Source organism: Anopheles nili, chromosome 2, assembly GCF_943737925.1.
Source record: "Anopheles nili chromosome 2, idAnoNiliSN_F5_01, whole genome shotgun sequence".
Taxonomy (NCBI): Eukaryota; Metazoa; Arthropoda; class Insecta; order Diptera; family Culicidae; genus Anopheles; species Anopheles nili.
This window is the reverse complement of record NC_071291.1, coordinates 31555767-31698212: the sequence shown is the minus strand read 5'-3', so window position 1 is coordinate 31698212 and position 142446 is coordinate 31555767. Positions and strand designations below refer to the sequence as shown.

At 51.2% G+C, this 142446-nt stretch overlaps 5 protein-coding genes across 5 annotated transcripts; 3 read left to right on the top strand and 2 right to left on the bottom strand.

Annotated features, from left to right (window-relative positions):
• Positions 1 to 56899: 56899 nt before the first annotated feature.
• On the top strand, positions 56900 to 114045 carry LOC128721508 (protein winged eye). Its single transcript, XM_053815268.1, has 14 exons — positions 56900 to 57230; positions 88964 to 89094; positions 89992 to 90117; positions 91123 to 91749; positions 93859 to 94336; positions 94579 to 94731; positions 106807 to 106923; positions 107585 to 107805; positions 107887 to 111189; positions 111270 to 111492; positions 112290 to 113092; positions 113181 to 113366; positions 113449 to 113610; positions 113686 to 114045. Exons 1-14 carry the CDS (start codon positions 56909 to 56911, stop codon positions 114043 to 114045), a joined length of 7212 nt encoding a protein of 2403 aa, XP_053671243.1. The 5' UTR covers positions 56900 to 56908.
• Positions 114046 to 117324: 3279 nt separating this feature from the next.
• Positions 117325 to 118412, bottom strand: LOC128732120 (proteasome assembly chaperone 2). The gene is made up of 2 exons (XM_053825287.1): positions 118392 to 118412; positions 117325 to 118312 (listed from the first exon to the last, which is right to left on the bottom strand). The coding sequence occupies exon 2, from the start codon at positions 118309 to 118311 to the stop codon at positions 117586 to 117588; it is 726 nt and encodes a 241-aa protein (XP_053681262.1). The 5' UTR covers position 118312; positions 118392 to 118412; the 3' UTR covers positions 117325 to 117585.
• A 170-nt stretch (positions 118413 to 118582) lies between these two features.
• LOC128721497 (dnaJ homolog subfamily C member 17) lies at positions 118583 to 119647 on the top strand. The gene is made up of 2 exons (XM_053815256.1): positions 118583 to 118729; positions 118802 to 119647. The coding sequence occupies exons 1-2, from the start codon at positions 118652 to 118654 to the stop codon at positions 119645 to 119647; spliced, it is 924 nt and encodes a 307-aa protein (XP_053671231.1). The 5' UTR covers positions 118583 to 118651.
• A 30-nt stretch (positions 119648 to 119677) lies between these two features.
• On the bottom strand, positions 119678 to 122123 carry LOC128731009 (conserved oligomeric Golgi complex subunit 2). The gene is made up of 3 exons (XM_053824104.1): positions 122022 to 122123; positions 120201 to 121945; positions 119678 to 120116 (listed from the first exon to the last, which is right to left on the bottom strand). Exons 1-3 carry the CDS (start codon positions 122121 to 122123, stop codon positions 119807 to 119809), a joined length of 2157 nt encoding a protein of 718 aa, XP_053680079.1. The 3' UTR covers positions 119678 to 119806.
• A 1512-nt stretch (positions 122124 to 123635) lies between these two features.
• LOC128731589 (WD and tetratricopeptide repeats protein 1) lies at positions 123636 to 126991 on the top strand. Its single transcript, XM_053824719.1, has 8 exons — positions 123636 to 123950; positions 124071 to 124460; positions 124556 to 124807; positions 124890 to 125176; positions 125254 to 125542; positions 125623 to 125735; positions 125828 to 126146; positions 126237 to 126991. Exons 1-7 carry the CDS (start codon positions 123636 to 123638, stop codon positions 126129 to 126131), a joined length of 1950 nt encoding a protein of 649 aa, XP_053680694.1. The 3' UTR covers positions 126132 to 126146; positions 126237 to 126991.
• Positions 126992 to 142446: the final 15455 nt, after the last annotated feature.

Sequence of the window (142446 nt, the reverse complement as noted above, 5' to 3'; positions counted from 1 at the left end):
ATCATCATCGTTCGCTTATGACAAGCGATACATTGAATAAATATATATATATTTCCCCAGGCCACCTGTAATTAGCACGGCCCTTTTAATTACCCACTCATAAAGGTGCCACACGATCAAACGTCAGGACAGCGTTGAGGATGTCCTACAACACACCCACCAACCCCCCTGGTGGGACAGAATCTGGGAAAATTCGATTTCCTCCACGGGAGCGCGCGCGAGCTTCGTGTGAAAAGTGGCCCCACGGCTGGTGGGCACCGTGTTTGCATTCCCATTTGTGTTCTGAGTGTGTGTTTTTAACATAACACAATCGAACGCGATTCGGTGTAACGAACCAGGTGTAGCGTTACATTGGTAATTATTCCCGCAAAGAATTACACACCCACGCGCCAGGGTTGTGTTTTTAACGGCGTGTTTAAATATTTGCTTCGCGTGTGCCAAAACGATTCGGGAAAATCAGGCCTCTACTGCCTTCTTGCTAGCGCCCGTACACTCGTGCGGCGTGCTGCGTCATGCGTGCCGTTTTTCTCCGACAGTGGAAAAGATTTCCCACCCCCCCCCCCCCCATCGGTGTCCTGATTTCCCGAAGTGCCGATTTCCCGCCGGATCAGCAGCCGACGAAAGCGGCAGCTTCAGGCGCGTGCCAACGGTGAGGAAAACGCTCTTTACTCGCAAGGGGAGTCAACCCATCGAAATCCCATCGATGCTGCTCGATTCCTGGCACGCCTGTTCGCCCACCCACCCCCGGCTAGAAGGATTCCCGTACCAACCCTTCGGTCGGGATTAATTAGCATAGCTAATGGGAAAGGTAAATGGCACTCACTCTCACTCTCTCTCTCTCGTTCTATCGTTCTCTCGTTCTCTCTTTCTTCCCGAAACGCATGCGACACATTCTTCAGATTCACCGAAACCTCCCGTGCGACTTTCGAACGTATCGGGGGTGGATGGCGTTCACGTGAAGGACACGGGTGGCGGCCCAAAGAATTTTCCGCACAGGGTGAAACGTTACCTTACATTTTTCGTCCAAATTTTCTCACGCCCATGCGGGGGGCTAGGATTTTTTGGCGCTCGATCCCCCACCCAGCAGGAGGTTAGGCTTTTTTCCCTGGTGAGGAAAATTTAATGAATTGGGCAAGAAAATCCCTCTCGATTTGCGCCTGTGGATCTCTGTCTCACCCTACTGCCAGACCCCACAACAGGGGGGCTCGTGTTGGTTGTTGGGTGCTGGCGCAAATGACTGTTGTTTGAATAATTTAATTAAAACCCGATGCATTCTCTGTCCTGCCCCCCGGTTTGCCGGGCATTGCCCTTTTGCTCGATGGCCACGCGGGGTGAATCGATCGAGCCGTGGGGGGTGGGAGTGATATCGAGCGTACCGAGCGTGCCAGCTTCTAAAAATCAAATTTACACTCGATTTGCCTAAACCATTCTCAGGCTCGGAGGATCGGTTACATTCCACGCAGCGTACTGCGCCACCGCCACCGTGGTTTTGCGTTATTAAAGGCAATAAATTTTTATCATACCACCCACTCTCCTGTCCCCCTTCTCGCCTACCATCCCTTCCCCCGGAGCCAGGACGCATGAGTTACGATTCGCTGCGATCCGCTGGACGTTGTAACGGCCCCGCGAGGCAAAGAGGGTTCTGGTCCGGTATCCGGGTCCATCCGATCCGTGCTCGGGTGCTCGGGGAACTTTTTAGACAAAAACCATTCCCCCTGCTATTCCCACCCCTTTTCCCGGGCAGGTCCAGGCGCATCGGCAACCGAACACCGGTCGTAACCGGGTTCGGACCGAGGGCAGGAGAGACTCTCAAAATTTGTGTTTTTAATTAAGGTTTTATGCAAAGTTACTTGCACCACTCCTGCCGACGGGGCGGGCGCTTGGTTGGGCTTTAAAACGCCTGCCACCCTGTCCTGGAAACGGGGACGGCTCGAACTACGCACAGTTTTCCGGCGGGAGGGTAGTTTTTAGGGGTGGGTGAATGGCAACCGTGAACGGAGTGATACCGATGATGATGTTCCGAACGTTCAAGCGAACGCAGGCTGCTGCAGGCCTCCGACGGCCAACATCCGTTAATTAATCCACCGGAGCAAGTGAGGTCTCAGTTTACGACGCGCGCGCGAACGTGGAGTATAAGAATGCGTCCGTTTGCCGGCCAACTGTTTCAAGACTTGGGTGAGTGTTTGCCAAGGATACGCCAAGGTTTGCCAGATTGGACTTCAAAGCCCTTTTTTTGGAGAAATATGGAGAAAAGCCCCCAAACCACAACGCCCTTTAGTGGCGAAGTTCCGCTCGCGATATGGATCATAACAGAGCAAACAAACACACCGATACACAACCGAACACCGACACACGCAACAACAACCAAAAAAAAAAATGCAATATAAAGCAGCATCCCACGGGGCAGAGACTCCCGCGAACTTTATCATTAACTTTTGCGCCGAAAACAGTCCATTTCAGGGAGGGGCGTTGTCGTCGGCCCCGGGAAGAGGTGGCCCGAGTGGGGCCGCCGGGAAAATGGCTACCCCCCACTGCCCACCTGCCAACCACCACCCACCATTTGGCGCATTTTTCTTCATTTTATTTCGCGAAAGATGTAAAACAAACTCATTAAAAAGGCTAATTAAAGCTTCGGCTGCGCTGGAGCAGGGGAAAGTTTTTCGTTGCTTACGTTTAGCATTTCCCTTTTTTTTTGTTTGCTTGCCAGTGTTGGTGTTGTTATTTTCCTCCCATTTCGGTTCTACTTTCCTGCGACAAAGGCTAATTGTCCTTGGCGGCAGCAGCCGGCAACGACAACGACGATGCCGACGCCGACACCAACGAGCGCTCAGCTGCACGCGTCATTTGCGGTGGGAGCTGAAGCGCGAGGACTTTTACAACACTCCAGATGACACGCGGCTGCTGCTGGCGTGGTGCGTCCATCGAACGCAAATGAATATTCATAGACGCGGCATCGCGCCGGAGCGCCCCGTAATTAGGACGAACGGAAGACGAACGGGCGCAACCCGTGCAAAGGGGCAATTTCACAGTCCTTTTGAGAAGGATCCATCATGCGTTCAGCTATTGATTGAAAGATGTCAACGCTTGCGTGCGCTCCAACGAACGCGCACACCTTCGATTACGGGGGTTTTGAAATGCGGACCAGAAATGAACAAAAAATGGAACCATCCAACCGACAATCGTTTAGCGACCAAACAAAAAAAAACAGAGACTCGATTTAACGGGGTTAAAACCCCATGGTAATGAGGTACGCGCCTGCTATCCGCGCCTGAGGGTGGTGGCATTTGTCAAATAGAGAAACGCTCGATTGGCAAACGGGGTGGTGGTAGATCGAGGGATCCTGGCGGTGCAGAAGAAAGCAACAAGCAACAAGCAACGAGAAAATAAAAACAACACCCACCCGCACGCGCTCTGCCCGGGCAAACCTGCGATTAATTTGCGCGTAAATCAGAAGGCAAATTTACAAATCAAATTAACACGTTTAACGTCTCGGCTTATCGGTTGGCGGATCGCGCTTAAGACTAATGAAGATCTTGTCACTTCCGCTCGAGGTGACATTTCCACCCGCGCTAAAGGAGGTGGGGGGGGGGGATGTCCACGAGGAAACGGGGCAGGAAACGGAGCCCGCTTCTTTCGTGACAGGGAAGGGGTCGGAAAATGTCAAACATTCGACATTCGCTTCTCTCGCACAAACGTTTGACTTCCGTGCAATTTCAATTATCGCCGCCATCGCGCCGAAATCGACAGCGAGAGCGGGTGGGAAAGGTGCACTACGCCCTCCACTCCCCGCTCGGCATTGCGGGAGAAGAAATGAAAAATACCCGCTGTCGCATTCCACCGGCGACATTCTTCGACTTTCTTCCCGCGGGCGAAAACGCCGGCTCCTTCTCTCGGTGCTGCTGCTGGTGCGCATTCCCAGCGTTTGGTTTCATTTCCTTCCACGAGTGCTGCTCCTTAAACGAGCCCCGCACGATGAGCCGTTTGATGTGCGAGAGAAGTGAAGGGGGTGGGGGGAGGGGTAGGGGGGGGAGCTCCCTAATCCCCCCACCACCATCTGGTTAGCTCCCACCGAGAACCGAGAAGGAAAAGCAAACAAGCTGTCGGATGTGATGGTTGCGCAAAAACTATACTTTTATATTCCGCTGTCAAACAACTACCACCCCCGTATCCCTTTTCACCTCCCCCCACCATCCTCCCCGTTCCTGCACCCTTTCTCCACGGTCGTTCGTCAACCCTGTCGAACAGATTTCAGTTCGATTAAGAGTGACATTTCCTTTCCAAGCTTCCCAGCCATCCATCCATCAACGGATTTCGGATTCCAGCTTTATCGCTCTCGGAACTCGACCCCGGTCGAAGCAAGGACATGCGATTTGCTTTCTATTTTTTTTCGTTTGCTCGTGCCTTTTTTGCTTCTCCGCTTTTCCCAGCATTTTCCCTGCGCTTCTCCGCTGCTGGGAGACAAATTTTCTTCTCGCTAAACAAAATGTCTCACGCGGCACAAGGGGAAGGAGCGTGGATTATTGCAACACCGAAACGCCGAATCGCCGCGCGCTGGCTGACGATTACTTTTCCATTCGACCGGAGATGGACGAGCTTCTTCGAGCATCCTGCCGCACTCCCGAACCGCTCGCAACCGGATGGAAACGAATGAAACGCATTTCAGACAACCGGAAACTGTGGCATCATCCGTATCCGGGCCTCAGCGGTGACAAGCGAGGCGCCACCCAGCGCCGGGAGCATTTTGGGGGGCCGCACATCCAGCCGCCCGGCCGCGGGTAAAGGACTCGGTAAATATTTAACGAGTCACGCACTTGTTACTTTCGATTAGATTTTATGAAGTCGACACGCTGCTGCTGGTGTGCACCGATCGCGCGACCGGTTTGTGGGGATGAAAGCCTCGGAAAATGGCCACGGGGCTCAGATGGCGCCTTGTGGCGCCCTCGGCTTACAGGAGGGCCACCCCTCCGTGACCATTGGCCATTCGAGGAAGTGGAAGCATCCACCCGAGAGAGAGAGAGAACGAGAGAAGATCTGCCACTCGAAGGCTCATAACGTTTGATTGATGGATTTTTGAGCGACTTCGAGTGGTGGTCCAGCTGGTGGGCTGTTGGGCTGGTGAGATCGGGAGGGATGGAAGAGATGGAATGGGGAGGGGGGATGGCCCATGGCTAGTGGGGTGAGAGAGGTGCGAGAAAAAAACACAAGCTCCGTCAGTGCGCTGTGGACCACCGACGAATGAAGCGAAGGTAGAACAAAATCAGACACACAAGCACAATCTGGCCCTCGGACCCTCGGACACGATTTTGGGAATGGGATTCTTTTCTGTGTTTCTTTTGCTTTTGTTTTGCTGCCTCCTCTTCTCATTTGGCCGTCTGGCGGTTGGACCGTTTTTTTTTCTATGTTTCGTGAGGGCACCCTCCGGTCGCGCCCGATGGGACGGTTATGATGACGATGATCGATGCTCTTGACACATCCTACATCGTGCGCGGGAGCGCCTTCACGAGCTGGTAGAAGGGCAGGTGGAAACACACACACACACGGACACATACACAGTCAGCTCCAGATTCCAAACCACGCGACCCCTCTATGGTCAGCGTGGTCGAGTTTATCAATTTGTTTCGGGCGTGTTTTTCCTCCTTTTCTTTACGCACACTCGCGTGCGTGCGTGCGTGCGTGTGTGTTCGTCCTGTTTGCCTTCACGGATCAGGGCTCAGAGCCCTCCGTTCCAGTCGTTCCAGTCGTCCCACAGTCGGATGGGGTGTTAGTTTTGAAGATAAAAACGAAACACTTCACAGCCGTTGGAGTTTGCAAAGAGGCATTTGGGAGGCGCGCTTCCATGCCAGCAGGGGGGGGGGCTGGAAACGTGGCACGAAGCTTAACGATGGTGGGCGGAAGGATACGGATCCTTAATCGTCGATGGCATGAAAGACATTAAGCGGCAGAGACAAAGTGGAGGCGCATTAATCCATTGCAGTGAGGGAAAAATCGCGCACTTTTCGGCTCGGTCCACCGTGGGGGAGGATTATGAGAGAGAGCTCGCTTTTTCTTCGCTAGCATTAGGAATTACCATTCGAATTACGCGCAGCAAGAATTCCGCACCACCGGCGTGGGGAGAAATGGAACAAGAATAAGCCGGCGGGAGAAGTAAAGCAAAGTGAAGGAGCAAAAAAAAACACACCCACAAAAATACCGACCCAAAGTCGTCAAAGGGCCAGAGCTCATGCCATCCATCAGGCGGCCCATTGTGTTGTTGTGGGGTTCTTTCTCTCACTCTCTCTCTTTCTCTCTCTCCCTCACACACATTCTGGGCCTATTAATGACGGCGGTTTCTTATGCTTATTCACTCCATCCATCCGAGACGACGACAGGCGAAACGCTCGTTAAGCACTCGCCACACCAAAACTTTGTTGCTGCACATTCCGCTGGCGGTGGGCTCCTTTCGTAATGAGATTCGGCTCATCCGGACGCGCGATCTAGGAGATCGCCTCCCTCAGCTCCTGGCAGGATCGATCGAGGTCGTCCCCGGGTGCTATGCTCGACCGAAGACCCTCGAAGGAAGTGGGCCCCGTGAGCCGCCGGTGTGATTGATTTCACTTCTCCACGCAAACCTTCGCACGCACGCACACGACGCCCCCTTTCGTTTGCTTTGTGTTGCTGTCTGTCTGGCTGGGTATGGGGTTAGGAGGGGGTTGGTTTTTCTCGGTGCGAGGATTGCGAGTGCCTGTTTTGCCTTGTTTAATATTCATTGTTTCCTTCTAAGCACAGCCCGAATGCGGGTGGGTAGAATTTCATTAAAATATTTCCACCATCAAAGCGAGCCCTTCGGGTGGCGTAAGGCGCTGCTCGCCGGCCGCCAACTGGCACAATGCCGACACAACTCTTTGCTTCGCACGTTCGAAGTGGCACCGATAGCCCTTGAAGAAGGCTGGCGTGATGCAAAACAGGACATACACACCCAGTCACCTGGTGTGGAGCTCACCTTCGAATGAGGGGCCACGCGTCAAAAAAGCATGCAAAAAACCACCCCCACGCGAGGACTTTCTCTCCTTCCAACGCACACACACATTCGCGCGCGCGCGCGTTCGAAAGACGTGATGTAATAAAATGTAACATTTCACCCGCACGGGGACGGACTCCCTGTTCGTTTTCCTTCCTTTTAAGCTGTGGAACTATCAAAGCACGCCACGGCAGGCGTGGAAAACCGTTTGACAAACGCACCAGCGCGGCACGTTTGTCGGCAAAAGAAGGAGCCCCCGTGGGGAGAGAGAGAAAGAGAGAGAGAGAGCGAAAAATCTCGCCAACACCGTCCCATCCTTCCCGTGCGCATTATCTCGCACTTCTGCTCCGGCCGTCAGGAAAGTTTTTGGGCCGGGGGGTTTTCTTTTTTTTGCATTTTTATTTCCAACTCCTCGCCGCCAACAACTTCCAACGCAAAGTGTCCGCCACCAGGCGAAGGCGAAGTGTGCGAGCACGAGTCGGCGATAGTTATCAGAAAGTCAGCGGACAGGACAAGATGTTTGGAAAGGGATTTGTGGGCGCAAGGGGCGCAGATTACAATCGGTTCGGATTCTCGACCCGGTGAGAGCTGAAGACGGCGCACGGTTGTGGAGCGGTGTAGAAAGAAGGACGTCTCCAGCGAGCGAGACGAGACGAAGATGGACAAGGCTCGTCCCCTCCACCGACGGCAGAACTTTCGCAGAGCGCGCAAACCCAAGGGACGCCAAAGCCATTCCGGACGAAGGTCCGTGGATGAAAAAAGGGGGCGAGATGACGCTTGAGCCGGCAAATAGATGGAACGGCTCAAAGGCAAAGTTTCGCGATGAATCTTTTTTTTTTCGACCAGCTATCTCTCCTCATTTCATTTCCTACCCACCCCCCCATCCAAGGGTGGAAGGATGCCTAAGTGCGTGGAGAGGGGGAGGGAGGAAGGATACCGGAGTGAATCTTCACGCTGGGGGAAGGTTTTTAAATAAATATGCCTGCACGCCTGAACCCACCCCGGCGGGTGGTGGTGGGTGGGTTTGCGAGGGGGGTCGAGAGATAAAACGCAAACTTTTCTACACAAACACACACACACACACACGGGGACGCGCGCGCGCACGCTCGCTCCTTGCCGCCCCTTCCCATCGGATTCAAGTTTATTAAAGCCCTTCCCGGCAAGGGGGGGGAGGACTGTGCCAGCAGGAGCTGGGCAGGATTTTTCAATATAGTTTCCACACAACAGGCTCCATCTTGGCCGGTTGGCACCGAAAGGCGCACACACACACACACACAAAGTCAACCCCTTTCAAGGGGGGGGACCCAGGGCTTGGGAAGGGCAAGGTGGCGGAATATCCCATTCGCCCGGCTCGATGCACACGATTGCGTTTTATGAAACAATGAATTTAAGCAGTGCATGGCTTCGGTCGGCGAGATTCGCTTGAAGCCTCGCCAAAGGACGCTTCGGGGGCTCGACGATTTTACGAGACGGCACGAAACGGGCACGCCACGGCGAAGGTTGACAATTTTTAATGCACCCGGTCCTTTTTTCTCCACCTACGAGCAAGGGGGGGGGTAGAGTGGGGGAAGAGGTGTGAGGGGGGAGGATGTTTTTCCAACGACGCCCAGCAACCACGAGAGACACGCTTTTTTAACGTTTTTAATCTGCCAGCGTGTGTGTGGGTGTCGTTATAGGGCGCACGCCTCGATTGGGTAATGTATGCGTGTTCGGTCCGTTATCGTCCTTGGGCCGTCGTCCCGAGGAAAAGGATTTGTTCACCATCCCGTCACTGACGGAGCAGCATCTTTCCACCGATTTGGTGCAAATGAAACCAAACAAACGCGCAAGGACTCCCGCTGTGATTACACGCGCGCGCACTTTTACATCCGTGGGCTGCCATTTCCATTACATTAAATGGCACGCTTTAACGACGCCCGGGGTTTTCATCGACACGCGTGAAATAGTTCATGAATTAGTGAGTTTTGGTCTCATAAGTGAGGCGCGCGGCTGGGAGCATCTTAGTAGGCACTGGCGGCGTACGGTTATCCTTGCGCGCGGGGTTTTCCTTGGCAACGTGGGGTTTTCCTTGGCAAAAAAAGCGCCGCCCATCGACGCCGACGAAATTCAACCCACTCGGAACCGCCGACGTGGCGGTGACGGTAGCGAGAAAAAATTACCCCAAACGAAAGCTCTTTTTCTTCGGTTAAATCAACACCCCATTCAGTGGAGCCTGTCGACGCGACGCCACGCGAGAAGCCAAGGGAGCACTAGAAAGAAGAAGTTGGGAGGAGGAAAATAAAAGCGCCACAACCGGAGAAGAAAAAGAACATCCATCCGCTTGTGCGGGAAGTGAGGGTCCCCAAACCGCCCCTTTTTCGACTGGTGCGTGTATGGGGGCGGGCGTGTGAATGTGTTGCTATACGGGATAGTATTACGAAGCGCGCGTGGTGCGTGGAGAAGGGCTGGCTTCCGGAAAGCGTGTGGGTGTGGGGTGTTACAGACGCACAAGGGTGGCTAATACAACAAGACGGGCGGTGAGCATTTTTCGCGATTTTCGCATCGTCCTTCGCCAATCTCCTTTCGCCAGCGCGTTATCATCATCGCCCACACTCTCGTGCCGTCCTGCTCTCTAATCCTCCTGCAGGCCGTCAGGAGCAGCGAACAAAAAAATGGCAATTCCCGTCCACCCACTCCAGGCGGGCGAGTGAATATCGTTTCAACTTTTTTTTTGCTGCTGCTACTCGCTGGCCTCCTTACCGTTGTATGCCATCTCGTTTTCGCATCCGTACACGCTCGCTTGCAAACTTGCTCGCTCACGCGCTTGCAGGGTGCTGGTATTTTCGCATTTTCCTCGTGCTATTTATTTTGTGCTGCAATGGGAGCAAGCGAGAGGCCACGCGTACCAGGGTGAGAGCGAGAAAGAACTCATCCATCATCAGCTGTTTTTTGAGCGCACGCCGTGCTGTGAGCGCCATTTCACTCTTTCTCTCTCTCTCTCTCTCTCTCTTCCGCATGAGTGCACGGTTGTGCGGTGCGTTCTCTCATTTGCTCACGATCGGACGCTCTCGCTCACACTGCAGTGACCGTAGGCGGGTGAATCTCTCGCTCACGTTGAAACGCATCTTGTACGCACCGCATAGCGTACGAGAAACATGTTGAGAGTAGGGCATAATGCATCAGGCAGGTTTTGCACTAGAAATATTATACTCTGCTAAATTTATAGCAAAATCGTTGATATTCAATGCGAAATGAAACGCACGATGAACAATTATTTACTATCAATTTATATATTTTGCTTAAAAACCATCGAACGAATTTCGATTACTATTTTAATTTAAAATATTTACTTCATCAATCTTTTCGATTACACAAAGTGTACTGTTGCATATGCACTTTCACGACCATAGTTCCAAAAAATCATTTTGGTACCTTGGTCAGCACCATCTCCCACTGTGCGCTTGTCGAGAGTGACTCGCAGCTGCGAGAGCTGGCCGCTGCGCGAGATTCTCTCATTCGTTGAACGACGTCGAAACGGTGAGGAGCTACGCGTTCGCTCGTCGCTCGGGTGCGTAAAGTATAACTTCGAAAAGGTTAAGAACTGCACCAAGCAAATCAGTGGACTTGAAGCGAAGCAAATCTTCGCCCTACCCGTAGTGCGTGTCGTAAAACAGAAACTCGTTAAAAATCGCGCGCGCATTCGACGTAACAGTTTTGTGCACGAGGTTTGGTGCGCGTCTGCGAATGATGCGTAATTTCTGTGACAAACACCTCTGAGTACCGTTAGCTGTTCGGTTGAGTGTGTGCAACACCGGGGCCAGTGGAACGTGATTGCGTTCGTTGGATGAAAGATTCAAAATTCAAAATCCGTGCAGTGACCGTGCGGGAAAGGTTACGTGCAGTGAAAACCTCGTGTGGAAAGCTGAGCAAGCAGCAAATCCAAGTTGGCCATCACGCTGCCGCAGCAAAGGCCCATCGAAGTGATCCGAGGTGCGTTTGTTCGGTGCACGGCTTGTGACAGTGAAACTCGCGTTCTGGAACGGGAGGCAGTGAAAAAAAAAACCTTCCCCGATTTTTCACGGCCCTCGGGCGGAAATTGTGTGTGCACATCTGTCGGTGTGTGTGTGTGTTGTGAAAATATTTATTCACCGTGCTCTAGTGCGTGGTGTGCTAGTTGGCGGGGATACTCGTACCGTGCCAGTGAAAATCCTTCACAGCCAAACGAGAAGAATAAAAAAACGACACATAAATCTCGCCCCCAGGCTCGTCAAGGCCAAGCGGAGAGATCGCCGAGAGGATCACTCACTCCCTCTTTTCTGGTGTGTGCGTGTGACGGATTAAAGGCCTTGATTTTGCGAGGGCCCAGTTTTCAAGTGCCGTGAGGTTCGACCCTGGGTAATGGGATTTTCCGGAGAGTCAACGTCGGCTTAAACTGGTCCCGCTTGTGCAGCTAATGCAGAGGAGGTAATATTTTACGCCACATTTTCCGCTTATGGGACGCAGAATCACAAGCCAGCAACAGCAGCAGCGGTAGCAGCAGCAGGAGAGAGTTGATTTCGCTTTAACAGAACTGTACGGGTAGAATGGCGTTTTTTGGTTTGTTCGTGCCTGTCCTTCATCCCTCGCTAGCGATGCCATTCTAGAGTCTTCCAGCGAATGTGCAGAATTCGCTGCGAGGCGTAGAGTGCTCGCGATAAAACACGGTCCGTGTGGTCGAATTTTAACGTTTCAACCGCAGCAAAGTGGGTGCATTCGGGTCGTGGTCAACAGCCACGGCCAGAAACACGTTGGATTCCTCGCGGATCCAAGCAAGCCGCCGCCGCCGTCGCCATGTGACTCTTGTGCGTTTGTACGTGTTGCTGTGTGTGTGTCTGCTATCGGAGTGGCCTTTGATCAAAGTTTCCCGCCGCCTTGTATCGCGCCACCGCCATCGTGTAGCGACATTCGCGTTCAAAGTTGCGCGCTGCTTCGCGTTATCTCACCGAATGGCCATTTTTTTCGCTTTCTTTAATACCGCGCTCGTCTGTGGTCACCGCGGGCGTGCTTCGGAATGCGCGGCAATCGTTGCGGGAGACGCACACGAGAGACAACATACACACAGCAAAAAAAACATCCCGCCAAACGCCAAGAATCACCGAGCCGAAAACAAAACAATGTGTATCAGCTCAAACGGAAATGGCGACTGGGTGACGGGGCATGTACACATGGGCCGGTGGTGGAGATGGTAGTGGTTTTACTTTTTTGTCTCTCATGCTTTTTCGGCGATCTGACAGATGGACGTTTTTGGAGGCCATATGGCTTCGGACGGGGAAACACGTGCAAATTACTGTCATCCGCACTACCTCTATATCCATGCAAGCGGGTGTTTGTTGGGTGGCGAACGAGCGCTCGAGGTTTCAAAACGCACCACTACGCTTCCGTTGGGTGTGTTGTGTCTTCTGCCAAAAACGCACGCGTTTGTGTCATCCGGTGGTTGTGACGCCGAAAACCGTACCGTCGAAGATCTCACGAGACAATACCGTGAGACAACGGCAATCCCAGACACCGATGCTCACCTTTGACACGTACGCACAATCACACCGGCCAACCGGCCCTGTGTTCGCGTTCGTAATCGCGCAGCCTCCCGCTCTCGCTCTTTCACTCTCACCTGACACGAGAGCAGCAATTGAGTGTGGCGCACACCTGTCTCAATTGGCACGGCGGCCACCGTGCGATCGTGACGTCAGCGAGTGCACTCTCCTCCGAGATTTTGCGGTTTCGGGATTCGGCACCTGAATCAAAACAAAACCCGAATGGGCCGAATGGCGCTCTCCGGGGCGGCCACAATAATAACAATCATATGCCCCCCGCACCGGTGGCGGCGTTAGGTTCAGGGACGGGAATTAAAAACCACCTGTTTGTTTTTGCTATCTTTCTCGGCACTCAAAAGGTGAGCACCGCCGGCGATCGTCGGCGTGTGTGCCTTTGTTTCGGCGGTGTCATGGATGACGGTTTGGATGATTGGTGTGTTGGCCAACGGGACGGCTACTTAGATTTGGCGGCTTATTTCGTTGCTATGGTGCTGCCCCAACCCCTCTTTTTGCGTCTAGTAGCTGCATGGTTACGTGTGTGTGTGTCTGCAGTGGAACGAACGTGCAATCATCTTGACAGGGGCACACCCGTTTCGTTCAGCTGGCGTGTTTATAACCACGCATTGGACGCGTTGGCCTTTCTTTTCCTTCGTTGTTTCTCCTTCTGTTGCAGACCGTGCCCGTGTCCCTATCCGGGGCAAACAAATTACGTCCCTTGAATCGGACCGGCCCCGCCAGCCGTTCAGCTGTGCCCCTCCGGTTGACTTGGGTAAGTTGCGTTGTTCGATACGCTGAAGAGAGGGTTGCTGTAATTGAACACCGCGTGCAGAGTTGCGTTCCGGTCGACGTTATCTCGCCCCGGTGTCAACACTCGGCGTGCCGCAGTCAATTTTGACCCATCGCAAACATGAAACCGAACGGATTGCCATTCGATGTCACGCCCTGCATTGTTTTCGATGTCCTGCGAATGAAAAAAAAAAGGTCGAAAGAAAAGGGACGCGCATTTCTTATCGTTGCGTTCGCTTATCTAGATGCAACGTTTGCTAGATGGCAGGCGCGCGCGTTGCATGTTTGGCATCACGATGTTACGCCACGGGAAGGGCTTTGAAATTTGAGCTAGCGATGCGTTGAAAAAAGTGCAAAAACAGGGAAGCAAAAGTTATGCACCAACCCCAGCAAGGCATGTTGAACGCGAAATCGGTGCTCGTGTGATTTTTTTGTAAAAAACCCCTAACTCGCTACGGCAACTGAAGACAACTGAGGCCATAATTGAAAAGAACGGGCCTCACGGGCCGGCTAATTTTAATCAACAATTTGTGCGAAACATTTTCAATGTTCTTCACGTTCCATTAAATCAGCACGAGGGGGCCTCCTTGGGCCTCCAAATTTCTCAAACTTGCCGGAAGTATGTGTCCCCGAGTCCCCGACAAGTCCCCCGTCTTCCGTCTCGTTCGGATTCCCGCAAAAACTCGCGCGCGCAAGGAGCGTTTTTGGCAAAAATCCCTAATTGACGGCTTAACATAACTTCGCGCTCGAGAAATGTCGATCCCGGGCGCCGAAATGCCGACTCGACGGAGGAGAGGACCATGGCGGGGGTGCGTTTTCCTGACGAGAACCGCCTCAGGACCGCGTGCTTGCGCCTCTTCCTTCAATCAATGTTCATTACGCTTTTCTCTCCCGGCCGATCTCGTTCCACTCGTTTGAGAACCCAAATCAATGATTTTCTTCTCTTATCCTCGGTTGCCCTTAGCAGCGAGTGCGCGCGCTCGCGTCGGCTCATCTCGCTGGACAACGTGCTGTTCCGGGGAAATGGTTTTTCCCTTCGGAGGCAAATTCTGCCGACGCTTGTCACTTTAATATGCGGCAGGCGGGTGGGGGGGGGCTTGATCCTTTTCATCCAAAGTTTTCTTCTTCCCGTCGGTGGGTGGGAGGATAGATAAGAAAAAAAGCTTTCGTCCTTTCACGACCAGCGAGGTCAAACGAGCCGGCCAAGAGCAGGTTTACGAAACCGAGCGAAAGTTCATCCAAAATTGATCCCAATTTCTTGCCCACCAAACGAGAACACCCGGGCCGGTTCGAATGGGCCCGAACGAGCGAAAGCCAAAAAGAACAGCACACGACCGCCGAAAGATTTCCATCCAAACGGTCCGTTTCATGTTGGAACTATTTTTTCCTCCCTCGAACCCGTCCCGAGGTTTGCTACTGGACACACACACACACGCACGCACGCACACCGATCGGCCGGATGCACGGAATGGGCCGAACCGCCGGACGCGCCAGTGTTTACTTCATTTTGGAAAATTTATCGCCAAATCGAATCCAAATACCCCGGCGGAATCCATTTGCACCCGGTCGTGTAGGTGTTGGCTGACGTTTGTTCGATGCTCGCGTGTGATGCAGAATTTATGCCCCCTTCCCTCACCCTTCCCCGTTCGCTCTTTGCTCCTCGAGCTGATCTCATCGAGGCCGTCCGGCTGAATTACGTTCCGGACGTTAAGCTTTGGCTGCTCGAAACCGACCAAGCGGCTCCGATGCGGGAACCGGTAGCGACATCCGTCCTCCCAGCATCCGTGCGGGGCCAAAGACGCTCGCAGAAAGGTGTCCAAACTCCGGGACCGGGATGTGTTCTCCATGGGCCGGAGCTCATGAATATTCTAGCAGCCAGGTTTGCTGAACGACGACGCGCCCCGACCGGCGGTGGCGCAGGATCTGTTTCAGCTGATTTCGTACGCAAATCGGTGCAGAGGGAAAAAAATTGAATTGCCGGCCTGGAAGAAGGAGGTCAAGGAACCGGGAGGTCATGTGAATCGGTTTACGGTGGGGGCCTTCAAGGGGTGGTGTGTTGAGGAGAAGAGGGCAGTGGTGGTGGGGTGGAAAGGTGCCGGAGATAAGAGCAAAAACTCCTTGCGGGAATTCGCTACCAGCGGCAAAAGCGTGTGAGTTGTTGTTTTTTCTTCTCTCTCTCTCTCTCTCTCTCTCTCTCTCTCTCTCTCTCTCTGCTCCTTTGAAAAGCGTCCCAATTTGGAAATAAGTTAAATGGACTAGAGTTTGACCGATAGACGAATCCCCTTTCAGGAGTCAGCTTAAAAGTTCTAACGACCTTTTTTAATTTGCCATCCATGGGCGGAGAGCCATAAAACCGACCGGTGAGTGATAGGTAAAATTGTTATGGAAATGTGCAAGGTTTGCAAAAGTTTATTTTTTTATGTGCCCCCAGTAATAGTACCCCCATAAACGTGGGAAGGTGCGGCATGCCATCAATAAAGGATAAAAACCCTTCCAACAGCCTTATTATGGAACCATTCGGTATATTCATTTTTCGCTACCATATTTTGTAAAACGCATGAAATTCTACGTAGTAAAATGTTACGAAAACAATGCGAGATTTATTTCATTAGAAAATGTTTCAATCAGCTTCACTGCCCAAAATAGAAACGCGCAGCAAAAAAGCGCACCACGGAGCTGCGCAGCGACGTATGTTATGCACAGCTACATCCATCTATCCACCTTCTGAAGGCTGCTTCGCGACGAGAAAGCCACCGTTTCGAGGGCCACTATTCTCGGTAATAAGTTTAATTACTTCAAAAAGGCCCTTTGCTGCTGGTTCCGTGACTCTTGGATTCATGACAAAAGTGGAGATAAATTAATTTCCTCTCCACGGAGAAGCGAGCCAGCAGCGAAAGTGCGTACCGCTGTAGGGAAGTAGTTTTATTAGATTTGGATGGCCGAAGTGGAAGTCATTTCTCAACTGCGCTCCGAACCCGGCCAGGAGGCAGCTTGCCGGAAGTGGCTCAAGTAAGATAATAATAAAAAAACCCGTTGCCAACTTTTGTGCGCTTGTGGTCCACTTTGAGCGTAAGATTTCCTCGACATCGGGCTAATGCGATTGGCCCTTCTGTGCGGCAAGTTTCCTCGCGTTTGCGGCATTTTTGCGAATCGCCTCGAACTCCACCCGGCAGAACACCACACTCTCTTGGCGGACTTGGGCGGGTTTCATGTTTCCAAATCCACTGTCGAAATCGCGCGTGCATGTAGGCGATACATGCCACCAAAAAAAAAGTAAAGAAATAAAGCCCGCCAGGAACTCTGGCCAAAATAACAGGTTACGGAGAAAGTCATTTTTTATGTTTGCTGCCTGCTTGTTTCGTTCGCCAGCCAGTTTGGCTTTGCATCTATTGGCCATCGCCTTGGCACAGCGGCACACAATGGCTCTGGGGTGCGTGCGAGTGCTGGATTAGGCGCCTTTTTTTCTACTTCTGCTAGATTGCTGCCCTGTTCGAATGCCAGAGCCTTCTTGCTGCGAACTGTCTGTCAGTCGCTGACGAAAACCTTTCTCCGCTCGCGCAGACAGTTTGGGAACATAAATCGAATATTACATTTATGCCGTGCGTCGCTTCTCACCTCCCATCTCTTGTTTGTTCCACCACCGCCGCCGCCGCCTTCGTGACCATTTTCCAGGTCATCTGCCGGAGGCTTTTTTTTTCTTTCTTCCCTGTGCCTTGCAGGGTCCTTCGCCTTTCTTTCGCCCCGCGGCTGGCACAAATCCTTCCACCTTTGGGAGAGCCTTGCTGGCTGTAAGGAGCCGCCAGCAGGTAATGGATGGACGAGTCCCAGATTTGACCGGCAATGTGTGCAAGGCGAAGCGAAGCAAAATCATCAAACGACACGAACCTCGGAAAGGAGAAAAAGGAGGTTGCTGCGATAGAAACTGTTGACGAGAAATTGAGTGAAAAAAAACCCACACACACACGCGGGCGGGCGCGTTCGTGCACCGGTAAGAGGAGGAAAAACAAGGAGGAAGGAAAAGTTCGATCGTAAAGCAAACCGGTTCCAAGGAATCGCCAACATTTGCCGGCCGCCGCGAACCGGGAGTGGGTTTGGCGCGCAAGCACGAAGAAGTGTGATTAAAATCTTCTCTTATGTTTTGCTTATGTTGCCTAGCGAGCGAGGAGCGCATCTACCACCGCACCCCCCCTCCGCCCCACGACCGGGGAACCTTTTCCTTCTTTCCCTCGTGGTGCTGCGCTTCAGCTGCGTGCCCGCGAGGCAAAACCGCGCGCGGACCTCTGGAAGACCTTTTGGTGTGTTCACCTTTTAAGGGCGGGTGTGGCCTCCGTGGGGAGGAGGAGAAGGAGGAGGAGGAGGAGGAGGGGGATGGGGTGTTGGAACTCCTCGAGGAAGAGGAAGAACCGAGCGTGTGAGCGATGTGGAGAAGAAGAAAAAACACACGTTTTTTGTTAGAAAAACTCACATCTATACATTACATCCCGAGGTGGTTTTCACTGAGGTCCGCCTCTTCGCGGCCGGTGACGGCGAATTTCTTCCCATTCTGCTGCCATTCCACCCTGCAGTTTGGCTTATTTACTTTCAATGACTTGCAATAACTCACCAACCGCGCAGGCTGGGCTTTTCTCGCATGCCTTTTGCAGTGAGCTTTTTCCTCTTCTTGGCGCGTTTGCTGGCGGTTTCATTATAGCTTCTTTTTTGTTTTTTTTGTTTGAGCTGTTGTTGGGCTAGAGCCCGGTTTGTTATGGTTTTCTCGAGAGGCTCTAGGGGGTGGGTGCGCGATTTATCTTGCTTCGTTTCGCTCTGCCTCTCGCGCCCACGTGGATGCTGCGCTTGGGGGTCTTTTGTAAGATGATTGAGCCAACGAAATTACAAGGCGAAATGCTGCACCGTCACCGTCGGGTGGCCCAGAGATGTTGGTTAACTAATTGGATAACTTCGCGCGCGCGGCTATATGTTGTCTAGGTTTTCGGGTGGCAAATGGGAAAACTGCAGTGGGAAAATCGAACCAGGGTAAGAAGTGCCAAATAAATCACACCAAAAAAAAACCTCCCCCCTTGGAACACTCGGTAGGATCTCGAACGGGTTTTTGTTTTCTCGGTTTGCCTTTTTCGTTGCGCCGAGTGCATACCTTTTTTCGCCCAGCGGACGGGGAAAGTTGTCAAGTATTTAGCCGTTTTCGGGGTGCTGCTTGAAACACGCCAGAGAGCTATAGCTGTACGTGTAGACAACCGTTTTTAGTGACATCGCTTTCCGAGCCGAAGCGAAAGGCACGGCCGCGCGCATAATGTGTCCTTTTTGTGGCGCACCGGGATGGGAAAAGGCGCTCTTTATCACATTAACTGGTATCAAATCGAATACATTACTGGCTCTCTGGAGCGTACTTTTGCTCTTATTAACCCGAAGCGGGCAGCCACCGTCCGGCTCGGTGTACCTTTTTTTTTTGTTGCGTAAATTATGAGCCCGGCGTGAGCAAACAAAAAGTGTTGGGCAAAGGGCTTGAATCGCTGGACATAATCTTTATTCCACGGTGCTTTCCGGGTCTGGGTACTCCGTGGTTGTTTGGTCGGTACGTGGACAAAGTTTACCCCTAAACCTGTCAACTGCAGGATGTGGAGGATGGAATTTGCAATTGAAAGTAGATTCGTACGCAGGGTGTCGGTTTTTTTTGGGTGTTGTGTTGTAGGTAGCTGCTTGCTGCTATTTTTAAAGTGAAGCTCTCGGGGATTATTTCACTTTTTATTCGAGCCTTGTGTGTGTGTGTGCGCGTTCTCCCGGGGGGGTGGTTTTCCAGGAGAGGTGTGACAAAGGTATGGCAATTTTACAAATAAGCTTTCTTTTTTGGCCCGTTTGAAGTGGGTTTTGTTTCGTTTCCCTGCGCATAGAACGGAGGTGACGAAAGGTCACCGAAAAGGACGAGATGCGGTAGAGCTAACGTAAATTAGAATTAGTTAGATGAAAATGCGACATCTCGGGCGCGCACTGGCTTTTGGGTGCTTTCTCAGCAGGAAATCTAAAGATTAAAAAGAGACCCCTCGATGTCTCATTTCCGGCCATCCACGACCCACATCTGGTACCTTCTCTCGTGAAGTCATGAGTCACCAAAAGGCGGCCTGGGAAAACGGCCCTCGTGGGAATGGCAGTGATGCACACGCTGATGTATAGCGAGCTGAGCCGGTGCTCTACATGTGCCTGTACGCAACATCAAACACCGCTCGTCCGCTAGGCCTCTGCTCACAGCGTGCGTTTTCGCTTGCGTGCGCTACCCTTCACGCACCCCGCGATGCCGTTTCGTTGATCGATAACGCTCCCCCACTGGGCGTGATGCTCCTACTGCCTTTGGCTTTGGAAAGGGGATGCGAAAGTGGCAGTGTGTGTGCGTGTGCATGAGCGAGAGAGAGAGAGAGAGAGGGCGCTCGCTCGCTCGCACGACAAACAAGGACAGAGCGAGAGTGAGCGAAAAAGAGGGCACAGCGTGAACAGGCCTGCAGGGGTTGGGAAAAGTTTTTTCTTTTTTTTGTTTGTGTGTGTGTGTGTGTGTGTGCTGTTCGCTCACTCGCAAAGAGCCTCCCCCCGAAGCGCTGTCAGTCAGCAGGAGGCCACACGGGGTGGACATAGGGCGGTAGAGGCCAACGGGGCTGATTGTGTGGAATGTGCCGCGGCGCAGGGCGTGTGTGTAATCAGTAAGCCAAATAGATGCACACACACACACATACACACGCACACACACATACACACGCGCGCACGCATTCACGACCGGACGCATGCACGGTCGCCTCGTCGGGGGCCTTATTTGACTTTCAAAAACTTGACACAAACCTCCCACCATCACCACCACCCACCCACCAGTGATCCTCCCCCCCCCCCCCTCCGCCCTTCTGATGGGGTGGGAGATTGCAGCGAACCTGTTCTCCCACCCAAATGGCCCTGCATCGATACGAAGGCGCTATAAGGGCGTCCGCCAGGCGCGCGCGCGCGCGTCCCTTTGGTCCGAGTTTTGGTCATCCTTGCACACACCACCCCCACCCCCTCCCACTCACCACCCCTGCTCGCTGATCTCCGGTGTCGGTACAAAGTTTTGCGTCCAGTCCAAGTTTTGCGAGCAACCGTCAGGGGGCGGCCCAGCCCAGAAGGGAGAGGGATTGAGAAGCAATCTCCGTTACGGGTTGACCCGTTGGAAGACACCCTTCAGCTGTGGGGCGAGCCATGAGTTTTGGGACGAGCGGTTCGAACACTGGCCTCGTTCATCCGCCGAGCTGGAAGAGTTTTGGCAAGTCCAAGCCGCCGCGGGGCAGCCGAGGAAAATGAGTAAAATATTAGCCCAACGCACACACCCCGTTCGTACGAGTGAAGAGAGTTTTGGGGGTGTAACATAAATAAATATGCTGCATGGAGGGAAAGGGGTGGCCTGAAATGAAGGGAAAAGTCAGCTGATTTACCCCCTCCCTTGAGAGGGGTGACCAAGCACACACACACACACACACACACACGTGCGCGCGCGTGCTCCATCGGTTTCAAGCATTGCTGCACTTTTCTCGTCGCGTGCTTTTGCCGACGGCATTTTCGCCGCGCTGTCGAGTTGCGTGGTTTCAGTTTGCGCATCGGTGGAAAACCGCACCGTAAGAAAGGGTGTGTGTTTGAAGATTGATTTTCACTCTCTGTTTTTTTTTTTCATTTTCTTTTGCCTGACCCTTGTCACTTGCAACCCACAAACACGGGTGGTTAAATTCACCCACCAGCGTCCGGAAAGAGCTGTCCTGACGGGCGCGTTACATTCCAAAAACCACCTCCCCCAAATCCATCACCCACACAATGACACCCGTAATCCTGCAAGCTGCAAGCGTGTAATGCGCCCGGAAGCGACGCCGCTCGCACTCGGGTGTTTTTTTTCCGCTAAGGATTGAATTATGGAATCTTCCTGCGGGCGCAGATTATGCGCATTTTTCCGTAGCGGATGAGCATTTGTAACTAGCGAACGCCTGCGGGCGCTTCGTGGCGCTTCGACGCGCAATAGTGAGAATCCTTATTGATTGCCTGGCTCACCGTTGGAGGGAATTTGTCCGGATAAATGGTACATCACCACGGGGATGCCCATTCCGGGGGTCGCGTAACGAACCGACGTCGAAAACAAGACGCAAGAATGTCGCCCACCAGGAGCTGGGTTTTTGACCGTTCAGGTGCCATGGTGCCGCACGGAAAATCCGGTCGCTCGTTATCGGACGCTGCAAATCTCTTCGCAAACACTTATCGCCATCTTAAGCAGAAAAAAAAAACGTTTAAAGCCATCTGCGGCCGGGCTTGCGCTGATAAGGCTCTCGGGTGAGGCTCGGTGTTCGGGAAAAAGCAACCCAACTCCTAGCACGGGGGTGATAGATATAAGTTTAGACAAGCGTGTTTCGTGAACCGTGTGTGTCTCTGTGTGTAGCAGAAAACTGTACTGCAAACATTTATTAGACATCGGACGCGCTCGCAATTGCCGGTGACAGTTATTGCTCGTGTTCTCGGGACCACGACCAGCCGGCGTTGGTTTCGTTCGTACTTTCGGTTGGCACTTTAAAAGCCATTCATTAAACCATTAGCTTGCCCCTCGGGGACGGTGCAACAAAACCGCCAAGGAAAACGAAACCACCACGCCTTGGGCTTGGCGCGGAGGAGGACGAACTTTGAACCAACAGCCAGGTTCCAGCGATCCGACGATCCGTCTTCTAGCGAGCCTTGGCCCCGCGCGAACCGCTTTCAGGTGTTGGCGCTTTTGGAGTGGCGGTTGTTGCGTGGGTGGCGAAATGCAATTAATGAGCTGCTAGCTGAAAAATGACCTTTCGACCGTGGCCTGCAGGCACGTTTGCTGATGCCGAAGGACTCGGGTTCCGTGCATAATGATGTTCCATGGGGATATTAATTTACTAGCCTCTCGAACCGAGCGCAGGAGACCTGCATCTTTGTGCTCCTTGATGAGCCTTTTCTGGGGAGGGTAGCCTGTTTGGGAAAGCCGTAGCCTTGCAAGATGCGCACCATTCGTAGCTAGTATAAACTCACATCCATACCATACCTGCCCTTGCGGGAATCATCTGGCAGCGATGAAGCGCACATTCTTGGCTCGAAGTGGAGCGAAACGATTCCCCATCTTGGTCTGGGTCTGATCTTCCTTGCGGGAGGTAACTTCCCTGGCCCTCCCACCCCGGGATTAGTTTCGCGATGAAACCTGTCCACCAAAGCGATGGCGATTATTTCGCTACGGGTCGCTCCGTTATTATTGGAACGTTATGTTTAACGCAAATAATACTAATAACAATAATAAGAGCAATGTTAATAACGATAATAATAGCCCGTGTGAGCCCGCATTTTAAAAGGGTGCTTAGCAGCCTAGGACGAGAAGCGAGAAAGGGACCGAGAGAGAGAGAGAGAAAGAGAGAGAGAGACCGAGAGAGAGAGAGTGAAGGGCCCTGCAGAGGCAGCATACGGGCTCAAACTCGGTGGGGTCTTGGTTAGGGCAAAACGACGAGCGAAGGCACCCGGGGACACATCTTCCAACGCACTCGAGTACACACACAAAAAAAAACGAAGGAAAAGCAACAACAAAAAAACCCCTCACACACACACGCTCTAGAACGGTGGTGCGCCCTTCGGTAGGGATCGCTGTACGCGGGATCATTTTATGCGTCTGCCGGTCGTGTGAAACGCAGCCTGCGAGTGGTGGGTTATTCTTTTTCCTCTTCTTCTTCTTCTTCTCTTTTGCTTGCCGTTGTATTCGCCCTTCTTTATTCTCCGGCTTAATTTCTTCCAAACCCGGAGCCCACCGTTTTGCGTCGGCTTTTTCCTTTTTTTTTCGCGTTGCGTTACGATCTGCGCGTGATCTCCGCGCGCCGAGATCGCTGATTGTAAAAATCGGTTAAAGGAAGCCCCCTTTCGTTCGAAGCGCATGGATCGTGCGCCAGACTCAGGGCAGCGCCGGCGGCAGTGGGATAATTGCAGCTACAATCGCCGTAGACATTACGGAAGCCAACGATACGGTCCATTGAATGGGACCTCTCTAAACGTGTGCCCGACGCTTTGGAAGAGGCTACAAAATGTGCCCGCGACCAGTGGTGTGCTATATGGCACAGAGTTGTGTCGACGGAAGCGTATATTATGTACATGCACATCCATCCACACCTTTAGCTCTAGCGAAGGGTTGTTTTGTGCGCCTCCCCCCGTGTGGAGGTGGACAGAAATTGGTGTTCCGCATCTCGCGAGAACACCCGCTGCGAATCGCTTCTACACACCCAGGCCGAAGCTAAACATCCGGACGCGTTTTGCTGCAGCCATGTTTTGGGTGTCTGGTTTTTTTAGCCTCACACTTCCACACCCACGGTCGCGCCCGCGGGCTCGTAAATAAATGCGCCTGGTGTCGACGTGAACTCCCCGAAAAAACCGCTGCCAGCGGATACTAAACACACTCTCGCGGTTAAAAGGTACTTCGATCCCGGACGTCGATTCAGCCGCCCGTCAATGGCCAAAGTGTTTAAAAGTGCAGCAGAGCTCAAAAGCCACAAGAGCAGTATATACATGTAGCTGTGCATTATGTGCACCGCGATCGATATTTGGGTCGCGGAAAGTGCGCAAAACGGAGACGGAGCAAACGTGAGGACGGAGCGAAAGACACAAGGGGGCTGCGCGTCATTGATCCCTTCGAAGGCGGGCTTAGGGCTGTTTTGTAGGGCGCTAGTAGATTGTTTACGAAGGAAAAAGTTCGTCCAAAGTGCGGGAGATCTCTTCTCTCTCGCGGAGCCGTGACGGGCGTGACAGCAAGGGCAACGTCGATTCCTTCAGTGTGAAGAGTTCCCCCTTTCCCCTTCATCGTCTCCAGCGCTCCCCGGGAACGGCCACATTCCGGGCAACATAAAGCGGGACGAAATATATTGCAGTCATTAGAGTGCCCGTAGTGCCTCTTTTCCGCCCGCGTGCGAGAGGAAAATTTTTCTTTCGATCGAATTTTCTATTATCTTCTTCCATCCCCCGGTCCTTCCTCCTCCCCTTAAAGCTCGCCCCCACCGCCGGGTACATTAAAGCACTTCGGGGGAGGCGAAGTCGCTCTCGCCCTTTAATGACGCGCCTCGAACGGACGGAGAGTGCAAACGCCACAGCCAAAGCCGTGTTTGCTTGCCGACGCCTGCACGCGCCTCATTCTGGGTGTGGTGGTGGTGGTGTTTGGGTTTTCCCGCCGGAAATTTTCCACGGCGAGCGAGCTGTTTTTGCCCCCCCCGAGAGAGAGGGATGGTGGCGGTTTAACACGCGTACGCGTCCTGAGCGCGACGAAGACGGTTTCGGTGCGATATTACGGTCTAATCTCATTAACCCTGCCGCGGTACGCTGCGATTGGGAGCTTCAACTTTTGCCCGGCTTTCGGTGAGCTTAAGCAAGACGTTAGGAAAACGTCAGCGCTGACGTACGAGGGGTAAAGTTTTCTTTAGCTTCCCACCGGTGAAGGAACCTCCTGTTTTTTGGGGGGGAGAGCACATTTCGCTAAATGAAGAACCTGCCGGAGAAGCTACACGGAAATCGCCACCATCGAGAGATGGAAGCTATTTATCTTCTGCGACGCTTAGAAACGCCCGCGTCACGATTGCGTCCGGTTTTTTTGCTGTTGTTGTTGGGAAGCGCATAGCGAAATTTCGTGCACCACTCCGAAAAAGGGCACGCCGCGTTGTGGGTTTGCGCGCGCAATGAATAATAGAAACAATTTGCATCGTTAATGCTCGCTGCTCGAGTCCACGCGCGTCCACTCGCCCGCGTGTGTGTGTGTTGCGCGGTTTGGCTTTGAATGGTCGGAAATGGAGCGTGAGGGGTTGAATGGGCCCTCCTCCGGGCAAGATCACCGACATCAAGGCCACCACCACCTAGGGGAGGGGTGGTGCGAGTTCGTGCGGGAGGGTGGGGTAAGTGTCAAAAATGACATCGACCAATTCCAACGACCGAGCTTGACCACTCAGCTGGGAGCTGGATTTGATTTATGTAACCAACCCCGAGAGTTGACAATCACCCGGTCGGTGCAGTTGCACCCCGAGTAGAGGGTTGTTTCTGTTTCTTCTTCTTTGTTTCTCATTATTCTTGGAAGTCGGCGACGTTGTTTGCTTCCCTAAGCCTGTTAAGAGCGTGATGAGTCACATCACCCTGTGCGAGTGACAGGACAGGGAACCGTGCGTCTATTTAATCAAACTAGCGCTACTTCCAACGGGTGCTCGCACGAGTAAAGGACCCTTTTTTCATTTTGTTCGCGTGAGAGTTCGCGCAATGATTGGCAGACGGAAGTGGCATATGGGACGATTCCTTCAGCGTGCCGTAACCCGGCGCAATTCTGCTCTAACAAACGCGACCTTCGTTTTTACTATCGCGTTGCTGGCCTGCCTGCTGCTGTTTGCCTGCCTGCGTCCAAGGAGATTTACGATTTCGCATGTATATATTATTCGCAGCTTAACTTAACTTATTTCGTTGTCATTTATTTTCTTTACGACACCAAACGCGTCGATGTGTCCCACAGCTCTCCAGCATCGCGGTCACATTTTTAGTGTATGTTGGCCAAGCCAATCGACGAACCAGGCACACATCTCGACACAACCTCTCGATTGGCTCGAATCTCTCGAATCCAGTAAGGACCAGTATCGGTCGCGTACGGACGTCGGAAAAAGGAAACTCCTCAGATCCGGACCCTTGTTGGCGGGCCGCTGATAGAGCGTTGGTGGCTGATCGAGTGTCCGGAGATTCGTAGCCCTCAACGAGTCGCTGGTTGGTGCTTGTGTATGTTTTTGAGTGATTCAATCGAGTGATTTGGAGCTGCTCTTTGCCAAAATATCCCAAGTGGTGCTGATCGTGAAAACGGGTGTGAAAATAGCGCCAGGCTTACGCGAGGAGTGAAATTCATACGTGTGCGAGTGTGTTTGTGTGTGTGCGCCAGTGTGATTCGGTGTGCGAAATGTGCCCAGTGTGAATCCGGTCAGTACGAAAGCAAGAGGAGCATAAAAACAACATCCGTACTGGTGATTTTTTTTTCATAAAGTCATCGGTACTAAAAGCGAAAAACAACGAGCCAAAATTTAAAAGAAACGAGAAGGCGAAAGAATAAAAAAACATCCCGAAAAACAGCTCCATCGAGGAGAGTAGTAAATCGTCCGTGCGAGGGAGTGTGATTTGCTGCAGCAGCCACTTCCGGCGCCTTGGCTGGCTCTCGACGGCGTTCGCGCTTTGGTTTTGCTGTGCGACTTTGAGGCTCTAAATTCAAGCCACCAGCAAACTCGCCAGCGAGCAGGACAGCTCTCACGCGCGAAGAGGAGTCGCCACCGGAACACCGAGATTTTCGCCCTCCGGAACCGAGACACGACAGTTTCGCTCAGCATGAACGGATACATTCGTGGGCCAGCGTCTTTTGAGCATTATTTTTCTTTCCCAGCCGGTAAGACTTGTGTGGATTGCATTTTGCCCGATTTTTTTTCGCTTGTTTCTTGTTCTGCGCTTCTTTTTTCTTTCCTCCTGTTCGGAGAACTTTTAGCTACTTTATTGGATTTCACAAAGCCCTCGCCACCCCGAGGGTTCGCTTTCTCGAACTTTTTCCAATCGGCTTCCCATCCCGTTGTCCTATGTCGTGTGCCAACTGTTCGAGGTCGGTCTCCAAAATCGTCGGCGGCAGGACAACTGACCGGATATCCGGATATTCCGGCACAAACAGGCACACTCACATTCATGCATACAACACCCACACACAGCCAGCGGGGCGGGAAGGAATTGGACGGCAGCGTACGAACGAAGCCAAATTTAGTAGCTTTTGCAAATAAGAAACGGATCCGTGTTTGACTGCTGGCGTGTGTGGTTGGGGTTTCGACGCCATGGTAGGGTGGTTTTTTTTACTCGATTTCTGCTCAAATACTTCACTCAAGGTGCTTCCCTCGAGTTCCCCACGTATGGCGTCCGGTTGTGTTATTTTCAACACTCGAACACCACCCCCATACATTCTCCAGCGGCTGAAGGGCTGGAATTCGAGAGCAGAGGCAGAAGGCAGAGTACCTTTTTATTACGCCGAAGAAGGTTCCCAGGGTTTTCAGTGGGGGGAGACTGGGTTTGACGCAAGCTTTATTGCACCTTGTTCCTCACCCTCATGTCCCTTGGCTTCCACCGAAACGGAGGCATCATTTGCAATCAATTGACGGGACGACATAATCCTTTTCCTGGCTGGGTTGGATGTCGTCAGATTCTGGGGCCCCGTCGACCGGATCTGGCTATTTGCATGGTACGCTGCTGCCCGATGACGGGACAAAGCCCGGGTCCCGATCTCGGATCATCTTCATCTTCGTTCGACCCTAGGCGTCCCGGAGGCAAATAAAACACCTTTCCATTTTCCAGCTCGCAAAAGGACCGCCGGCCGGTCGTTGGGTCGACGACGGCGGCTTTTGAACGACGTGACAATTGAGCAATCTTTTTCCAAGAAAACCGTTCCGGAAGGAGCCGTTGGAAAAAGATTTGTGGACGAGAAAAGCGTCCACCCTGCTGCTCGGTTGGATGGAAGGTGAAAAGGCTTAGCCCTGGAATTAGGCGTGTTGCCCACGTGATGCGCCACGGTCTCGGTCCAGGCTTCGAAATGCGGCTAGGGGGCGACATCTTCCGCCCCGTAGCGAAGGAGCGAAACAAACCGCAAATATATAACAACACCGATTACCTGAACGAATCCTGCCAGGCTCAAGCGGAGTCCCATTTTAGCACCGTGATGTGGATTATTGAATTTTGTGGCCCGTAACCGCTCGGGTGTCTCGGTGTCGTCTGCGCGTCTGGTTCGGTCCTTTTTTCCCCAATCTCGTTTTTGCACAAAACGGTTGGAGGGGGAGGCCCATAATTGATCAATTCCCTGTTACTGTAATTATCAGATTTAGACGTCTTTCGGCAGACCGCAAATTATGTCCCTGTGCCGGAGATCCGTGTGCGTGGCGCTGAGAAGGCATCGAAGCGGAAACGGGTGGAAAATAAAACACTAACAATCAGATTCAACGATCCAGCGGCACGTATTTGTAGCAATCAAACGTTGCCCTGTGCCGCCGACGCTGCTAATCACACCCTTTGCCAAGGGCAGAACCGGGCCCCGTCTGGTGGCAAGAAAGTGCCATCCTCACCCGAGTTTGCCGAGGTAACTCAATTAGCACTCCTGTCCTTTATTTGGACACGTTGTGTTTGATCATCTCTCGCCCGGCTGTTGCAGTCACAGGCGGGGCTGGTACGGATCTGTGTGTGTGCGCTGCTACGAGGCCAAAGTGTATCCTAGTCCGAGCACAAGCAAACGCCTTTTCATCCCGATTGTCGATTGTGGTCGATTAGAAGAGCGCCCGAAACCCTTGGACGATGAGCGAAGACCTAACGAAACTAACGCAGCCCGGCATCGCCTGGAGAGAGGGCCATCGTTAATCGGGGCCGAGACATCACAGGGTAGGCAAATTAATTTCCACCGTGGCGCGGTGTGCCGTCTCGAGTTTCAAAATCCGTATGCGATCAATCCTTCGCGCGATGTCAGCGGAACATGCACGATTCGTTCCACGGTTCCATTGTATTAGATTTCGTTCCAGCGCAAGCGAAGCTGGAAACGTCTTTTTTGTTTTATTGGATATCTCCAAAACTTGTTTCGTCGGGTCGTCGGCGCGCTCGCTTTGCACCGTGTTGCGTTTCGGGGTCTGCAAGCCCATAGCAAAACACTCCCCCCCCCAAATGCTGATCACGAATTTCCGCGTGGCTTTGTTTAGTCTACGCACCATCGGCACACATTGTCCTTCATGCGGGGTGGGTTCGTATTTATGGTTACGCAGTGACTCAGTGAAAAAGCTGGGAACAAAAATTAAAGCTTTGCTACGCGGTTCTATAAATCATGCCTTCGGAGCGGACCAGAATCGGGACCTCTTGTTCTGGCAGCGCAGGAGCAATGCAATTCCCCAGCCGCTGCGTCGACGGGGTTGGCTGAAGGTTTTGCTCCTGATAATAGCCAGAAGAATTTATGTTTATTTCATTTCGGACGGCATTGAATATTCTACGACCGTAATTGATGTGCCTTCCTTCTCTCTACCTTCAATCTCGACGCGGTCCGCTGGCTGTGGCTGGGTTTGATCCGAGACCACTACGATTCGATCACCTCAATGCAATCTAATAGCGATTTAAGCATCACTCTCCACCATAAAACCATAATCAGTATTACAAAATCAACTTATCCGTCCGTCCCGGAGGCGCAAGGTGTGCAACCGGGGGAAGGAGGCTGCCGCAGCGTGTGGTGGACAACTGAGGACGGGGAATGGGGCGGGTGAGCAAGCACGACACAACGAAGCACGGGGGGGAAAAGGCCAAAAAGGAAAAACTATGTCGAGTCATTCGTTCCTTCGCTCGGAATTCACACCGAGAGGCCGCGCATCAAGCGCGAAACACCCAGAGACAGCCGGAGCCCGAAGACGGACGATAAAGAGAGAGAGAGAGAGAGAGAGAAAAAATACACATAAAAAACACAACAAAATAAAATTGCTAGGCAACCGTGGCTCGAATTTCGAGAGGTTAACTTTTTATTGCCTCCCGCATGGATGGCCCGGCTCCGGCTTGACGAGAAAACCCCTTCGGAACCTGTTTTGTGCGCTGTTGCTGCTGTTGCTGGTCGCGCTGCTTCAGCGTCGTAATGCTGCTTTCGTTCTCTTGCGTTTCCTGCACCGGGTGAGCAGGGAGGGGAGGGAGGGGGGGGGGTTTCTTCTGCGACGTGCCACCCCTTTCCAACCCTTTCCAACGGGGGCACGTTTTCCCGCGGTCACCCGCGATCCGGATGCTGGAAGCCCAGCGCTGCTGCGCGCCCGGCTGAGGCATTTGCCGTTTTTCTCCGAAAGCCAGCTCTCGCCGCGCTTGTTGGGATTGGTGCTGGTAGCGCACTGCCCGTCCAAAGCCGTTCCGAGTCTGGATGTGGTATCCTCTTTCACGGCCCCGAGGCCTTTGGGGGGTGTCTCGCGAGACGGGCTCTCGTGTTGCGCGCTCGCCTAGGATGGCGGGCTTGGAAATTTATTTGTTTGTCAAGCTGATTTTTTTTAATGACTTTTAGGAGATGTGTTAGCGCTCGGTCCGTGCTTGGGGCAGAGCTGGGAGATTATTCTTTTTCGTACTCGCGTGGAAAATAATGCACTAAGTTTGCTTCGGTGCGCGCCGTAATCTTTCTTTGCTGGTGCTAGCTCGCATTAGTCGATCAGGCGCTGCTCGCTCGATGTGGGGTTGAAAAAAAAAGTCTAATTGAGAATGGGCTTGCGGAAAAAAAAGTAACCACAGCAATACCTATTAATGTTGGGAGTTGTGCGCCGCTGGCACTTCTGGCGCTGGAAAAAGGGCACTTTGTAAGAAAGGGATTTATGGTCAGTCGAGCGCACGCCGCCGCACAACAGCCTCAAACGGCTTCTGGACATGGCGCCTTGCCGCTGGATCGCATGGAGTGGACATGAAGTTTTCAAGTGCTTGGCCGAAACCGTTTCACATTGCATCAGCAGAACTAATGCCGTTCTTGACGAATTTATTTCCCAACGTTAATCGGCTTAGGAAAGAGTTACCGAAGTCGGTTTTGTCCCGTGTCGTCACCGAGAAGAGAGGGATATGCCGGTCCTTGAGCCCTCTGGACGTTAATAATAATGTTTTCCATCCGTCGCATGTTCCGGCGCATGTCAGGGAGCTGTCAGTGGCAGCATGAAGGATGTCAGCAGACCTCAGCTAATACCCGTATTATTTATCCAAGAAGTGGAGCAACCAAACAGAAAAAAAATCAACGCCAAACGAGAGAGCACGGTACTCTATCCCTTGCATTATGGTCACTCATCTTCTGAAGCGTTGGGGACAGCTCCTGACAGCTATGTGGTCCTCGTTCAAGTTTCATCCTCGGGCCTCACACCGGGCACGGGTATTTGGAAATTGTCTTTGTGGCTGGTTTTTTTTTGTTTGGTTCCTCCTCTTGCTCACCTATCACCATTCGGAACGATTCGAAGTGGAGTCCTTGGGCAGCGAACCGGTCGGTGATCATCACCATCTGGACCGCCGGTTTGGCGTCGTGCTGGCGTGGAACCGCAACTCCCGGACAAGGTCGGATTTGTCGTTTTCGCTAGCGTCGGAGCCGGGCAGAGAGGTTGCATAAAATCAGGCATTTGTTTTGACGAATTAATTAAGCCGACCGGCTGCTGGCTGCTGGCTGTAACTGGAGCTTACGTTGGCTTATCGAACCGGTTGCGCGCTAGGTGTCCCCCTGGTTGGGCTAGGATTTCACCTGGGCTGGTTGCTCTCGGTCGCTCGGTTTGGGCTTTCGTCCCCGCGAGATAGCGAGTCCAAGCGTTTCACTGCCCGGAGGCCCGTGCGCCAACAACCACGAAAGCCACAACGGCAGCAGAGGGCGCACAGCCAATGGCCCCTTGGTAACGATTTAAAGCGTCGTAAAACTGGAACCGCTGCAAGATAGCACGCGGACACGAGTCATTAGGTCCCGAGCTTTCGTCCTCTCGCATTTTAGCTAGGTGCTGATTAAGGGTCATAAAAGCAGAAATTTAGGACTACAAACCGGCGCGACTGGCGCGAGAGAAAGGAAGCACCGGAGAGCTGGCAGCAGGGGCAGGGCAGCGAGATGGAGATAAACAATGCAGATAGAAATTCAAGGTAAAAATGATTGTAGACTGCGGGACGGCTCATAAACCCGGGGGCTGGCGTTTGCGTTCTGAAGATGGAATACAATCGTTCCGAGTCAATAGACCTCGGGCTCGAGATAAAAGCCGTTTCATAGCCGTTTCACGGTTTTTTTGGTGGGCTTTGGGGTTTAACGAAAATTCTAATAAAATCGAGCAAATAAAACCAGCTGCGTGTGTTCAGCTGTAACGACTTTGCTGGCACGAAATTTTCGCTTAATTGTGCCCGCGAGTTTCATTATCGTTTTTAACGGTTGTGCAGAAAAATGCAAGCCTTTCCGGGCCGTGAGAAACCGAACCGGACGTATAAATGCGTCGTGCATGTGGGGAGTGAGCTTTTTTGTAACGTTGGCTCAACGTCCTTGTTTCAACGGCATACGGCGTTTGAACGAAAATTTTTCAACTTTAAGCCACTACGAGTTCCTAAATTTTGTTCCGCCGAGCTGTGGCACAAAGTCGTTCGTAGCGTTGAGGGCCGAAATATTGAAGTTTCGTCAAGGGACGTTTTAAAATTCATTTCTCAACCAGTGATGCATAAAATTAACGACCAGCCTTCATCGATATTCGAAGTGTGGTCCTAAGGGCTCGCATGTGTTGCTGGTCTGCTTGCTGTGGAGGCGCCCTCGCTGGCCTCAAAAGGTCCGTTACAGACACAAACATCAATCATGTGCGTTGAAGTATTGAGAACTTTGAACAACCGCACATGTTATTGCCGTAAGCAGAACGGCCGTAAGATGTTTCAACCGAGAGCTCACACTTTGCCGTACTTTTTTGCTGTCAGTTGCGATACTGTTAAATCCAACTATATGAGCTAAGAAAGGCTCGCTCGAACTGGGCGGTTAAAATAACTTGCGCGCGATTGCGTGTCAAAAGTTTCGGACTTTTTTGCATCACCAATGTTGACCTTTCGCTCGATAAAATGTCGCTCACGTTCACACGCCTCAAAACTCACCCAACATCGACGGCGGCATTTGGTGCTGCACACGCACACTTCCATCGCATCGGTTGGCTGGCAAGAATTGATCTATTTAAGAAAATAAAGATAAAATAAATATGATTAATTGCACGCTATAAATCATTCAGCCACTAGCGCGGAGCGTGCGGCCTGTTGAGCGGGAAATTTGCGGTGGGGTCCGAGGGGGGGTGCCGGTCCGGGGGGTGGTGGTGATTTGAGGAGGGCAAGCCCTTGCCCTGTCCTACTGCTGCGCGAAGGATTTTCGTGGAACTTGGTGTGATGCGTAGGTTTCAGCGATTTTATCCCTCTCGAAAGTTTCTCAACCTTCCATTGATGCGAAATCATCGACCGAAAGAGTTGCCTGACGTAATATCAAACTAATTCTACGTAATTTAAGTAGCTTCCCCACCCTCATCAGTGGCTGGTACCCGAGTACAGTGTTTTACTTTCAAACATATTGCCAAGCAGCTAGGCCGCTTCAGCTAACAACATCAGTGTACCTTTTCTACACTCAAACACGCTATAGCCCTCTCGTCTTCACGTAGCTCCCAAGCCGAGCTTGTTTTTTTGTTTTTTTCGCTAGTTTCTTGCATTAATTGTTTCTGCCCTGCCGTCATAATCACCTCGCTTACGTAATAAAAAATACATTTAAGCTCCTTACCCGCTCCCACCCGCGGCCCTCGTTATCTGATCGTCGTCGGTCGCTTGCGAAGAAGCATTTTTTTTCCTCTTAATTTTCAAAAGAAAGCAAACTGACACTTTTTTATCAAAATATCGCCTTACTCCATCGCGCTCGGCGCTCGAGCGAATCGTGAGATGAATATTCAGTTGCAGGCAAACGGCGCATGAATTACCCCCATCCGGGGAGTAGCTCGGTTAGGGCTCCCGTTCTGGGGCGGCTGGGGCTGTATTTGGATCGTTTGTTTAAAGTTGAAACCGATTTTTTTTTGCTGTTGCTTTAGCTCCACCCCGTCCCACCCGGCACGCACGCACGCGGGAAGAAAATGTGTCCGTGCCACGTTCACGTTGCATCCACGATTACGAGGAGTGCATAAATTTCCGGCTTTTATTATCCCCGAAACTGCTCGTGAGATAGCGGAATGAATCTTGCCCTTTTTCCCCCATAATGACGATCAAGCGACGTCCTCCTCCATCCTGTATAATGCGAGCAGTTGACTTGCCCCGTGCGACTGGTGGAGAGTAAAACAAAGGAAAATTGATGACGCTATATTATCGGCAGACGCTCGTTCCCGCTTCCATTAGAGCGCTAGACGCAGGACGCTGAGCGATGGGGAAAACGCATAGCATGGCTATGGCAGGATGCTAAGCCGGGGGTGTCCTGTGATGCGGAAAAAGGATATTATAGACGACGCGCCGTGTGTGGGCGATATTCAATAACCTATGGCTGGGTGTGTGTGTGTGTGCCCTTTCTCCTTGACGAATGTTGGGGGGTAAATTTTTATTCCTTTACGGGTCCCACCCCATCCCTGGTTGACTAACTTTCGATGGCTGGCTCGAGACGAGATCAATCAGTGCGGGCTGATGCATCGCGACTTCCGCTGAAAGCTTAACCGTGTTTATAGCACGTGCTATTATTCGCAAATGTTATTCCGCGTGTGGAGAATAAAATCACACCTCGCGTCGTGTACCGTGGGGGGGGGGGTGGACGGACGCGCGGAACCAGGCCGCAATCGATATTTATGGAGTGTGAAGTATGGCTCAGTGTGTGTGTGCGTGCGTGTGTTGGGAATATTGGTGGGTATTTTCATTTTTCACCGCCAACTGGGTGGGGGCGTTTTTTTTTTCTCCCGCATCGTCCTTTCGCGTATCCTTGCGACACCCCGAGGCCACCGGGAGTCAGTGTGAACAATTTATATTAATTGATTTATCATTATCATTTTATGGAGCCGCGATGCCGATGGTGCCACCGTTTCCGGACGCCACCGTTCGCGCGCTAATGCTGCCTCATAATTTCATTCAGCGCGCGCTCGCGGGGGCCAGCCCTAATACGCGGGACGTCCCTTCCCTTCTCGAGGGAGACATTGGGCAATCCCCCCCCCCTCCTCCATCGGTAGCGCCGTAGAAATTCCGGCGGAATATTTTAGATCCCACCCACCGCGAGTGGAAAATGGACGCCGCCAAAACTGGACGATAATGACGCACCCGCATACCGCAGCGGAAATGCACGGGTCTCGGGACCCGTTTAGCGTGCGTGGGAGACGCGCAGGGGCAGGCGGGAAACCTTTCTGTCAGTTAGGCAAACTGACAGCACATCCCCGGGGTGACAGTTTTTCATCGAATGATGGTGATTGATTTTTCGGGACGCAAGCGAACCTGGTCCCCGGTTCCGTCCGAAAGTTCGCATGTTTGGCGCGCGCAAAACCGAGAAAATGTATGCATTATGTTGTGCACGAAAGGGGGGTGGCCATCCGGGGAGGGCGCACCCGCGGTGTGTGTGTGTGTGTAATGAAATTATTTAGTCAACGAGCCTTTTAAGCCTTAACCGCTTAGTTCCTGCGCGCGTGAACCTCGCGTGTATGTGACCCCATGGGTTTCCGCGGGGTCGGCACTATCGGGCTAATCAATCACTTTGGAAATGCGTTTGGTTCGCTTAAAACCCCAAACCGCTCGTTATCGCCACCCGCCTTGGTGAGGGGGTGGAGAGGGGGGGGTGCGGGTGTCATTAGGAGGGGGACAGGTGGTTGGAAAGGAAATGAGCCCCATCCGGGGCGGGATGTTTGTGTGCGATTAGCCGTGTGATACGTCGCCGCTAGGGTGGCAGTGGAGAAAGAAAAAAAAAACGAATGTTAGAAAATGACTCTATGAGCATTTTTTTTGTTATTTCGTTGCGGTCGACGCAGCGGATTAAAATGTGCTAGGATTTAAGGTTTAGTTTGGATTATGTGCTTGCGACAGCTTTAAGAGCTAGAGCGCCATTCGATTCTCGAGCAGAAAGGAAGTTTCACGAAGGAAAGCAACACGTTTCGATATTCTAGCGCCATGCGGAGTTGTCCCAAAACAATGCTTTTATCCCTTCCGTTTCGCTTTATGCTCTAGGATATTAAATTAATTTATAAAAGTATGCTTTCGCATGCACGAATGAAGCGGAATTTTCGATACCAAGGCTCACACACGTAACACCGTATCTAAGCACACCCAGAACACCGATTTGCTTACCCGAGATCCTCTATTGCTGCTAGATACGTCTGGGATTTCGTTTTTGAAATCCTTTGTCCGAGCTTATGCTCGAAACCCCCGGCAAATTCCGCTTCACATTGCGGGCACGTTCGCTCGGGGCAAACCGAAGCGAAGGAGCATTCCGAAAAAAGAAGCTCAACAATAAATGAACAATTCGCAGTATCTTAGCGAAGCATCTCGCTTACCTGTGCCCTCGATGCGAACCGTCCCCAGGGGCTGACATTCCGGTCAAATAGATCGAAGAGGGCGTCGCATGGGCAGAATTTGAACCCAACCTTCGCACCGGTCGTGCGCCTTTGGCTGCTGCCAAGGTCTCGAGAATATGATTGTCTCTTGTCGATATCGGGCCCTCCGATAGATGCCCTCGAGTCGCTCCACCCGAGAGTGTGGTGTCTCTCTGGCGAGATCAGGTTTTTGTTTTGTCACTGTTTTCCCGGGCCGTGGCCGAACAGGGAAGCTTCTCTGGTCAGTTGTTGCTGCTGCTTCTGCTGCTGTTGCTGCTCTACGCACACACACACTCACGATATTGGTTATATTATCGTAAATCGGTATCTTCCACGCGTCTGACCAGAGTCCGCTCGAGTTTGGGGCCGGTCATCAATTTAATGAAAGTCGTATTTTTTTATCACGGCTCCTAGCGCACGGCAAGGCGTCGGCTGCCGGATGGGTCATCGGATCGGGTCGGATTCGGGCTGAAGGCCGTCGAATTCAACAGGCGAGTTGCAATAAATCACCGGAATTTGACAGTTTCAATTTTATGTTCGTGTGTCTGCGGCGCGGAGATTTTCCTGCCCGTGGTGGAGGAAACACACCAATCGAATGGAGATAGCGCGCGTGCATATGAACTAGCTGGTGGCTGAGATTCGGGCTGCTCTTTCGAGCGTGTTCGAAGATACGTGACTGTGTTTCAAAACGCAACGGCAAAGCTATGTGTGGTGCTTATTTACATTAAAGCGCGTCTATGATTTACCGCGAGCATTTATATCAGAAGCAACGATTTGCGCATTCCCGCTGGCTGGCACTCGGGAAGAATGTCATTTTCCACCATTTGAGCGTAATTGTTCTAGCTCAAGACCCTAATGTCGATGGGAATATCCTCACTCTACCGATGGCATGGCTGAAAGGCATCGAGATTGCATCAAGATAGAACGCTGAACCGAATGGGCCCACTCGTCCATAATGCAGCAGTGGGGTGTTTGTGCAGATGGCACATGCATTGAATTATAATGGGTTTGAAAAATTTATCACCACTCTAGATTCCTATAAATTTGCCAATCGGATGGCGGCCACGTCTCTCACCAGTGCTCGCGCGTTTGTAGCCCAGTATGCGCTTTTCTAGTTCGCCTAGTCCTGGCCGGTGAACGACTCCGAGATGGGGAGCATGTAAAGCCGATGGAAATTTACGACCGAAATAGACGATGCATTAAAACTAAATTTACTGTCCATTTTAACGCCTGCCGGTGGAAGCCAAGCGCCCATGGGCCCTTACTTCTGCTTCCGATTGGGAGCAACGGTCGATAACAAATCAGTCCCGTCTCTCCCCGGGTTTCCCCTTCCCCCTTGGCTCCCCGATTTGATGTGTCGGCGATGAATTGGCGCCGTCATTGTCACCCTTCTCATCATCATTATCGGTGGTTACTTCGGCTGTTGCGAAACCACCCTTCTGGGTGGGGTTACATTTCTCGGTCGCATCCCGGCTCGAACATCTCACAACTCGGGAACATAAATTTCCATCGATCGAGTGTAAAAAAGAAGCAACAACAAAAAAGTCGTACCCTTTTCCGGTTCACAAGGCGCAAGGACTTTCGGATGACCGTTCGCTGGCAAATCTTGGCCAACGTAGGGCATATGGGATTCGTCGGCTGGCCGCCACGGTCATCATCATAACTCACTCAACCGAAAGCGCCAAGTGGTGGTGTTGCTCTTCGGCGACCTTTGGGGCTATTTTCGCACTCGCCACAGGGCCGCAGTCAAGCGGGACGAATGTCTCAAGCGTGCAAGGTTGGGGAGCTCGAATGTTTTTTTTTTCGGAACCACCCCACACAGCGGGCGAAACATATTACGCCACCAAAGCAACGACGACGCATTTGTTCCGGGGTGTCCTTTTTTAGCAGGGATAAAGCTGAAGGCGCTGGCTGTGTGGTAACAGTTACTTAAGCGCTTTTAAGACTGATGTATTTATTGACACCACCCCCATCGGCCAGCGCCCGCACACATTTATGGCGCGCTTGGGCAGCAACAGAGCATTCACAGCGGCACTATCTCTCTCTGCCGGTTCGCATGACCCCCCAACCTCTGCCAGAATGGATCGAGTGACGGGCATTAATCATGCTGATTAGATATCAAGCTGATCGCGCGCGCACACGCTCGAACCGTCCGGTGTGGTATGGTTTTTTTTTTTTAGATTTTATGGCTTCCCAAAGCCACCCCTAGCGAGGCGCCGATTCTGGTGCACCCAACACACACACACACGGCCTCAAGGTCTCGGATCGCCGGCGAAGGTTACGGAAGCGCACCAACCCCGAAGCCCCGGACCGCGCTGAGTTTGAAACTCGACTCCTGCGGGAGAACTTTTTGATAGACACCCCATCCCGGGGCGTGTAAGTCATATCGGATGATGCTGCCCATTCCGTTCGTCGTCGCACTCGAAACTTTGACAACTGGCGAGTTTCACGCCATCGCTGTCGAGGGCGGGAGACGTCTGAATTCTCTAATGCACACATGCGGCCGGACCCAGCGTCGCAGCAGCAGGCTTCGACATTATGCTTCAATTAGGTCTCCATCTCCGGCGCCGACCGGTAGGGGGCGCTTTTTTTGTCTCTTTTTCCCGACGACTATTGCTGCTGGGTGGACGAATTTATTTCCACCAAGCAACGCGTGTCATTTTGCTTGTTTAGGTCGCTTTTGAAATGTATTTTCCGAGAAAAACAGATCCGTTTTGACAGGTGTTAGTTTCAACAGTGCGCCCCCCACCCCGCCGGGACCCGCCGCCCGCTCATTTGTAGGCGAACCTGGGCTGGACCGATTGTTTTCCGACAACATGTTTCGGCGTTTTATTTTCTCCCGATCTGCTTTCATTTTTTTTTCTTCTCATCCCTCCCGGTCGATCCCCCTTCGCCGTCCCGGTCGCATATATTCACATCACGCTCCGGTTGGCATCGTGCGAACAGTGTTGCGTCTCCGCCGTGCTCCGTTTTATTGCGGCTCCCCGGAGTCGCAGCGGCTGGCAAACACAAACTTGTTGCTTTTTCGGAGCTGTATCTTGTTTATTTGCCGAGCACTATGTTATCTCGGACCAAAGAGCTGTGCTGTTTGCATATTATGGCGAAGTTTGTTTATTTGATGTATGCTGCTGTTTTTTTTTTTGTTTCTCTCTTCTTTTTCTTCAGCCAAGTAACGTGTGCTTGGGTGCATATGTGAAATTAGTTTCAGTGCATGATGCGTTAGAGTGAAGCTCAAGCTAATGTAATTGAGCGGAAGAAGCAAACCGTACCGTACTCTCGGACTCGCTCACATGGCGCTCACATGTGGCCGGGAAAAAAGATGATTTGTATGTATAACGTGCGGGAAACCCAATGCCCCCTTCCCAGTAAAAACCAAGAAAAAAGTCAAAAAGTTAGACTTTCTCACAATTGTTTTAAATAATAATTGCGAATTTATACATTTTCACCATGTGGTTTTCTGTGGAGTTTTCGATTTCGTATCAGCGAGTGTGTGTGTGTTGAGATTGTCGACAAGAAATTGTAATTAACGTGCCTTCTGCCAGGCCTCGTGACGCTCACGGTGTGTGGTGTATCCTTGCCATCGACTTGCATTCAACAGTGTTTGCATTTTGTGCTCCCGCGTGCTCTCCCGGACCGGCTGGTGTTGCTGCTGGAGCATCGGTACCATCCAAAGGCGTCCTTTTAATGTGCCCCATATGGCGCCGAAAGTACTTTGAAAGATTATACCACCAAAACGCCCGCCCTTTGGCTTCGCGGTCGCTGATGACGCTGACGGTGTACCATATGAACGGGCCGTTCCTCGGTGAAGATGTAATTAGTGAAAAGTGTTACCAAGCCAAGTGTATGAAAGCGGAAAAATAGATTGAGCAAAAAAAAGGAACGAAGGAAGCTGTTCGAGCGTGCCCTGGTCCGTGGCGGGAGCCGTTGTCGTCGCAGCTCCCGAACGGACCTCCAGGAAAGGCATCTGCAGGATCTCGGGTCCTTCGGGTTCGGAGGCATATTTCATGTGGCCAACGCAATTTTGTACGTGCAGTGTAACTTTGCTCGAATTACGCACTTGAAAAAGTTTTAACCGTATTTTATCGCTACATGCCTCCGTGTGCTTTTGTTTTTTTTTGTTTTTGCCTCGCTGAACCCCCCCTTGATGTAGGAAGTTTGATTTTTGGTCCTTCTTTTTTCCTTTCTCTTTTGTTGGTGTTGTAGTTGCCGCGCGTAACATTTTGTGCTTATGTTTTTTCCCGGTTTTTTCGCCCGTGTCCCTCTCGCGCGCGCGCGGGGCAAGAATGAGTAAAGGCAAAAGGACCATTATCATCGGACGAGCAGACGAGTGCAAAATTATTCGTCCAATCATGAAGTTAGCATGATTGTACGCACCACCACCCTTCCCACCGCCTGCCCGATGATTTACGGTTAATTTGAGTTTCGCAAACTTTTTCCGCCCATCCAGCCATCATGTCGATCGTGTGGTGTGTGTTATCGGGGGCGCTCGCTGTGCCGCACGCTTTGGCACATGCGCAAACAGGGCGTCGCTTAAATTTGCTTGGCACGGGACCGAATAATAAGGGGCATTGCGTGGCATTTAAAGACACTGCATGGAGCAGTCCCCCCTTTGCGTGGTGGCCGCACTGCGTATCCGGGCGGCGTGTTCTTCCGATTCCGAAGCCGGGTAACGACTGGGGCGGAAGGAACTAGAGTGCAGAACATATCGTCACCGGAAGCGCCGGACGGGCAATGCCTGCCGGTTGGGATGTGTATGACGAGCTTGAATTTATGCCCAACTTCCCCCCCAGGTCCATCACATCGGCGCAATCGCCTGAAGGACCTTTGGTGTGCACCCGCGAAGGACATTCGGCCGGTGCCGTGTGGTGGTGCCTTTTTTTTATGGCCACTACGTTCGGTAACCGGGTGTGTTGGGTGGTGAAAAAAAAACAGCCGAGTACATGCGAAAGAACGGCTGGATGGGGTGTGTATAATTAAATCAGAAAGTTGTACGATTAAATTTCTTTTCCAGACCATTAATTACAAATGCGGTGTCGATGGGTGGCACACTGTGTTCGGGAGCACTGGGAGCAGCAGCACACCACGCACGACACATTTTCGGTGTGTCCTTATGGTGAACATTTTTCCAGTAGCCGTGAAATACCGTCAGACCCGCCCGTCTCCTCCTCCGCCTGTGGGATGGATCCTTTAATCTTGCTGTCTCGCTCCTCGTTCCTCGCTTGGATGTAGGTTTGGCGGTGGCGTGTACTTCGTTTGGGGTTAAACTTTAATTGCTGTGACGCAGTATGACGTGGTTGCGACAAAATACGCGCACTCGACGGGACAGTAATTGGGAAATAATATCCTTTTCTATTTCGACATTTTTGTTCGCCAAGGGCTGCTTCATTTTGTGCGATGCAGGCAAACTGTGCAGCTATGCAGAAAGTGTATAAGGTTTGTGAGCTGTGTCCATACGTACTCGAAAAACGAAAAGATGTTTGAAATATGGATTGTAATATTCGATAAAGGTAAATCACACATAAATATTAATCACCACGAGGGCACCAGTGCTAGCAAAATTGCCATGCGATGAATAAACGCTATTGAATTAACATTGAAGCATTCCTATACGTCCTCTTTTTCCATTACTGAAAAAGGACGAAAGCGAGTGGGCCAATCGGCCAATCGGAACTGAAGTCCGATACCTTGCCGGCCGTTGGATTGGGTTTCACTTCGGGTATCGCACGTGCTCGCATGCTGGCCCTTGAGTTGTGCAAAAATGGGTAAAAAGGGACGACACCCGTTGCGGCGAGGAAGCGACGGAGCGGAGGCCTTGGGTACAATTTTTATAATTGGAAAAAAGCAGGTTGCTGCTGCGACAGAAGCCGTTCGCTGATGACCATCATTCCAGTTTTTTTTCCCTGCTGCCGTGTGGTTATGCTGTTTTTGTTTTCTTTTTCTTGCGTTCGCCTTCTGCCCTCGGCTAGCTTCTGATTCAGGGTTGGGTTGTTTTTTTTTTACCGGCTGCATATTTTTATATTCGCTCTCTTCACGATTTTCATCGTTCACCTCTCTTGTGAGCTCCTTCGCTTTGTCGTTACGGTTACGATCTCGTTCGTATGTGTTTCATATTTGAAGCACAGAAGAGAATGCGCGATAAGTCCAGAACCGGCCGACCACATCTGGAAATGCATTCTGGATATGATACTTTGTGCCACTCGTGGTGCTTTTTTTTCAAACACATTCTTTACTTGATTCATTTTATATGTTATTACATCCGTGCGGAACGAGAAAAGTCTAGGCCATTCTTAGAGTACATCATTTTTGGTAAAACTTCTGCCGGCTGTCTGCGGTTGGATGTGTGGAATAAATTTCAATCTACGATGACTTATTCGAGTGTCGTAATTTAAAATTAAAAATTCCTGTGCAAAATGCATTTCGCACAATAATGCTACCAAAAGGGTTGGGCAATAAATCCAATTACATCGGCGGGCATGGCGAAATGTAGAAATAAACATGTTCGATGTACAAAAAATGTGCCCTATGGAAGGGTGAAACTGCTCCTTCAAATTACGTTCAATAAAACGGATTGTTTCCTGTTCTCCCTTGCAACAGCCAATTGAGGAGAGATTTGTTTCAACTTCTTCCATTACGAACCGGACATGGCTGTGAGAACTGTCGTTTTTCTACCATTAATTCTCCTCCACCCGGCCTGGTGATAGATTCTCTGTAGGGTCTGGCGAATTTGTCATGAAATTTAAGCGTCACGGAAAATCGTTCCACTCACCGTCGTCCACATTTGGTGCCAGGGTGTTTCATTAGAAGAGGTACGGCACTGAATGTCGTTGGAAATTGATTTCATCCGCATGAAGCTCCACGAACGCGTCGGACACCGAACCGCCGTGGGCTAGCGTCAATGTGACTAGGGGCAGCAAAGAAGCTCCGAGCGCGTTCTGCTGTGTCTGCGAGGAATTGGTTCGCCCGGCTTGGACATTCTAGCTTCCGGTCGGAGCTTCGAGGTGCGGACGAAAAATGTGGAAAAAAATCCAATGCTGCATCAGCGTCGGTTGCCTGGAGCTGGCCGTGACATGGATGAATTATCTCATTCCCCCGAACAGCTCCATCGGGCGAGCTTTAAGGAAAGCGCTACAAAAACAACCCCGGACGGAGGCAATGGCAACCCATTCTCGAATCACACCGGCAGCGAGAACCGTGCACGGAACAAATGCGCGCCGTACCCGGTTCGAGACCAAGCTTCCTAAGCTGGCACCGTTCATCATCCCCAGGTTATCTTGGGCCCTCGGGCAAACGGGGGCAAATTTTCTCTACTTTTATTTTTACTACCGATCTCACGATCAGCACACAGCCAAGCCCAATCGGTCTAATTTTGTCCAAAACATTCGCCTTTTTTGTCGCTTTCGGTTCGGTTCGAGCATGATGTCTAGATAGCAGCCTCGGCTTCCGCCGTGCGCTGGCGTTGAGATGAAAAAGAAGCCGCCGAACTGTTACGGAATCAATTTGTCGCACCACACACACACACCCACGTACACCTCTATGGATTTTTTGTGTAAGTTGGCTTTGTTCTAGCTGGAGCCTCTCCACGTGGAGCGCATCGAGACGCCTGGGCATCGGAGAAAAGTCGCCTGGCTAGTAATAGGCCATTTGTAACAGTTACCGCGTGGTCTTGCGTACTATTATTACTGAGCGAGGGCTGGGCTCCCTACGCCACTAGCTCAATCGCTCTGGGGTACGATCATGTCCGGCATAATCTCGTTCTTTATGGTACTGCCATTACGGTGCAGATTGGATGAAAAATCCCGCGTGCAAGCTGAGGCGAACGCTTGCCGAAGAAGACACCAGAAACCGTACTTGCGGCCAATGAAAACCTCGACACAGGCGCAGGGTAGGCGGAAGCCGGGACCTAGTACACCGGACGCTTCAGTACATCGTGTATTTGTGTGTTTGTGTGTATATAGATATATATTTTGTTGGGCTGTGAGAAGTTTTTCCTTTGCTCTGATTTTCGTTGATCCAATTTCCTAGTCGTGCATCATATTTCGTTCCCTTATTACGAGAACCAGTGGACCGTAGATGGGACGATAAATATGGGAAGTTGTGTGTATGTATCACCAAACCGCTCCATGCCAAATGCGATCCCTTCTCTATGCTGCCCTAATTCCGTACGGTTGCGCGCTGGCCACCGCTGGCACTGACAGCCATTAATTTGCGATACTTTTCAGATCATTATATTGCACGGGAGGGCTGTACAAATGTTGTCGCAAATATGAACCAACGATGTGTGGTTGCTTCATCCCTTTTCGTGTTTGCTCTTTGGATGATACACTTTTTTTCTTGCTCTCGTCCTCGGGCTTTCCCCGTCCGCGGTGGTGCCGCTCGTTACGAGCCCTTGCCATATGGAAAATCAGGGGACGATCTTATCGTGCGCCCGGCTGTGGGCAAATTTGGCTTCTGTCGATAGTAATAAAACAAGTCACATAAATCCCACACCACCCCGCTGCTGGGCAATGGAGTGATTTTGTCCTCATTTCTGTCATGTATGTGTCGTTTTGGTGTTCGGAGCGATTGACTTCCTTCGTGGCTGAGAGGCACGTTTTGGCAGAAATCTTACGGATGTCCGCCGTCATGTTCTTCTGCACATTGGCATTCAAATTATGATAATAATTGATTGATCGAAGCCGCTACGGGAAATGAGAGGATGAAAAAAAATACTCATGAACATACCCCGTTTGAAGTTTCTACGACCGGGCCTTTCCTTTCCGGCCTTCATTTCCGGTGTGTATGCTCGATCGGATGAATTTTTCATCATCCCAGCGCAGTGTAGCGAGCAAGAGAAATAGAGAAGAAAAAAAAAGCACGCCTCTGGTGACACCTGTTGTTATTTGGCTGTACCATCGAATGTCCGCTCTCTGCATGGCGCTGGAGCGATCACACACACACCCACACACACATGGGTCGGCTGGCAGTTGTGATGGCAATCGAAATTGTACCTCCACAGGACACTCGTCAGGATATCCGGGTTCGATGATAACGGGCATGGATGGGGGAAATATCAAACAGCGACGAACGAACGGAGCCTTTTTCGTTGAATTTTTCAGGGCTACGGCTGAAACGGCCGACTGTCATCGCTTTGGACCGGAAACTTTTCCGATCTCAATTTTATTTGTTTTTGATGTCGATTGTGTTGATTGCGAGCGAATGCTGTGTTGATGCTGCTGTCGGTTGTAAAACGTTATCACGCCATGCCAAAAGCGAACACCGTATCCGGCGGAAATATAGCGTCACGCCGCCGGACCAAGGAAGGGCAAGCGAAAGGAAAATAATTTCCATTTCCATTTACACATGGTTGTTTGCCATTCTGCTCGTATCTAGACGGTGTTTGCTTTGCAATTGGCAGCTCTGTAAATAAAGATTAAATACTGATCGGACGCGTAATGAAGAGCGTATCTTTCCATTCGCCCTTCGGCCGTTTGGTTAGGCGCCTTCGTCAGAATGGTCTGCGTCCCGGAAAGGATGTTTCATATCCACATTATTTCGATGATAAATCATCTAATGATGAACCATCAACTAAGTTTGGTGTTCCGTTACGTGCGGCCCGGTCTATTAAAACTTCTGCCATTATGAACTTCAGCTAGCAGGCCGTTGTTTTCGCAGTCAATTGTGTAAAAGGATTACCGAAGATGAAAAACGAAAGAAGAGAAACCCGTCTGTTCCCTTACTGGTAAGGCAAGCCTTCCACTTCGGGCGGGTGTCACGTTCTTTCGGTTTTTCCGTCCAATGACTCATCACATTTCCTCGTGGATCGTTTTGTAGGGCCCAATGAATGGGCAACTTTGGGTGTGCTGGTGGATGACACTAGGCTTTTTCATTCCAAGTTGACGTCGTGGTGTGGGAGAAACAAAAAAGACCTAGAAGCATAAATAGAGGATATAATTTGGGGACAAATTCGCTTTTGACGATGACAAGTGGATACAAATTGCAAGGTTTCATGGCATGTAAGTAGGTGGCAGGAAGAGTTTGAGAGAATGTGTGAATTTTGCACAATAAAACAAAACGTTAAAAAATGCGTTCTGAATTTGCGTTTAGCTAAGCTAAGAGTAGGCGTTATATTGTAAAAATAAAATACCATGACGGTTCAAAAGTGTTTTTTTAGCGTAGTGTCTCCAATTTTATCGGTTTGAAATAGTACCGTACAGCATTTTGGTTGTTTCGTAAATTGTTGACACCCCTACGGTTTAGTTTTCCAATCACCATATTGTTGTTGAATGTTTTTGTTATTATTAGAATGTTTATTTGTGTGTTTGTTTGTGTATTTTTAACATGTTATAATTTCTCCACGTGTTTTTCACAGATTTTTTGCGCGTTTGCGGATAATCCCTTGTGTTCTAGCTATGTAAATGCTGGTAAGCATTTTATTTATGTTTCGCACCTTTTCTCCCCTTTTCGGGTTTGTTTGTCGTGGCCGTAGATTTTGGTTTGCTTTGGTACTTCATAAAAACTTGACTGTGAACTAATTTTTTTCATTTACATGTTGTATATTAATCGTTAGTGTATCTAGCAAAGTTTGAATAAATCAACTGATATTTCGACCCGTACATGTTGGTAATAACAATTTTGTTTCAGCACTTTAATAAAATCGACATAGTTTCCATGTTTCGTTGCCGGCTATTCTTTACCTAATGAATAATGTTTCGAACATTTCCGTACATCCTTTGTTCATACTACCTGAACGCTTCATGCAATACAGCAGGATACGAACGACGTATTTGCCCTTCTCGGTTCTACTCTACCTAACGAAATTTATGATAAAATCTTACGGTATCGTAACCATAAAATGCACTTTCCCTTTATCTAGAAACAAAGTTCTAAGCCTAGCCGCTCCAGACGGTTTCCAGAGGGTTTATTGTTTTCGGGGCTTCCCTTTTCCAAAATCGAGGTTTTCATATTTCCGGGCTATAAAAAGTTTGATGTTTGTTTCCGCGTGGAGAAATAGAATAAAGCGAAGCCCAAGCGAGTAGTTTTATAAAGTTCATTTTCTTCGATACTTGTATTTTATTTAGATTTATTTTTATTGCGTGTCGAAGGGGACAACAAAATATGCCACTGGCGTAGTATCGAACTGAGCCATGGACGTGAATAATACCCTTACCGTGTGGTTCGTGTTTATCGTTACTTTTTGAGGGATGCGCCAGCATAGTCTGTATGAAACGCGCTGTCTAATTTACTTTTGTGTCAGCTAATGTCCCCTTTTGTTTTGAGGGACACTAATAATTCATAGGAACTGCTTCGATTTTGGTGGGGTTATTTCGTCATTTATTCACATCTGGGGTATTAAGGTGTCATTTGATGTATGTAACACAGCTCTATGAGTTCTAAATCTGCGTTTGAAACCATAATTTTAGAAAAAAATGTATGGTATGAAAATACGAATTGACCCGGAAAGTAGCAATTCATTTTAATCTTGTTTCTTCAATCGTTATAAACATAAAATCCACGATGGTCCCACGATAGATGATTGCTTTTCTACGCTATAGAATCGATTGGAGTAGAAAAATTCAAGGGTGCAAATTAAATGACACCTGCATTTGTAGCGCGTGCGTGTTTACAATCCTGTTCCATTCAATTGCACGAATAGCTTAGAGTCATTTGCTGTTGGATTATATAGCGGAGGCATAAAATTGAAATTATCTTTTAATCGCTCGTGTCTGGCATAGGGCAGAGACCCTTTATGCCTTTCATGGCGATGTTCTATTATTCCTACAGATAGCAGGCTCGGCATCCAATTTTGACAAGTAAATGACGACCCGTATGATTTCGTTCCTGCTTACGCATCATACTAGGGTCTGTGTACGTAATGCGTACCACATCGTAATGTGCTTGGAGCGGGAGCACACTGTAATGGGAGCACTTGTGGATGGGTGCTTATTCAGTAATGATAGGTCTGAGTAAACCTATTCCAAAAATTAGAAAGGTTTTTTATTCTCCCTGTCGGCTCAATCAATCACCGTGGAAGAATCTTGATGGTTTCGTTTGGGGAAAATTGGTCCGAACTATTCATGCTCGGCGAAGAACCGCTCCATCAACAGAATTGGTTCAACAGGGTCGGTCCGTAGAAGCGAATGCATGTAGAATGGTCATCATGTTTACCTCACAAACATGAATACGAAGCATAATGGAAGATTCCGTTGATGGAGAAGCGCATTAAGAGGTGACAGAATTTACCTATGGCCAGAACATGTTGCAAGTCCTACCTGGAGAAATTTGTCTGTCAATAATGTTTGGGTAATTTAGATATATATATATTATTATAAAAAGATTATATTCGAGAAATATATGTTACCAATCGTTCAATTTTACTTGTTACCAGTAAACTCATTATCTTATCATCATATGCAAATAAGGAATCGATTCCATTCGTAGGTAAATCTATTTAGAGCAGTTTCGTTAGTTAACTATAAATCCCTTGAAATAGATCGCATGATGTGCATGTTGCAAGCCACAAATCAATAAATCGAACATTTGATTTCGATTGGCCTCGAGAATGGGTTTATTTGGCCAATCTCATACAATTGAATTCTGCCGTTGAATTGAAGCATCAATGCGCCAGCAACAATTGACATTGAGTCACGTGGCAAATGCACATCGAATGTATGTTTTCACTCGGGATGGGATCCGGGACAAAAACAAATGCATAAATAATACGCCCGAACCGTTGCTTTGCCTCCCCCCGAAACACCCCAAGAGTGGATGTTGATTTTGCTCTGCTGCTTTAAGTATCACGCTACTCTTGCGCAAAAACTGAAACAAAATCTATGCACACTCTTCTACGCCCGTGCAGAACCGAGATGCACCCGTCGTTTTTCGCCTAATGCATGCAAGCTCGCGCAAGCGGCACCAAAATCAGAGGAAAAAAGAGCTTTCCAGAGGCATATGGTGCTGCCCGCGGAGAATTGAGCAAGCATACACACACACACACACACATTTTATGCTTGCTGTTACGCGCATCCAATCGCTTGCTGGGCCGGATGGCTGGCTTTTTGCCAGGCGTAAATAAATAATTCATATTTCAATTCCATACCGAGCTCGAAGCGAGCCACGTGCACTCTCGCAGGGATGAAAACGGGGACACACACGCACACACACACATACACATACAAACCGAAAGACAGTGACAGCAGATTGGGGAAGGTGGAGGGAAAAAATAAGCAAATAACGTGACAGCGAGTGCCACCCGAAACCGGTTTGACTATTTTTATACACGTTTCGTTTATGCTTGCGAGCTTCCTTTCCATCATGCCATGCGAGCATGATGGCACATTTGCTGCCTGCAACACACGAGTGGGGCCACAAATGTTTGCGAATAAAACGTCATTACACATTCCAAAAGTACAGAATATCAGCCACAGGGGCCACGGTCACGCTTGCATAGCGGAATAGCTTACTCACTAGCTGAAAGTTTCGGCGCAAAAATACAACTTTGTTGCATGATCACTGTCGGTGTTCGCTCGTGTTCTCGTTCTCAGTTGTGTACTGGTTAAAAAGCCCTTTGGAGGGGTGTAATTATTTAAGATTAAAATGTCCAAGTGGCACCAACCGAACCATGCTCATTTACCAATTCTATTCATTTAGCTGCCAATCCAAGGAACATAGTTTTTCTCACTATGTAGTGTTTTGCTTAACACGAAAACAGGTTGCTCGGAATGCTTCTGCTGCAGCCGCAAAATGGCCAATGCGCTGGAAGCGACTTCCGAACATTATTTTCTCATTTAGCAGCTGATGTTCTGCAGGAGCGCATGCATTTTTGTGCGGTCAACATAGCGACAGCATGTGACCGATAAGACATCCTAAAAAGGGCAACCGAGAGTAAGACGAAAACGACCGAACCCGAAGAAGAAGTGGCCAAGCATGCATGCATGATGCAGGGTTGCTTCACCGTTGCATGATGCAGCAGCCGACATGCTAAACGGCTTTGGCAACGCGTGTACATTTTTGCAGAATCCTGCCCACCGTCGAACATTTCCTCGAGGCCCATTGACAAAGCACCACCACTCGGGTGAAATTATCCCGCGAGACTGATTACGGTGAGGCACTTTGCGAGGTGGCACACAAAAACGACTACAGGAAGCACCCGAGAGATAGCCCGTCATCATCAGCATGCCATTATGTTGCCACGTTACGTTACTGGCGTGTGATAAACCAGCAACCAGCACAGAATGTTTGGCGCTAGCCGGGCCCAGACAAGCAAGGAAGCAAACTCTCGTCGCAAAAAGAAGGACATCCGCAAGGACTCACTCGATGGTGCCACCTTCGGCAGCGTAGATAGCGCGTGTGACGATGCCTGCCCCTTCGAAACGCTGAAAGGACACGGTCGCCCTGTTCGTCTTTCCAAGGCGAAGCGCCGGAAGTAGTTGACTCTGAATAGGATTCTAGCAGCATGACGCAGCGACAAGGGTCGGACAAGTTCGTTTTGTGGTTGCGTCGAGTTTTCTGCTGACACACACAGCCAACCGCTGCATTGATCTTTTGCGCGCGTTCGATTATTAGCTGTTCGAACATCACCGCCATCGTCTCCTGGGTGGGCCCAGGATGATGGCAGGAAGAGCGAGCATGCACGGAAGTATTCTAATGCTAGAACGCGTCCAACGCGTACTTATTGCTTTTTGATGTGCCCCGCAAACGACAGCTCCCGAGAGAGATGGGTCTGTGACAATGCATGTTTCATTAAATATCGGGAAACTCATTTCTTACACACTTCGGTTTACATGCTCGTTCTTATATTGCGGCATGTAAAGGTCCATTACATGTTCCACTGCCTACGGAGTTTCTTGTTTGTGAATCGTTTCGGCGGAAAAGTTTATTCGTCGGTAATGACGGTATACTTTTGGAGCATGTGAAGGCTCGTATAGTAAGTTTTGAAACATGCGTGCACACATAGAAGGTTAACATGTTTCTGCTTCATCGTACACGAACCTATCGCTGATGTAAAAGGGGAAAACGAACTCAGTCAACACTCGCTAAAGGCGCGAAGCGAAAGGTACACATGAATTCGAAATCCGATACGCTACGAGTCCAAACGGAGAACATGGTACAATCAGTTGCTGGTTTGATCAATTAAACAGACGATTCTATGAATGAATTTGTTTAAAAAATCAACCGAAACGATGAAATTCTGCAAAACGGCGGATGCGTGCCGTTTTCATGCAAACGTATTCCATCGCGCTTTCGTATTCAGTAATGCACAATTTTACACGCTCCAACTAGCGAATGAATGAATAAATATCACGAACGACAATCGGGTTCAACGCGCGACCGGCGGTTGTGCGTCATTTTGGCCCTCTCATGAGCATGAATTTGTATTTGATTTTCTGTTGCTCCAAAGGGTGGTGTATTACATTAGAACTATGACGATGATGCTGCTGTAAACAGATGCCATTTAACGGCCGTAACAAATTTAGCTACAAAGCAGAAAGCTCTTAGCAAAATCGGTTACTAAAGCTGGAGATTATTTGATACAGTTTGTTATGAATGACTTTAACCTAGCCAACTGCACGCTGTTAATGATTTTGCCCAAAGTTTGGGCTGCCAGAGCATCTGCATTAAATTTTATTACAAGCGCTAATGGCGCAAATGGTTATGATCAGCGAAATATCTTCCTTCACGGCCGCGCGCTGCGTTCCTTGCGCTCTAAGGGCTTCCCTTGCACAAACCCCTTTAACTCGAGCGAGTTCTAGGCGGTACGGCAAAACAAAAGCTCAACATGTTTAGCCGTGCCGGAGCGCACAGTGGACACAAAAAACCTCCCAATCCAGGCTTACCTTCGGCAAATTTTGCCGCCCTTTTTTCACCGGGCCTTGGCCATCGGTTTTGTGGTCGAGCAGTGGGGAAGTTGAACTTTTCCAAGTTCCGGTTCGGTCCTTGCAGCTGCTAAGCATCGGGCGCTTTAGCTGCGCGCCGCCAGGGAGATTCTCGCTCGTAGCCGCCACCCGTGGAGGTGGGATTTGGAATTTGCATTTCATCCGCTGCGGTCACGGTCGGGTGTGGTATTTCCAGCGCACAACAACAACACCGAACGAAAAGGGCACTCGCTTGACTGTCCGCATTGTGCCCGGTTTGAATATGGGCGGCGTGGCGATGGCGTGGTAAGAGATTCGCCTCTTTTTTTTTTTCTTTTTAAACCCACCCGATCCCGTCCGTTTCGCTTTCCGTTTTTCATCCCGCCGCGCGCGTTTCGCTCGCGAACGAAAATTGTGCACCCACTGGAAAAGAAAGCAAACATAAATTTCAGCGCTAACCATTATGCAAAAAAGATAACGGCCCCGGGAAGGAAAGCGGTTTTAATGGCCCCACTCCGTGAAAGGGTGCAGCGTTCTATGGGAGTGGAAGCAGCGAAATGGGGTTTAGTCACGATTTTCTGCAACCAATGGCGGTCCCATCGGGCGTGCGGGGAGGGTTTTTGCGGATGGACGGTGACGCGGTTGGTGGCTCTTTTTTTTTTCTTGCTACGCGTTCTATGTAGCAGCATTAGCTACCGAGCATCGCGGCTGGCATATTGGTCCCAAACCGCATCGGTCTCGAGATTAGACATCAGCGGCGCAGATAGCGGCAAACCCCCGGACTAGTTGCTCTTATTTTCGTTCCGGAGCCGTTGGTGTTGTAATTTGCTAATTAAATTTACTTTCACACTGCCCTCGGCGCGGATTTCCTTCCCCTGAAACGAAGCCCGTGCCGTCCGCTATGGAGTAAGCTATGGCTTTTTAAAGCACCCTATGCTTCTTGACATCCACGCTGAACCGTAACAGATCTATCGCCGGCCACCGCCGTGTCAGCCAGACAATTTACGGAGCAATTAATTGCGTTGACCTTCTTTTGAAACTAGAAGATTATCACGAAACCTGTGAAACCAAATAAGCCCCACCATATCCAGGCGCGGCATCAGGATGGAAATCGGACCGGCATCCGCTCCGGTTCGGGGCCCTTAATCTGCCGTGTCGCGTACCGAAACAATACCAGATAAAGCATAAAAAAAACCTGCACCCATTGTTTTTAACCTTTCGCATTGTGGACGGCGACTCTCGCGATCCTAGAGCGGTCGGGTGGAAAGCGAAACGAACCAAGATTGCATCGCTCCGTGTGCATCCTGAGGCGGTTTTTTTCTTGCTTTCTTTTCGTTGCCTATGTTGCTGTCTTTTATTTATACATATTTTTTTTTGTTTTTGCCTTACTCGCCAACTGCAACTGTGCGCTCCACGGCCAGATGATGATTGCAGATAATTCGCAAACATCGCAACCGACGGAGCACACCCACGTCGTTGACGGGCTTATCTGCTCTGCCACTTGACCATGGCCACTTGGGCTGGGTGGGTGGGGGTTGCAATCGGGAAAGCCTGCCTGTCTGGGGGTTGAAATATTTCCACTCACCCGGTAGACGGGCACGCAAACTGGTTTTTCCTCCACACTCGCTTTTCCCTGTGGTCGCTCTCGCTCCTCCAGCGCTCCAATTAAACCTGCCCGAGCGGACAAAGTCGCTGCGGGTATTTCCTAGCCGTGTGATGTGTGTGGGGTGGAATGTGTATGTGTGTGGTTGAGGTTTTTCTTTGAATTTCCATTATAATCCCTGTTCGCAAACACAAAGCCCAAGCACAGAACGGCGCCCGGCGGGGACGTCTCGTGTGCGTCTGGCGGGTGGCACACTCGGCCCTCGTGTTTCCACTTGCAGCGAGGGCTGTAGGCAGAACCAACGCCCTAGAGGGCGAATGTCGAGTCTAACGAACGCCGCTTCCCGCCTGGCAAACGGGTGAAGACGCTTGCAGGAAATTACTGGCAACAGTTTGTTTGACTTTCTGCCGGTTTCTTTGTGGGTTGTGATTAAAATCCTAGGCCCTAATCGGAAAGAAACTGCGGCAGCGTTTCTGGTTGGAAACCCCTTCTCGCCGGGACCGCGCAAAAGTCGCGCGCGGCTCGTTCGATTGAAACTGGTAATGATTGATCGTGGGAACCAAGGCACACGTGACCATTGACGGACGTTTCTTTGAGGGGTGCTGGCCGCCGGTCTATCTCCGTCCTCCTCTTCGCCGGGCCGAGGGTTCAACCCAATAGGCATTGTGCGGCCTGGGGCTTCGGCACCGTTCGGCCCACGGGCAAATCTTTCGTCCTGAATGAACATTAAAAATAATTATATCCATTTCGAATCAGCACCTCATTTTCCCATAGCGCTTGTTTCAACTTTTTTTTGCCTCTTCTCGAGTTTTTTTTTCTTTCAACATCCGCCTTCGACGCCACATTAACGTTCACATTATGTCATTTCCATCGGCCGGGGGTCGTAATTGTCGTTGCATCCAGCTGTTTCGCAATCAATTTTCCGTTTTGACGTCGCTCGATCTCGGGCTGATGATTGCTTTGGGTTTGCTCTGGGCCACCGCGCGATGGAAGGTTAACCAACAAAACCTCAAAACATGCCCAGCTTGAGCGTGCATCCTGTGCGCCAAAGCGCACGATGGTGGTTTCTATTTTTTTGTATGATTTATTACGCAGTTTGTGTGTTTTCCATCGTTTCTTAATTGCCGTCTTTGTTGAGGTTTGTTGTTTTCTCTGTTTCATCCACGATTTCGATTCCTTTTCGATCGCCTGAGCTCAGTGAATGACTTACTTATCGATTGACCAGGAAAGGATCCCATTCATTTGCGTTTTCCTGTGGCAGTACCCTGGAGTCAACCAACGATGGCTGCATATGACGACCGCCCTAGGGCGTGCAGAAAAGCCATCCTGCCAAGTCCTGCGGAAAGCAGTGTTGAAGGATGGCTTTACTTTTTCGAAACGCATGTCACTGGCAGGCAAAGGAAGAGAGAGAGACTCCCTCCACTTAGCCGGGAAGTTTTAGCTTTGGCTTTTTAAGCACAATGGAAAATGAGTACAAAATCAATAACGAAATAGATTGACAGGACCCCGTGCGGACTTCCCTCTTCGGCCGCCGGAGGGAGGAGAAAGAAAAAAGCATCGCAATTTGTCAAATTATTTTCGTATCAAAGCAACGGACAAAGTTCAGCTCGCTTGTGCCAGCCCTATTTCGTCCCTTTCGATTATGGTGCGCATCACAATCAATTTTCTAAATGAGGTTTCGCTTTTTCTTTTTGTATCTCGTATCTCTGCGCGAAGTTTTCTGTCCTGATCCTTGCGATCGATTGCGTCCCGCATTACTTTAAGTGGTTGTTGCAAAGCGAACGCCGGCGATGGGGTCCTCCTGCCCGTCACGAATGTCCACCCGGGCCAAATGTCCGCGTGTACCCCCGTGTTTTTCGTTTCGCTTCGTGTGTCTCTCTCCCTGTGTGGATGGCATTCCTTCACACCCATTTTTGTCGGTCAGTTCCGCTCGTTAAGCGATCCATTACTTTAATTGAACGCTAAAACTGCCCCCGGAGGCGGCCGCGTACGTATAGCATCAAGCAATTCCGCAGCGGTATCAAATACAACATTTTTCCGCTTTAAGGTGAGTTAGAGTGTTAAAGGCGAGCGACACCACCACCACCAGCACGCTCCCGAACGGAAGCTACAAGTTCCCGTGTCCATCTTTGGGCCTAGTGAAAAAAGTGGCACCTTGGAACGGGAGACCCAACCCGGCCGGCGGGAATGTATTTGGCTACGTTTCCTTAAGCGATCGTTATCGTGTGCAATATTCATCATACTAAAACATAATGAACCTCCATCTCGTCGCGGTTGCGCCCATCTTAGACGCCGCAATCGGCAAGAGACCACGAGCCGGGTGGGCTCTAAACCCTTTTAAAGCCAACCGACCCACCGTCCCACTGGAGAGCGAACAGTAAAGATCACTTTTTCGTGCCTAAAACCAGCACCCACCGAAGCCCGGACCGGTTGAGAGGGAAATGGGAAAAATTGTGAAAAACTCACGTTCACGCGTGAAAGAAAAACTTTGTTTCCTAACGCGTTCGCTAGCCCGAAAGGGATGGTGTTTGTACTTTCGAAGACATAAATTCATTGTCAAGAAAAGAATCCCATCGCCGGCGCATATCCCTCCGGCCTTGGTCATGGGGCCGTGCATACAAACAGCTTAAATACAACATCAAATATTTACTCGCAGCTTTAGACGCGGCTCCGGGCGGCGGATGTTGCTTAGGCAACAAAAAAAAAAGCGTGTCTTCGTACTTCTGGGCGCATTATCGTCCGAAGTCCCAGGAAACACGCCTGCCATTAAACGCCGGATCCCTTTTTCCGAGCGCAAAGTAATTTCGAGAACATGCGGAAATGGTGTGACTTCTCCGGCCCTCCGGCTCGACGGAAACGGCTCGACTCGCAATGAGCGACGACGAATGGTAATGGTCTCTGTGCTAATACGCGATGCTTGTAGAGTGTGGGTGTGTATAGGCGTAGATTTAGACCAGCGCCGCAGTGGGGGATTTTTTCCCCGTATGAAGGGTCGGCGCGTGTTGTTGAGATTCTTTCGAAAGTTTTTAATCTAACCGCCCTACCGGTTCGTTCGTTCTCGTTTCAGTGTGCCTTGCAGAGGCATGTTGGGCTCTACTGCTAATGGTCGTTTAATGGGCCCTGGTGTTGGTTCATCAACGTCGTCGTCACTATCTGCCGCTGCCGCCGCACTGCAACAGCAGCAGTCCTCGCACACGTCACAACAGTACCACCCGCTCGGTCACCATCCGTTTCCGGGGTTGCCGTCGCATCATCACCACCACCACCATCACCACCACCAGCACCATACGCTGCAGCCGCAACATCCTGCGCTTCCTTCGCATCATCACCGAAGCATATGGCCGTCGCTGGGCGCAGCGCCTGGTCGAACTGCATTCGAGCTGCAAACCGCAGCCAATGGCGAAGGTATGTGCCGATTTTCTTTTTCCTGATGCAAATATAATTTTCCCACCCACACAGCACAGCCCAACCAATGAGTATGCGGGACAGGCGCGATCATTAAGCGCTGTTAGATTGTAAAGGCTCGGTTCTTTGCTGCCACCTTGATTGATGCCTCGCAGACAATTGAAGGCGCCGCACGGTGGGCTCTCGTTGGTAGGAAGATACTGTACACGCCTGACACGGGAGGTCTTCCGGGGGTTTTCTCACGTCATTGACAAAACACGTTCAACCGTTCGGTGTGCCGCTGCAGCCGGACCAACGCGGTGCGGCTAGAAATTTGAATAATTGTACCGCTTATGGCCGTTGCCAGGTGCTAACTTTCACGCCATTCCGCTAGGTTTCGAACGTCATCTCAATGGCGGCCGTTTTCCGCGAACCGACGCTGCTAAACAGGAGAGGCAGTGAGTGATGTGAGAAAGAGCAAGGGTGCCACCTTTGCCGGCCAATCCGGCTCACTTCTTCATCGTCGGCACGGGCATTTTGTTGGGGAAATGCATCCCCTACACGACCGTAACAAATGTTCGCTGTTCAATTCGGTTTTTTGTCCCTCCTATTTGCCGCTATCGATCCCGCTTTCATGCTTGATGTGATAGTTTAATTTTATTTTTGGCCCGGCGCTGCAAAAAAGGTCGATCGTGGTGCGCGCGGCCCTCGCTACGATGCAGCAGGACATTCACGGTTCACTGGCGTGGGGCGAAGGGCCAACGCGAAACGGGCGCAATTTGGCAAGGGCGCAGACAGATTGGAACATTTATCATAGCCCAGTTGAGGGTCTATTCACTGGGCTGCCGCTCGTATCGGTGCATTTTTTTTTGTTATTTATTTTGCCTCCAAAACGGTCTAAACTTTGGAAAATGATTCCATACAGACAAGGGCGCGTGAAACGCAAACAGACACGCGCGCTCGCTCGCTCGCATTCGAAAACCCTCACAAAGCTGTGCCGCAATTCATCGAAACATTAATCTACAAACGAGAAATTTTTGTTGTATAATATTTATTTTTCATCTCACAAATGCTCGCCTCTGTTCGATAGGTTTTTTTTTGGACCGCTGTAGCGTCGCCTGCATATGCCACACTGCTTCTGAATGCTTCTCACAAACATGCATTGTAGCATTGTGAAAGTGGGGAAAAATATGAATAAAAAAACTCTCTCTCTCTCTCTTTGGGAATGAAAAACCCATTCAACAGCGCGCCCCGAGCACTCGCTAATGCTCGATGATTTCCGGCCCTTTGCCGGCATTGTCGTCCGCACACAATGAGCGTGTTGTGCCGTGCTCTGTAACAACACTGCTCATATTTATTGAGCCTTTCAGCCAGAGTCCAGAGTTGCATCGTTCCCCGGTGCTGTTCCGGTGTACGGTGCAAAAAGCAAGTGCGCTCGTACGGAGCAGGGTCATTTGCACTTCGATCGAGAACGCCAACCTGCGATCCATGGAAGCGTTCCGTACCCATCGCCCAAGAGATGCGCTGGATGGCCAATTCAAATTAAAAGTAATAAAACATGATTCGGATCGATTGATGAATGGTGCCTCTCGTCCGTTATCGCCATCATTCACGTGCGCCTTCGGTGTAAATGATAACGCGGGCTCCATTTCTGAGGCCCCAGGGAGGAACCTCGCTCTCTCTCGAGGGTTACTAACGATGAGACGCAGAGAGACGACGGATGAGTCGAAGGAAGCGAACGAAACCTTCCGGGCAAAGTGATTAGGATGACTGGGATGTTTGTTTGCTCCTTTTGCGTGGCACCTTCATTAATCTGCCACCGAGCGAAGGCTCCTGGGGACCTTAACCGATGACTGCGCTTCCTTGGCGGATCCAACTCGGCCGCTCAGCGGAACTGTGGGAAGTCGTTCCGGTGTTGTTTCGACAGACCCGGTACGTCACGAAATCGGCCTAATGTTCTCGAGACGGGTTCTTTCTTTTTTCCTTCGCTGCCTTTTGCGTTCGGAGCTGCTCGGCCGCGCTTCATCGGCGTTAATGTAGACGGTATCATTCGAGCGGGGTTCATAAATCAAACTCACTCGGCTTACGCAGGCACACGGGGTCGGCACAACAGCGACTGGTGTTTCTGTTGTCTCCCGGCTGGGAATCCACTTTAGCGAGCGATGTTGTCAGTTTTCTTTTAACAAATGCTAACAGCATAATGGAGAGAAATTCTGTTTCTCTTCTACCCGACCGGGCTAGAATGAATATTGATGATGCGGACCAGCAGCGCTCGGGCCGGCTCGAGACACAACGGCACAGCTCCCGTCCGGTGGGGTTGACTCTTTTTTGTTTTGTTTTGTGTGCGACGGCATTTTGCTCCTGTTGGCTAGGGTGTTGTCAACCGATCACGGGAAGCCCGTAACGAGGACTGGAAAAAGTGCGCTTAATATCTATTGATCACCCGCCATACAGTTCCGTGCGTCGGTACTTAAATTTTCGACGTCCCTCAAGGACCGTCGATTACTGGGAGGATTAAATTGAATGATCCGAAGCACTTCGGAAATTTTGCACACCCATTTGCTCGTCGTTGGGTTTTTTTTTGGTTGCATAACCGTACCATCCGCCCAACATGCTCGAAAAGCCGCACATTTTAATCAAAAATTTTTAACCCTCCGGTAAATCGATCGGACGTTTCGTCTCGTACAGCGTTGAGCCATCGCTACCGAAGTCACGGTCCACTTTGTACGAATTTTAATGCAGCTCGCGTAGGTTTTTTTAACGATTTTTCGTCGCACCTCCGCTCGAAAAGTGTTGTGTTTTCCCTGGTGGCTGGCTAGGGCGATAGGTGGGTGTATATATCGCCCAGGTGCGAGGGAAAAGGATCCATCCGACGGGGTCTTTTTGGTCGCCACGGGACGTACTCGATGATGATGAAGACCCGACCGCAAGTTCGATGAAAAACCACAGCCCTTGCGCTGCTCTCCGTACGATTATACGGTCATTGAGCATCGGCCAGCTTTCCCAGCCCCCTGGAATGCCGATCGGCGCAGGTTGGGAACGGCATCCATATCCCGGGCGGCGGTCGACCGAATCGAATCGAATCGTGTCCTGTGTCCAACGCACCGACGATCTTTCTTTCCGGGATGCTTCCGGAGTGCAGGCAAGTTTTTTACATAGCCTTTAACATATTGAACCCCTTGGAGGGTAACGAACGGCCGACCCGAGAAGCTATCGAGCAGCAGCAGCAGCCAGGTGTGCCACTATCTCCGGGAAGCATATACGTCGAAGGCATAAAAAAGGCATCCGACCGCCGGAGGGACATTATTGGAGCTGAAGTTTTGCAAGTAAATCATTTTTCTCCATTGATTTTAATGCGATTCCGGTGGTTTCCCTCGATTCGATTGCTGATGAACCTTTTGCGCTTTTGCTGCGAGGTATGAAAAGTGTAAAATTCCGTAGTGTGAAACGCCCATTTGCCAACCAGAAGGATGTAATTTTGTGGTTTCATTGATGTGTTTCAGTTCATAATGGTCTTTCCACTTTATCTGGGGTATGCCTGGCGTAGTCGTTAGGATAAAATTTAAGACTACGAGAGGGAATTAGTAAATATAGATACAGTGCACGTGTGTCTATGATTTATGATGCGCTTTGCATGTGCTATTTAATGTTCCAATGAAAGGTGCATTCAATTATGTAAGTTATGGCACATGTTAGCCTCCATCAAGAACGTTCATGTTTCAAGTCGCTTTTGAATTAAAATGTCGCATGATCTACAATGTGTATAGGTTTTCATGACCCAACATCTAATCAACTATAACGATTTTTGAACGTCGAGGCAAATGACAGAATGCTTTAGACAATTCAGTTTTACGTCGTAGCAATTTATGAATACATATCTGCACGCTTGTCCGTTACAGTTGCGTCAAAATCGAGCAGCAAGGGAACGACTCAATAGAATATTTCAGTTGCTATGTACAATTTAGACAATTTTCTATATGATTCTATCGAAAGATGCTTGTTTCATTTAGGTCTAAGTTTGTAGTTTGAATAGCAATACTATACGTTGTCTCCTTCCATCATGTAGCACTTCTATCATTCAAATTCTCGAGCAGACGCTCCAGACCGAAGCATACGCATTTGCGACGCTTGTTGCCTTAACTGACATCACAATAAAAGCCGTATGCTCTGTTCGTCAAGCTATTCATTCCAATGTCAGTATCTCCCATGCTTGAGGGCGTAGAGTGAACAACAGCATACATGGCGTTGACTACACGCAAAGTTTTGTTGGGCAACTATTCCGCCTCAGCTGCCATTCCCCGGATGTGGCAGTGGAAAGGCACGAAAGACGGCAGCAGTACATTAATTAAAATACGATTGCTGAGGATCAATTTTTCGATCCACGCCAACATTAACCTGCCGGGGAGTGAGACACATCCGCGGCAAACCACGCCGGATCGGGACACGCTTGACGATACATGTGCGGTTCACAGCTGGGCGTGAAATTGGAATTGGTGCACGGATAAACCGAACATCCCCTCGGGCCGGGGCGAACGGGCGATTTTTGGAGGCTACAGGGATGCTTTGGTTTTGAGTGGATTATGTGGGGGATTTTCTCCTAACTTATCGTCCAGCCTGTCATACAACTGCGCTGCTGCGGTGAACGGAAGGATTACGCCGGTGAATCGTACCGCCTGCCGGTGGAGCTCAAGCGCCCGCTGGATGCTATTTGCTGACAGTTTTCGTGATGATTGAACATTAATGTTGGATAGCAGTTTTCGGGGGGAGAAAACCGTGCTGACCTTTGATGAGATTTTCTTTTCGATCTCAGGCGTGAAAAATGAGGGACGTGTGCATATGTGCTCCTATACGAGCTGATTTGATATTAATCCCTTTTTCCGAGGATATGATTTCATTTACTTACTTCTACAACGGTATTCTGGCTGCAAGTATGTGCATTTTGAATAAACTACTTACAGTCTACCAAACATAATACAATACTCAAACTGAATTTAAAATTCGCGTTTGCTAGCTGAATATCCTTCAAAGTTGGATTAAAATAATTCAACAGTTGTTGAACTCGTTGGTGTTACAAAACTATATAGAAAAAAAAGCGTTCTAACCTCGATGCAGGGTGCAACAGAGCCGTTCATTTCCATTTCCCAGGATGCAACAGATCGGTTACAATATGGGGATTGTTCTCGATTGCACCGATGCGTTTTCGGATGCACTTCCTGACCGATAAAAACTGCAAACAAATAACAATAACCGTTCGATGAGATGGCGAATTTTCTATCCATTTTTTTCCACCATGGTAAGATGAATGTCATGAAAATGCATCCCATATCGGTGCAGACGTCGGCTGTCCAGCGAAAACCGGGCCCGCAGGCTATTTATGGCAAGCCATGCCGACAAAACAGAACCCACCGCAAAATGCATCCGAAATGCATTCGGCGCAAGTCAGGGACGAAAGTGAATGCATGCAAGCCGAGGGGCCTGCGAGCGAACCTTGCAAAATACAGACGATTATCGTAAACTAAATAATAAACACTTGTCCACTTCAATCGTTTGCGGGCTTTTTCGGGACCAAACAGGAAAGGGCAAACTGCGGGCTACAGTTCGGAAAGTGAAGCGATTGCCCGTGTAGCCCGCTTTTCTGCTAGCTCGACCGCCATGTGGCCATTTTCGACAAGCTGCATCTGCAGTGCAATCGGCAATCTGCACCGTTGCATCACTGCACTCGCCGCGAATGCACGGAATAATCGTTATTCTAATTTTATCGGGACAATTTAAAACAATCAATCCGCATCGCGCACGGCCTTCGGGCCATCCGGGCGCAACTGTTTTATTGATATTGCAAATTTTCCTCCATTGGCGTTGGCGGGTGGAGATTTTCGGGCAAAGCCAACCAAATTCAATTCGAGAATCGCATACCGGTACGCGGCAGTCTCATCGAGGGCTTTGTGGAATTACGGCTGCTTTTACAGCGTCCGTTTTATGTGTTTGAAGGAAAAAGTGAAATTTATTACGTTTCATCTCAACCGTTCAGTATTTCGCGACGTAGTTTTTCCTTCGTCGAGCACGTCTCCCGCATTAACATTAGCCAGCGCCATTTCCTTGTAATCGCGAAACTTTTTTCATCACCAGCCAGCCTATCGGAATATATTAGAGAGCATTATTTAGAGAGCACGCTATTGGGTGATGAGGGAAACAAAAAGAGGCAACAAAAAATGGGTGAATGCAACCCAGACACGGGCCCTCTCGGCTCGGCGCCCCCATTTTTATTCGTTAGAGCGAGGCTGCTGCTGCTGCTGCTGCCGGTTATGTAAGGGAGCGCGTGCCGCGTGAACGGCTTTTCCTTATTTTTTTCCGTTCAATACCACCACTCGTGCGCTCGGATGGAAAAACCTCTCCATGCGAACCACTTTCGGTTGGCAAAAGCCTTTCGCATCGCACGGACTTTCGCTGGTGATCCCGAAAATGCCATCGGAGAATTGAAGCCCCGGGAGGGAAGAAAATTTAAATTTATTCACAAACTCGTCTCGTGCGCCGAGAGACGTCGTAAAAGTTTTTCCGTGCCCCGGCGTAGGTTGGTGTTTGATGAAAGATTTTTCGGCGTCGATGAAAGTCACTTGAATGGAAATTATTTCCGAGTGGCGGGAGCGAGCGCAGAAGAAGCACTGCTTGTGCGCCTTGCTGAGGGCGTTTGGCGCCCGGCAAGCCCCGGTGAAATTATTCCTCGGCCCGATCCGGGGGTTCTATTGTATGGAGAAATTTTAAATCAACCCCCCGGCGCTGGCTGGGGGAAGAGATTGATTTATGTAACGGATGCAATGGTGCGATGTTGTTGTATCGGCATATCGGTTACTGGCGCTCTTGACGCTACAGCTCCTTGCGGAAGTGGCTGAGCACTTTTAGTGTCGTATGGAAATGCCTGTAATGGCTTTAATTTTTCGCGCCAAATTTCCGTGTCTTACCTGTCATGTTATGATCGTCACTGTTGATCAGCCAAAACCCTCGTCACGGCGCTGGGATTTATTGCCCGGGAGCGAGAGAAAAATCGGCCCTTCGAGTACGTGCTCACGGTGAAAACTCTTCGCCACTTCGGTCGGCGGCCCCTGGGGGTATGTGTTCTAAGTAAAAAGGCATTTGAAAAGTTCGGCGCCAAAGTTTGGCGTTCACGTCGTGTTCGCGGGCTGACAGTTGGAAAATTGGAAACCCCTCCAGAAACCAGCTACCGTCGCGGTTCGGCAGCCACTTTTGGGGAGTGTTTGAACCGTCGAGTAGGGCTGGTACGCCGAAAATACTTCAAAGCAATTTTCCACTATTAGGTAATGCTGGCAGGGAAGCCTCATGATGTCAGTCGGAAGGGTACCGCCAAAATTCTAAACTCCCGACCGTGGTTAATTCTCGACGTAGCCGTGTAAGTGTGCCCAGCCACCTCCCGGTTTTAATGGCGGCTCTTGTTCGCTCCATCCGGTCGTAGATCATCGGCGAAAGGTGAACCGATGCATTATACAGTAAGCTACGTAATCAAGTGTAATGAATATTGATAGCACTTCCATCAATGCGATCGATTTGACATTTTTTTTTGTAATTTAGGATGAATGATTCGGTATAACGTACTGAAGCCACCGGAAAGTCCCCTGAATGTGCTATAATTTTTTTGTCCGTACTTTTATTCATTCAAAACACATCACCGCCTCTAAATCCGAGCCAAGTCGCTTGTTTTGACAAGTATTTTTTCTTTTAAATTTATTCGTTGAATCTTATTTCTACTTTCAACCCACAATCGTGCCGTAACTCCCTTCAGCCAGCAAGCTAGCGTAATTTTAGCTCTATTCAAGCTTCGTTTTGCATAACTTCAAATTTGTTCTCTTCATTAAGCCCCCTCATTCATGGGTCCCATTGAGAAGATTCAAATTTTTGAGGGTCATTTAACGTACTCATTTAACATCATTAAAGCTCACTCGAGTGCGTACAATTACATATCACCATTCAAACGCATACCATTCCCTGGAAATCGGGCCCTAAAACCGCTTCAAAGCTCATTGCGAGCGTTCGGGAACTGGAATTTGCCTTTTTATTTGTTTTCCAGCCCGCGGCTCACGAGCGAACGTAGCTTTTGATGTCCATGGCCCCAAAAATACCGTTTCCCGGTCCCTTCTTGACATGGCCCTTCACCAGGTGCGCACGCAGACCGGGGGCTCCCAGCGTTAGACGAGCGGAACGACCCGGACCCGGGGGATATTCGAAATAAATTTCAAACGCTATCCGAATCGCACCGAAATGCCCCTTCCGAAAGAGGGCTACTGCAGCGGAGCCGTTGCTGCATTTCGTTTGATTTAATGAGATCATTCGTGTGCAGATGGTAACGGGGTGTGCCGGACCTTGCGGCTTGGCAGGGCAGCTCCGTGCAGTCAATTGCCGATAACGATAACACGCCGCGGACAACGCCACCGCCTGGCTGCGCCTCGCCCTTTTTCGAGCACGTGGCGTTTCGTGGAAAGGGTCGAACGAAAGGGCACCCCGGAGCAGCCCGCGATTCGCTGGGTAAAAGCGAACGCGATTTGCATATATCGGTTTCGGCTATTATCGCCCTGCGGCATCCATTGGGTTTCAGCGGCTGAGCGTACTTCCGGAAAAAGGTGGGCAATGGGCCGGTCGGCTGGAGGGCTACGCCTAATCGCTTCCCGTGACCTTTTCCATCGCGACTGCGGTGAGAGTCGCGCGGGGTACCATGGAAGCAGTCGGGTGAAAACCCAAGGGGTCCGTTGTTTGGCTTTTCCGATGCGCCCCGAGGTGGTGTGGTGCCCGCCAGAGAGTGGTTCTAGAATAACAAACCGAAATTGAATTCGGGCGCTCATCGAGCACATAATGAGACCAACCGAACACGGTCCGCTCGATGCGGATGCGGTGTTTTGGATTGAGGTTTTAAATGCTGCAAATATTTGTCCGCTACTTAATCGCATCAAACAGCTTTTGATGAGGTCATTATTGACCGATGATGCCGCCAAATCCATCCCAGCCCGACGGACAGTAGATTGCGTCCCGTGGGATGGATTCGTACGGGTTTACGGATTCGGTTATGGAGGGCTCCGATTTGATGCCATCCACGTAAGAAACAACAGCAGCGAATGCGAAAATGATGAACATCATCTAATCTCGGCCAACAAATACCAGACGGCCACGAGAATGATCCGGCACGCGATAATCGCTTCCAATAGCGTCGTGGTCACGTATAAACAGCACGGAGATATTGCGCCACCGTGCTGATAGAAACTCGTTCGATCATAAAAAGCAATACGCCTGGTCCACTGGACTCCTGGAAATCCTGTTCCAGCATTCACCTCCTGCTGACGGTGGTCGTGACCATTCATTTTACCTCGATTTTCTTTATTGATAGTTGCTTTAGTGTTTGCTGAGTGCAAAAAAAAAAGCGGAAGTGACCAGCAGGAGGCAGCAAGGTACCGGGACCGGAGAGGCTTTTTTATTTACGATCCCCGATAGAGCACGGAGAGAATGCAATCGTTTTTTTTTTTCGTTGCTTCGCCTGTGCAGAAAATTAATTCGAAAGAATCCTTCGCATACAGAGCGACCGGGCCTGAATATGGTCCATAAACTCCGTTATCGAGTGTGAGCTCAACAGCTGCGTAAAAGCAAACGACACCACTGTAACCTTGCCTTCGATGGTCGAAGTGCTCCGCCTGTTTCGGATCACTCTGCGCTGAATTTTATTCCATTCCAGCGGGCGGGCGGAGGATAAAATCAATCGCCCAGTGGTCAGTCCGGGGCTGTCCCTGCGTTCCAGCGAAGCCGCAGGAAAACGACCGATTTCATCTATCATCGCACCATAATTCATCCATTCTAACGACCAACTTTGCTGCCGATCGAATCGCAGCGCCGCGCCTGCCGGCGATACCACTATTTCCATCAACTATGGAAAGGCGTTCTTTTAGCTAGTTCGAATCCTACCCGCGGTGGTTCGTGGTGTGCCGGCTCGAAGCCGCCCGCCGGTGGAAAACAAACAGATGTGTTTGTGGATATGTTTTCTTCGATTTCCTTTCGCTGGGCGGCGTGACTGGCCTCTGGCTGCCACACCCCACGCGAGCGCTTCGGGCTGGATGCTTGCCGCTGGAGGCAAAGAAAACACCACTGTCCGTGATGGAAAAAGGGAAAATGCTTTTTAATCATGGTGTGAATTTTCCGGCCACTTCCGGCCATTGACCATCAAACAGAGAATATGGTTCGCAAAGAACGGCGCGCTCTCTCCTCTGCCAGTCATCGTCGTCGTGTCCGATGGCCACCGTCGTCTTTGCCGTTCGATGGCGGATGCTATTTGATTATACCACCCCATTACCTACCGGGCAACGGGCCTTGCCCCCTAAATTCAACAACACTGCAATAAGCGGGGCTCATTTTCAGCACGATAAGGATTCGGTGCCGCCTCCGTACGAAAAGGGGCGAAAGAAAACTTACCCGTGCCGTGTTGGGCAAACAGTTTTCGATTTGGCTCAAAGTTTTCCCTATCGAATTTTCGTTTCGCTTTTCCGTACGCGTGAACCTGAGTGTAAATAAAGCGCTTCCCCAGTGCTGCCCGGGTGGGCGGATGGGCGATGGAAACTTTTTTCCTGTTTATGAGAGGGAAATAATTGAAAATCATCGCAATCCGCGTTGTATGAGTTGCGAGGAATAGCTTGGGGAAAGAAAAAATACTCGCCCCAAAAAACTTTTTATTTCTTTTAATTTTCACCAGCTGAAGCTATAAAAAAGCACGATTTGCAGTTTGCTTTTTGTGTGTGATAGCATCACCGCCCGACAACAGTTGCCATTCGTGCCAACGCAAACATCTTTGTCGTCAAAGTGAAAAGTCTTTGCGTTTACCTGCACCTCCGTTCAATGGATCGGTCCATTAGCGCCGACATTGTTAATTCTTGCGCCTCCCGTTGGGATCCATTTTCCGGTTGAAGCATTTTTCGTTTCGCCTGCTGCTGCTGCTGCTGCTGCTGCTGCTATCAATGAAATATTTTGCCGTGAAACGGGAAACGAGATCATTAATGCAGGCTTCATCGACTACAATGTTGCAGCGTTTCCAGCAATGCAGGCGTTTCGAATGGAATAAAGCCGCAGGGAGAGAAAAAAAATCCAATATATCACTACGGGGGCAGCCGTGAGGCGGTAGGCACACGGTGGGAGCGAAATAATAATAAATGATAACGCCACAATCAGTGTCACCCGCTTTGGGGTTTCGGTAATGAACTGCAAACAACCAAACGTATAATCGCGCGCGCGGTACCATTTCATTCCGGATGCGAATGGAAAACGGTTGAAATCGGTGAGCCTCGGAAACAAATTTCAAACCATTACGGTGCCTGAATGAACTGAAATTTCATCTCAAAGTAGCATAGGAATACTTATCACAACGTTTGATAGATAAATGTCGAACAAAAAAAAGATGAATTCCGACCAGGCACATACTCCATTTGGCATGTTAAATTCGGTTGATCCGTTCTACTGGGCGTGTGGTTCAATAATCGTGCGTGAAAAGATAATGAAAAGCGCAGTAAAATAAATATAAATCCTCGTTTTTTTTTTCGTCGATCCACCCCTCTCATTAATGATGCCGTGGGTCGACGGGGTGTTGTGGCACACAACAGTCAACCAGCCAACAATTGGCCAATCGCGACAATCACAAAAAAATGCCCCCGGGGTATGCGAATTATTCCTGTTGTTGCTGCGCAGGAAATGAAAACTGTTGATGGCGCCACCAGATATTGGGATTGAAATTTTCCACCCAAGGACACCCACCCGGTCACATCGTCAGCGAGGATGGCCGGCAAACGTGTCCCGGACGTGTATTGAAATGCGGTTAAGGATAGTGATTTTTGTTTGTTTTTTTTTCCGGCTCCCATTGCATGGCTGTTTTTTTTTGTTCATACTTTTGAGTTATGATAATTTTATTCTGCTTCGCTCTTGTGCCACGAGGCTCGTTTTACGGTGCCTCAATTTCAATTAATTACGAAATCCCTCTCCCGGTCCCGGTGATTGGGGGCCGAAAAAATTGAGGAGCCAAACAATCCGCCGTTGTCAGCAGTCGGCAACCCGGCTCAGGGCTCACGCTGGCGGACAATCCGTAACGGTGATAAAGGGAAGTAGATTTATCAGATTCATATTTTCTCTCCCACTTCTCGATAACCCTCACCCGGTAGGGGGCGACGAATCATTTAAATTTCATTGCCTTTTAAATGCTTTATTATTTGCGTTCACCTCGCGAAAACGGGCCGTGGCAACGCGTCGACTGTACCGTGGGCGTAAATAAAAATCGCAACAATCCGATACACCCCGGAAAGCAGCTCGCCAGTCCCAGAAGTGTGATAATAATTTATTAACGACCGCTTCCCGTCCCAAACGAACAGCGCACGGCTAGCGATGGTGGTGCCCCTTTTTATTTCCCTCGCATCGCTCGCTCGCTCTGATTAACCGCAATTTAATGCGCTCATGTACGGCACAAATTAATTACACCGCTCGGTAGCGAACGTGGCCGAGTGCGTCGTAATTTCACCGATTTAATCTCGCAAAAGGCTATCGTTTAGAAATTCCTCAGCACTCTCAGCGCACCCGGCCCGCGATTGGAGCAATTTCCGTAATCCTCTTTTACTCGCAACGCAAACACACTCCGGGAATTGATTTCGACACAACGGATTAAACGCCCTCGAGATGCGTGCGAGCATCATCCGCAGCGGAGCATTGATTAGGACCGATTGATGAATTGGTTAATTCAAAAGACTTGTACATGTCGATGTCTCAAATTCTCGGAAGCCCTCTCTGCGGAGGCGTAGCCCTTCGAGGCATGCTGCTCAGCTCCATCGCCCCATCATCATCTTCATCGATTGCACGCCATGAATAATGCATGCCGCGAGCTCTGGCGGGCGGAGAAGGTCACACGCGCACGCAACGAACGAACTAATTTTCCATCTTTCTTTCGCCCCCGGAGCCGGCCGAAGGGCTGCAGATTTCGGGTGCTAGCGAAACTCGGGACACTCCCGAAGGGCACGCTGCAGTTGGCCTGCAGCACCGAAAAGCTCGCTGCGTTGGAAATATTCCCCTTGAGAAATAAATTTCCTCATACGGTCCGAGTGAGGGCGCGCGCGCGCGAGCGTTCGCGAGCGTGTGAGAGAGAGCGTGCCTGCATACTCGAGGGTAGCATACGCTTGTCGCAACGCCACCACACCGACCATGTTGAATAATCACCCAAACAATCGTTTTCGTCATTCCAGCAGGCTCTTCGGTTGAGCATAATCCAGCATAATACATTATTCACGACCATGCCGACCATTGTTGACGGGAGAGTGCGTCCACCGGTGCTGTCGCCGCCGTGTTGGATGGGCCTTGTCCCTGGGTATATTGTGCGTCGCCTGCATTGTCCAGAAGGAACGGCGAGACACTGGGCAGACCGCTGAAGGCGGCCCTAAGGGCGTTGATGGGGGGAGGGGGGGGGGGTGTTCCGGAGGTGGTAGAGGAGCAAAACATAAAATTAACCTCGTAGGCCAGAGAAGAGCGAACCCTCGGCCAAGAGTGGCCTTCGATGGGAGAGCAAAAGTGTGTTCGTTAGAAGCGATGCATGGGCCCCCAGTCCGGAGTCCTCGTAATGGATCGTAAGGCCAGGATACGAATGTTGGGCGATGCGTAATGTATGGGCCTCCCACTTGGAGTGGATCCTTGCCAGCGTCCTGGCCCTATCACGCCAACCGGTCGCTTTTCTTCTGCCAGTCACTCGGTCTGGCCGTGGCTCGCAGGACATTAATAATGCCACCGCTAGTCGCCCGTGCGCCCGCTCGTCGAGTGGTGCTTTACGAGAAAAAGGATTCTCTCGGGGGAACAATGCCCCGGGCCTGCTGATTATTGATTCCTGCCGCGAGGGTGATCCGTAGCACAAGATCCTTTCTCATCAGCTCGTCATGCTCGTGGTGTAGACGCCTCACCCGACAGACGCGGGCAGGCTTTGGACGTCTTCGCAACCCCGAGTACGCCAGCGTGTTGACCACAATGCTCTGAGCGGCTGGGCGCTTGGTTGGCGTGGCGTTGAACGTTCAGCTTGTCAATGTTTGCTCATTTTTGCCGCACGCACTGCACAACACGCCGCCATTACTCATCAGTAGCCGGCATGCGTCCCGTGCAATCAACAACTCATCATCAGCATCATCACCGATCATCAGCGTCGTCACGAGAGACATTGTCGGCGTGTGTTGTAGCGTCACCATCACGCTCGCTCGCAAGGAATACCAGGGATGGGCAGAAAATGGGACGCCCATTTGCGCCAGTACACGATACCATTTTGCCGGTTGTTTCCTTCTGGTGCGTGCCGTTATTTATTGCTGCACTTGTAAAAGTGTCATAATCAACTATTTCAAACAAAAAAATATATATATCGTCCCTTTTATAGTTACATCCCAGCTCCGTTCGGTGTTCTCGGTGGGAAGCTTTTAAGCAAACCGGGGGGAGGTACTGTTTTGAAAATGGGGAAAATGTACGATAACCATCGCCGGACACCTTCGTCGGCCCCCGTCCTAATGGTGGTGTGTTGGTCTTTGGGGTGCCGCCGGGCATTGTTTGCCGCATGAAAAATGAGTTTCCATACCATTACCAGGCGGCCATTACCATTACCAGGCGATCGAATCGTCCATCTAATCGCTAGATGGAACGACGGCCTCCGGGGACGAGGGACATTAGGCACGCAATGGCTAGTGGCTGGCTGGTGGTGGAAAATAAATCCATTTTCTCCCATCTTCAATCTATTTCACCGATCGGTTCCTTCATCACTCAGCTGTCAGACCGGACATGGGATCTCTCTAGTTTCCGCTTCGAGTCACCTCTTTTCTTGGTAGGTTTGAAGTTAGATTTTTGATATGGGAAGTAAAACACTTTTCCGCACGAGAAACTCAATCAATATTGCCCGATATCCCTTTGTCACTATTTTAAAACCTCGTGATTGAATTAAACCGAAAACGATAAAAATATCCATTCATCGCTTCGTCACACTTCCGGTGCTTGTAACGGTTTAAAGTGAAATAGAAAGAGACTAATTGAAGAGATATCTACTGGTTTGCATTTAGCAGCATACGTTCTGTTGGTCTACAACGTGTTGGCGGGTTGTTTTTGGCTTGAGCATTGAAGTACCTGGCACTATTAATCATCTTCACCGATGTCTAAAAAACTCTCACCGCATTTCACACTGCTACAAAGTGCTAAACGTTTTGAACACACACTTCTGGCGATGCTAAACACTCCCAACCCGCAGCTCCGAAACGCTGCAATAATGCACAACTTAATGCACACTAGTGGAATGTAAATGTTTGCCAATTCCAGCGCTCAGAACAGCTCGAGCCCTCAGCAAACCTGTGGCAACGGTGTGGTAATTATTTCGACTACAACTCCATCATAATCTTCCCGCCTCCCGGGGGCCGCGTCATTGCAAACATGATTGGCGGACTGGCCCGAATGAGGCCAAGCATGTGTGTTTGTGTTCATTTTCGGTTGAATTTTGCGCTTTTGTTTGCGTAACCGGATTCTGTCTGGCTGCTCGCAGTACCACACGTGCGAATCGTACGATTATTAGCGCGAAGCCAGGCTAGACCTATGCAGGCTCGCACCAAACGAGCGTGTACCGGTGGCATTTTAATCGCCAGGACAACATGGCGACGTGCAGATGATGTTTGTTTTACACGTGTCCTCCCGTGGCAGCATCTTCAACTGTTATCCCAACACACGGCCGGCCCCGGTGGGAAGCCAGTCGTACTGTCGTAAATCGGTTCGAGCACTTGTCAGCCAGAGGGTCCTAATTGCAAACCCCCATCGGGCCACGGGAAGGTAGCACGATTTCTACAAATAGTTACATCCATTCATCACCCAACCGCGTGGAGTCTGGATGCAGGCTGCAGTTTCACACCGGCCATTTGTCGGCCCATTTGATGCAACAATATGCATCAAGTGCGCTCGGTCGTGCTCGTCCCGGGACACGATGGTCAGGTAGTGGGATCGATGGCGTCACGTGTTCCAACGTGAGCCACCTGGCGCCTCCATCTGGTGTCGAACCGATTACGTAACGCAGCCGGACACCGGCCAGCGACCCCGAGCATCAGCCACACCGAGCCGAGCCTGGGTGATAACAAGTGCATCAAGAGAGACACACCTACAAGGGCAGAAGAACGGCGCATGGTTATGAAAAGCCAAACCTGATTAGCTTCTGTTATGAGCCCCGATTACCGATGCATTCCGCGTACGAACGTCCGGGATCCGGGCGTGCCTCATTCGAATAAATTAAACAACAATCAAACGACCTCTGGGCACCTCTCCATCTGTCGCTCTCTCTCTCTCTCTCTCGTTCCTTTTATCCCAGCCTCGGGCACATTAGTGCAATCACTTTCGGTTTGTTTGAACGTAAATTTTCACTAGACGCTCCCCCATTCAGGTATTTCCTTTCGCCACGGCGTGTCTCAGCAGCCATATCACTCCCCGGAAGCGTTCTTCCTCGATTGCATTGCTCTAACCAACGCACCACTGGCCTCTCGCTCTTCCCATTCGGGGGTAGCTGTCCTTTATCGGGCAGGAGGGCGCCCGATTACTTGCGTATGTGCGCGTCCATTCGCATGTGCACGCTTGTTTGTGAATGTTTTGCCCCGCTGGTCCGGTCGGCTCAAACGGCAAACCGAATGGGAAATTCTCCGCACACCGCATCCGAGTCTGCATATTCTCCAACGTTATGCTGCGGTTTCGGCACAAATAAGGCCAACGCTGAAGGTCGGTACGCAAGGAAACGCAAGCACAAGTCGGCGTTCCAGCACACGCTGGATGATGCTGACGATTTCGGTTTGGTTGGGAAGTGCGCATCAGGAAAAAGGGCTGGGGGGGGGGGGGGGGGAACGTCATGCCATTCGGCAGACGCACTTTGCTGTGTGTGCCTGTTCCTGATTAATCCTGCATCAGCGCCAGGGTTTTGGTTGCCCACTTACCAAAATGAAATATGAAACTTTCCTAAACTTTCCCCCAACTTCTGGCGGCCCCCGTTGTGGCACCATTATACCGCACCTCCGGGTGTTGTCTGACGAGCCGTTCGGTTTCGGGGCACCAACGCGGGAGCATCATCAGCAGCGTCATCGGCACCGTCATTGGCAGCGGCGTCATCGTTGTCGGGGTTGTTATCGTCATTGCGCCGCAACGCAACGACAAACTGTATTTAACGAAACCAAAACTGACCGAGTTGTAAATTTTCCGCTCAATCCTCCGAGTCCCACTCACCCCCCGGGGGGGGGGGGGGGGGGGGTGAAAATGCACGGGCGAAATATGGTGCACCGGCTGCACTGGTCCCACAGGGTGTGGAAACATACAGAGAGAGACCAACGGCCGCCGGCGAGGCTTGCGCAAACATCGAGAGTAGATTATAAATGTAAATTAGAAGAAGAATGCATCCCTGTGACACGTTCGCCTGCTCGCACGTCGGCCGTGCGTTTTCCCAGGGCGATGACGCACCCTCGATGGTTGAACCGACCGTTCGGTTGTTTTCTGCCATTACTCACCCGCGCGGTTGCAGTCCGAAACCCCGTTCACGTTGTGACGCATCGCCCCCAAATTGCATCCTTGCAACCCTACGCGTGGATGCACTCGATGACGGGGAGGAGGTCAAGCGTGTGCTGTATCGCGCTTTCCAACACACACACATACACACATACACACACCGGGTTGGAGCAAAGAAGCGCGCGATGCAAACATCATATCCCACGCCTGTCTGTCGGGGACCTCCTGCTCTCGGTTGTCATTTAATGTGCTGCCTCGGCAGGAAATCGCACCCGAGGGTTGACCTTTGCCCCCGGGGTCTTCCGTAGGCCTGTTCGGTCGTGGCTGTCACGCCGGGTTGGGTTGGGCGAGCCACCGAAGCAGGTGGCAGGGAATTGGCAATTTCGTGCAAAATATATTTAATTTAGCGAAAACCTCTTTCCCATGTGGCCGACACGCGTCTAGGTGTCCTGAGTGTTGCATCGGTGCTTCTTGGTCCTTTTCTAGCTCCTCTCAAAAGGGAGCACACACACACGCACGCACACGCTCACACCTGGCACAGTACCAACTGTGAGCCATTAGCGGAGTACCCATGGGTGTGGGTGCGTTGGCACAGGTTTTCCACACTCCCACTGCTCACCAGCAGGTGCGGCTCAACGTGTCTAATGTTTGGGGTTGGCGCAATGTTCATTTGCCTACTCCGGGCAACCTGCTGCGTTATGCAACGTGTGCGTAGTTCGTACATTGAAACCTGGGCCGGGCCTTATCGACCTTCCTCCATCGAAGAAGCGGCCCGGTCTCGAGCGGTGACGAGCATTAGCGTGTTGGTTTCGGTTCCGCCGGCCCACTATTCCTGACGCGTCCTGAATCCTACAACCAGCCAGCGTGCCGTGACATTCATTTGCGGATGGAAGCGGAGACACAAAAAAAAATCGAACACTTGCCCCTTGGACGCGTTGCATTCGCTTGCACCGTGTAGAACCGGTTGTTGAGCACCGCAGGACGTGAACCATTCAGCGACCGGTTCGGACTGCGAGCTAATTTAGCACGAGTAAGGGCTTAGAAAAACTGCACCAAAAAGCACCACAAAGCGGGCCCGTGTCGCTCGTGTGTCCTCACTTCATGGGGAAGCCGTTTTCCGTTTGGTGGGACATTTTTTTTTGTTGTTGCTGTCTCTCTCTCTCTCCCACCCCATTCCAGCACATTATGCTCGTCCAGGAACGCGAACAGTCCTGCCGGTGGGTACTGTCGGACATATTATTGAACCTCCCGTGTGTGCAGCGTGCGATCACGGTGGGATAGCGAAAATTGGAACGCTGCACGTTCGTCGCTACAAAATGCATCGCAATAATGAAAAACAAATGAAAAATCAACGGCTACAAGCGACCATGAGTAGAGGGTTATTTTTATGCACCCACGGTGTGGTGGACACAACCCGTATGCGATGGCATGCGAACCGTTCGCAGTCGCAACGCTTTGAAGACGATGCCACACGCCGGGCTCTCGAATTACAGCACGAGGCTTGCGAACGTCCTGCAGGACATGCGGTGAAGCGCGTGGTTCACAGTCCCAGGCCCCTGGTTAGGTTGTCCCTCAGAAGTATCGCAACATAATATCAACTGTCGGACATCGCACGGTCCGACCCGGGGCGACAACCGAAAAGCATCAATGGCGCACGGTGGAACGATTGGTTCCCACTGCCACGGCCTGGAGCCGAGGACTCTCGAGCCTAATAAACACGACCCTGTGGTGCGCTCGGCAAAATGAAGCAAACCCAGCTCGTCGTGGGAAAGAGATGCGGACGAAGACAAGATCGCGGCAGACGCGCAACGAGCAACGGCAGCAGTAGTAGGGCTTTTTATTACGGATTCAACAGCATTTAAAATGGAATATTTAATCCGTAGTCAAACGAAGTGTGGCGCACTTCTTCCTCGCATTCTCGCTCGCTTGTCCGCTGTCTGGCTGGCAGGTCCTGTACGGGGTTTTCCCTATACAGGCCAGGCTAGAAATCACTTACTTGTGAGCGTAGCCCGGCTCGAAATGCAAACGGAGCCCCTCGATTTCCGGCTGAATGTTAGCCATGGTCCCGACGGGGAATGCTCGTGAAAAGTAAATTTGTTCCTCTGAATGCAGTTATTTATCCAACGGCTGCATCCGTTCCGATTCCGGGCAAAACGACCGCTGGCCGCCCGGAATCGGGATTCTTCCCGATCCCTGGGCCGGGCTGGGATCTTTGGCGTGGTGTTTTATTCTTGAATGCACCGACACGCCTGTTCTTATCGGACGCGCTTGGTTTAGCGTATCGTTCCATAACTCTTCGGTCTCAACCCCTAGCTCACGTGGTGCATTTTCCGGACATGCACATGCCGGCTAATTCTCACCGGAGTCCACGAGCCTCGAGTGTGGTGGTGTTGCAAAAATATGAATATGCAAATTGATAATAAATAACATACATTAGCTTCCAAACTGTTTCGTTCGCATGGGGGAGAGCCTTCGAAACTGCCCGGTTGGGTTATGATAGATATTTTGTTCATTTCTCCTGCAACGAGCTCAAGATGACCAGGTCAGTCGCCGTTCGTTATGGCGCATTTGTTTCTTTTGGTATTGAAGATTCGTTTCGTGTGAGTGTGCGTAGAATTTGGACTGAAACCGGGGCTGCAATTGACGCCATTTGTTGTTGCGAGGGGAGCTATTGTGTTTTGAATTTGAATATAGATTTTTTAGTTTTCGATATTTAACTTGTTTAAGCGCCTGTTTAACGCCTGTGCCCTATTAAGCCTGTTTTAGTTTATTTCATATTCCGTTAGAATGTTATTTAAAATTCCCACTTTCAACCCACCGTAAACGCGCTCAATTATAAGACGTAATTTAATAATTTCCCCATCAAGGGATTATGATAATAATAGCCCCGTTTCGCGTAACCCTATCGAATAACCATCGAATTAAACCGCGTAAAATGGCTGGTGAGAGGTGTGAAAATCACTGCTGGACCACCGAGACAATTCTATCCCGCCGCCGTCTCAAAACGCCGAAAGAGCCATTCCGGCTGTCACAAACGCTTAAGGGCGCTTGGCTTTTTGAAACCCACACCCCCAGGCGGTGGGTGGGTCGAAAAGAGCAAGCAAAAAAAAAGGCATGTTCCCCCGCACGTGCTCCCGTTTCGGTCGGCTGCCTGCCGGTCGTTCCGATCGGGCGGCAAACACCTTCGCAATGTTGCGGCCACGTTCTACAAGACGCGCGTCTGCTGCCTCATGCTGCCCATTTTCCTGCCACGGAAGCGTGCCGGCTGGGGAATTCTTAATTTTCGGCAATGAACTCCACCGAACCCGCGCCACCGTGGGAGCGTGAGCTGTCGCGGCGGGACGCGAACAATAAAAACAGCCATCCGCCCCCGAAAACGGTTTCACTTTCATCGCGCTGCCGCTGAAGGAAGCCAAGATTTAATTACACGCCCCAAGGAAAGGGTTGTGCTCTGGCTTTTGTCGCGATGCTGTTACGGCGCTTCTGATCACGAACGGATTGCGCTTCTCACACCGCTTTTGTCGCGTGGTGCTCACGCTTTGCCAGCAGCTGGGGCAGGCTTGGCCGGAATAAAGCATTCGCAAAAGGACGACGGCGTCTGACGACGCGGAAAGGAACGTTCAGCCGATTTGCTGCCAATGCGCGATGGGGCCAATCGTTTTTCGGCATCCGCCTTCCAGGGCGCTAATTAACCGAGCCCCGTAGGAACGCGCTTCCATGGTTTCGGTGGGGGTTTTACGGGTCGAACTTTACGAGCATCGGCTTTTCCCCAAATTGGGCACATTCAACAAGCTTACGCGAAGGGACGGATGATTTCACAAAGCGCGAAGCGCGTCAATAATGAGCCGCTTGCATAAATTCAACCGGCACGCGCGCGCGCTAGGGAGACATTAATAATGTGCCCGGACTTTTCGATCCGTCTCGGCGGGATTTTTCCCCAATTATGCGCCACCAAGGAAATGCATTCCACGCCCCACTCGCGTCCTTCGAGTCCTGCCGACCGCTTACACCGTTCGGTTGTTTAATTGTATGCAAATTGGACCTGAATTATGCTTTCACTGGCGCGCCGCTCTTGGGCTGGAATCTTAACCCAGGTCTCCCCCGAAACGGTGCAACCAATGCATCTTGTGGCCGCGTTCGGCATCGCGCATCCCTTTCACCGTGCCCTTTTTCGGCCCCGGGACGGACGGTTATCTGTCAGATTGGAAATACAAACCTTCTCGCTGTTTCTGACCGTTCCACAGCACGTCGTGAGAACGGGTTGTTTGGGGGCCGGTTTGGAGTGTTTTCATTTATTCATAAACTGCAGCCCGGGCGAATGGAATGCAGCAGCCCGGGAAGTAGATCATCCAAAAAACATGAGCCCTTTCCCCCCGGTTGGTGGTTGTTTTTGCGGTTTTCGTCGTCGTCTTTGCGCGTGGGGCTCTCTTTCGCGTAAAGGTTGCCGGTTTCGATGAGCGAGCGGGCTCGGCTAATGTAGCAAAATAATAATAATTATTACTGCCCTGCCCTGCCGCAGTTGGAGCAGCGCAGCCAGAGATGGTTCGGCTCGAGCCTGCTGTTACAATCCGCAAGGCTAGGGGCTAGAGCGAGGGACACGACCCGAACGGCGGCTACAAAGACTCGACTTGTCAGGGTTCGCGTTCGCTTCATTGCGCCCTGGGGGGATTGGGCTAATTATTTATATAGTCTCTAATTATTAATGCTATTGTTATGCGAACCAAAAGCATGGGACACTAATGCCGGTGATTGGCCCCTTCTGCCGCTGATGACGGTCGAGAGGGCGAACACACGACGGTTTCCCCATCGGAAGCGTTCGACGTAAGCGCTCTGTTCCTGACGGGCGCACCATCCTGGAGCTAATCTGCTCGTCCGAGTGCGTGTTGCTTACTCCAACCGCGGGAGGAGGGTTTCGCCTCGACAACAGGCGATAAGCCCACGGTGCGCTTCCCCACGCCACGGATGGCACTAAACAGCTTCCAATCAGCCAGAAACGATTCAATCGATTTTGCGAATAATTTGTGCGCACGCTGCTTACAACGAGCGCTACTCTCTCTCTCTCTCTCTCGTTCGCGTGGTTTGTCTAATGAATCGCCCACCTGCGCCTCACGCAACGGGGGTTTGGTGTGTGGAGTTTTTTTTTGTTGCTTCCTTTCAATTTGACCCCACACTCTCGGCAGCACGATTCAATCAGCTCGTTGCCTGCCGGCCTGTGCGAAGGCGTACATGTACCGTTCCATTATGATTTTCCGTGCTACCTTCGAGCGGTGGATCGTTGGTCGGGCTTAACGTGGCCTAGCCGCGTGGTCTAGCAGCGAAGGCACGATAGAAACCAAAAAGCAGCACTGGACAGCGGTGGGGAGAGAAAAAATAACACGTTCCTATCCGCATACATATTTCGATGAAACACGCCCACACACCACCCGGTCCGGTGGAGGCTTCCATCGGGGGGAAATAATTATGAATAATGATGATGGCGCGGCCAGCGTTAGTGGAAGCACTTTTATCGTTCGCAAATCGCTCCCTCGCGGTTGTGGGCTTTGCCCCCGTGCTGGGACTTATCTGGTCCCAGCTCTGGCCCTGGGAAAAAGGGCCCCACTTCTATTCGGGAAGGAAACGAATTATCGACAAGTAGCGTGGAAATCGAACATTGAAAGCCAAACTCCTCTCGGGTGCTTCAGATGGGCCGGAGACTGTGCCTTCTGGTCTGGGACAATCCCGGAGCCGGGCACAGGACGCATAATGTTTCTCAATTCGTTTCGAGATTATTTTTATTCGTTCTCATCACCGTCTCGCTCGCACCATTCGGGGGTCCCTTTTTTTCTGACTCCTTTTCCAGCTCTCCAGCTGCTGGCGCCCTTGCCGCGTGCGTTTGAAGCCTCTCGTCTCGTCGCCAACTCGGGACCGTCGTCGAAGCTGGAATGAAATTAATGAGGGATTAAGCTATGACTTCATTAATCACACCGAATGTCGGGCATTGATTATCGCCGTGGGACGACCCGCTTCGCGTGCGCGACCATTCGGGAGAGTGTTTTCCCGGTGATTTATCGAATGATTTTTATGCGCCCCGTTCGGAATCCCGCCAGCCCGGTATCCGGGCTGCATCGCCTTATTTTTACATATTGCTATCCCGACGCGTTCGTGCGAAGATACGAGCCCCCGAAAGCTGATCGGTATTCGCCGGAAAGTGATATTGATTGTTTTCCATCATCGCCATCGGATCGGGACCGCACACACTGGTGCGCTGGCTGACACTAATCTGCAACATTTAAGCTACAGCAGTCGGGCATTATGATCCTATTAGCATCCACCTCCGCGTTGGCAGCTCGCTTCCGAGTGGTTTAGCAATTGGGCCGACAACCTGCAATACGAATTACGACCGAGAACCCAACCATCATCCGTTACATGGGTGTCGATTTTTGTCGTATTTTTCGCAGTTTTTGCTTCGCAGATCCAGTTTCGTGAAGGGACTTGGTTAGGGTTGGTGTATTGATTTGTGCTTTTTCTGTCCTTCGCACGCGCCCGTCTGCTGATTAATTATGACTCACGATACTGGCTGCCAGCAATGATGCACAGCCTCGGCTGTTGAATTCGACCCGCCTTAGGCACGCAGCAGAGTCTCGTGGAAATGCGAGATCCTCCACCGCACGACGCGCGGTCATTCAATTAGTCCCGGTGTTTAACTTGTTGTTTTGCGTCTGCCTAAGTCCCGCCTAATGTCTCAATTTCTACGATCAGCCCCCCCATCAACGTGGCAGTTAGCCGATGTGTGTGCTGCATTGTGTGGTGATTGCGACGACCCGCGTAATCTTGGGTACATTTTTTCCATTCTCTTCAAGCAAGCAGCCCCAAATGTGGAGAAAAAAAATGCGCCCCAACGCGGCCGGGTTATGTTTACGCGTGTTATCCGCCCCCAAACGGCCACACTTTATTGACGTAAGCCGCGCTCACCAACCGGCTGAGCTTCAGCGCGAGTGCTCGTAAAAAACTGGCGCTGGTGTGCACTCGGCGAAACCTCAGCCGAAACGAAACGCAAGCACGCTAGAACTGGACAAACGGTGCACAGCGTCGAGACATTAAACAGGCCAACTGGCCCCTGGCCCTGGTGTGGTTGGTGGCGGGAAAATGAATCCCCAAAGTTCGTGTGCTCGCGCGCGGTTTTCTAATTAACATGCAGTGCCGTGTGTTAGCCTAGCGGTTTACGAGTGAAGTTCCCATTTTACGATTAATAAATCAGCCGATAAGCCGGCCACACGGGCGCGTAGACGGATGGAATTTCCTGTGGAATTATTCATAACCATCGGTGGCCACAGCAGGGCCGCAAAGCGTAGGCATTTTTTGTTTTGTTTTTCCCTCGGACCGAGCTCGAAAGTTGTCTTCCTCGAAGCCAAAGAACGGCAGCGAATCGAACGGCGGGGCGACATGGTTCGTTGATTGACTTCAAGTTTGATTCGAAGAGGAAAATGTGTCCGCCCGCAACGCATACCAGCGTACCCTGGGTGGACGCCCATCGTCACGCCGAATCATGGCGTCTTCAATCATAATTAAGTGTTATCTACTTCCCGTGAGATTCCCACCCGCAACGGAGCTTCGGGTTCGAAATGAATGCCTTACGAAGCTGGCCCGCCGCAACACCGCAGCAAAGGCTGACAAATTATCATATTATCTCGCTCGACAATGTTATTCGAACTTATCTGCTTAGCAACTAACTTAGTAGATACATTTTAAGCATCGAAGCCCGTCTGAGCCGAAAGCTAAAACGCCCCGGCGTCCTGTAAAGAATGCGATATTGTTATCGCCAAAAACACATCATCGTGACATTCGCTTTTCGCGATGAGCTTTTTTTTTGTCGTGGTAAAATTGCATCCGCGCTGCCGTTTGGCGCGAACTTATCGCAAAATCAAACGACCGATCGAACCCGCGCGCGCGCGGATCGCTATTTGTCGCAGCAGCCAGTCGCCGCGAGTCAGAACTTTCCCACAAAACACGATGCGCCCCTCGCCTAGGGCGATAAATAACGCCCGTCCGTTCATTCGGTAAAAAGAACCCCACGAGCGGGCAAAAGAAATACGGTCCAATTTGTAGAACTTTCTTGATTACCACGCCAGCCAGCGTGTGCCCCTTTGTGCCTTGCATGCAGGTACAGCCATGCAGGCTCCTTAATTATAATCGCCTCAAGTCGTCCCGAGACCGTCCCGGCAACCGGAACTACGTCACACCACGAAAGGGAGCATGTGTGTGTGTCTCGTCTCATCCAATCTTGTTGCCTCGCCAGGTTCGGTCACAGGACTGTCGCTCGGGGCCGCTGCAGCGCGATTCCCGAAACACACGGCGATCCACCAAACTCCTCGAGAGTTTCCAATAAATTTTCCAACGAAATTGAGTTGTACGGTAATTACGAAAGCCATTAGCGGAACGGGAACTTACGTCGGCTGTGGCAGCAATGGCAGCCTCCTGCCTGTGGTGAAGGTGAACTGGCACACCAGCCGAAAACCCTGTGCCGTTGCAAGGTCGCTGGTTCGATTCGATTACGAGTTCCCTGCCGCTCTAGCGATGGCAAACGAGAAAGCCGATCCTGGGGCCGTGCGAGCCTCTCTAAAACCAGGCTCCTTTTTTGGAAGGTGCTTGTGCGTGTGTTTCGATAGTGTCTCGCGAGCGGTCCGGAGAGCTGGGCTGCTGTTGCTGCTGCTGCTCCCACGAAGTGCCCCGTTCGATGGTAATTTATGGGCCTGTGCCGAGCCGGAGCAAACTTTTGCCTAGGCTAGCGCCCTGCCGGGTCCACCTCTTTCGCAACTCTTCCTAATTTACGAAGCGGCCCCGGCCGCTTGATGGATGAAAGGTTCTTTCATCGATAAATGGCGGTACGTGCAAAGTTTTAATGCCTGCCTTTTTTACTTCACTCGCTGGCGAAACCTTCTGTGGCGGGTGGAGCCGGTGGGCGAGAAAAGATGTCGATAAAAGGACGAAACCGGGTGGAACGAGGAGAGAGAGAGAAGAAGGGAAGGGAGGCTGAGCAAGGGTGTGGAAGAAGGAGGGGCAATAGAATCTATCAACCCCCCGGCATCTATCTTCGGTTTGGGGGCAATCTTTTATCCTCTTATCGCGTACCGTCAATCTTCTGGCAGTCCTTTCTGGCTTCCTTTTGAAGGCGTCTTTTCGATAATCATTTCTTGATTTTTTTTCCATTCTCTCTCTCTCTCTCTCTCTCTCTCTCTGTTTCGCTCTCTACGCTCCGTTCGTTCTCCGTCTTCTGTTGCGTTTGCGTTAAATTTTTTTCAATTTTACATTTTGTTTTCCTCCCGTTTCCTTTGATCTTTATATTTCTAACACGCATGGCTGGGCGTGTTTTCGGTCGGAGCCCGTTAGTCTTTTGTAATCCTACGTCTTTGACAATGCTGTCGTGTCGGGCCGCTCTCGAGATCGCGCGGACAAGACACGACACATTTTACCACAAATGGAAGCGAAAACACAACGAAAAAAAAAAAATAAACCAACGACGAAAACGAGCCGAAATAAAACATTTCCACCGCAACCGTACTGCAGGTACGGTAGTCCATTATCTGGGCGCTTAACATTTCTTCAAACGATAAAACGACATGTTTATGTTTCGTTTACATGCCCCGACAATCGTTGCCGTTCCCACACCGGGCTCGCAGTGGCAATGAAATTTTGACGTTTTATTTTTCCTCCGGTAGCACACGGCCCGGGCAGAATTTCATTATTTCCCCGAGCAACGAGACCAGGGCCCCTTTCTGGTTGCCCACGGAGCTGTTATCTTTCAATTAAACTACGTCTTATCCCCGAGGAGTTTCGGTGGGCAAGGAAAACGACACATCGTCCTCGCATCGCTCAACCGCCTGGAAAATGCACCCCCATAGACGATGACGTGCGTTCTCGAACTCGGCTCATCCCAAGGCATTTCCGTTGGCAGAGGCTGCGTGCGACATAATCTTGCGGTCCTGGCGGAGCTTAACGTTGTTATCTACGGGAACCGAACTAACGAAAACAGACTCCCTGACCCCAGCTCTCGGAGGGATCCCCTCAGCCCTGAGAGCAGCAGGGATAGTTTTCCTTCCCCGGTGCTGGGGTCCGTATTCTTCGAACGCAAGGCGGAGATTTATTACAAGACAACCGAGATGTGGTACCGTAGACGTTTTTGCGAATATAAACAAACTTCAAACAACGGCGCACGGTCTGCGTTCGATTGGCCTCATATCGCTTGGGCAGAGGAAAAGCCATCGGTCAGTGGCCAACCCCGGGCATTGATAAGGGTAGCCAGAAAGAGCAGCCGGACAGCTACGGTACGACGCATCCACATGGTGCCGCTTCGGAAGATGCTCCGTCTCACAAGCTACGGAATGCCCCTTGTCGGCGGTCATCCTTCAGGCCGGAGCAAATCCTTTATCCCAAAATTTAAAAATTTATCGTTCCTACAAAACCTTGCGTGTCCGGGTTTGCTGGAACGGCGAAGAAACCCGGCGGGTGTGAACTGGCGACCGATGGTGGTTTACGTGCCCACAGCGTCGTCGTCGTCGTCGTGCCGCCTTTGCCAGGAGAGGTTTCTCAAGATAAACAAAACTTCCGGCAAGGCAAGATAAATGGGTGGATCTATCGGTGTACGATGAATTCTAAGAACCCCTGGACCCCCGTCTAGGAGAAGAACGGAGGTAAAGGTGGACGTAAAACTCGAACCACACCACACGGGGCCCAATCTGCCATCACTTTCGTCATCGTCTTCGTCCAAGGGGCCGGTTCTTGATGGTATCATTTTCAATTTTATTGCACCTCCGCCGGGAAGGAAGCGAAATGAAGCGGGTCGACGGTCAGGTCAAGCCTACGCCAGTTTTCGAGTGGAATTTGTCCACACCCGGCTGTCATGTCAAAGTCCGTCCGGGGTCCGGTGGTGCATTTCGACGGCAACGGAAAGCCGTGTCCACAGAGTGTGGCGAAAACCGAACCGGACTGAAGTTGCAAAACCTGGCGAGAGTGTGAGGGTGTACGTAACGACGGAAGACTCCAGACGGCTTCTAAAAGGCTTTCCGACCTGTCACGGCGCTTCGGTCTTTGTCAATTTCACCGGCTTACGTACGTTCCCGCCTTTTCCCGGCATTAGTTTTTCTGCACCTTGCCAGCCTGCCTGCCCGGGTGAAGTTTTAAGAAAAGGCATACCTAGCTTGCTTTCTGTCATGTGTCTAGAAAAACCCCACACTGCCCGCTAGGAAAAGAATGCTGACCGCGTCGTCTGCTAGGCACGGAAGGACACACCATATCGTACGGGTGCATGCTTTTGTCCATTTTTCTTGTTCCAAAACTGTTCGGCTCCCCCGAGAAGGGCTTAGCTGCGGTAAGGGTTGAGAAAATGGGAAAACTTAAAGAACCATTCGAAGGGAACGGCCCTGCAAGATGATGCAGCTATATCACGTTCCACGTGAAGTTGGTGGGTGGAATTTTCCCCGTTTTTCACGTGAACATCCTTCCACCTCCCATTAAGGATGATCACGGTCACAAACACCACAATCAATAGTAATCAAAACCATAGACCAGTATCGAGCGAAAGAATGATGGCTGGTAGATGAGTTGCGCAACGACGGCTACGTGGCCTCGTACATTCTGCGGCCCGAAAACCTGTTCTCAGAACAGCCACACACACACGCCAAAGCTAATGATCGGTGGAGTGGAAAACCCGACGCTGCATTCCTGACCGGCTCGCTGCAGCAGCGCTCGAGCTCGGTGTGGTTGGCAACAAACACGCGAATGAGTCGTTCGAAAACGTGGCGATCGCAAATGAGATTTCTTGGTTCCGGTTGCGGCTGAGCTAGGGCTGAGCAGCGAAACGAAAAAGACACACACACACATACACACCCACATACACACAAAAAAAGCAGCGCAAAAAGCAGGGAACCAACAGTACCGCCCCGGAGAAGCCCGGTGGCCTCGAGAGTCCCTGTCAAACGCAACCGGGGATTTATTGGTTTACTTTGGTAGACAAGCACGCGTTCCCCCGTTCCCACCGAAGGGGTCCCTTCCCCCCTCCCCCTCTCCGCACGTGGCCAGCCTCCACCGAAGATTAATGAAAGCCCAAAACAACTGGCCCGGGTGGCGCAAAACTTTCCCGATCGACCGGGGCCCGTTCGTCCGGTGGCGAACAGCAATTGCGGGAAGGTTGGGTGCGCCTAAGCCTCTGGGAAAACTTTGCGACATTGCCTGCGGAGTGTAACTTCTCACTTGTGGCCCGGGGGGGGTGGCCACGCAGCCGCCACCCACCAGGCGCACACAAAAAAGGTGCACAGCACGGTGGAACAACCAGCACACCAGAATGCTAATCGAAAATTTGACCAAAACACATCCCCTAAAACCCGGGCAAGTTTCTTGTCCTCCCAGGGGGGGGGGGGAGAGGGAGTGGGGCTGGAAGTTATTTACCAACCCCCTAGTGAACACCCTCACACATACATTGGTAAAACCGCCCCCGGGAGCGATACATGTGTTTGGCGTTAGAGCCACTCGCGGCGCCGTAAATCACCCCCGGTCCGATAGCCTGCCCGGTCTTGGTGGTGGCGTTTCAGCCCTACAACCGTGTCCTGGCGTCCAGCGGAACCTCGGAACGTCGGCGGCCCTTAATCTATGGACATCGGTGGCCTCGTAGTCCGCGGCGCTCACCGCTGGGGCGCAATAACTATTTGCAGCTCGTTATAAATTATCAGTACACATCGACGCGCCAGCAAAGCGTGCGCGAGTGGGACACGATCGTGGGTCCAGGTGTGTGAAGGGGCCACAACTAAGCCCTGTACCCCACCTTCGAGGGCCGTCGATTCGCAACCGTTTAGCGGGTTTTATTTACGAGTTTCGCGCGCGCGCGCGCCTTCGAGAGTACCGTTTTTGCATCTCCAGTGCCGCACGCCGTCGCTAAGGATGCCGTCGATTGTCTTTGTGTGTAGGTCCGTGTATTTTTAATATTGAATCAACTTTTCATATTCGCCCAAGGGGGTGTGTGCTGATTTATTCCGCTAGAAGCAATTTCTAGCTCCCCGCCAAGTAAAAAAAAACTATCCCCAACCCAATCGAGCACGACCACTGAAAATCTAATGGCCCTGCGATCGTGAATTCTGAGAGAGCGTTTCGTTTCGGCGTACATCTTTTTCTATACGCTGCTTCACGTGCATCCCACATCCCGTGGTACTTAACCATTCGGAAGGGCCTGGAGGGGGTTTTCCCGTTCATGTTTCTTTTTTTTTTCATTTCCCACCCCACTTCGCGCGAACATACAACGACCCAACCGGGGCAGCCTTCGCAAAAGCCCACAACACATTCTCTACTTTACGGGCGAGCGCCGAGTGAATGGGAAGAAATTTCGCTCGTTCACGTAAGTGTCCTTTCAGCGGCATGTAACCGTGCAGGGCAGTCGCGGCCCGGAAACCATCCAAGCGCTTCTAAGCTCGGAGGCCTTCGCGAGCGGCCCAAAAGCGGCCCTCATTCGCAAACCTCACCCGTGCCGGACATCAGCCCGCCAGGCCGCCAGGCGTCGCCTTATCTCCATCTTTCATTCCGGTCGTTCGGCTTTCTGGGGTGCTTTTGTACCGGTGGCCGGGTTTCCTTCGCGTTATGTCCGCCCCGGCGAGCACTCGCTCTTGTGTGTGTGCGTGCGTGAGTGTGTGTTTCGGCTCTCGAGCCTGCAAACATTCCCAACATTGGCATGCCGTAGTCCGTGACATGCATTCATAGTCCGGTTGCCGCTGGGTCGACGGATTTTCAGCAAATCCCTTCCGCGAACTACCTCCCACCCCGACATCCCTCTCCCCACACCACACCCACACACACACACACACACATGCTTGGCGACCACTCGCTGGTTCCCATTCGCTCGCCCTCGCGAGGGCTTTTTTTTGAAATGTTTTATTTGCGCCGCGTTCTTTAGCTCCGCGAAAAAGGTCCCGGTCGAATCTCGCGCACCGGCGCTTACCTGGTGCCGCTGTTGTCGGGACCTTTTTCTTGAAGGCCGGCTTCTTATCTCGAGCGGTGCGGCGTGTGAGTAGTTTTCGCTACTCCAACCGGTGAGAAGCTAATTCAAATGATCAGCTATAAATCCTATCAGAAGCCATTTGAATATTCAAGCGACACGTTGTGCATATTAAGTCGGCCACGAAACGGTGGTTCTGAGCGATAACCCTTATCAATCGATCTCTCTTTCTCTCTCTCTCTATTTCTAGTGACGGAATCGCTGTTTGCCGCCGGAGGATATAATACCCCGCCCGCAAGCTCACCGTTTCTTCCCTGCTCGCCGCTAGAGTTGGTGGCTAAAAATTTTCACACCACCGGAGCCGCACTATCCTTCAGCCAGGTAAGCCATAGGGTCGTCCTATTCGACTCCCACTCCCCCCGGGTGGTTCATTATTTCCGCGCGACATTTTCTGTCCCCGGCACACCGAACCCGGCGTCTCGGCGGTTCTATTCAGGGTGTACTTTTGTGGCACCACCCACAAGCTTTAAACAGCTCGAAAAAAAAAAATAACAAAAAAAGGCCACACAATGAAGACTGTTTTGACGCCCCGTGGAGCATCGCACGTCAATCATGGCGTGGTGGTGCTGCAGGATCGTGGCCACGTTCCGTACTTGGCCGGGCGCAAATATCGCAAAACGCCACAGATCGATGATGGCGCATTCGGGGTCGCGCGTTGGAAGCGCGACCATGACGAGTTTGTTGTTGCTTCCTTCCTTTCGACTGGCACCATCGGGGGGGGGTTTTTTTTTTTACTTCATTCCCGGTTTCATCGCCCCTCGCGCCGTTCCTCGTGCCACTCCAACAACACCGGGCGAGGAAAAGTGTCATTAATCAAAGCCGGGCCTTCGATCACGGGCTATTTTTTTCGTTTTTTGGGGGGAGACGAAATACCCTCGGCGTGGTGTCGAAGCGGAACGCACACATTGTGCCCGATGCTTCGACCCTGTCCGGGTGTGTGTGTGTGTGGATGTGGCCGCGTGCACCACCGGCAGGATTATTGATGAGCTGTGGAAACGGTTCCTGCCGTTGCGAAGAAAGTGCCATGTTTGTTACGGCCTGTTTGGAAGGTTGTTGCCCGTTGCTGTGGCCCAAGCGTCCTCGTTGTGTCTCTCGGTGCGATACGGTGTCCTCCAAACGCATCCGTCTGTGTGTCGCTTCCCATGCGGATGGTATTTATTTAAACTAGATCCGGTTAACCGAGCTGAACAAACCTTCCCATCTGTTGCTCTTCCGCAGGCCAACAGCAGCATCTTCGTGCAATCGCAGACCGACTTTATCAATGGCACCACGGCGGTCGCGAAGAAAACCGAAACCTGCATCGGACGCTGGGAGCACGGCACGATAGAACCGCTGCAGATACAGGTAAGCCGAAGTTGAAGTGTTCTTGCATCACATTCCAGCCCGCTCAAAGGCAGCTCACGCCGGTCGAGCCATTCGCTACGAAAGCGCACCACGTCCTTCAAGGGTGACACGATTGGTATGGGCTCTTGAGAGCGAAAATTTAACCCAGAACACCCCAGGAATGGCTTTCGACGTGTGTGTGTGTGTGTGTGTGTGTGTGTGTGTGTGCCCTCGCCTCCTCGGATTCGTTTTTGGTTTGCGTGCTGTGTTTTCCTTTACTTTCATTTAATCTCCGCTCCAAACTCATATGCATCATTGCATCGAAACGAATGAATGCACCGACTTTAAAACGGTAGTGCAGTGCATTCTCCATCAGCTTCGGACGGTAGCGTAGGGCGGGTATCAGCGTAGCGCATCATTTCGCTGGACTTCATCAAAGGACATAGACTGCAGGAGACGTCCTGCTGTGCTTATCAGAGCCGTATCCTGACCGGTCTTGATAATGGCTAACACAAAAGGACATCCATGCTTAAGTGTCCTCGTTCACCTGGCATTGGTGAGGCCAGCAGTACTATCACACCATCCCAAGGACGAAGTTCACTCACACACTCGTCCATCGGAAGCATGCGATCCGGTGTACCATTTATCGGGAAATTGGCACTCTCCTCCCCTATCGGGGTTCACGGTTTATTGGTTGGCTAAAAAATTTATATTAAAACATTCCTTCGTTTCGATGCCGCGGCGCGCCCGTTCACGAGTCATCCCATCACGAAGGGTGCGCCATCATCATCTCATTCATTAGCCCACCATCCATCGTTATTAATTTTTACTGATTCGACCCTTGCCGCAAGGACATCGCGTGTGTTGGTTTTCCGTTCCGTTCCCAACTTTCCGTTCCATTTTTCCGCGCTTTTGTTGCTCCTCCCGAGGACGCGTGCCAAGCGAGAACGAACGAAATCCAACGAGCCAGCGGGATTGTCATGTGTTGTGCACTTGTTTCTTGTTCCCTGTTCCGTTCCGGTGTAGGTTCCGGCTAGCGTGCCAGTACCGGTGGGCCATTTTGCCCTCGAATCCCCCGCAGGTGGCCCGTTCCCAACGGACGAGTCTCCCCTCATCCGAGGTCCACATCCCGGCGAACGGTGGCTCGGCAAGGATCAGCTCTTGGAGTCCATCCTCCAGTACCACCAGCCTCGGGCGGAAGACACCGATCCTGCCCCCGAGTCGACGGCGCTCCTGAGCCCGACCTCTCCCACGTCGTCCCCCTCCGAGTACTGTCGGCTCAAGCGCAAGCTACACTCGCTGCTGCTCGAATCGTCGCGTCCTTCGGAACGTCCCTCTGGGGTCCAATCGCCCCAGACACCGCTCCCGGAAGGGTGTCCAGAGCCCCGCAGTGCGGCCCAACCACCGCAACCGGCCGCCCAACCCGCGCTCACTAGCGCAGCCATCAACCAACGGCCCCGGCGTCGCTGGGCGGCTCTTCACTTGCAGCACGCGTCGCCGGAAGCGTCCGAAGGGTCCGCTGGTGGACGGAAGTCTCCCGGTGACGGACCGGTAGAGCAGCGCCTGCCCAAGAAGCGACGCTTGGTGCGGCCAGATCGCACGGAACAACCCGCCATCGCGCACCGTGACACGGACCACGAGGCCGTTGTTCACGTAAGTGTTTGTTTTTGTTTTCTGTCGCTGTTTTCGCACGCCACGCAGAACCACACGACGGTTGCTTTGGTTTTCTGCGCTCGTTTGCTTTTCCGGTAGCGCGGTGCGTTTATGACTGGTAGGTCAAGCGCTCGGAACCGCAGCATGATCCGAGACCAAGAATGGGAATTTTTCGTCAAACCACAAAACCCAACGCAAATCAGCTCTGCTCCGGAATGCAGTTCCCCGGGTCGAGTGCAATCAATGTTCACTTGCTCGCGCGTGGACTCGTGTGTGTGTGTGTGTATGCATTAGTACTTCGTCCTCTTTCGTCTTCTTGCCAGTTGTATTTTGTGTGTTTCCTCCTTCTAAAGCTGCCCGCAGAAAACGTCCCTTTCCGAGCTGGCATTTCCTTTCCCAGCGTGGCTCAGAAAGGAGTGTTTCCTTTCGCAAAGCTTGGGAGCATCTTTTTTGCGTTATTTCCACATCCACAAGTGCCCATTACGGATCCGTGGCATGCGCGGCCTGCCTCTTCGAGCTTTGGGACACAATTATAAATTCACATCGGAGGAAAGCCTACCTCCTTGCCATGGCCGGGACGAATGCAACCCGAATGCCACCGAATGCAGCATCTCCTTAAAGGCAAAACGTGGTGCAACCGTTTGTTGTAGGGAAAAACCAAACCACCAAACACGCAGCCACACCGACGCGTAAACAACCAAAAACACTTACCTTCTGGTAGGAAAGGTCGCAAATTAATTCCACCGCCATCTCAACCCACCCGGGGTGGCGTAATTTGGCGCGCGGAACCCTCAAGAGCCACGAAACGCGAAGCTCCACTTGAAAACCCTTTGGCAAGTGGCATTTTGTTCGGCATCGTGCAGCACTACGCAATTGCAAAAGCGGCCGGGAGGGTTTCTTTTCTCGCCCACCAAGCCCAGATCGTATTGTGTTTCTTTGGCGTTTCATAGCCGGCTCTCCTTCCGCAGGATCCCGGGGGAATGGGCGCGCGCAGGGTGGGCTGTTAATTTTTTAATTGCGTTCTTCGAATTGCCTGCGCGGTTTTTATGGTCCTTGAATGGTCGAGCCCCATCAGCTACGCTCTCTCGGACAGTGAAAATGGCGCAAGCGCGCGATTTTCTTTCCCGTTCAGGGTGTTCCGTTGGCCAACTGCAGTACCACTGTAGGGGTGTGCAATTGCATCGCCCGAGGTCATCACTGTTTGGTTCCGCTTAAACACCCTCAGTGACGGCTTTCTCTGCCTGCCTGGCTGCCTGCCGAGTGCTTGACGCAACCGCGGGCAGCTCAATCTTCAATCTAGACGCTTCGCTTTTCGCCTGTAAAAATTCGTACGAATTCAGTGCCATTGGCCGCTGTGAGAGTGCACTTTAAAATCATGACGGATTAATTCATCCCTCCCTAATGTAGTACCAACCCGTCTCTAGCGGCCGGCGGGAGCGATCGTACGAATTGATATTTCCGTCCGCCTTGGATATCCTCCGTGTGGCACTTGTGCGGGTTGGATCAGACTGAAAATTATCTGTTAAAACCAACCCGCAGTCCCGCATCTCGTCACTTGCAAGGGGGACACCTTTCGGTTTTAGGACGCACGAGTGGCAACGGTACAGGAAAAAACAAAATCGTCATTCCTAAATAATGTTCTTGCTTACGGGGGCCCCTGCGTATTCTTTTCGTTTTATCGCCCACCTCTTTTTACGAGGCAACGCATTTTCATTCTCCCTTCGGTTGGCGATTTCCGCCCGCTTACGGTGATTTTGATTAATTATTTATAAGCCATTGGCGCGGTGCCTGCTGCCTACATACATACGAAAGCAGCGGGCAACCCGTGACCGGGAGAGAAAGGCCGCTTGTTTTAACCATTGTTTCCGAGCCGCGGTGACCATTCTCAAGACGATTGTCTACTGAACCTCCCCCACCGGGGCTCATTAATCGCTGGATCAGCAAACTCGCGTCCGGAAGTGACCGCTGACGGAGTGTTTCTAAATGAAGCCAGTACACAAGCGTGTACACCATCGTGACAAAACGATGAGCAAAGCAAACGTTCGATCGACAGCATATCCCCGTTTGTGTGCTAATCCTGTCCGGGGTTCCATTTTTCCACCCTCACAGATCAAGCGCGAACCGTGCCAGGTGTCGGAAGTGACCACCTCGAACAGCTACGAGGCGACGACCAACACGACGGCACTGAATGCCATCATAAAAATCGAAGCCTCCTCCCCGAAGGCCGGTGGCAGTAACGGCGCCGGTAACGCTGGCAGCAGCTTTCCGAGCCATTCGGGTCCAACGCGAACCGCGAACCTGCTCAGCAGCATCATCAGCAACGTCACCGTGAGTGACGGTAGCGCTGGCTCCACGATGGAGCACCTTGGGCTAGCGTCAACCACCAGTAACCCGCATCCCGGCCCGACGACAGGCTCCACGGCCACAGCCACCATTCCCGTTGGCATTGCAGTCGCACGCCAGCGCCTTCAGGAAAGCTCAGCCACACCGTCACCGCAGCTGCACCAGACTAAGGAGCTGAATCGGTTCAGCCTGGGACTGGCAGCTGCCGCCAACGGTACATCGACGGGTACATCGACAGACTTAGGTAAGTTCCTCGCACCGTGCAGAGAGGTGATCACCAGCGACGGGAAGACGTCTTGCATGAGTCTGAAAAAATCCCAACGCACACGGGCAAGAAAATAATCTCCACAACACCGATGCACGATCAATCAATTCATCGAATTGTTCTTCTTCGCTTTCTCGCCGGATGCGACGGGTTCGCGATTCAACCCCAATTCCACGGCTGTGTCACGCAACACAAAACAACACGCGATCGCGATCGCGCAGGCTGCGCAACACCCGGTCTGAGCCAGAGCATGTTTTTTACGGGCACCAACTCCACCATGATCCCGCTCTCGTCGGATGCCGTCGCGATGGGCGTGACCAATGCGGCGGTCCAGAATGCCGTCCGAACACCGCCCGCCCTGTGGCAGTATCCTGGTAAGTAGACCCGTTGTTTTTTTTTTTGTTGATCTCGATCCTTGGCCTAGTCCTCGTCTAGGATGCGTTGGAACCGTTTTTGGCGGACCATCGCGGGGTTTCGCGCAAGAACGCCAAGGCGATCGGTTCGCTGCTCCAAGTGGATGGCACGTTGCTCCACCCACCGGGCGATCGCACCAATCAGAGCGTGGCCCAGCTGCGATCGGTGCACGATCAGGCGTCTCCACCCAACAACTGGTTTTTTTTTTGTTTATTTTTCTTGTTGCTCAAGGCAGCTGCGCGACGGTGCATGGCTGTTTCGAGTTTGAATTTGCATGAAAAATGCGATGTGTGAGAGCGGCAGCGAATGTGTCTGCGTGAGGGTTGGGATTGATTTATATTTGACCAGTTTACGATTATTAGCGGCTTTATTTCGTTTTGTGGGAAATGCAAAAAAAAATGAACAAAAAAACACGTTCAAGAATGCAGAATGCTTGGGTTAAAAAAAAAATACACATCGCTCTAACTATTTAATTCGCAATTTACTGCGCGAATTCGCACCCAGCACAGCACATCATCTGTTCGATTCGGTCTGCAATTCGGTCACGCGAATTCCGCTAAATGTCATAAAAATGCAACACAGCGTGCGGGCAATAAAATTGCAATTAAAATCTCGACTCCACCGAGCAGAGGGGCCCTGCATCATGAATATGTATGGGCGTTTGACGAACAGCGGAGGGGTAGCGTTTGAATGTAGGTTAGAAGGCTTGATTGCGTCAGGGGCGCGTCTGTTCTACTTCAAGCGAAGCTTTTTTCTTTCGCTCCACATGCGACGCCACTGTGGCCGATGCAATCTGCCCAGTATTTAGAAAACATCTGCTTTAAATGGAACAACCCGGCCTGTCCCGTCGGCGCGCTTACGCATTCATGTCGTGCGTTCGTGGTGAAAATTTATTTATTTCCATTGGCACCAGCGAGCGGCTGGCGTCGACGATCGGTCGCGGGTGAGATTCCAGCTTTCCGAATACTAATCTACATGACATTAACATATATTTAACACTACATTTAATCTCAAGACGACAATTAATTACATCATCGGCCGCGGCGCTTAGCTGTTGGTTGCTGATGACGATCATCACCGCACGATGATGGCGATGATGATGATGCGGTCAATGAATCCCCAATGTCAATGGGATAGATGATGATGGGGAAGATGAGCCGCCCGCGACGCCCGCGAACGCCAAAGATCACACACTACGCCAGCGACACTGAATGAATATTAATACGTTAAATGGTGGTGGAAGAGGGAACATTCATCAGAATCGCTGCGGAACGCCGGGAATGGAAGCGCACGAGGCGCGCAAAGAAACGCCAAACCCGCCGGCGAGAAAGAAGCATGGGAAAAATTGGGCCCGGTTCTAATTGAACGCGCGTCTGAGCCCTAAAACTGGCGGTATTATTATTTCATTAGGCAAAATGTGCTCCGATCTCCCTTCGCAGCCTTTCGTGCACCGGGGGCGTGCACCGGTCGAATGGCAGAATTATCGGGTGGCGTGAAAGTGAGAAACCAGCATAACAAAAATCTCCAATGTTGCGTCGTTGGAGCGTCGAGCGTTAATCTATAGTTAATTATAAACCAACGTCTCGCACGCAAAAGCAGGCCAATCATCTAGATCGTTTATCTGGAATAGCATTTGCCTTAATTTATCACAGTAATTTCGGCTTCGTTCGCATATAAACGCTAACTTTAAAGGCGCCCATGGCGCAATGTTCCTCAAAACCGCACAAAACGGCGTGTTAAAGCCCTTGTGCGCCTTGCCCATGGAACCAGCTCCGTTGGGCCGTCATGTTTTGATTGGAAATGCGTCCTTTGAAAGGCCGTCCCGCCATGCGGTATTTAACAACAATCCACGTATCCACGCAGCGTCTGGAAGGCTGTTTTCAAAAGGCTGTAACTGTTCGCTTTCTCATCAAAAACCAACCCACAACAGTTTAACGCTGCACGAAGCCGTGTCACCAAGCGATTGATTTTTCTCGATTCCGTCGCGTGGAAACCCGCCAGTGGCGAAGAAATAACACGCTCGCGTTTGCGGTAAAGAAACTTATAATTGGAATAGCTGTCCACGCGTCGCGGAAAAGCGCTCTCAGCCGGAATCCCTACGCATGCCCAGCGGCCCCTTTTTCGCTGGCGTCTGCCAGCAACACCCCCGGGGCTAACGAGACAATTACTTCCTCGTCGGGCTTCTCCCGACCGGGCCGGCGTCTCGGTGAAACCGCAGATGATTATCCTTCCTCCCGGGGCATTGCTGGGGATCCGCCGATGGCCACCGATAAGATTTCCCAAACCCGTCACGCGTCCGGCTCGCCGTCTCGACTGTGTCGGGCCTCGGGTGATATCACCTGCTGCCACCGCGCTCTGGGATGCCGCGGACCCTTTCGGCCATGAAAAGGATCACCCTTAGGCTTGGGTGCTCGGTCCGGAGCACTGGGAAAAGGGACCCGAGCGAGAAGAAGCAGAAAAAAAAACAATAAGCGCTCATCGACCGATGCAAAGCTGTCACTGAGACGAGATTTCATTAATTTCCACCCATTTACCAGCTTCTGGTCTCCGCTCGAGTGCGTGTGTGTTCCCATGCTGCCGAGTCCACGTGTCACCCTCGTCATCGGGGTGCGGCTTAACGTTGTGTGGGTTTCAATTTCCCACCCCACCGGGACGGACGGGTGTTAGGTCCGCCGATTGACGCGACAACGTCCTTCCGGAGGGTTGAGTCCCGAATCACAGGCATGACGAATCACCATGAGCGTTTGTTAACCATCAAACAGGGGAAACGGGCGACGCACGACCTCGAGAGCGAGTGTGTGAAAGACGATTCGTATCGAAGACAATTATCCACATCATAAACGTCACATTGATTTGTTTCGATTCCCTGCTCAACCTGGCACTTGCCGCTGCTTCTGTTTCATTTACTGTCTGGCTTTAGCGCCCGTGTTTCGTGTTCCGTTTGAGCAGCTAATTATGCGTTTGATAGCAGCGTGTCTAGAACGCTCTCGTCATCGAAGGTGCGCGCATCGATTGTTGACGCCGTAAAGCAGCGCCTTGAGTAGTCAAACGAACGACGATGTTTTTGTCGCTTCTGCTCGCACAATGCCTTAGAAATTCGATCCGATTCTATTCGATTCCCCCCTTAAAAACATTTAGAGCAAGCAAACAGTTCGGCAACCAATTTGAGCATAACTTATGGCAAGCGTAATCCTTGGAAATTGAGCAGAGTGGGTAATAAATTTTCGCCTCTTCATTAAGCCCCGTGCTCGTGTAATTACACGATATCGGGAGCATAGTTTCCGCACCCAAACACACTCACATTTCGACCGGTTGCAGGGGGACAGCTTCTTGTGCGACATCCCGTCCAAACCCTGGCGTTGCCTTGCGCGTGTGGTTTTTCGCCCGACATGGCGTCCCAAATGGTGTGCCCCCGGTGGAAACGGAACGGCCAAATTACACTCGACCCATCTATCATCATTGTGCGGCCACGGCTGGCGGGAAAAACTCCATCAGACCATGGGATAAAGTTTCATCAATATGCCATAAAACATTGATTAGCGCTTCGCTCCGTTCGGTTCGCGGGTATTTTTAAATTAGATTTTTACGTCCCACGGCGCCGTGATTAAGTCCCTGCCCTGGTCGCTGGTGGATCGCGTTGATTGTAACTAGTGCAGCGCTTCCGTGGTCGGACAGCGAGCGAGAATGCGCCCCGGTGAAATTTCTCCTCGCGCTGAGGGACAATTTTCGATGCCCTCACCCATTCAGTCTTCAGCAGCCGCTTTTGACGGCAGCGCGACGTCGACAATTTAGAGGCGACGGCAAATTAATCCTTTATTGGATTGCCAGCACTCTCCTGCCGAGGACCGTCGCCCAGGAAACGGCTCGAGCCAGGTTCCCGTACCCCGTGGCCATCACGAAACTCTGTTCCGGTTTACAAAAATCGCAAGCCGCACGCTCGTCTTTGCAATATTCGCTCAGGGAAGCGCTCTGGGGCCAGCTTCCTGTACACCTGCCCAGCCTAGGCAAAACCAAACCATGGACCAAACACTCTCCCAGCTATTGTTGCCCATGGTTTCGCCAATTAAAAAGAGTCCCCATTTCGGGCAAGTCGGCTCTCTCCGGTTCTGGTTCCGTTCTTCGTTCCCGGGTGAGCACATCGGCAAGAAGTGAAAGTAAGTTTTCCGGGCACGTTCTTGCCAAAGTGGCGAACGAGTTCGGTTCGCCACTTTTCGGCCCGCCTTTATTGCTGTTGGTTTTAATAAATTCCCATTCCTCTTAGTACGGGTGGGCTCATTTACGGGCAGGTGGGGTTGGGAAACAAAAACTTTTGCCCGTTCAACGCTCGCCCGCATGGCTTTTGCTCATCCATTTTGGGGCCATTTTCCCGACGCCAATCAGACAACACGCCCCGATCCATTTTCCGACCAGTTTGTTGGCGGGTTTTGCAAAAGTGGGGTTGCGTCCCATTACCAGCCGGGGCTTAGGCGTAACTTTTATTTCGGAAAACATCTAATGGAAGTTTGCAGTTGTAAAACTTGCGGGGAAATTGGAAACTTTTCCCTCCATCCCCTTTGCTGGCCTATGTGAGTGGGCATTCGATGTGCAATTTTAATTAACGACTCCAATGTGCGGCTCCCTTTTTACCGGGGGGTGCCCTCGAGTCTCCTGAAACCCAATACCGAAGCCCATGAAAGGCTTCCAGTTAGCGTGCGTGCGTGTGTGTGTGTGTCGCTCTGGTGCACTTAAACCCATCACCCAATCGTCCCGGTGCCGGAATCTTCGTCCTTCCAAGCCCAAACCGCCCTAACGTGAAGCTGCCCTTTTGAGTTTCAGCAACCGGGAGTGGCATAAGCGCCTACCGATTAGCTACCAAATGAAAAAAAAAAACGCAACTGCCTCTACCCCGAAGAGCAATAAAAGCTCCTTTTCCCAGCTCGTGTGTCCCGTTCGCGCGGGTGCGCTAGAGTGCTCCCCCGAATGGAGGCAGACACGCGACGTGTTGTGCGTAGAGTGACGGCGACCGGTGGCAAATCTACTGCAAGCACCAGCACCCAAAACCCCGTGCACGTGCCATACCAGGAGGCTGGCGTGCGCGCTTCCAATCCAGGAGGACGACCTGTGCAAGAGCGCACATCAAACAATCGGCGTGAGTTGCCGTCTTCAATCGGAAGGACGCGCGCTCCTGCAGACGTGCGAGCCCGATAGCGCAAAGCGATAGCGTAGAATAACCAATTAGATGTAATTGGATGCAGTTTAGTGGCAGGGAGGGTTGTGCGAACGACCGACGGCCCGTCCACAGCCTCCCGATTATCGGGCTTCGACGGTCTGCCGTTCGGCAGCAGGCTAGCATTTAATTGCATCGCTTCGCTGCTAGATGTGCCTTTTGATTCGCATCCGTCAGACCTGGCGTGGGACGACGGATTGAGCATCGCTTGCTGTCCGTTTAGAGGGTTTTTTGTCCGTTGCCGCTGCTGTTGTTTTTTGTTTCGGTGAGTTAGTGTGTTTCTTTTTTTTTGTTCTACGCCATCGACGGAAAGCGGTGTGGTGTGCTTCTTGGAGAAATAAAAACCCGGCCACCGAACCGAGCGCGGCTGAGCGATGCAATTACGCGATGCAAAAATGTTGCCCGTTAAAGCTGCTAATGGACGTCAAACCGACCGGTTGGCTTTCACCTCGCATCTCGACGCCTTCGTAATTCGTGGCACAAAAAAAAAGGCGTTCATAAACGAAACACACACGAAAATAAAAGCCTCAGCGAGCGCACGGAACCGTCCCGAATAAAAAAGGGCTCCAATTCCGTTGGTGGTGGACGAGCTCGCGCGCGGGCAGTTACATTGCGAGTTCGAGCTCACAAAAAAAAACAGGCTGGTGACATTTATTGGATTGTACCGCTTGAGACGCCAGGAGTGCGCGGAGTTGGGCAAAAGCCATCCACCCCAGAAGCCTATTTTCGCGAAGTGGCTTCCGCCTCGAGATACGGAATCGATTGGGTTTCATCTTCTTTTTTTTTACATCAGCCTTTTCATACTCCCAAACTGAATAGCTCTATCTGCGCTGCGCGAAAAATTGGCAACCATTCCGGGGACATGATCATAAAGCAGATCGTTCTGCCGTCCTGACCCCCGCGAGCGAACAGCGGCTAATGATTGTTCGAAAAATCCCTCCTTTTATAAGCCTTCCGGTCCGGCGGACCTCTCTCCCGAATCCCGGGCGGTTAACTTTATCTGATACGGCTGCACAATTGTCTGGAAAAAGTTATGGTTTCCCCGCACAGCCCGGCACGCTAGTGTTCTTTTTTTTTTTTTTTACTTCATAAAATCCGCTTCCATCGGCGCTGGCTTCGGTCGTTAAACGATAGTTTTCAACGAGAGAGCACTCTGCTGAGTACTGCTGCTGCTGCTGCTGCTGCTGTGGCCGTACGAGGAAGGGCTTTCGAAGACGAGTGCCTCTAATTTTTACGATGCTCCATCGTACGTTTTTCGGGATGCTTCGATCGAACGGGCGACTTGATGGCTTTGTACTCACTGTCTACCGTGCGCTGGTTGAGGTCGTTCCTCTGGCCGTAGTTTAGAGAGCAGTTTGATTTTGTTATTTTCGTATCGATTTTCACTGCCCCCGTGATGTTTGATGGGAAAGCGGGAGAATAAGGGCGAGTCGAGACGCGGCCAGTAATACAATGTTTTGGCTCCTATGCGAGACTGCAATAAATGTCAACAGGTGAGCGAAATAAAAAAGGGCTCATTTATTAAACATCAGTCACAACAGGCTATTGGGGCGCGTTTTATCATGCGATAATTTCCTGCATTAATCCACGTGTCTCAGCCGGCGTGTGTTCCATGCTATTGGCGCCAGATTTAGCTGCGCAGCTCGCAGTAAATCCCCCGATAGTGACTTCAATCCGATGGTAATGGGGGTATCCCCCATTTCATTACCCGCAATCTATTTAGTTTACTGCTAATGTACGCCTTGAATTGCGCCTTTCCGTTCGCACTCTGGACGACGGGCTTGTGAGAGAGCTAGGGGGGGAAAAAAAAGTATTGCCTCATACACAGTCAGCAGTCAGCATAAATTAGTCATTTATCCAATGAAATATTCATATTACTCTTTGGAGGAGAATTCCTCGCCCTGCGCCTGATACTTCTAACTTTTGTGCTAAGCTCCCGCGTGCCCTCGTTATCCGGCGGGGTCTGTGTGTTTCGATCGCAGGCAAACCTCCGCACGCGGCGGAGATAACTTGCTCTCATGATGTTACGTTTTTTATTGGCATTAGCTTTACGGCAGTTGTGAACTTTTTCCTCTCTCTCTTTTTTTTCTGTGCGTCCCCTTTTGGAGCGCAACCGTTAAGGGCACGACGCGACGTCGGTGTGTTCCGACGGGCGTACGTTCTAAGCTCCGATTAAAAATCCCATCAGATCCGGTTTCTCTTACACACCAACCCGTGTGCGTCGAAAGCGTAGCTTCCTGCGAGTCGTGTGCCTGGTGGTACGACGTCGTTACGAGCCCTTTTCGAGGAGTTTACTGCAGCAGCAAAGATAAAACCAGCCCCGCCAAGGACGATTTAAGCGAGCTTTGCTCCCGTTGCCACCAACGCAAACCGGCACTTAGACTCGCGTGCGTGTACTCACCCGTGGAAGCGCCACGTGGAGATAAGGTTTTTTTTTGTGTGTGCTAAATTTATGAATTGAATTCTAATGAATCCGCCTCTCGTTTGCCGCTGGCTGGAGAGTGGGCAAAAAAACCTGACACGAACTAAATTGAACTGCGCCGGTTGTTTAGAGCGGCCTGCAGGCGTTAAATTGGCACGCTATAGAATGGTTTGAAGCAAAAAAAAAGAAATAAAACAATAAAATTATCAGACGGCAAAAGTCGTAGCGTGTTTCGTGCACACACTAATTTTATTGCACACCCGGGCTCGATATCAATAGCTTCTTATTAGCCCGGAACGATGCGCCGATACGCTGCAGGCAAGCGGAGGGTGCATTTCGAATGCAAAAGGGCCCAAACGACGCAATGAAACGTAAAACAAAAAAAGCCCTCTCTATCGCGAGGCGGGAAAATTTGTATGCACAAAAAAAAAGGGAAAATAAACGCGTCCAGCTCGTTTTTATCACCGTTTCGTGCAGGCGAATCGCATCGTGAATGCGAATCAATCAAATGCATTCAACAGACAGATTCAATTATCCTTCTATCATGCCCGCGGGGGGGCGCGTATTGTGTCGCACTATCACACACACCCGTGGGATGTCTTCTACATTTTTAAATGCACTTAAAACCGCGTTCCGTTTGACGTGTGATCCAAAATGGATAGCAAAAATCCTTCGCGCTTCGTTTTATTTATTTTCCTCCATCCCCGTTCAGCTAAGCTTTGATTTTATTGCGCCAACAGACAGTGTGTTGCACTTGAAACGGGTCGTCCGTGGCCTCGAAACGGACACTGCAAACAAAAACAAGGAGTCCCATCGGTCGTCGAAATCGGTGAACTACACTCGCATAAATAGCATGCCCAGCACGCCACCGCACGGTCTATAGCTGCTGCTGATTGATAATTATCATTTTCACCCTTCGCGAACGGGGCCATAAATTAAAGCGAGAAATTCCCCTCCCCCACCAGGACCAGGCCCGTGCTGTCGATGGACGGATAAACCACACCCTTCGTGTCGGTGGAATAAGGCCAGCCGAAGGGCCGCTATAGATGTACGTTTGCACGATAAAAGGATAGGGTGTACGTGGGTTTTTCGTTCCGGTGGAGTTTGTGCAACAAAAGGGTGTCGAATTTTAGACATTTCGATACTATAGTTGTCTCCGCTGTCCCCGCGTTTGGCCGGCAGCTGTGTGTGGCATAGAATTTTTAACTTATGATTGAGCTTTTTATTGGGTTTTTTTTTTGTCGCGGTCGTAGTTCCATCGCGGAAAACACGTAACACACGGGCATATTGGGGCCGGCGGGATGTTTCGTGCCGGCTGCTCCATGCATGCCTGAATGCATTGCCTGCATCACCGATGAAATATGAATATTTCTACTATAAATAATTCATTCGCTACGCCCGGCACACACACACACCCCGCCGAAGTCGCCGTTCCGACAGGTTGTGCAACAACTTGTGCAGCGCTGGGCTGGAAATGCATTTAGGGGTGGAGGAGGAAGGTGGTCGTGTGGATGGGACAAGGAGGAACAACGAAAAAGCAAGCAAAAAAAATAAAAGAACCCAATCAAAGAAATAAAACATAAAAAACGTAAAAAAAAACAAGCACACTATACCTAGCAGACCAAAGCCCTCGCATCTGCCTTGCGAGCGTGCGTGCGTGTGCGTGTGTGTGGTGGTGGTGTTTTTAGACACTTTTTTAATGTGGCATATTTTTTTTTCGTGTCTCTACACGATGCGTACCACTTCATTATGTTTCTATTTTTTTTTGTTCACTCCCTTTTCCGCGAGCGAGAGTAAATTTACGACCCAACGGGTGTGCGTGCCGAAGGAAAAACCAAACGGCGCCGTAGCCTAGCCACCTTTTCCACGTTCTTCGCACAAAGCGCGGCACGGGCCTGTGCATGGCGTGATATGAATAGATTCGCTTCCTTTTTTTTCTTTATTTCGCCACCAACCCCCATCCACGGGCTTAAGATTATGATTCAGCATAGACGAGTGGCGTAAAAAAATATATAAACACCATGGCCTGTACAAACACGAGAGCGACGTAGTACGCTGGCAATTACGGGAGGGGGCCCGCTCGCTAAACGAGGGACCTCTGCGCTCCCGAATGGGAGAAAGGAAAAGTGCATCTTCGGAAAAGCCCACACGGCGAAACCGGGTTGTGCCGGGCCACAACAAAGAGGCAAATTTTTTTTGTCTTGTGTCGGCAAATGCCCATAATAACTACAATTAAAAAGCGAAGGTGGGGTGGGTTTGTGGGAAGGGTGGGAGGGTCAAAAAAAAATGCGTCCACACACTAGCCAAGAGCGGGAATAGCAGGAGCACACGAAAAAGCGCCTAAGAGGTTTTTTTTTCGCATCACTCAATCGAGTTCGGTGCATCAGCGCGCGCTAGAGAGGGCTGCATTTTAGCTACGACGACTACAGCAAAATATCATCCTGCTCCGGCACATACACACACACACACACCCCGGCGAAGGGAGCAGAGCGGCTTCAGAGCGCCCGGTTTTTCCCTTCAGGCGATTGCTGTCGTTATTAGAGTGGCGATTCTGTTTTTTTTTTTTTATTTTGCATATTCGTCCCCCGTCACTTCTGCGGTGAACGCGCGACGGCTAATGAATATGCTAATTTTCGCGCTGAAAAGTAGTACCTTCGCCGGGATCGAATTTGCTCAGCTCAGCTCCCTCAACCCTCCCATCTCCCCACACCCCCACACCCCCACCAACCACCTCCCAATCGTCCGGTCCAAACGCGACCGTTCGAGGCCACACTTGCCGGCGGTGCATCACGGCTGCATGCATATGCGGTTGCAGTGTGCTGCATACGATGGTTTTACTCGCGCGACCACGCAACGCATATGCCCAACGGGCGCACACATACACATACGGTAGGGGGGTGTGCGTGCAAAAGACAGACGACTCATTAACACGCCGCCGTTCCCCATTCAGGTCGGGTCTCTAGTAGAAACTAGAAAGGAATGCACAGCACACCGGGTGACGTGTGGGATGGGGGAGAAAAATGCAAAAAATCGGTCTCCCCCCAACCCCCATCCACCGGGTGGTCAGTGGCGCTAATTAAAAACTGCCTAGAGCTTTTGCGGTTAGTCCGAACGTTGAAAAGAAGCGCCCGCCCGCCTGTGTGTTGTGGCGTGAGGCTGTAATTATGCGAGGCACTCCTCCCTAATCATGTTGCGTTTCGGTGGTCCACGGGTGCAAGCTAACTTTTGCATAAAACGCCAATATTCACGCAAGCCACCAAAAACGGAACCCGAACCCCTTCTCCCAGCCCGTCTAGCTGGACAAGTTATTCTAGTTTGTTTTTTTTTTTGTTTGCGCGCGATTTCGATACAGCACCCCCACACAGAAAACGACGTTCGCGCGCGCATATTTAGAAAGTATACAGCACGCGACACGAACCACCCTGTGCGGGTTGTGCAACGAAACGAAAAAAAAACCACCGCCACCACTGCTGCGTGTGCTCAATTTTCCGTGGGAAACCGCGCACGCGATGCGCAAGCAATGCAGGTGTCGTGTTATTTAGACCGACCCGAACCGTGTACCCGTGTGCTGTGGCGCGTTTTTAGCTCCGCCCCTTAGCAAGCGCGGACCAATCGGAGAGCGCGCCGAAGCCGACGATTCGCCCAATCCAACCAATCCGTCTGGTGGTCGGCGTCGATTTCGGGCCGCGCCATGCATCTTTTTCGTGTGGTGGTTTATTTTTCATCCCGCGGTGGGAAATTCCTTGCGGGAGCTTTTCGGGCGACAAGTTTAATTTATGCGGTGAAGCTATTTAACCGCCTGTGCGAAATGCAACAGGAAGAATGCACAGCAAATGTTTGCTCATACGTTTTTCTGCCAGGGGCGATAGAATTCGCCGTTGACAGTGGCGATGATGGGTACAAGATGTCGTGAAAAACTTTCCCTTCCATCACGTTGGTTAACCTTTTTTTTGTTTGAGGGAACATAAAGCAGTCCATAATTTGGAACGGGTTTATTAAGGGCCAGATGCACCTCTAGACTTCTAAACACCGCACGAGTGGTGCGACCTGACGCGTGAGATAAACCCGTGGTGTCCTTCGTTACGGCCCAGAGTGACCGAAGGAAATTATATTCCAGTATACCCGTGCGCCCCCCCACTGCTGCGGTGGCAGAATTTATGGCGCTCATTTTTATTACACTTACACACACCCTGTGCCCTTGCTCGCGTGGACACCCTGCGGACCTAATCCGTCCCGGTTTCGTCCACACAATAGCCGCTTGATGCGGATTATGGGGAATTATTTAAAATTCAAAATCCAACCCGGAGGAACCCGGAGTATCGGAACCCCCCCTCGGGCCAGCCCGTGGCAGGATTATTTATGACATTATTGGTCAATAATTTCGATGCGTTTCTCAATCTTTTTCAGCTCCCGTCCCCATGGAATCCATGCTACCATTGCCGCCGATACCGCCCGTCGGGTTCCAGCTGATGCGTGACCCCAGCACCGGCCAGATTTTGTTCCTTCCAGCTGCGGCCGCAATCGGTAAGTGTCGCTGTCTGTTTGTGTGTCCTGCGGATGAAAACATAAAAAAGAAAAACACGCATTCAGGAACGTTGCATAAGGTTTATTACGGTGGTAGAGTAGCGCTAGAAGTTGGTTAAAATTGGGCAGCTATCGCTAGGAAATCGCTTTTAAAACGAACAAAAAATCAAACTTTAAGGGATGTTTAATTTACTTTCGATTGTTTTTCGATTGACAACCAATCGCTGTTGCTGTCGGTTAATTTTAGTTGCAGTATGATTTCGTACGTTAAACACACTCAATCGTTGTGCTTTTCTTACTAGCTTTGAGGGAGTTTAGTCTCAAAATTTCACCACCAAGTAGTACAGACTGGTAGGCATCTGACGAGTAGTACTTAATCTTTAGCCACCCTCTCTCCGGTAGCTTGGGACATTAACAGAGTGCAGTGGTTCCATTCGCCGCGCTTCACATTTGAGCAGACATTTTCGAGATTTACTTTTCGCTTTGTATCGCTTCCACTTAACAATTATGTTTTTTTTTTCTCTCTCTCTTTTTTTCTTTTCTTTCTTTTTTCGCCCTTTTTTGTTTCTTCGAACCCATTTTCCTGCGGCCTGAATAACTGAACACGCTTCGAACAAAAAAACACGAACCGATTTCGAACAACAAACACCTCTCCCCACAGCCAATCCGTCAAATTTGCTAGATAAAATCTATATTTCTTGCATAGAACCATTCCAACAAGCGGTCGTGTGGCCCTCGTACCCGCAATCATCGGCGGCCCTGCAGTCGTCCCATCTGCTCCTGCCCCAGTTACCCCCGACCCAACTTCAACCACCCCCGCTGGCACCACTGCAGATGGTGAGTTCGGACTATCTCACCACGGCCAGCACCACGCTGCATCAGGTGCGTTACTTTTCTCGCGATCTTCAACCCCAGCCGGAGGGTTAGGACCTTTCTAACCACTCTCCATTCTCTCACCCACAGCAACACACCCAAACTCACCACAGCACGCGTTATCTCGCGCTAACGTCCGACTCGAGTGGCAAGCGATCGACGATCGCCAGTGGAAAATCGCAATCCCAAACGACAACCGGATCGTCCTCGTCCGGACCGGTGACATCCTGCGGTCAACCGACGGTTCCGCTCCCAATGCCGGCCCCGCATGCCTTCATCAAGCTCGAGGATTGCTCGACAGCGGCCGGAATCGCCACAGCCCTTGCGGCCACGTCCTCAGGCTCGTCGCATCTCACGACGTCCCTGTTTGGAGCGTTAAGTGAGGCCGACAAGGCGATGGCTTCCTCGACAACCGTGCCACCACCGCTCGGTGCCGGCCACGGTTCTGGACCACCACATTTGGCCCTGTCCAGTGACATATCGCCCCAGCTGCTGTTCCAGTCGGGCAATTTGATCCACATCACGACACCACACCACGCGCCAAAGTCTCATTCCGCGAGCCACGCGCTGCTGGACACTTCCGCGGCCATGAATGCTGCTGTGGGGTCTGCGGTGGCCAACCCCACGCCACCACCCTCTGCCGTACCGACGACGGTTACTTCGACGGCTCTGTTGGCTGGGTTAAATCAAGCGACGAATACGTCCTCAGCCCAAATCGGTGCTCCGGAACTCCCAACGGCGGCCACCTGCCTAACGCCACCTCCCGACACCACTACGGCCCTGCACGAGACGCAGGAAGCAGGCAACGGTGAGACGGGCGGCGAAACGCTCGAACCACCGGAAGTTCAAGACGCCAACATCCAAACGGACACGCCGATCATGAGTGAGGACGAAACGACGCAACCACCGGGTGGTGCGGATCCGGAAGCGACAACCGAGGCGACCCTTACGGCCGCTTGCCATGCGCTCGCGACCGAGCAACCCCTGTGCCATAGTACGCTGATCAACAACAGCGGTGATTCGGCCATCGAGCCCGATATGTCTTCGTCCTGCGGGCTGCTGAGCGCCTCGCTGGCTTCCGCTTCCAACTGTGATCAGGTCGACATGGAGCTGGAAGCTGCCGGTCGGCCACAGACCGAACCCGAGAACCTTTCGCTGCTGCCCGGGGTGCTGGTTGGTGGCCAGCGAAGGATTCCCAAGCTGGAGGTGCATTCACCCACCGCTGCTCCGGGTGCTCATTCGCAGGACGAAAAGACGGTCGTAGGATCGATCGTCGTCCCGGTGGGTGTACGCACGCACCAGGAGCATCCTGTGGATCTGAGCGGATTGGAGCTGCTTTCGCACAGCATCGAGGTGTTCCAGAAGAAAAGCTCCCTCATCAAAAAGGAACCGATCTCACCGCAGCTTCCGATTGAACCACCCGCACTCGTACCCATATCGGCACCTTGCCAGCCTCACCCGACCGTGGTACTTCCGGCCAGCGTGCCGGAAGCGTTCCTACGAGCGGACGAACCGATGGGTGGACTGAATCTGCTGTGTGCCCTCGCGGAACAGCGCTTCCAGGAGGAAGGAATGTACAAAAAGGACTCACCCTCGCTGTCCTCGGGCAGTCCGGGCAGCAGCATAAGCGGTAGCCTGTCGGTAGCGAGTGGTTCCAGCAGCGCAGGATCCCCACCAGGATCGCCTCCGAACAGCAAAGTAGGCCCACAGGAGAACCACCTGCAACAGGACACCGGTGGTGTGGCTGCGTTACCAATGGTCGGCTCGGGTGCTGGCATCACGCTGGAGACGATTGCCCGGAAGCGCAAGCACCACAAACATTCCAAGGATGCGTCCGGGAAGCGATCGAGCAAACGCTCGAAGCACGAACGAGAGCAACGGCGGGCGGAAAAGCGCCGAAAGCAAAGCTCGGATAGCGGCCCAACCGAGGCTGGTGGTGCCGATGGTGAGCTGGATGCGGAGCTGAAGGACAGCCTGACGCGCGTGAAGGCGAAACTGAACCGTTGCAGCTGCAAGGATGGCGACGAGAAGGATCACCGGTGTTGCCGAACGCAGTGGCCAACGGCAAACGAGCTGTTCAGTGTGATCGAGTCGGACATGAAGGAGCGGCTGGAACGGATCACGCGCCAGTGCGAGGAAAAGAAGCGTGAACTCGAGCAGATGAGTACGGCCGCGGTTGCGAAGGTGAAACCGTTGGCCAACAGCGGCATGGTGCGCATCCCCGAGATGGGGAAAGCGTTCTTTGGTGGGTTTGGAGCAGTGGCAGCTTCCGGTGGGATGCTGAACACGTTCGGTTCCGGTACCACCGTGGGAGGAGGTGGGGCCATGTTGGGCCATGGGCTTGGTGGTGCTGGGCCAAAGTTTAGCACCATACCGGCGCTGTCGCCCAACTTCTCGTCCTCATCCAACTCGACCACGTTCGTGGAGCTGCCGAAGCTAAGCTCGGACACGGATTCGAGTGGCAAGCGGGAGGACGATGACGCTTGCTCGATGGAACGGTTGTCCTACTCGAAGCGTAAGGGTGGCATTCCGAAAAAGCACGACGAGCTGACGCTAACGGAGACGATTGTGGCCAAGAAACCGAAGAGTCTCGTCGGGTACATCCTGGCGTCGAAGAACACGCGCGATAGCAGCGTCAAGGATGCGGTCCATCAGAAGATGGAGAAGCCACATCACAACCACTGGAGCCACGTGTTGCATCAGACGACGACGGGTGGTACGAACGGTCAGCTGGGATTGAGTCTACCCAAGCAGCACCACCACATCAGTGAGTCAAAGTTCAAGAAGTCACCGATCCACTCGTCTAAGTTCGAGAGCACAACTAGCGACGACACCAGCAACCTATCGGACAGCTCGCTGAAGCCGCAGGTGAAGATCCGTTCACCGGCCGGTGGTGTGTTTGCGTTCGAGGACGAAAACAGCAAACCCTCGGAGGCGTCCTTTTCGATCTTCGGTGGTAAACCGTCGATCTTCGACAAAGTGAAGACGGGCGCGTCCGTTGGACCACAGGTTGGTCCGCTCGTTGGGCTGAAGGTGTCCCCGGTGAAGGCGGCCGTTGTGACGCCACTCATGAAGCCGCAACAGCCGACCGGAAATGGTACACTTGTGCACGCGGGCCCACTCGGTGCGAGACCTGCGATCAAACGGAAGAAGTCCCGCAGCAAGGATCGCAAGCGGCGCAGTTCGGAGAAGAAGCGCATCGATCAGAGGTGTCTGTTGACGAGTGAACACCTGGGTAAGGATAAGACACGGGTCCTTACCGCGATGGGTGGGTTGTTTTATGCTGGATGTTTGAGTGCGGTACAACCACCGGACATTTACGCGGTCACGCTGGATGGTGAGCGTGGCAACCGACCTCATATCATGTCACGCGAGGAAGTACTTCGAGATGCGGTAAGTGTGCCATCTGACGCGGAACAGGAAGATCCTGCGAGATCAATGTCTAATGAATTGTTTCTTGTGCCCTTTGCTAGATCCTGGAGGTGGCACCGAAGTCTGTGGATGACATCATCCCTGGTACGCGACTCTGCGCCTACTGGAGCCAGCAGTACCGCTGCCTGTATCCGGGTGTTGCGGCCGAACCGGCCTCACCAGATCCGGAAAAGCGCTTCGTCAACGTTGAGTTCGACGACGGAGACAATGGCAAGATCGCGCTCGAGGACATCCGTTTCCTGATGAGCGATTACCCGATAGTCGGTAAGTTCCCGTCCTCCATCATCGATCGTCTCGATCGTTAGACCCCCACACTTCAGCCTTCACATCCGAACCAGCTCACAAGCCCCGAGATTCCCGCACTATTCCCCCTTTTCCGGATCCGTTTCATTCGCGTTACGTTAAATTTGTGTTTGTGCCGATGCTCCTTATCACGTCCTTTGACTATCAAAGGCAAAGGTGTCCTTTTTGGCTGCCTGAGCGCTTCCGTATTCGATGATGTGCAGTGAGATCGGATCGCGTTATTGCCCACAAAGCGGTTCGCTTTACCATTCTATCACTCTCTCTTCATCACACACTCTCTCTCTCTCTCTCTTTTCTCTCTCTCTTTTCACGTCCCCTGCCTTTGGTTTCCCTTTCCTCCTCAGACCGTTTCTACTACGGTGCGGAGTGTTGAGCTTCCTGCCGATAGAGGGAGCGCGGATGTTCCGTTTTGTTGCGTTTGATTTTATATCGTTTTTTCTTGTTTTTTTCTTTATCTTTTTTCTCGGTTTTTGCGTTCTCACCAACCAACCTGCCACCAACCAACCAACCAACCAACCAACCAACCTGCCACCTCTGCGTGTCATATGCTCCTCGCCAACCTTCGACTTCTACTGCCTCACTATCCGTTTGTTGTGTGTGTGTGTGTGTTTTTGTGTGACCTCTGTGTATGTGTGTGTGTTTTTGTGTGACTGATCCCACCCCAACCGTAACAACGCGACGCCAACCCAACGACCCAACCAAACAACTCCAACAACACCCCAACAAAACAACAATCAATCGTACCAAAAACACTCCAGAATACGATCCCAATCCTCTTTTATCGCTAGGCAAGCGAAAACGCCAGCCAAGCCACTCCGAACTTGCCTGTGCCCAGTTCGGTACCCTTGGCCCGGTTGCGGTGTTGCCAAATGGTACCACCTCCATCACCACCAGTGCCGTTTCGGGCCCAAACCATCCACCAGCCGGCAACCTGCCCGGCCAAGGACACCCGAGCCACACGCCACTAACGGCCACCGTCACGCCAATGATGTCTTCACCTCTGGCCGGTGGTTCGACCATCAACAGCTTCGCGTTGGCCACGGAACGGGCCGAGAAGCGTCTCCACGACGAGGCGTACCGAGAGGAGCGACGTCGGTTGAAGAAGATCCGCAAGGATAAACTGCGCCGCCTGGCGGCAAATAACGCCGAACTTGCGTCGATGGCTGCGGCGGCAGCGACAGGAGTGGCAGGAGCGACGACGACGACGACGACGATGACGACAGCAGCAACGGGTCTGGTTGCGACGCACAAGCACAAGAAGTCAAAAACGAAGTGCTACGATGAGTTCTGCAAACACCGGAAGCACAAGAAAAGGCGAAAGCACAAGAAACACCACCGGATTCCGGTTTCTCCGGTTGGGCCCGTCGGTGATGTGACCGGATCGATGGATGACGACATTTCGCAGGCTGACAGTGCCTCACAGACGGCTGGCCAGTTTAGTCCGGCTCGGTGTCCTCCGGTGGTGGCCGGAGAACCCGTCCAACCTGCACCCGAGAAGGAGGACACACTGACGGAGGAAGAAGTCAGCTCGTCTGTGACCGAGAGCTCGGGATCGTACTATGTAAGTGTTCTAACACAGTCCTTCGAGCTGCTGATCGAACTCGCTCATTAACACCACCTCACACATTGCTTTGCTATCCTTTTTACAGCAGCCACAGAAAAAGACCACGACGTTGGAGCGCAAGACGTCGACCGAGCAGAATGGGAGCAAAATTGCCGCGTTCCTACCGGCACGCCAGCTATGGGCCTGGTGCGGCAAGGGCTACAAACGGTCGGTGGGTCGCGTGAAGAAGCAATTCTATAAGTCGATCCAGCGTGGCAAGGAAACGATTTCGGTTAGTTCGAACCCGGCGGTAGGATGTACGGCGGGCTGAGTCGTATTAACGGGTGTGTGCTTTTTTCTTCTTCTGCGTGCAGGTTGGCGACTCCGCTGTGTTCCTTTCGACGGGCCGGCCCGATCGACCGTACATCGGACACATCGAATCGATGTGGGAAACCTCCACCAACAGCATGGTGGTGCGCGTCAAGTGGTTCTATCATCCGGAGGAAACACAAGGCTGCCCCAATCTCAAGTATCCGGTAGGTAACGCCACGCTTTCGGAACACCCGTCGATCGTTTACTAATCTGCGGAGTTTTCTCCGTTCGTCCACCAGGGGGCGCTGTTTCAGTCACCGCACGAGGACGAAAACGACGTGCAAACGATCTCGCACAAGTGTGAGGTGTTATCCCTGCCCGAATACACCGCCAAGTTTGGCACCGAACCGAAGCAGTACAGCTCGATCTACGACAACAACGACACGTACTACCTGGCCGGGTATTACGATCCCACGGTTAAGACAATCAAGATGCAGCCCGAGATCGAGGTCCTGCCACCGAACGTGCGGTGGGTCACGACGACATCATCCGCAACGGTAGCCGGATTGACACCTGCAAAGCCATTGCCCGCTGCTAGCACCACCAATGGCATCGCCAAAGCAAGCAGTAATGGGGGTCAGAGTGTCGTGTCTGCTTAAGAGGACGTGGGGTTACGTTAATATGCCTGCGAACCGCGCATGGGGAAAGGTCCCTGCTGTACATAACACGCTCTACAAGAGCACACGCACGCGGCAACAGATAAATGCAAACTAACGAGATCAGGAACGCGCGGCAAATCATCAGTCTAGAGAGTCGCTTTTTGAAAGCAACTATAAGTCATTTAGCTTAAGCGGTAGCACGTAAGACACTTTTTAGGAGTAAGCTTTCCGGGCAGTCGTTCGAGAATGCGATTCGAAGACGATGCCCACCCAGGGCGGGATATGTACATACACGCGTAACTACTTCCTTTAGCTTTAGCATGGGATTTCCCTTCACAGTTTTGGGAATTCTCGTATCAAGATTCGATGGCGATGCTTATCATCCACTTAGGCGCCATTTGTGTGGCGGTTTATTTCACCAACCGTATCGTCTGCGAATGGTCCTTTCGAGAGAGAGAGAGAGAGAGAGAGGACCTTCGTTGTATATAGCATGTACATTTGACGCAGCAACACAAATGCAAGCAACAACAAAAAAAAACACGCGAAACGTATATCAATCAGTAGAATTGGGTGTCTATTTATAATCGTTCGAATGCAATGAAAGCACATACGACTGATTCACGTGGCTATAGCAGGACGCAGGCAAGCAGGCAGGCAGGCAATGGAAACGTGCAACAAAACAAATATGATTAACACGAATCCCATTGTCGTCGCGACGGTTGACGATGAAATGTACGTCCTAGAAGGTTATATTTTTCTACACGGTGCGGTATTTACGGAGCCTAGATCGGATAGGGCGCACGCGTTTGGGTGATACTTTTTTGGCATAGCGTAATGCCAGTAGCGGAATGGAGATCGTTAATAGAAAGCAGCCTCCGGAGAGGGCGAATGTTACGTTATGTGCTAGCTGTTGCGGCATGCCAAGGATGAAGGGTGATTTCAGGCAAAACGCGAGGAGAAAATTACCAATTATCAAGCCAGTTTCGGAAGAGCTTTTTTGGAGAAATCGAGATTACCTCTGCTATACAAAAACTTATTACAAACGAAACACACACAAAAATAATGCGCGATACCAAAATTTTGGAACCCGTTGAAACGAAATTTAACAAAAGTGATGTAACACGAAAGATACAAAACAAAATGCCGCGCATACTGTATACCACCAAACGTTCGAAGAGAGTGGAGAGCGAGACAGTGGAGTAGATGAGAAGCAAAATTAATTAGAAACCCACGTCAAATCATGGCTGTTGCTTAACACAAAAAAGTGCAATATTTGAGGGTAAGGCTCGCCGGAGGAAAAAAGGAATAATGTTAAACGAAGCAATCACACTGAGCTGGCTCTGGGGTTTTCAAGTAAACGTTACGTATATACCTTAGTTTTTTTTCGTTTGCTTTCGCTCTTTGCTCTGCAATTTGCCCCTATCAACCAGCGTCAATAGATGCGTAACCAGGTCCATGAATTTAGATCACAGAAAAGCACGTTCATCAGCCAATCGAGTCACCCTGCGCTATTGCATCCAACTGAAAGCACGTGACACCATGTACTCTGCAAGCAGTAAAGCAGCATTTCAACCATTCTCTACCATAGTCTCTACAATAATCATAATCCAACAGTATTGATAACGATCAGAACAAGCATGAAAGTAGTGAAGAAAAAGTATGAAAATCACACAACCACGCAAACTTTACCCGTAACGCATGAGTTCCTATAACAGCTCACTGTACAACAACAATAGAAGTAACAATAGTCCAGCTTTATCGATCACTTTCTATGCAAGCTGAAGCAGGCGAATCCACGTTTCCGCAGAAAGCTAATCTTGGCGAGGAGAAGCCACTCGTATTGATTAAATCGTTCGCTTAAAACTCGTTGCGTTTGCTTCAGATATTGGCGATATACTTATTCTCGCCGCGCGCGCGATCAGAAACGATCGGGAAATGTAAATAAGGGTTTTTTTTGTACATTAAATTCATGCCTCGTATCCTTCGCCCCCGACGTATTGTCGCATGTTGGTTTAAATAAGGCTGCCTGCAATACCAGCGAGGATACGCGATGGAGCATTTTAATCGGGGGTGATGCAAGCTAAACATGCATTACGATTAAGGACTCTCCGCCCTCGATCACGATCGCTTTCATTTTGCGGTGGAACCAGAAGAAAATCCCCCGTGTGCTCTACGCGATCATGTTTAGTGTCTCCTGCACAGGGAGAATCTTTGTGTTATGTACAATATAATTGAAAGCTTCGGTGCGGAAAATCGGCGTGGAAAGCGAGCCGTTTCTATCTATTATCAGCGCATCCTGGCAAACTAGTTAGTGTACGGCCGCCCGAGGCACGGGAGGGACAGTGTTTCCTAGGATAAGAAGATTCGTTCTATTTAGATGTATTGTCTTTCGCAGAACGTGAAATAAAGATTTTTTTACTCCAAATCAACAACTTGTGCGCCTTTGTCGTTATTTATAGTCGAATTACTTAGTATTGCAACTTAAATAATTGTTCTTTCTAAAAGAAATACATCCGAAAACTCATAGAACATGCTTAAAAAACGAAATAAAGATTCAATTTTATTCCAAATCAACAATACGAAGGCATAGTATTTATTTATTTAGTAATTATTATGTACTACAACTTAATTTATTGCACTTTCTAAAAGAAATACATCCAAATTATCGTCAAACTTTACCAAAAAACAAAATAAAACTGAAATAAAGATTATATTTTATTCCAAATCAACAAATATACCTTAGTTATTATTTATTTACCTCTTATAAAGTACTATAACTTATTTATTTTGCACGAAAATTGCCCTTTTTAAATAGAAACATATCCGAATTCTCAAAAAATATCGTTCAGCGTACAAAGTTTCCATAGAAAAAGTAACAGGAGCGCATAATTGCCGAGCGGTAGCGTTTTTTCGACCCAAACCGAAATTTTCATCTCGGACGCTAAAAATCGTATCGCCAAAAGTAGCCTCGAAAAACGTGGTTTTGAAACCAAAGTAACAGGAGCGCATACCAGCTAGGAGGTAGCGCAGCTCGCAGCCGGACCCGTCCCAAGCAACATTTTTTGTCGAAATTAAATTTTGGCCTCGAAATGACATATCGGATAACGCCTCGAATAGACATTTTGTTTGATATATCTCAAATTTTTTTTTTAGACCCAGGAAAATTTCAATAAAATTAGATTTATTAAATAACGCCTTAGAAAAATATTATTTTCGAAAAAACATTAATTAAAACAATGTTGAAATGCTGCAATATTTTTTATTGTCCGTTTATTCCATGCCATTTACATTCTTCTCTATTGTACTTCGATACATACGGAGCCCGTAAATGCTTCTTTTTTTTAACCATGTTAGCCGTGTGTTTCAACACCTTTAAACAAAGCACATAATCATACTGGAACTAGACGAACTAGCTTCGATCCGTCGCGATCGTTAGTTTAAGTTGGGAACATTTACAGATTGTAGTGTGGTCGATGCCTAGCGCATACTTTATCGCCAGTATTAACTCAAAAAACTCATTCGAGTTCCCTAGCCTATTCCTCAGTACAACGCTTTCGGGTGTTCGCTGCCGAAGAGATGTTTCCACGAGTTGGGCCACCGGAAATCAGTCAATCCCGCGGGCAGAATCCGCTCTCCACTGACGGCGTGCAGCATGCGGGCCAGCATGAGTCCTTCCGTCGTATTATCGCCCTCGGACACGTACATGAAGAACACCAGGGCGGGCACGTTACGTTCGGTGAGAGCCTGCAGTAGTTTCGACGCGTAACCTCCGCCGTGTATCACGCCACCGGTGTGTTTCGTCCACCGGTCGTCCTGTAGGCGTGCCGCATCGGGCAGCTGATCGTACAGCTCGTTCGCAACATACCGGAACGGTCCGGTTCGTATGTCGAATTTTTCGTGTGAGAAACAGCTGGACAGGAGCAGGACGTGTGCGAATTTCCGATCACGTGCAAATTCGCCCAATTCGTTCAGGAACGCCTGGCGCAGAGGGCCCACCAGTGGGGCGCGTATCTGCAGCACTAGCAGCTTTTTGTCTTCCGCCACGTAGAGCTCGGCCGCGGTTGTGATCGGGTCCTGGGATGCGTGTTCGAATGCGGCCGGTCCGACGATGGGTATCAGCGCAGGATGCCACAGCTGGCCAATTGGTTCGAGTTGGAGCGTTTCGACGAGTGCGTCTACCGCAAGCTGGGGCACATTGCCGACACTTACGGAAGGCACGATGAAGCAGTAACCGGTGAAGTCGAGCTCGCGCTTGAAGGAAAACATGCTAACGATGGATGGTAAACGGAAATTACAATCAAATTACGACAATTTCTACGGCAATTGCACAAATGCCGGGTGCTTACACAGAATGATTTGCTGTTTTGTTTGTTTGACTGCGTTGATTGACATTTCTACGGGCATCACGGGTATATTGGTATACGTCAAATCGAAACTGTGAACCGGCGGTGATAAACGACTAGGTTTTTGTTTACATCTACTCGAGATATTGAGCGGGTTTGTTTACGTTTGGTATTTGTCCCTTTCGGCCGGTAGAAATCCATTCCCATTCCTCAGTTCGATTGTTCGCGGATGTTACATTAAACTTAAAAAGAACTTCCCCACGATGGTGGACGTCAAAAAGTTTAGTGACATCGACCTGTACGGTCTGCTGGAGGTGGAAATCAGTTCCACCGAGCAGGAGGTAAGTCAAATCGCTCGCTGTGCTCCTGGTTGTTTCGCACCTCCGCTCGAACGCTCTCGTGCTGTTTTCCAGATCCGCAAAGCATACCGCAAAAAGGCCTTACAATGCCATCCGGACAAAAATCCCGACAACCCAAAGGCGGCCGAGCTGTTCCAGGAGCTGTCGAAGGCGCTGGAAATCCTGCTCGACGTATCTGCCCGGGCCGCGTACGATCGACTGCTGAATGCGAAGAAAGCCGCAAAGCTGCGAACCAAGCAGCTCGACAGCAAACGACAGAAGCTGAAGGCGGACCTAGAGGAGCGTGAACGGCAGGCGAAAGAAGCGGCCACCGGCGGATACAAAGCAGCCAGCACTAAAACACCCGAAGAGCTATTCCAGGAAGAATTCGACCGACTGCGAAAGGAGGGCTCTAAGCTGATCAAGGAAGAACAGGAAATGATGCGCCGCCAACTGCAAGAGGAGCTGCGCATGATGCAGACTGCAAGCGTCCCAAGCTGGGACCCAGCGCAGCATCGTGTCAAGATACGCTGGAAGGCAGACAAAACGGACTCGTCAAACGGTGGCTACTCGGAGGCCGTACTGCGCAAGTTTCTCAACAAATACGGCGAGCTGGGAGTGCTCGTGATGAGCCCACGCAAGAACGGCAGCGCGTTGGTGGAATTCCTCACGAAGGACGCCGCTGAAATGGCCGTCACGTACGAGAAGGGCAGGCTGGACAACCCGTGTACGCTCGAGTGGGTCGGAGAGGCACCCGCACAAGGAAAATCGAAGGCTGCCGGAGCGGGTGCAGGTAGCACGATTACGGATCGCGACTACGAGAGCTTGGTGTTGCGGCAGTTGCGTCAAGCTGAGGAACGAAAGCGCCTGATTGAACAAATGATGAAAGAAGATGAAGCCGCCGATCCACCGGTGTCCTAAGCAAACGAACCTTTGCGCCTCTGCGTGTGATTTTAAACGATTTATTTGACTATAAGCCGAAAGAAGAACGCCCCGGTGAACTCTTTGGGTGGTAATAACCGGGTTGGGGGTGCAGAAAAAAAGGACATAACATACCAAACAAGGCGGTGTGGGAGCAGGTTACTGGATCGGTTGTCCACCGGCACCGGGTCGGCCCTTGATGGCGTCGTCAACGAGTTCGACCAACTCGGGCAACTTGTCGACGGTACGCCTCGTGATCGCGTACTGCTCCTCGAGATGGCGCACGAAATGCATGACGTCCGCGCGCAATTGTAGCCGGATCTTGTCGTCATCCGACGCCCCGGTACGATCGGGAGCGGACACACTCGTGCCCGTCGTTGTCGAGCGTTCGCGCAAATTTTTTAACCGCCTCAATGATTCTTCCGTCTTCTGCACTGAGGTGAGCACTTCATCGATCACTTGGTAGTATCTGTGGGCGGAGAGTACGAATAAAAAACGGATGTGAATGGAAGAAAGAAAAAAAACGCTATCATGAAAGAAAAACGGCACTTACTGCACTGTCACGTGGCTGTACACCCCGGTCAGGAACTCTCGCATGGGCTCGGGTGCGATCATCGAGCCGTAATTCTTCCGGAACGAGTCGGTTGGTTCGAGTAGCTGCTCCACGTACGAACAGCAACGACTCGGAAGCTCCCGGTTCGTTTTCCGGTACAACCGCGGAATGTCACTGGCTTGGCGCAGGTGCGGTAGACTGGCGGTGATCAACTCCCTCACGATTACTTGCTGTGTTTGAGTCCGTAACGTCCCGAATGTGATTCCACTCTCTCCAAGTGCGGTCTCCAACTCCTCGCGAGATGCCGTTCCGGTCGGGGATTTTTCCGCCACAAGGTTTACGATGGACGGGATCTTCAGTTCGATGTTGCCCAGATCGGAGTAAACCGCCACGAGGAAGCGTAACCGAGCCGCCTGTTCCTCAGATGCCGATCCTTCCGTGGTTTCTTGCTTTGAGGGCGGTGCACGGAGCGCTTCACCGCACCAGACGCTCAACCGACCCAAGATCTGCAGCGTGAGCTTCAGGAAACGGTGGAACAGCTGCGGCAGGAACACACCCTCCTGCCAGCACTTGGAAATGGCCGTCAGGGCGGCAGAAAACTGGGCCACGTTGAACTGCGTCGCGGAGATGCTCGACGCCAGCTGACGGGAAGTGGGTTCGCTGCAGCAAGCCTCCAACCCGGACCCAATCTCCTGAAAGCGGATCTGAAAGTAAACGGGCAGGTTCCAGCGTAGCTGAAAACTGCGGTACTGCGGATGCGCCTTGAACTGAGCCACATCCTCCACGTCGTCGATGATGAGCTCGATGCGTTCGAGAAACTCGAGCGTACATTTGTACTTCTGATAGAACGCATCCGGATTACCGGGCGCAAAGATCGACGACATGTTCGTCTCCATGCGCCGCTCGACCTCGGTCCAGAAGCTGCTCACGATGAAGCCGTATCCCTTCACCTTGCCGTTGCGCTTCGTCAGTTGGTGCAGCTGCTTCATGCGCATCGAGACGAAGTCCAGAATCTGATTGTAGATACCCGTCAGGCCTTGGGGGGAGTTCTGCAGGCTACTCTCCGAGATCACCCGGTTCATGTACGGTGCGACGATCTCGCTCCGGAAGACGTCCTCCGCCGTACGGCACTCGTCCAGCGTGCAGTAGATACGTAGGCATCGTTCCAGTTCCTTTGGATCAGCGTCTTCCAGTGCGCGCAGGAAATAACCGCGCAAACGGGCCAGCAGCTCACTCCACAGGTCCTGCGCCATCTGCTGCAAGGCGTCGTCGAGAAAGTTACGGCAGAATTTGATGTTGAACTGCAGCTGGATCGACTCCAGCGCAGCCCGCTCCAGGAGCGTCGCATCGGACGGATCTTTTCGACCACCGCCGAGCAGCATGCTTTTGAGCTTTTCCAGCGAACCCTGTACCCGGCCGAGGCTCTGTAGTGATTTTTTGTGCGCCCGGAGGGCTTTCTTCTGCTCAAGACAGTCGGCGATCTCGTCCATGCTTCCCACGAGTGCGCTCTTCACGAGACCAATTTCATCGCGCAGCTTCTCCAGTGGGCCTCCGATGGCGTCGATTTGCTGATCCAGACCGATCAGATTCGCTGACAGGTCCACGAAGTCGGCGTAGTCCTGATTGATCAGCTCAATCATTGCCGATCGCAGCACCTTCAGGTACAGGCCGAGATCATCGCGGATGTTTTCCAGCGTGCCCGCGTTTCGGTTCTCGTGCAGGAATTCGTCCACGGAGAAGGTTTTCTGCAGAGTGAGAAAGCGAAAGAGACAATCAAGAAGGACATTAGCGAGTCCGGGAAAGGCTTGCAGGCTGACGTACCTTCATGAATTCATTTTTGTCGAAGCACAGCGTCGCCGGTCCAGCCGGTAGACTGAACAATTCAGCACCACCGCTGGGTGGTGGCGCTGGGTCATCCTCCATGGCTGTCTTTGCCCTCTACGGCATGTGAAACTGTCTCACACTAGGGACGATACTGGCCAAAAAACGAAGACACGCAGTGGGAACAAACGAAACAAATAACACCGCAGCGCTTACACCATTATAATCCACTAATTTGCTCTGAAATTACATTCTGACACATCACCATCATTGAATCATCGTCACAACAAAACGGCACTCATTTGCGTCACGCGGACCAGGTACCAGGTTGCGCCACGTGGTTTGACGTTTCGGCACTCAATGTTGCTGAAAACATGTCGGCATGGAATCTTTCCGTTTTTTTGTACCAATTTCGCACAAATCAATCCAAGAGGTTTACTGTGAGCGAATGGAGATAGCAAAACCATCAGTCTCTTCTCGTAGTAACTTTTTTTGATTGCTCATTTCAACCACAGCTACCTTTGAGACAGTTTTTGAACGACTAGAGTAATCGAAGTGCATTGCCAAGAGCGTGTGTAAACGGTGCGGAAGCGGGCACTCACGACAGTGTTTTGGTTTGTCAATGCAGTTAATTGTTGTCTGTTTACCAGAAAGAAAACAAACCCCCACCCAAAAGTTGTCATCATCTCACATCTCCTATCCTGCCCTTGATTGTTGATGCAGTCGTGGAAGTTTATGCACCACTAACCACAGAAGCCAACGTGAAATTTCTGCCACCCTCGGAATGGAACATTATTAATCAAATCCTTAAGACGTTAAGCGAGCTACAATCAGTGACGGATGTGGGATTGGTGCCATCGTCAGCATCCTACCGGGATGGCTCTCTGAGCATCCCGTGTCACAGCAGGGTATCGTTCGGAAGAGCCCATCGATTAGCGCGAAGAACAGTGGCATCCTAAAAGGAGTCGTGTAGGCTTCCGTTGTTTCTGAACCGTGTACCGTGTCGGGGTGATAACCGGCGATTTGTTATCGCTCCCCAATCGCTCGTATCTGCTCGGAAGAAGGAATGTGTCACACTGTGGAAAGTTCCAGGAATCTAGATCGTACGCCCTCACGGGCCTATCGAAAAGGCAACATTTAAATGCATCAGAATTGTTTGTGCCTAGCAGAGCGATAGCCACCGCCCGGTCAGTGAGAGCGAATGAGATAAAGAACCGAGCAACGTCGCCTGGCGAACAGGTGTGAGAACGAGAGAGAGCGAGAAAGGGAGACAAATACGTGCACTGTTCTACTCGAAAGAAAAACGATCGAAGAAAGCCCCATCTCTGCTGTCAGTGTGACGTATTGACGTCGTTTAAATCCTGTTTTTGTTGTGTAGAGAAAGGGTGGATGTCCTGCGACCGAGTGGCTCGAGTCTCGCATCGAAAAATTAACCTGTGCCGCATCAGCTGTCCCGTAACCGTAACAGCAAGTGGTGATTGGGTGCGGAGCCACCGACTTCACCCTTGCGAACCAAGGCACTGTAAACATACTGTCCAGTGGGGGGGAGTTCTAGTCGTAAGGTCACGAAGCCAGCAGCAGCTGGTGCAGAGCAGCTGAGTGATAGCGAACAGAATGAGTAGAAGATCGAAGCAACCGTACGGGAATACAACGAATGTGGCAAAAATACTGACCGACCGGTTGCACTGGGATGCGGAACACGTCCTCCGGAACCGGCTCCGGACGGCGCCACAGTTCGTGGATAGCATCGAGCTGGAGGCGGAGCTGCAGGGCCACAATGGGTGCGTGAATTGCCTGCAGTGGAGTGATAACGGGCGCATCCTGGCGTCGGCCTCGGACGATTTCCATGTCATGCTGTGGGATCCGTTCCGGCACAAATTGCTCCACGATCTGCAGACGCCGCATGATGGGAACATTTTCTCCGTAAAGGTAGGTTCTCCGTTGATCAGTTGGTGCTGCATCTGCGGCCGATCTTTAATAGGGCACCCGGATCAATAACTTGTTTCATTTCTTTTTTTTCTCTTTTTTTTTCATGTTCTTATCGGCCAGTTCCTACCGAATCGAGGTAACTCTCTGCTGGCCACCGGTGCCGGGGATTGCAAGATGTTCGTGTTTGACGTGAACCGCCAGAATGACCACCCGATTCGGAAGTGCACGTGCCACACGCATCGCGTCAAACGGTTGGCCACTTCGCCACGCCACTCGCACGTCTTCTGGTCGGCGGCCGAGGATGGTGTGGTGCTGCAGCACGACATGCGCCAGCACCACGTGTGCCAGGGACAGGATGCGAACGTGCTGATCGACCTGCGGAACCACGTCTACATCATGCCGGAGGTGAAGTGCATCGCCGTGAATCCTTTGCGCCCCGAACAGCTCGCTATCGGGGCCAACGATATCTACACGCGCCTGTACGACCGTCGCATGATTTCGCTGGGCAAGGTGCGTTTAGGGAGTTCTCAGGATGTTTGGAGGAAACGGGTGTCGCTGAACCTGCCTTCTTTGCTTGTTTTGTCTTTGTCTTGTCCTCTGCTTAGCTCGGAGCGAACGTGGATGTGATCAACGATACCGCTACGCTGACGAACGTGACGGACAGCATCCCGAAGGATGGCTGCGTGAAGTACTTTTGCCCGGGGCATCTGGGAAACAAGCACAGGAGCATCACCGGCACGTTCCACAACAAAACGGTTACTTACCTCACGTTCAGCCCGGACGGTACGGAGCTGCTTACGAACATGGGTTCGGATCACATATATCTGTACGATATCAATCGTCCTGCCAATCCGCTGGTAAGTATGGGCTAGTCTTTCGTCCGACAGGATGTCACGCTTAGCTATGATTTTTCCTTTATTTTTCCGGTCTGGATCGCAGTTCCTGGAGCTACCGAAGCTCCCCATCCCGGACGACGGCAGTGCAAACGAGAGCGGTTGTGGTGAGGGCGGTATCCCTGCAGGTGTTGGGGCCCCCAGCGTGGAGAAAACGAAACACAAGTTCCCGCCGGATGTGGAGCAGCTAAAGAAGGAGGGCAACGCGTTCCTGGAGAAAGATCTGTTTCTGCAAGCGATCAACAAGTACACGCTGGCGATCCAGAAAACCAACAGCAAGGACTGCGCCGTACTTTACCTCAACCGGGCAACGGCCCTGATGAAACGCAACTGGTAGGTGGAGGACGTTTTCGTCGACATCGGCACAGTTCTGCAATAACACAGCCTCTATTTGCTCTTTGATCTTAAAGGTTTGGCGACGTGTACGCTGCTATCCGCGATTGCCACACGGCGCTGCGATTGGATCCACACTACGTGAAGGCGCATTTCCGTCTGGCACGTGCCCTGCTCAAGCTGGACCAGCTGAAGGAGGCCCAGATATGCCTGGAGGAGCTGATTCGACGATTTCCCTCGTATGCCAAGAACCCGGGTGTGCTAATGCTGGAAAAAGACATCGGGCTCGAGCTGGACAAGCGGCTTCGATCAAGCTATGGCCGGCACTCTGAGGGCGACAATGAGGTGTTTTCGGACAATGAAAAGGTAAGTGAGTCACAGGGGTTTCGGTGGCCCATCGATACGAGTTTTCTGACCGTTTTGTGTTGCTATTCTCGGCGCTCCAGCACTGGCGTTCGATGGCGATGGATTACAGCCAACGCTACATTGGCCACTGGAACACGAAGACGGACATCAAAGAGGCGAATTATTTCGGTGACGCGAACTACATCGTGGCCGGGTATGTGACCTCAATGGAACGATCGTCCACGCGATAGTCTAAGGGTGAATCTGCATTGACTAATTCAACGTCTCCACTAATTACACCTGCAGCTCGGACGATGGCAACTTCTACATCTGGAACCGGCACACTGGAATCATCCATTCGGCCTACCGCGCAGACGAAATGATCGTTAATTGCGTCCAGCCGCATCCGTACGTCTGTCTCGTGGCAACAAGCGGTATCGACCACGAGGTGCGCCTGTGGACGCCAGAGTCGCTGGCAACACCCCGCGAACAGAGAACGTCGCATCGGCTGAAATCTCTGCACTCCCTCGTCCAGGACAATCAGGCGCGCATACAGCTGGATCCGTTCGATTCGATCCCACCGAATCAGGCAATATGTCGTGCCAGTTAGCTTCTGGTGCAACTGGTACGTATCTCATCGGCGCAGACCGATGGCACCGATGGCACCGATGTTTTATAAAGTTTCTGTAATATTTTGTTCTTTTTATCATTTTAGATCGGCAGTATAATACATGTGATTAAAGCTAGCATTAACAAATTATTCGCAAAAGTGCGGCTCCCATAGCCGTGTGCCACCCTTCTTCCTTTATCCACAATATGGGAAACCTAAAACACTCGAAAGGATCGAAAAACTCAGAAGAAGAAATTAACGGTACGTCGAACGGAGTTAGTTCGTCCGACTGACGATTTCAACACATCTTCCACCCAGATTGCGCGGTGAAACGGAAGTCCTGACACGTGAGCCTATGTGCCGGGATGCGCCTATCTTATGCGCGATCCGGATTCCGGTGCGTCCAGCCCGGTGCATCTGGCAGCTCCGGTGGCGATTAGAATTGTGAATTGTAGAATTAAGAATCTGTGCTGCGTTCCCCTAGAATGGGCCACCACGAATCGAGCGAATTTAGTTACAAAATTACCTTTCACTTAGACGGCACGCAGGCTAGTGCTAATCTTTCGGGACATTTAAGAGTGAAATTATGGCCGAAGAAAAAAACGAACTCTGAAATGCGATACTATTCGATATGTACCCTTAGGATTCACTTGTGTTTCTTTTTTTTTTTTTGCTACGAGTTCGACTTATTTCGAGAATTCACCTATTACGAGGACTTCTTTGCACAAAACCTAAGAAGCTTAGGGATCATACTCTTTTTCTTCATTCAAGCGCAAAGAAGAACTTTTATTTATAATCCACCTGTTGACCCGGCTAAGGAATTAGTTTGTCGGTGAGAAACAAAATTTTGTATATGTTTGCCCTATGTTTCAATGTTATACAATAAATGCTCACACTGTGAAAGCGTTTCTCATTTAGCACTCGCGTCCGGTCGTTACATGAATATTATCCGTGCCGCTATACAGGCCCTTACACGCAGCTCGAAGAAACACGAGGTCCACATCCGCACGAACGGATGCGTTGGTTAAATATGTTACCGTAGCCCATAGCGCCTGTGCATGAGCCCTTGTTTAAGCGTTATCCACCCCAAATGCAACCAAAATCCATGCCACATTGTAAACTCGCCTCATAAATCGAGCCCGCGATGGCATCGAACCGTTCGGGTGCACCTCCTGCACCGTAAAAAAACCGCAAAAACCTTCGCTCTCATCCGGCGCAAAGCCCGAGCTTCCTTTGGCAACCGTGACCGCATAAGCCGCAGTCCATCATACACCATCGCCGCAAGCCGCAGAAGCCCGTCTGTGGACCGGGAACACAGGAAGACGGCCCTAGGCAGGAAGTCGTAAACATTGCTCTGGATCCCGCATTTACTGGTTCGCTGAATTTCACCGTGTCGTTCGGGGGCGCAAGTTCTGGGTCGTGAAGTGTAAATGTGCCGCCAACATGAATCAAGCCGCAACGAAGGGCCCATTTAGTCGCAAGCCTTGTGCGCCAGAACGGCAGAAACGGTCCAGCAAAATGCTGCTCTGTTGCTAGGGGTCTTTCGTTCGATCTGCGGACGCTCTGGACGCGGCCGGAAATGTAATAGATTTTAATCACTATCGAATTAATCATTCGTCCGAAAGATTAACGACGAATAATGGAATATAAACTGCAGCAGCCTCCTGTCGTGCCCCTTCGCTCGGTGGTTCCGAGGGTCATGTCGAGCGTGTTTCTTCTTCGTTCTCCCATTATTTTTACCACCGAAGTCCGGAACATCGTTCGATCCCGGTCGGTGGTGTCGTCATGCTACGGATGCGCACACATTTGAATGCAAAACCACAGGGCCACCAGGCGATGGGCTCGCTGCATTTCAGCTCGGTATCAGTTTCATCGGCGATGGTGGCCCTTCGCTAGCGTTTAACCTTGGGACCGACCGATGGCACCGACCAAGCGGTGGGGGGATGAGATGGCCAGCAAGCCCACCGGCAGCAGCTGGTCGACGACTTCCGATACTGTTTCGGCTTCGATGAGTTCACAGATCACGATCGTTCTTCGCGCTATGAGCACCAGAAGGGCGCAACCAGGGGGCGGAAACAATTTATCGCCCCATAAAGCCACCCTGTGTGCTGGTGTTGCCGTGTTGAACTCTGCTGACCACGGTTGCCATGACGATCGGTGGTGTGATCGTGACATTGGAGCAACCCCAGCAGCAGCAAACCATTGCGGTTGGTTTTCTGATGCCCTCTGTGGATTGGAGAATCTTTGCGAGCTGGCAAAATTATGAGCTGAAAGCCGTAGACGGAAAGCATGGAAAGAAAGGACTTGAGAAGGTTCTTTAAATGGCGTCGCGTATAAGTGGTATATTAAATATTACACGATCAAGTTAGGGACGTTTTTTTTATTGAATTTATCTTTCTTGTGGTGTTATGGAAAGGCTGCTTTCAAAACTAACATTTTCTTTCGCTAGATGCAAGCGCATTTGATACATAGCTGTATGCGTTTTCCCGTGCAATGAATGCAATTTATTTCGTTTCATTTAGGCATTGATGGTTCGTTTTTTTTGGCGGCAAAAAACTTTCGAATACCAACACGTGAGTGGCGGAATGAGAATCACCAAATAAATGGATAAATGGATAAGTAGTTGGTGCCTACGCTCTGTCATGAAGCCCTTTTACCGCTGCTCGATCGAGTGCGCCCTTCCAAACTTCGGCTTCCTTCCCCCATTCTGGTCAGGTGTCCTGTGGCTTGCCTTTCCTGGCTAAGGTGCCCGCGCCTCGAGACGGTGGTGATGAAATGATTGGGTTTCTTTTTTTTCTGGTTAAAAGTAAGCACACAACGTTCAATTTACATAACTATGCTAATTCCAGCTACAACGGGCGCAACGGAGCAAGTTTTTTGTTGTTGTTGTTGTTGTCTTCTCTTCTCTTCACAACAGACTCAACAGCCCTGCGGGGAAAAGGACCCCGTAAAGCTCGATGGAATGAAGCACGCTGGAGTTTTCTCAGGATCGTGGCGTGGTTTTTTGAACGCTGATCGAAAGGAACGAAAAGAGGTGCCATCGGCTCGTGGAAGGAGATTTTTCGTTAAAAACCCACACACACACACACACACACACACACAGCTTCACGTGGGTAGCCGGACGGAGCTTTCTGCTGGGGCGTTCGAACAAAATCCATCCCACAGATCGCGTCTTTGGGTGGATTTTTTTCTGCTGTTGTTCTTCTTCACGCTTCAACGCAAGCCCTTTAGCACGGAGGCGACCTGGAAGGAAGAAGCAAAATTACCCAGAACCGATTACGATGCTGGCGGTTCTCGTTCGCCCGCGTTTTCAGCAGCATAATCGCACGTTCGACAACCGTTGCACGGGTCTGGCTGATGGCATCGTGGTGAAAAAAGAAGAAGCAGAAAACCTTGCTCGTCAGCGTTGGCTTCCACCAAACCCGGCGAATGGTGGCGTGCCATAGTCCGTTGGTCCTGTTGGGCTTCATTCGCCATCGTGTGTCCTTGCGCGTTCCCGGTGCGGAATCGCAACGCGTCTCGTTTCGATGCTTGCACCAACGATGGCCTTTGGGCTTTGGCCGCGCAAAAGGGCACAGCACGGGGGAGGACGAAGGCTGCCTGCTTGCGCAAACAACGGCTGCCCGTGTGGCGAAGGGTTGTGCCCTGCGAGCGCCTGATCAAGCGGCTGACCATGTCCTGGTTGATTTTTCTTCCCAGGGCCCTGGGCTGCCCGGAGCGAAACCGAAAACCTTTGGTGGCATTTTACGGCGGGTAACCGGTTTTGTGCTGCTTTTTTTTTCGCCCGCTTTGCCTCGGACGAGACTTGTGAATTCTTTTGGTCAACGTGGACCTTCGGAAGGACTGCGACTGGGAGGATCACGGGGAAGCGCGAAAGACATAACCGGCAGGACAGCGTGGAAAGACAAAGCCTCGTCTCCGAAGGGTCCGAAGGGAGCGTCCGAGGGAAAAGACAAAATACAGCGAGAAAGAAAAAGTAAGGAGCAAAAAAAAAAAGGGAAACCACTTGGCCATCTCGAGCTGGACGGGCTCAGGCGACGGAACGACCAGCCCAACTGCCCTTTTGCCCTTGTTTCGGGGAGTTTCTTTTTCGCGATCTTCACTACGCTGCCCTTCGGTGTGTAATTGTGGTGGTACTTGTTCTTCTTGCTCCATTTTTTGTTTTCGTGATCGTTTTGCCCATCCTGCGTGCGAGCTTTGGCTTGTGTTGTTTGAGACGAGCCATCCTTTTTCGGACTGGACGCAGAATACCTCACTGGGAGGTTCTTTTTAGCCACAAAAGGATAAAAGTAAAATCGATCGCAATACAACCGAGAGACGCCGCACCTGGGCAAAAGAGAATTTCTAGCTGTTTTGGACACAGTTTTACACACAAATCTTCACTTTTAACACCTTCATCAACCGCTGCAGGCGGATCCTTGTCGCACGGACGATCGGCACGCGGAAACTCCAGCTCCCATTGGCAGTCAAATCTCGCCAACGGTGGTGGAGTTACCAGGCTCCGGAAACGTCGATCTCGCGATGCAGGATGGGGTTTTTATTTTTATTCATTAAATAACTACTCTTACCTTCCGATACGTGAGGACGATTTCTTTGCTCAGGCGTTACCATAAGATCACGTTAGCAGCCCGCGCGCGATTGGGTGAGCATTTGCATATTCATTTATTTCGTTTTTCAACCCCACGCTTTGCGCCACGATCGGGTGTGGGTTTGAGGTATGTGTTTTTTTTTTAGTTTTTGGCCAACCGAGACACTGACGAATTCACGGCTGACACTTACGTGCTGTGCCCTGGAACGTTGGATGGCAATGTCTGGCCATAACGGTGACGTGATCGGTGTACCAAAAAGCGACGAAATGAGGTGGGCATTGATTTGTTTTTCTGCCAAACGTCTACAGAGCTGTGGAAGGAATTGTGTTAATATGAGAATGCAGCTAGAATTCCCCTTTTTGATGGGCAGGTTTTTTCGAGAAAGCAGCGCATCAAAATTGGGAACAGCAAAGGTACATAATTTTCACTTCACCCTTCAGAGGAACGCAAACTCTTGCCCGTCGGCACCAATCACCAGAAATTTTTTAAAAGCCCTCGAGCGACTCAAAACAAAATGGCAACACATTCCAAAGACGAGACTGCAGCAGCGGGAAAGAAATTCCCGCAGATTCGTGGTGTCAATTAGCAGCCTTTGCTGGATTGATCGTTCGACAGCGCGCCTTCGACCTTCGTGGACGTTCCTTTCGATGCTTCCAAGCGCTGAACGGCCATTTATTTATTGCACCATAATTTGAGGCGCCCTGTGTGTTCCCTTTTCCCCGCGGTTCGTGCTTCTTTCGCTCGTCACGATCGTACGGTCGTATGATCGATCGAATGGGATGCATCATTCTGCAACCCCCGAGGTTCTGTTATCAGTGAGACCGCAACTTTGTTGCAGTTTTTGAAGCGGAGATTAATGGACGCCCTCGGAAGAGGCACCTGAACCTGCGGCGGGCATTTTGAGATGGCGAAGATGAAATAAATAAAATTATTATGTACTTGAAAAACCGGCTGAAGGATGAGCCCGATGATTGGTAACATTGGTTGAGCGAATACCTTTTGTTGTACAAGGCATTATAATACAAGCAAAACTCTTTTACCAACTACAGTCTCGTCGTCTAATGCAAGTGTTTTCCAGTTATTTGCATTCTCATTCGGTCTACTTAAATATACAACAATAAATAAGCTAGAAAGCATAATAATCTATGTCTTTTCACCCACCATAGGGGGAACTAGCTGTATTAGATGGAAAACGTTATAAAAGATATGATAAAAAAAATCCTCTTCAGCCCTTGTTTTCCAGAGCAGGATGTGTGTGTGTGTGTGTGGCTTAGAAGCCGCTGCTGGCACGCTAGCTGGTCACGTTTTGCGGCACTTTTACGGTAATGAGTATCAGCCACCTGGTACGCTCTACGCAAAAAGGATCAATTCATTAGCTCGAGAGGACCGGGAAAACATCTCTCCAGAAAACAATGCCGATGGCGTACTCAGGGAGGAAAATTGCGAATGCGTATCTTGTGTCTTGTGTGCGTGTGTGTAAGAAGGAAACCCCGAACCCACCAAGTGCATACATCCCTTACGGCACGTCCTCGAATGCAGTCTCGAATGCACACACACACGCACCGTGCAAATGGCTGCCCCCGAGATTCGCTTTCATTTGGCAATCATTTTCTTCTCTTCAAACTCGCACCCCCTCCGTGCTCTTGCTTGTCTATTGTCGCACCCGCACCCCGAAGGACCCTTTTTGCGCAAGTGTCTGCTAACACATGTCACCGATGCATGCACGTTCGGTGCACGTTTTTCCATTAGCAAGTTAAACAGGAACGCGTCGGAGGCGCCATCCCCGGCCACGAGGTGCACTGAAGTGCGTGGTTTTTTTTTTCAAGTTCACAGTCAACCATTTTGTCAACCGGCACGTTCGCTTCCTCGCTCGCCGTACGCCATCAAAGCATCCCCAACCCCGAGGGGCCGGCGTTTGTCGGTTTCACTTTCGACGCTCGTTCGAGGGGACGTTGAGGGATTTTGACATTCATGGTTTCGTTCGCCTGCTGGCACTGCCACTGCACTCGAGCTGCGTTTCCTTTGAATGGTTACCGCGTGTAAACATTTGCGGGCCGATTGCGGGTTAATTAGGGGACGGAAGCATTAAAAAACAAAAAAAAAAAAGAATGGCAATCTGCGCACTTCAAACATTGCAGCGTGCAATGCAAACATGGCAAACGCAACATATATCGCCTCCGTGATCGGTATCGTGTGCGCAAACGCCCATCAGCGCTCCCGGTGCCGGAGTGGTTGACGAATTTTCACACAACACCGACCAGGCGTCTCCATCGGCCCTCTGGCGGTGATTGAGGCAAGCTAAACGTTGAGCTGAACCAGCCGTTGGAGAATGGGGCGCTTGCAATTTTGGTGGGGGGGAAAAAGAATCGCAATCGCGAAACACAGCAAAGGGAGTGCAACAACAACAAAAAATGGCACCGATTGGCCCCCTTTGGCGAATGTGACATTGAACGGGTTTTTGTGACGGCGTTACTGGCAAGAAAGAGCGAAAAATTCCGAAACGCCACCGAAAGCAGACAGAAGGAAAGAGTGAGAGAGAGAGAGTGTGAGAGAGTGAGCGAGAGATCGTGTCTTTGAAGTGTCGCATAGCAACCGACTCGCCAATACTGCCAGGCTACATTGATGGTGGAGCGTTTAGCCACAGCTCCTTTTATAGGCTCCGTTTATCTGGCCTGAGGGAAACCACACACAGGACCTGTTCTCGCAGAAAAGGACGCGGCGATCGTGATCATGGGGCTGAACTGGGGAAGGCCAACACCATGCACCCAGACGAACGGGGTTGATGTAAGGACGGCCCCCGAAAGGGAGGAGAGCAGACACACAACACAAAAAAAATGCCTTATGGAAAGAACTGGTCATATTAATGCAGCCCTGCACCAACGCTAGCGACGCCGGGTGTGTGTGTGTTAGTGCAGCGCATGCATGATTTAGGGCCCGGACGCCGCCCGGACGTGCCCTGGGACTCGTTCGTCTGTAATTTGTGCGCTCAGGGCCACGATCGCGCGGGGAACGATCCAAGCCAAACGATCGTCGGGTGCTTGGGGAAGAAGAAGAAAATGAGAAAGGAACAAGGGCCCAAGAATGGAGGTTCCAGGAATGAGGGCTCAACTCGGTGCCGCTTGGCTGGCCTGGGGCGGGAGACGCAAAATAAGGTGGGAAGAAAATTCTCCACCCCACGCGAATAAAGTTCCACCACCCGACGAGTTGCACCCATTCTTCCGGAGCCGTTTCATTAAAAAGTTCCCTGTTTTGATTTGTCTGATCCATTCGCTGCTTCCGTTCCAGCTCGCGCTCAGAGCCGCCCACGACGAGCGTATTGTTTATCACGAGGTGCCTTTTTCCATGGCCCACACGTGGCCCACCCGATTTCGTTTGAAGGTGCCATTTTGTAGGGGTTTTGTGAGAATAAAAAAAAAACCCCGCCAGAATCACGCTCCACACTCATAGCACTTTCGCTTGTTCAATCTCGCCCGACCGACTCGTGGCGTCGTTTCCCGCGACGTTTGAGCGCCATTTTTAATTTCACCCCTCCCCGTTCTCCTCAACCTGCCCCGGAACCCGCCCCGTCAAGTGCTTCGTCGGCCATAACGATGGTGGCGTGGTCTGAGAAGCGAGCGTCAAAGGAGGGGGTTCGGAGACGGCAAAGGGCAAGCCAGAAAGGGCCGCCAGACAGTGCAGCCGGGCTACGGGCGGCTAGCGGAGAGAAACCACCCGTAAGGAGCTCGTCCAACATCATCCCCCCCAAGATCCAAATCCGAGGGATGCGAATGCGGGAAATGAAACGGAACGATGAGGTTGGCGGAAGTGGCCGCAAGGCAACGAGAGACGCCGGAACGGATGCACGAAATGCAGCCGATTCTGCGAACTGGCAAACTGTCGGTGGCGTGGCCCTTGCGTTCTCGAGACAATAAAGTGACCTTGACTCCCTATAATTACGGCCCGGGCGTGGTTGGGATTTGTGCGCCTGGGGTTTTTTTTTTCGACGTTTCTGCGCGGGCCGATTCTTGCGCTTTCGTTTCTTGCGCTCTTCGCCGTCTGGCTGGTGGGCCACGCCGAGTGAGAGAAACATGCGAGTCGAGAGGCAGAGAGAAAGCAAGATAAAAAATCGTGGCAAACTGGGAAAAGTGTGACAAGAAAACGGCATCGTTTGCTCCGTTCGAGGATCACAGAGCGAGGTGATCGTGATCCGTTTAAATGATCGTCCCCATCGTAGGGCTGTGAATGTGTGTGAGTGTGGCAAAAAATGGAAATAGATCGAAAGAAGCCAAACCATCCATCCATCCGTGCCGGGCGTGTTTTGGCTGTCCATAATTTTTTGATAGCGGAATCATCGAGACGCATGATTAGATAAGCGGCGTTGATCGCGAGCTCTGACAGCACCTTATTTTTTTTTAGCTTCGTTCACACGACTCATCGCGTCAACCGGTTCGAGCTCATCCGACGAAGAAACTGCATTAACGGCAGCTGCCGTCAGCAGAGCGCGCCCATTCGGAAGGTGCCCATTTCACTGCCCATTCCCAGTGGGCCATTAGCAAAAAAAAGCCCACTCTGTTCGCATGTTCTCAGTCACCCTGCGGCCATGGGCATTCCATTTGAACCGGTTTGAACTGCAACGTCGTGAGTCTGCTGTCCGGCTGGTTTTCGAGAACCAGATGCAGCGGGATGCATTTGCATCCTTGCACGAGGTTGCATCGCGTTCGGTGGCTTCGCGTGGGGCTTCTCCGTGGTTCATGGCAGTCTGGAGATGGATCGAGACACCAGTAGAAGGGTCTTAAGCCGCCTCCTGACGGTGCGTGTTTTTTCTCTTAAAGCAAAATCTCCCCGACCTTGAGATGGTCTGGCATCTTTTAAATCCCGACCAGTCTCGGACTGCCGCCGGCGTGGAGATCAAATTCTGCTATCCTAAAACTATCCAGTTCCAGCGTTTTATGGGCGTCCAGTCCAGCAAACAGCGAGCCTACTAAACGCTAAAACAAAGCAAAATCTCTTTCGTCGAGGCTCACGAGGGGTTCGGACAAGTTGCCTAACCAGAAAATAAACATGGGCGTTTTACGCAGGTCTCTACCTGGATCCGGTTAACGGCGTCTAGACGGTGCAACGGCCTACATTCGGTGGATGAGCCCCTTGGTTAAAAACGTGGGCTCGATTCGATGCATCCTTTCGGCGAATCAACCTTGCATCGCTTGGGGGAGAAAAAAATAAATCCCCCCAACATTCTGGGTGGTGAAGGGGCGAAAATTAGCGATCGTAATCCTGTCCCAATGCCGGGCTCCACGACCCACGTTAGGAGTCCTGGTGTGCGTTTGTTGTATGATGGGAGAAAAAAGAAAGAAAAAAGAACCCCTTCGAATACAAATTGTGCACATTAAATGGTGCAACATCATCACAGAGCCGTTGGATGGATTCCAGCCTAAGGAAGCAGTTAAAACGCTAAACAAAAGCAGCATCAACCCCCATAATAACGGCGAGCGCAAACATCCCTGAGCAGGGGTTGCACAAACATGGCCGCACTGTCGCCTTCAGACGAGTCGATCGGTCAATGGTGTTACCATGCCGTGATGGCTTTACCACGGCCTACCGGTTCGATGAGCTATCGGATGCGGTTGAGCAGCCAGGGGACCAGGGCTGACCAGGAAGACCATCAACGTGCACCGCGTGTTTGCTCACCTTATTTATCCTTCTACTTATCGCGCGGCAACCTTCGAAGGGTTCAAACACTCCCGTCGCTCGAAGCCGGCGGTCTTGAGATGCGCGCGTATGAGACATGGGCGCGCATTAATAACACGTCTGCTGGAGCGATCGTACGATGCGCTGGATGGGGCGTTGATTTGAGTTTACGAAGCTGCACGGAAGTGCGATAAATCGAGCAAGTGAAGTACCGCAAAAAATATGTATATAATCAACGCACGTTTTTTTTTTCTTCTGTCTCTCACTGTGCAAAAAGAAAGCTAAACGTAACGAGCCGAAAGTAACCGCCGGGCCATAAATCAAGTTGAGCGATCCCAAATTAACTTTAAAAAACATCAGGTCGCTCGCATAAATCTACCACCCCAGACGCATCTTCTTGGTTGCCTGAGCCACACACTTTTTTGTTTTATCCCTCCACTCCCCTTTCTAAATTGCTTTGGCCATGAAAGTGGCAGCGGCTCACACACAAGCTAAAATGAAGGATGCAAAAACAAAAAAACACAAACTGCAGCTCCCTGGAGGGGCGAAAACAGAAGCGAGTATTCGCACTCGCAGCCCGTATGCGGCCGTTGGATTGCATCGTTGCATCGGACCACCGGATTCATCGTGGCCTGACGTCGTGGCGACATGTGCTCGGAAATGGGTGGTTTACGGTGCAAAAAAGAAAAAGGCAACCAATAGAGAGAGAGAGAGAGAGAGAGAGAGAGAGAAAGGCAAAACTCCCTTCCTGTTTGCACACCAGCACAAAATTGCACGCATGATCGCGGCGCGATCGCAGGGCTGCTCGATCGTTACGTGGCGGTTGGACGATCGGAATACAACAAAAAAAAAGAAAGGGCGTCGGTGGCAGAACAATGGCCATGGTGGACGACGCGTCGGGTCCAGCAGCATAAGTCCGGGCCGGGCAATCGAGCATTATTGGAGGAATAAAATAATGAAAGCGGACCCAGCGGCAGCATTATGCGCGACTGAAGCCATGAATGGAACGGTGGGACGCGTGCAGAAAGAGAGGAGGTTGGGCGGTATGGCACACACACACACACACACACGCTGGCACACGTACAGCTGAAAGGAGCCTATTGTGTCATATGTCACATGCCTCTTTTTTTGTGCTCGCTAAAATTTGTCCCTCCAAAATTCCGCCCTGTTCCGGAATCGGTGTTGGTTGACATTTTTAATGTTGCCCGCCTCGAGTAGACGGACTCGTGGAGGTTTTTTTTTTCTTTCATTGCACGAATGCGCCACAGCAATGAAGGTATAAAGAACAAAAAAAAAACATGCATGCTAAATTAATTCAAAAGCAGCTACACGCAGGCCGATTCTCTCGCATCCATCGCCAACCGGCCGAATGGAACCGGCTAATGTTGGTAAAGGGCACAACGCAACTGCAGCTCGTGCAGCTTTCCAACGTGGGCCCTTTTTTCCGGCATGGAGCGAGCGAGTGCGAACGATCCGAACGACCCTGCACAATTAGCTCTCCTCCACTACCCGGGTTGGGCGTCTTGCGTGCCGTGGAGCCCTTCAGGATTGCAGTACGCACCATCCGGCTCCCGATTGGCCCCCTCCCCAACGGGAACCCTGGCCCGGTTTGAATCTCCGTCCGTCGGCGGTTCGCATTCGGTGGGAACGAAGATTGTGCAAAAATTAGCGATATAAAAGGGAACGAGAGAGAGAGAGCAAACGAGAATGGAAAAAGAAAAACCCTTCGCTGCGTTGAATATAACCCAAACTCGCCAGCATGAGCTGCAGGGTTTAAGACAAAAAGAAAAAAGAAAGAAAGAAAAAAAAAGCGTCTGGAACCAGCAGAACCGACGATCAGACGTAGACGTGTGCCGTGTGTGTGTGTGTCGGAAATGAACGGATTTGACGAGGCAAAGCAAATGGACCGGAACATGCAACGACGATCGCCAAAAGTGCGTGTGAGATCGCATTCGTGTACGAAAGCGAAAGTAAACTCTGGCTGCCTCTGTTGGTCGGTTTAATTTTGCAGGGTTTGTCGTATTCTTGAGCGAATCAAAACGGGTCGCTAATGAGCGGGATCTGCCCTCCAGAATCCGGATCTACGGTGCAGCGCAAACGGTTGTGCTTTACGATCGGTGCGATTTTTTGCGTATGAAACACATGTTTCCATCCTAAATCACTCAGCCTCGAACCAGCAGTTGTCGGGGGTCGTTTTTTTTTTGATTTTGCATTCCGGCTCAGGTTTTTCGAGACAGGTTTTTTAACGCTCGCAAACTGTCAACCGTGCACCGGGGAAGGTCCTAGGGACGCTTGTTTTCTCGCTTCCCTGGTGGCTTTTATTTTTCAACCATCGTCGTCGTCGTCATCGTCGTGGTTTCATTTTCTTTTCATTCTCCCTATTAAAATCCCTCTCGCCAGCCCTTTGGTAGAATTTTAAAACCAACCTCGCCGGTACGGTGCGTGCCGAATTCCTTGCGCTTCGTTCGCGGGAATGGAGACGCACCGTGGCGGTTGGCGGTGGATCTTATGTTGCTTTCTTATGCTGGCCGTGCTGCACTTGGCGTTTCGCAAAAGGGCCATGGCAATTTTGGCGCTTCACTTCCCTCCTTACGAGTGGTTTTTTTTCCCTTCGCTGGGCGCTTTTTTTTCTTCTTCTTCTTTCACCTCGATTCTGCCTCCTGCAATTCCTTCGTTCGGAGGCATGTTTTTTTTCGTGTGTGTGTGTTTGTCTTCTATTGGCCACCATGGGGACTGGGGGGTTCTGGCGCGCGGCACCGGATGCAGTACGATGCATTTACGATGCACGCTTGCACACAAACGTGTGTGTGAGGGTTGTTTTTTTTTAATCGTTGCCACAAACCCGTCTGCTAGCAGTTGCTGCGAAATGTCTTCCAGAGCCTGACGGCCGTGTCTTGAAAGGGAAGCCAACCGTCGGAATGACATTTTCTTCTCACACACACACATACCCTGGTCATGCGAGACGGCGCGTACTTGTTTCTATGCTTCCGTTTTGCTCGCCTTACCCGTCCGACTTCTGCATGCGTTTAATCTGCAACTGCAGCTGCATGCAGTTTTCCGACCATTCTCGTCGTTTGTCGTCGGGGTTTCCTTCCATTTTTTTTCTCCCTCTTTTTTCCCATTCTCCCATGGGTTTGTTCCCGTACGAATTCCCCCATTTGGAAATGCAAATTTTGCCCGTGTGCGTGTGTGTGTGCCTTCGTGCCGAAACGGAAAGCGAAAGTTGAGCAAAGAGCCTGCCCCAGCAAGGACGGCGTGGCAACGTGTGCGTTTTGGGGTGCAATTTTTCAAAGCATTGGCACCGCGAACGGGCCGGGTTAGGAATTTTCGTGTTCCAGCCCAAGGCTAATATACACCCAATTTAATGTGGCTTTTCGGGGCCAAACATAAGCCATCAATTTCGCTCAAAAAAAAAAATGGCTGATTTACAAACATTTTCCACTTGACAAACTTCCAATTTGGACGTTTTTTTTTTGTCAAAACTCCAAACCCTCAACATTCAATCGTTAAATTGTCATACACACCTGCTGCGACTCGCACCTCAAACGACCTTCCTGCGACGAGAACAACCAAAGTGGCCAAAGGACAACTTGAGACTGCTTTTCCACCGCCAGGAGTCGCTTTCTTTTTCGACACCAAGGCTCACTTCCGTTCACACCGGACACTTTGGGACGCACTTTTGGGACAATAGTTCGGCACCACCTTGACGACACCTCCTGAGAGACAGTGCTACTTCTTCTGCTGTTGCTGTTGCTGCTAGCAGGAGATGATCACGTCCGCTCGACACTGCCAGAAGGGCTCGCTTTCCGGAGGCTCCGGCCGTTTTTCGACCTCATCCTAGAAGATCCACCACGAGACTGATCGTAAAAATTGAAAAATCTCTTATGCAATGGATCGCCCGACGTTCTGCAGCGTGCAGCGCTACCCTTCGCCCTACATCCACCCCATCACCCCAAAACCCGACCCGCCCCCTTTTCACCAACCGCCTGTCCTTCTCCGTGCTCTTGTTCCTGGTTTTCGCGTTACCCGTTCTGTTTCGTTCCTTGTGTTGGTGTTTCTGCACGTATATATATATATTTTTTTTTTCCTTCTGTAGTTCTTTCTTCCTTTTCCCCACTGCACGTTAGCTCTTTTTGTATTGTTTTGTGTTTTGCAAACTGCGTGCGTTCTCTTTCGTGCGCACCGCTCGTGAATGTGCCCCTTTTTTTTTTGCTTTTCCTTTTCCTTTTCCTTTTCCGCCCTGTGTTCCGGAGGGGCTTTCGTACGCTTTTCTCGCTCCACCATCCACCATTCCTGCTGCTTGTGTGCTGTTTTGGCTTCTCCTTTTCTTTTTCTGTTCTGCTTCCTCTCCTTGCGCTTGTGTGCATGTGTGTTTTTCTCCTTTCTTTCGTTAACCCTTTCGGCGTGCACACCACATGCACACACACACACACACACACACACACACACAGACACACACACACACACTCGTCTTTCGCTCTTTCTTTCTTCTCCCCACGGGGCGCTGGCTGTGCATCGCTCTCTCCCGATTCGCTTCGCATGCAGTTTCCACCACGCTGCATCACCACGCGTCCTTCCACGATTCCGGGGGGGGTGCGTATCGCGCGCCTCCTGGTGGGGTAGGGTGGTATGGGTGGTGCTGCACCCCGGCCCATTATGCAGCGCGCCAGTGAAGTTTTATTTTCGTCGAGTACCAGCAGGCGGGATGGCCGAAAGGAAGGTGCAAGTGGCAGCCCTCCCAAGTGCCCTCGAACCCTTTTTTGGCCACCGGAGGTTTTGGGACGGGAGTGTGAAGCCTTCCAGCGGGAGCCAACGGGCATGGGCCAAATTGTGGCAGAATGAATCAACTGCTTCCAGTTGTGAAAGACTCCTCGTTAAGCGCCCTTGCGTGGAGATGGGGATGAAAAAGGGGGAGAGAAAACGCACACATACACACACGCGCGTGATGCACACGACAAGTCATTTACGTCCACCATCGGGGGTAAAACGTTCGTCCTCGTACAACTTCCGGCCTGCGTGCGATGTTGACAAGAGCCCCTAGAAGTCTTACGATGGGTAATAGAAAGAAAAAAAATAATGATAATTTACCAACACACACACACGCACACACACACACCCGAGGGCGCGCGCTTTCAGATGCCATCCCTCCTCACTCGGCAGATTGTGCATCCCCTTTTACTTTTGCGCGTTTGAGGCTCACACCTTCTCGGGGACACCCTCGCGGTTCAGTTTTTTTTCTTTTCCTTATTTTTTGAGGGGTTTTAGTGGGGATGATATCCTCATAACTCGCTCACCGGGCCGTCTCGCGGTCGGTGGGTGGTGATGGGATGGGGATGAATGCAGACACCGGGGATGCATCCTCCCCCCCCTCCCCTCCACCCTCCCACCCGGCATTGGCGGCATTCGCCTTTGTGTCTGCAGCATGTGTTTTCTCGTTCGCTTTTCTTACTACCGCCCAGACCGTCCTTGTCGTCGGACGCGACATTTCGACCACGCGAGACGTGCGAAACTGCGCAAAGGGTGGCTGGCTCCATTGGGGATGGAACATTATAGAACGGCAACTGGCAACAGCGAGAGTGAGAGCGAGAGAGAGCGAGAGAGAGAGAAGCGCCATCCGGTTCATTCTTTCAGCTCCCCTTCCTTTGGGGGTGTCTTTTTTTTATGTGCGGCTACATTCGCAAAGAAACAAGAACAAGCAAACAGGCAAAGTAAACTTTGCTATCCACTTTTCAATCAACCAAACGAGCGACGAGACGCGATAGAAACGCGAGAATCGCACGCGCGCGCGCGCGCACAGTTTGGAGCTGTTTGGGTTGAAACAAAAGGACAAAACAAACATCGCGGAAGGAAGCGATCGAGCGAGCGAAATATGAGTGCAGCGGAAATGCGAGCACATCTCTCTCTCTCTCTCTCTCCGTCGAGGATCGAGGATGTGATTGAAGATCGGACGCGATCCGATCGATGGGGATCACTGCATGCTGGCGTTGCGTTTACGATGATTAGTTGATTTCGCCACGTCCTGGATGCGACCGAAGATGCGACCCCTTTGTGAATCCCAC

Excerpts from the sequence above, each read along its gene's own strand:
- LOC128731589 (XM_053824719.1), top strand. The coding sequence starts at position 123,636 with ATGAGTAGAAGATCGAAGCAACCGTACGGGAATACAACGAATGTGGCA. Across the intron at positions 124,461-124,555 it reads GCATGATTTCGCTGGGCAAG|CTCGGAGCGAACGTGGATGT; the intron begins GTGCGTTTAGGG and ends TCCTCTGCTTAG. Across the intron at positions 125,736-125,827 it reads GCGAACTACATCGTGGCCGG|CTCGGACGATGGCAACTTCT; the intron begins GTATGTGACCTC and ends TTACACCTGCAG.
- LOC128732120 (XM_053825287.1), bottom strand. The coding sequence starts at position 118,311 with ATGTTTTCCTTCAAGCGCGAGCTCGACTTCACCGGTTACTGCTTCATC.
- LOC128721497 (XM_053815256.1), top strand. The coding sequence starts at position 118,652 with ATGGTGGACGTCAAAAAGTTTAGTGACATCGACCTGTACGGTCTGCTG. Across the intron at positions 118,730-118,801 it reads TCAGTTCCACCGAGCAGGAG|ATCCGCAAAGCATACCGCAA; the intron begins GTAAGTCAAATC and ends GCTGTTTTCCAG.
- LOC128731009 (XM_053824104.1), bottom strand. The coding sequence starts at position 122,123 with ATGGAGGATGACCCAGCGCCACCACCCAGCGGTGGTGCTGAATTGTTC. Across the intron at positions 121,946-122,021 it reads ACAAAAATGAATTCATGAAG|AAAACCTTCTCCGTGGACGA; the intron begins GTACGTCAGCCT and ends CTCACTCTGCAG. Across the intron at positions 120,117-120,200 it reads TACAGCCACGTGACAGTGCA|ATACTACCAAGTGATCGATG; the intron begins GTAAGTGCCGTT and ends CTCCGCCCACAG.
- LOC128721508 (XM_053815268.1), top strand. The coding sequence starts at position 56,909 with ATGTTGGGCTCTACTGCTAATGGTCGTTTAATGGGCCCTGGTGTTGGT. Across the intron at positions 113,093-113,180 it reads AGAGCTCGGGATCGTACTAT|CAGCCACAGAAAAAGACCAC; the intron begins GTAAGTGTTCTA and ends TCCTTTTTACAG. Across the intron at positions 113,367-113,448 it reads GTGGCAAGGAAACGATTTCG|GTTGGCGACTCCGCTGTGTT; the intron begins GTTAGTTCGAAC and ends TTCTGCGTGCAG.